The sequence below is a fragment of the Sander vitreus genome, chromosome 2, assembly GCF_031162955.1.
Source record: "Sander vitreus isolate 19-12246 chromosome 2, sanVit1, whole genome shotgun sequence".
Taxonomy (NCBI): Eukaryota; Metazoa; Chordata; class Actinopteri; order Perciformes; family Percidae; genus Sander; species Sander vitreus.
This window is the reverse complement of record NC_135856.1, coordinates 4806930-4917981: the sequence shown is the minus strand read 5'-3', so window position 1 is coordinate 4917981 and position 111052 is coordinate 4806930. Positions and strand designations below refer to the sequence as shown.

The 111052-nt window shown below is 41.9% G+C and overlaps 4 protein-coding genes across 14 annotated transcripts; 3 read left to right on the top strand and 1 right to left on the bottom strand.

The window, feature by feature from the left end:
• The first annotated feature begins 3095 nt into the window (after window positions 1-3095).
• On the top strand, window positions 3096-14014 carry atpv0e2 (ATPase H+ transporting V0 subunit e2). Its single transcript, XM_078274110.1, has 4 exons — window positions 3096-3298; window positions 4191-4238; window positions 9633-9731; window positions 11193-14014. Exons 1-3 carry the CDS (start codon window positions 3195-3197, stop codon window positions 9724-9726), a joined length of 246 nt encoding a protein of 81 aa, XP_078130236.1. The 5' UTR covers window positions 3096-3194; the 3' UTR covers window positions 9727-9731; window positions 11193-14014.
• Window positions 14015-23748: 9734 nt separating this feature from the next.
• LOC144533002 (uncharacterized) lies at window positions 23749-66414 on the top strand. 10 transcript variants are annotated; one of them, XM_078274012.1, is made up of 11 exons: window positions 23749-23837; window positions 24314-24477; window positions 32145-32222; window positions 32348-32412; window positions 32562-32678; window positions 36814-37627; window positions 45129-45302; window positions 46748-46937; window positions 52962-53035; window positions 56206-56334; window positions 57524-66414. In XM_078274012.1, the coding sequence occupies exons 4-11, from the start codon at window positions 32404-32406 to the stop codon at window positions 57637-57639; spliced, it is 1623 nt and encodes a 540-aa protein (XP_078130138.1). In that variant the 5' UTR covers window positions 23749-23837; window positions 24314-24477; window positions 32145-32222; window positions 32348-32403; the 3' UTR covers window positions 57640-66414. The 10 variants fall into 10 exon arrangements, with proteins under 10 accessions (XP_078130138.1, XP_078130195.1, XP_078130157.1 ...); XM_078274059.1 differs by lacking the exons at window positions 23749-23837; window positions 24314-24477 and adding exons at window positions 29840-30017; window positions 30131-30203; XM_078274069.1 differs by lacking the exon at window positions 24314-24477 and having other exon boundaries at window positions 32351-32412.
• Window positions 66415-70951: 4537 nt separating this feature from the next.
• LOC144532992 (ectonucleoside triphosphate diphosphohydrolase 7-like) lies at window positions 70952-96847 on the bottom strand. The gene is made up of 14 exons (XM_078273999.1): window positions 96654-96847; window positions 95523-95628; window positions 94144-94323; window positions 90347-90552; window positions 87891-88041; window positions 86017-86120; window positions 85758-85817; window positions 85505-85653; window positions 84773-84939; window positions 83420-83621; window positions 78845-78964; window positions 77715-77800; window positions 74080-74241; window positions 70952-73079 (listed from the first exon to the last, which is right to left on the bottom strand). Exons 2-14 carry the CDS (start codon window positions 95528-95530, stop codon window positions 72863-72865), a joined length of 1812 nt encoding a protein of 603 aa, XP_078130125.1. The 5' UTR covers window positions 95531-95628; window positions 96654-96847; the 3' UTR covers window positions 70952-72862.
• Window positions 96848-97928: 1081 nt separating this feature from the next.
• Window positions 97929-110486, top strand: LOC144532984 (mitoferrin-2-like). 2 transcript variants are annotated; one of them, XM_078273985.1, is made up of 5 exons: window positions 98358-98447; window positions 103685-103750; window positions 105308-105536; window positions 106484-106540; window positions 107353-110486. In XM_078273985.1, exons 3-5 carry the CDS (start codon window positions 105314-105316, stop codon window positions 107937-107939), a joined length of 867 nt encoding a protein of 288 aa, XP_078130111.1. In that variant the 5' UTR covers window positions 98358-98447; window positions 103685-103750; window positions 105308-105313; the 3' UTR covers window positions 107940-110486. The 2 variants fall into 2 exon arrangements, with proteins under 2 accessions (XP_078130102.1, XP_078130111.1); XM_078273976.1 differs by lacking the exon at window positions 103685-103750 and having other exon boundaries at window positions 97929-98447.
• The last annotated feature ends 566 nt before the right edge of the window (window positions 110487-111052 follow it).

Here is a 111052-nt window from a genome sequence, read left to right as displayed (position 1 = left end):
ATCTCTCTTTTCTAAATTAAAAACGTTCCTGGTCTCCTATGTCTGCTCATTGATTCATTTCTCTACTGCATTTTGTCTTTATGTAATTTGATTTGATCCCTTAGTTTGCTATAGTTTGCTATTAATGAGCTGAAATGTAACTGACAAGTATGTCATTTAGTTGGCTATAACTTGGTATGTTTATTAACTTCAATTAGGGCCTAATTGGAATTGATTAGTCAGTTTAGGAGCAGGTAGGCCTAAACTAGATGCAGAAATGTTAAATATGGCTAGGCCTACATGTAAACTTACAATATCAAACATAAACTTTCCAATAATTAAAATTAAATTTATTTTGTGTGTAATTATTTTAGAAATGTAAAAGACAGCTTCTGCCGCAGGCTAAAAACACATATCCTCCGACTCTACTTAGCTTAGAAGATGATGGTTATATATTTTTTTTTTTTATGCAATTACATGTGGCACTTTGTAGTTTGGCTTATTTGAACCTAATTTACTTCTATATGATTCTTGCTGTTCTGAGTTTGCACTGTCATTGTTGAATGCACTTATTGGAAGTTGCTTAGGATAAAAGCGTCAGCTAAATGAAGGACTTATAAACTCAACACAACTATTTCAGAACGTTGTCTCTATTTAGGAACAAATCCACCAGTTAAGCCAAGAAGTGAAAAATATGCTGAACAACAGAGTGTAAGACATCTGGTATTTCCTGGCAAGTTGACTCACTTAAAAATGGAGCGCAGTGGTCTCTGGTCTGGATGAAATGGATTTTTGTGGGAACAGATGAGATGAATTGCAAGAAACTGCACAAGGAATGCACACTGCGTTGTCCACTGGGTGGTATTACCGCACTGTCACAGAGTTAATGTGAATCATGTATTTATTTCTTAGTTGTCACATACACACAGTAGAATGTAGTCAAAATTCAATTACTGCTTTTAACCCATCCTAAGTATTAGGAGCAGTGGACAACTATACATACAGCATCCGGGGAGCAACTTGGGGTTCAGTGTCTTGCTCAGGACTTTGACATGAGAGAAATGAAGGATACTTGCTTTACCCCAAGAAAGAGATCTGCCTCTACTACACTTTGCATAATGAATTCAAATAGGCTAGAGGCTTGCAGTGCAATTTCACTACTTTCTTTTTTAATTGTTAAGGACAATAAGATTAAGGTCCAAATTAGGCTCAAGACTTCTTACGTTGTATTCAGTCAACTGCATGTGGGACTGACACCCACTGCACATAAATTATATCTTATAAAGTATAGTTTAGTCAGTAGTATTCTGTCAAAAGCTTACCGAAGAAGAAGAAGACATGCTTTAATAATCCCTAAAGGGAACTAACATTTTATATGTTTTACACACAGGTCCGAAATACATGCACACGTGCACAAACAGGACCTTATAAAGTACATGCAATAGAAGAGATGTCAGAGTGAGGGGGTTGCCTACAAAAGGCGCCCCGAGCAGTTGGGGGTTCAGTGCAAGTCTGACACCTCTCCAGCTACCAGTCCACAGTTCATTCCTGGTCCGTACGGGGACTTGAAACGGCGATCTTCCAGTTCCCAAGTCCAGTTCCTACAGACTGAGCTACTGCGGCCCCCAGAGAGAGATCTACTGCTACTGTAGTTTGCATAATGAATTCAATTACTGTAGGCTATATCAGGCTTGCAGTGCAATTTCAGTTTTACTTCTTTCTTTTTTAATAGTTTAATAGGGACAATAAGAATATATATTAAGGTCCAAATAAGGCTAGACATTTATTAATAGTAAATTGAACTCGATGAACAATATAATACACTGAGAGGTTGGATATTTCAGCATGCAGGTTTTCAAATGTATTTCAGATCTTGTAGGTAGTGTACTACACATGAAGGTTAGTCTGGGGACAACCTTCACCCACAGGAATAGATTGGAATGTGTGCATCTATTAGAGGCATAGGCCATAAAAGGTGTAGTTTGAAGTAACTGTTCATTCCCAAGTGTAGGACCAACAGACTCAAGAACTCCTTTGTCCCTCATGCCATCATACTCTATAACTCCTCACTCGGGGGGAGGAGGAAATAGGGTAAAGAGGACAGAACAGAACAGGAAGGAAGGGAAGGAGTGATAGCCAATCACTCATTCACTGTGCAATTACTTAATAATCTACTCACATACATACCTGGACACTCTAACTGCTCTTAACTGCTAATTTATGCTAATTTATTCACTGTATAATAACACAATGCCATACACAGTCCTCGATATATAAATATATTAATCTTTATTTATCTTTAGTTCATTGTTTTTTTGTTACTGTTTGTTTATTTTTTGTTTACTTCCTATATTTAGCTAAAAGTTTATTGTTATTCTTATACTGTATTTTCTATACTATTTTTTTTTATATACCTCTTTGTTTTCTATACAAGTGTTTTGTAAGCTGCTGAAATCTGCTGCTGGAAATCTAATTTCCTTGCGGGAGTCATCCCAAAAGGATCAATAAAGAGAAGTTTAAGTCTAAGCTTGGATTGTGTGAGGACAAAAAGTATAAAGGAGGAGTTATTTGTTTGTTGAGACACTATGGGTAAATGCTCTTAGGAGTGTGTACACAGGATTATCTCCCTCTCTCGGAGAGAAACCTTGGCATTTACATTTGGTGCATGTCAACTGTTCTCCTTTTCATGAAAGTTGTTTGTTTGTTGTGTGAATAAAGCTGCATTAGTCTGAACTCATTGTACTCAGCATTTGTTAAAGTCTTCATCTCATTTCCAGATATTTCCCTATATCAATATATATATATATATATATATAGAAAGAGGAAGAAACTGATATTTACAATTCAAATCCAATAACTTTATTTGAATTTGGTATTTGTAAAAACTGCAGGATTTGTGATTAAGAAAGTTGTATTATCTTCATGTTTGTGATGAAGATGAAGAAAGAAAGAAAAAACACGCTTGCCTGCAACCTGCTGGCACAAACAGCCGTCCAATCCAATCCCTCTTAATGTAATACGAATAGACAGCCGGATGAACCAATCAGAATCCACTGTCTCCTGGGTCTGGACCAATTATATGTCGAATCGGCTTAACTGGGCGGGGGCATTGTGGAAGCAACGGGCTGGCTCAGCAGCCATTGATGCGCTTTATTTCCAAGAGGACAAACCGACATTAATTCTTCTATATTTGCGGTTTTCTGCCAACTAGAGCCATGGTTTCTCACTCTCTCGCCCTGCCGATGATCTGCTTCACCACGCTATGGGCCCTGGTGGGCGTCGTGGCTCCGTTTTTAGTGCCTAAAGGACCCAACCGGGGGTAGGTGGGCTAGCTGCCGTTCATTTGCTGCAATTAACGGTTGATTATTTAGCGTTTCCTTTAATTGTACACGCTAATGTTAAAATACACACACACAACTATATTTAATTATTCTAAATCAATGTTTACTCCGCACTCAGCTGCATAGCATCTTTATGAATGCACGAGCGTGCTCATGTGATGGAGGCCCTGAGCGTCATCTCGCGTCCATCCCAACATCCTCTGCTTCCTCCCATCCATCCATCCATCCATCCATCCATCCACACACACACACACACACACACACACACACACACACACACACACACACACACACACACACACAGAGGCAAGGCAGTAAGGTTAAAGGGTCAATTATTAACACACATAATAGAGTTTGGTTTTAATGTTGAAAAAAGGCTGAATTGTGAGTCTTGTGCATGGGAATAACAGTGATGCTGAAGCCACACTGGTTCACTATGTAATCAAGCTACAAAATAAAAGTAGATTTAGTTAATTATTGATCAGAAATTGCTTTAAAAGTACTCGAGTAGACCAATAAGGAATTGCTTTAAAAGTACTCGAGTAGACCAATAAGGACATCATGCTAAATGTCCTCTTCTGTTTGTTTTGTAAGACACTTGGGCCTACTCCAAGTGACATAATTAGGCCTATATGACCTCACTGCAATTATCTTGATGACTATTACGTTATGTAGTTCATTTGAAAACAGATTGGAAGAAAGGAGAGGGTGATATGGATGCATGGCATATGTATTAAAAAAAATGATATGTATGGCACCTGCTGTTTACCTGGTTGCTTTAGTGGCATTGTGTACATTTGGTTTTTGCCGCTGATATTATATTTATTCATGTTTAGTTTATTTGAACTTCCTCTCTGTCTTCTCTGACAGTGTGATTGTCACCAGTCTCATCCTCACAGCGGTCTGCTGTTACTTGTTGTAAGTACAAACTCGTCTTCTTTGTAATGAAGCTGCTGTCATGTTGCATGGTTACATCTGCATAATGAATCTTTAAAACATTGCAAATGTGAAGTGTTTCCTCTATGAAGGACTAGTGAGTGTAGTTACATGGAAAACAGTTTGGGTGTTTTTAAATCAAATGGCTTCTGGTGAGGCTGTGAGTGTACAGTAGTCACACACTCAGCTTCAGTGGATTTCTAAAAGTGTGTCCCCCTCTTGAAGATTGACAATTTTATGTCTTACACATTTCATTCAAATATATTGAGGCGAGAGTGCCAGGGATCCCTTTTAAAATGGCCATGCCAGTTTTTTCCCTTTGGAGACAAAGTTCTTTGGAGCGTTACTAAACCCCTAGGGCTGGGCAATATATCGATATACCTCGATATCGTGATAGGAGACTAGATATCGCTTAGATGTTCGATATCGTAATATCGTAATATGACGCAAGTGTTGTCTTTTCCTGGTTTTTCAGGCTGCACTACAGTAAAGTAATGCAATTTCCAGACTGTTCTAGCTGTTCTATTCTTTGCCTTTACCTCAGTCATTACATCCACGTTACTGATGATTATTCATCACAAATCTCACTGTGTAAATATTTTGTGAACGCACCAATTGTCAACCCTAAATATCATTGCAATATCGTTATCGAGGTATTTGGTCCCAAATATCGTGATATTTGATTTTCTCCATATCGCCCAGCCCTATTAACCCCCTTCCCAATAACCTAGCATTGCATTCCTTTGGTCTTCTAGTACAGATGATACAGACAGGATCAGTCAGGATCCTGACAGGATGGATTTTTTTTTCGGATAATTTAATTGGAAAGTCCTTTTTTTTTTCACCCAGTCGTAGTGCTTTATAGCATGTTCTAGTAGAAAGTATGAACGTGAAAATGAACGTAAACCACCAGACATGAGATGGAGACGTCAGAAAATGTTTCCAATGGGTTTTTTGCAAGAGAACATGCTGCTGGGAGGGCAGGAAGAGACAGGCAACTTAAGTTACTTGAGTACTTAACATGAATCGCAAAGGGATCTGCTAGAATTCAACTAAGACATGGTTGCACAAAGCTCTTTCCGACTGACAAGTGGATCTTACAAGAGACATGACGGAGAACCTAAACACGCTGAAGCGAGATATTATTCAGAGGCTGAGTGAGGAGGCCACAGCCTCACAGGCTATCAGCAAACCTAAAGAGCATCAGAAATAAAATAAAAACCTGCAGCTTGGGCTGCACGATGTGAGGAAAATATGCGATAACCTTGTTCTGCATTTCTGCTGCTTTCAGGATTCTGCTATAACACAACAACTTATTTGCTGAATTTAAAAACAAATGAAAGGATATCTTTTCCCTTTTATTGAACAAATTGAACATTGAATTGAATACAAAAGGCACCACTAAAAAAAAAAAGAAGAATGACGGTTACATTTTATCATGCAGTTTTCTACTGATATTTTCTTTCAACTAACACAAAAAATGTTTCATGATACGTCGCAGCCTTTCGCGATGTGTATATTATGCCAGTTGATATTGCTATGACAATAAAAAAAAACAATATATTGTTCGGCCCTACCTGCAACTCTACCGCTCCTATACTGACACAACCAGCAAGAGAAATTCACAGCTGTGGAGGGGGGGGGGGACTATGGAAACATTAAGCTCTCTGATGAAGTTAACCTACGAAACCAAAAAGCTCATATAACCCGGAAGTCTGTCCCTCAAATGATCCTAAAACAGTCCGGAAAAAAAAAGATCTGTAGGACTGAGTCGAGTTGTTGAAAAAGATCTACGTTAATGACATGGCTATGCAGATGAAGTGATGAAGAGACGGCGTGAGAGTGCTAGAAGTAGTATGTGTACGCAGGATTATCATTTCACCACTAGAGGGAGTCCCAGCTCCTTCAGAGGGTTACCTGAACCCTCATTTTCTCAAACTTTAAAAGCCTGCACGGTATTAGGTTTAGTTTGGAAATGACGTACCTGGATAAGTCGGAGGAGCTGGAATGGAAGCAGAGGGATGAAGAAGAAATACACAATGCTGATACACAGATTTATTGTGCAAAATATACAGTATGTGGTTTTAGGGATTAGTTCCACCTGGAGAACTCGGATTAGCTGAGAAATGGACCACACTGTATGGATCTCTTCTTATGCAACTTGCAGTATGCCTTCTTATGATACCTTCAGTTGTTACTGTGTATTGTTTAAATCCTGTACATGAGCTCTTCTTGTTCTTGCTGTGCCTGTTTATTACTTTCAAAGTTTTTAAAATATAGTCAAATAGGCCTGGAACAAACCAGGGCTGCAACTAACGATTATTTCCATAGTCGATTAATCTGTCGATTATTTTCTCAATCAAGTGATTAGCTGTTTGGTCTATAAAAAGTCAGACGTCAATGTCGTTAAGTGTTTCCCAAAGCCCAAGATGACGTCCCTCAAATGTCTTGTTTTGTCCACAACTCAAAGATATTCAGTTTACTGCCACAGAGGAGGGAAGACATTGGAAAAATATTCACGTTTAAGAAGCTGGAATCAGAGAATTTTTACATTTTTTTTTCCGACAAAAAGGCTCAAAAACGATTAATCAGTTCGGATGCCTTGCTTTTCCTGTGAGTTTGTGGTTCTACAAAAGAAAGTGGATTTACAAAAAGGCAGTTTAGGCATGCAGATGAAATATAAAAAAAAATGATAACTAGAAAACACAAGGGCTTAAAGCTACAGTATAATTCCAGGCTTTGCTAAACAAATTTACACAAAGCAGATTAAGCCGATCACCACAGGGAAAGGCCCTCTGTGTTCTCAGTATACTGGAGGTGTGGTGTCGGGTTTCTGTGATTCCCGCGCTGGCGCAGCGGAAGGATGCCGATACAGCTTGTTTGTACTCAGATTGAGTAGTTTATTAACTCCTCAACAACATCTGCTGCAACAAATGCTGTCCAAGTGCTCCTTGGACGCTCCCATTTCCCAAGTTGGGAAGTGGTTCTTCCGACTTCAGTGTGTTCATGAGCTTTAGATAACGATCACACGTGCACGAAAATAACATCGGTGGTTATGCACCTCCTCTTCCCTTCCATTATACGCGAGTGAAGGGGTAAATAAAAGATTCGCTTCCAGTGGCGAAGCAAATTCACATCTTCGCTCCACCTTGACATCAGTTACATCAACGCCACAGTGAAGCCATCTTCCCTTGGTATGTAGCATTAGCATTTAGCCTGCTCAGCTTCCACAAATAAGCATTCAGTCAGATGTGCGTCCATTTATGAACTATAACTTTAAATCATCACAGTACTACAAAGCACTACAAACTACTAAAATTTGCTTTACTAATCATGTGTAAATAATGGGAGACAACTGCTGAAGGCACTTAGAATTTACGGCAGACATTTCAACACAGAATAGCATTTATCATGAGCAATGCCACTGAAGTTTGCCACTTTGCCTGAAAAGCACATGGCACAGGCTGAGACGCGCCCCCTGGCCTCTGATTTCCGAGCTCGGAACTCGGGCAACCACCGAGTACCCCGAGTTAAAAATCCAACGTGGCTGCTCCGCGCATCAACAGTTGTAACATACAGTTATAAGCACTTCTGTGTTATTTGTGTCTCACTAAATCAGTCGTACACGCAGCGCTGTCCATATTCTATCTGTGGACAATGTTGTTACGCTGTTTGTATGCACAAAGACAGCGTAATGCGTTGTTATAAACTGGCATTGCTAACAATGGCTAACCTGGCTAGAGCTAGTGAAAACAATGAAAATCCGACTTTTAAATGGAACGCGTTCAACGCGGGTGTGACGTCATTCCCAGCTTCGGCTTCCGAGTTCTGAGGTAAATGGAACGCACTATAACGGTCCTTTGTGCGTTATTATGGATCGCACGTAACTTCTAGGCAAGTCCCGCCCTACGAAGCAGCTCGATTGGTTGGGTTTAGGCATTGACCTCGAGTGGTTAAGGTTAGGGTAGCCGATTGGTCAGGGGTTGGACCTGAACAAATCGGGTTCCGTTACCTTGCGTAAGCATGGACGCCTGGCCAATAGTAGTGTGCGAATGCTATTGAAGGACGGGTCTTGCCTAGAAGTTGCGTGGGTAAATCTGCTAAATCAGTAATTTCATTAGCCGATAATCTCTGAGCTAGCTACTGAACAACCATGTCAGCTAACGTTTTTAACTAAACCTGACACTTTATAAGTCACCGTAATAACGACCAATTTGACACAGTGTTGTAACATTCAGCAATTTCAGTTGCTTACGTTTCAATTTGGGTTCTAATCTGCACCATGAAATGACTGGGGACTACCAACGTTACACTTCACAACCGCACACTTGCTAATGTTCAACACCTGTCCACTGGAGGCTTTTTTTTTTTTTTTTTTAGAAAAAAATGGTAGTAATAACAATGCCAATAATAAAAATAATAATAACAATACTAATAATAAAAGGGAAAAGACAAAATACAATCATTTTACAATTTTTGCAAGGCTGTTATCTGTGATGTGCTTTTGCTATCTTTACAGTTACGAGAGCAGTGATCGTTCAAAATGTGCCTGTTTGGAACGGGCCGATTGCTGTGCCTTTAGTTTTGCCACTTGTAGCTTTCCCCAGAATCATTGCACCCAAAAATAACTTACAGAAGGAACCCAAAGCACTTAATCTGCAAGCTACTATAATAAGTTAGCACATTTACTCAACCTTTTCGGAGTGAGACTGAGAGAAGGGAGCTCTCTTTGCCCGGTCAGCTTCTAGATGACGTTACGTTGTGCCTTCTGCTTAGAAGTGGTTAATTTTACAGCTCACTGCAACTTTATACACTGTTGTGTCTGGCTTTTGTTTGATATGGTCGTCCAAAAAAAAAAAAGCCTTTTATTGAGTTTCCTCTTAAAATGCTAAGTGAATTTAAGCTGTGCTTTTATTGTGAAGGGTAGACACGGAAGAAGTGAAGCCAGCGTTATGCCAGCGTTTTTTGTTTTTTTTTATCAAGCTTTATTGTGCGGCCATTTAGTTTTATTTACAGTTCATTAATATCCAATATCCAACGCTGTCCAAACTGCACCAAATTCCAAACGCCATGTTCGTTGGGTACCCAGGAATCCGAATGTGAGAAGCAGATGGGAAGAACGGATCTCGAGATATTTGAAAGAGAACGAACACACACAGAGGGTCCTTGACTTATATTTAGAAGGTGGTTATAACAGTAATATGATATTTTGGTGTATCGTTTAAAAGTGCAGCAACAAGACCCAGGCTGTAAAAAAATAAATAAATAAAAGGCAGAACCTTTCTTTGAGGAGATGAATCATACATTGTGCCTTTGTATTAACAGAATAGATTGAACAGAGTTGATAATCTTTTCTTTCTTTTTGTCTTTATACAGTTGGTTGATAGCCATTCTGGCCCAAGCCAACCCTCTCTTTGGCCCTCAGCTGAAGAATGAAACTATATGGTATCTGCGCTACTTCTGGGAGTAAACAAGGTGAGTCTTGATGCCACCTGTTTCTGATTCCTCGGGCCGCGTGCAAATTAAAAAAACACTCAATTTATCTCTCTAAGAGCAGTGGAAACAACAATCGCTGCCACTAAACTCTCCACAGTGACAGAAGTGACCGAAGTGCCATTCAGGCGTGAATATTTATCAACTCCATGAACAAAATGAGCTGAGGGAAATGTAAAAAAAAAAAAAATGGCACTTTAATGTTTTTTGATCACGCAGTACTCCAGATTTTTTTTAAGATTGTTTTTTGGGCATTTTAGGCCTTTATTTATATAGGACAGCTGATGACATGAAAGGGGAGAGAGAGAGAGGGGGAATGACATGCAGCAGAGTCGAACCTGCGGCCACTGCGTCGAGGAGTAACAGCTGGAACACACACACCGCGCGCGTAAGTGTCGCGTAGCGTAGATACGTCCCCAGGTGCCTGATCGCATGTCTCGCTGTGAGAAGTCGAAGACAGCCAAAATCACAGCCAAAATCACCATGAACCTGGCTGTTTTATTTTGAAATGTGTTTATTTTAGTTAAATATCTGGCTGCACTGTGGTCTTCCTGTATGTGATTACCTGCCCGGCTTGACACAAACGCTGACGTAGAAATAGAGGAGACGCCAGGGGCATGTCTAGAGGGGGGGCCCGGGTTGGATCTATCATATCCAATATTTCCTATATTTCTAAGCAGATTTTTTATGCTGTATTTTGATCAAATCCCCCCGGCCCCCCTGACTCATTATTGCCCCCCTGTGCCACCCCACTTAAAAAATCCTGGAATCGCCCCTGGGAGACGCCGAAACTGTCGCTGCAGCGTGCGGGCCTACGTGGACGCTACGCGCCCGGTGTGGCCGGACAGATTGGATAACATGGGCGCCGAAATAAAAATAGCTGCGCTACGCTGTTATACGCGACGCTTACGTGTGCGGTGTGTTCCAGCTGTAAACCTCTATATATGGGCGCCTGCTCTACCAGGTGAGCTACCCAGGCGCCCTACTTAGCTGTTGCTTATCCTGCTTTCATGCTTCCAGTCAACAGTACTGCTCGTAAGGAAATGTAACCCTTGGGAAAAAACTATCCCCTTCCTAAAACTGCTATAAAAGAATCCAATGTCTTACTATTACACTACTATTTTCCACTTTCACTGAGTTACATTTTTAACCAACCATCAGTCCTGACCATAACTCCCCAGTGGAATTGTAACAAACTACAAACATGGCAGATTCGCACGGGATTAAGATCACAGACGGCCTCCGCAATTATTACAAGTTAATAGAGGTAATACTAGCGACAAATTTGGAGAAAGGAATCTCACACCCTTGCCACAATGTATGCCATATGCATTAACACAGTCAAAAGGATCGAAAAATCAAAAAGCCAGCCATGTCCCTAGTGATGCCCAAGGGTTAAGTTGATTCCTGTTGTGCTGACATCTGTTTTTCTCACTGTTCCAGGACCGTGTAATGTGCTGCCTCTCATCATTCCTATCACGTGGTTGGCTGGACTTTATTTCAACATAACTCCTAACTGTTCAACATCCCCACACACACACACACACACACACACACACACACACACACACACACACACACACACACACACAATCTGCAGACTTAATGAAACATCAACTGAAAAGTCAGTTTTCTTTGCAACCTTTGGAAATATTTACAATTATGTACAGTACCTGGAATTTAAGATTTAGAGTGTATTAAGACACATGTTGTGGGTTTTAAAACAAGGAGAATAATACATCTTGTGACCCGGATACAACGCAACGCGAACAAATCAGAGGAAAGCATTGAGTGTTTTTTTTTTTGGTTTTTTTTATTGATCAGAATGAGTTCCAGTGAAACCGTTGTCATCTGTTAGGAGTAGATATTAATCTTCCGTCTGTGAAATGTGCAATCTTTAGGTACTTTAGTTTAATTTGTTTGTTTGTTTGTTTACATTTTTGTGTCGCTGCCATCAGGGAACATTCATTTCTCAGTATTTGTATTTATTTTGACCCGCAGACACTGATGTAAGCGTGACGTAATTACCTCAGTGTCCGCACGGTCTTGTTATGTAACTGTTATTATCTGTGATGTAATGGTGTGTGTGAGAGTGTGTGTGTGTGTGTGTGTGTGTGTGTGTGTGTGAAGAGTTCATTACTGTGAGTGCTTGGACCGTGGCCATGAGAAGCTCCCAAAACCACGAAATTGAAGAGCGATTCCCTCCACTTTAGACCACTTCAGCATGAAACTCCCTCCCACACTCATGCTCTTCACCGCGGAGGTTCTCGTTGCCATGGTGATCTCATCGCCCAATTCAGTCCCTTTCCACTAGACCCCCTCTTTGATGAAATCCTGCCCATTCATGCCAGCTTGTGTACAGATGTACTGTAGGCTGTACTGTAGGGACATGTTTTTGGATTGAAGCTGCTGGAAGCTGCTGATAGATTTGGCCATAATATCCACCATCTTCATTGTTCAAGTACTTTTCCCATATACAATCAGCCTGTACAGCAAATTCATCATTTAAACTAAAAAGCTAAAGCTTTTCAGTAGCAGAGTAGCAGAGAAAATAGCCACTTTTAAATGGATTCACATACCAGAAAACAAAGCAGTGAAAAAAAAGTGCATTTAACAAAACAAAGTGTTCATTCATTGCGTGTTTTCAAGTAGCTGTAATCTGTTGGAAACCCCCCCCCCCCCGTTTATATCAGTGGTGGATGCCTCTGCCTGGCTGGTGTTGGATATTTAATCAAAGGCCAACAATGTCCCAGTACATAAGATCAAAGTGCGGTCAATCTCTAATTTGTAGTTTCATGTCGATTGGGCTAAATAATTTATTGTTTTCTGCGGATAGAAAGTAAGACATGCTGGGTTTTTCCAAATAAAATATGAATCTAATTTACTGTAAAAGTCCAGTTGCAGGAAAACCAAAAACCAAAATGTTGGCTTCAAATCCCCAAATCCTGTTCATAAGAGCAAAATGAATCATTGGTACTACATTTACAGCATGTGCTGACTGTACTGTACTAACTGTGCTGCCCTGTATGCAGGAGAGTGCCCATGTCCATAATCCATACACATGCATTTGAGCGTGGAGCTTTGGAAGTCTGTGTGCATCGCCAGAGGTCAAGGTTATTTATTTATTTATTTTTTAACATTATTTTTTGGGCTTTTCCGCCTTTATTTGACAGGACAGCTAGGTGATAAAGGGGGGAGAAGACATGCAGGAAATTGTCACAGGTCGGATTCGAACCCTGGACCTCTGCGTCGAGGCATAAACCTCCAAGTATATGTGCGCCTGCTATACCCACTGAACCAACCTGGCCACGGGGGGGGGTCAAGGTTATTTCTGTTGACTGCGGTGTCCTCTGTCAGTGCAGCCGACCAATCAGACACTAGAATTTCTTGCCTATAGCGTTGATGTACCATCCTCTCTGCAGCAACGTGGCCAAGCTAGCTCAGATCACTTGATGGGTAGATAGCCTGGATCAACGGAAGTACATTTCCAGGATAGTCACCTCCGCTCTCTGTGGGTTGCAGTTCTAAAACAAAATGCGTTCTCTTCGGAAAACGAACAGCAAACTTTGAGCTCGCAAGCTACACGCTGAAAACGGCAAGTTTTAAAGAAAAGTTGGATCGCGCAGCACGGCAGGCCTGCTTGGTTCTTTCAGGGAATGATTGTAAAGAATTACAAAGAATATGTTTACGGCACTTCCTCTCTAACTGGGACATTTTGGGACCGACTGGTGGGATTGCTGTGGGCCAAGTAGACACGGAGATACACTGGTAAGATCAAATAAGGTTTAACCATGTATCCAGCTGCGTCTAGAGCTTAGCACCGCCCAAGACAATTGGGATTTTTTTTCCCCCTCCTATCCCAGAATATATGTGTGGTGTAGCCAGGTCTTACTCCACAGTGCTGTGGCGATAGAGCTGGCAACGCGAGACTAATCTGCAGACAAACAGTACAGCAGCATGCTTCATAGCAGTCTAAACATCCGAAACAGTTGTTTGAAATTTAGTTAAGGTCATGATGGTGTTGGAGGGCAAGTTGCCAACGCCGCCAAAGTTTGCGGTTCTTGGGTACATCTGTTTAACAGCACATATTATGTTCCCTCTTCCAGCAGTTAGGCTTACAACAAGGTTGCCTATTTTATCATTCACTTTGAATAAAATGCTGGTGTGACACACCTGCCTCCTCCTGGTTGCTTTTAAGAGTCTCAGCTGCAAGCCACTACCACAACTACATCTCTCCCTTACACTCCCCATCTCCAACCCTGAGTCCCCTCATCCTTCCTTAACACTGTCCCTCTTTGTCCTCTTCTCTAAAACCACTTTGCTTCAGCCAAAAAGAATCAAAATCAATATACAGCTACTTTTTAGAAAGACCAAATTGCTTTGTATCTTTTCCTCCAGCCCTCTTTGGTAGTTGTGGTGGTGGCATGCACCTAAAAGTGGATGTACAGCAGTGTAACGTACAGTCAGTTACACAAGCAGGGACCCACATCAAATAGAGTGTGAGCGCACGTGATCACACCAAGAGAGTGTGGCTTTCCTTGCCAGAATGATGGTATTTAGTTTGCCATTTCAAGTGAACCAGAGCTTGTGGACTCATAAGTAGCTCAGCTGTTGGCGAAAGGTTTGGTAAACTATCAGCTAGTCAACTATCAGTGAGAGCACATTAGAAAAAGCTGAATATGAGCATCAGTCAAAACTGTGGTTTTGCTCTCACTCCTATTTTCTTCTGTCGAGCTTTCCAACTATGATCTGCGTGCTTTCAGATGTACCCATAAACCCTTGTGCTTTGGGTTTGTTTCCATCGTTGGTTTTGATTACATTCCCAATCCCACTCATAACGCAACGTGCTACAGTTAGCTGGCAAAAGGACAGAGTCACATTCTCAGTGTCAGTGAATCATCAGACAACAAATGGCAATGTTCTCGCCCGGCCAAACACACTGAATTAAAGTAGTGAACACTCCACAACACGCTGGTGACGTGTGAACTGACCCGGAAAATGATTTTCTTTTTCTCACAAATTTGTTCAGTTCTTTTGGTAACTGGCTACTGCATATCTGTTAAATATTCCTGGCAACATAGATGTAGATAGTGCTAGAATTTTTTTGTGTGTGTGTGGTCAAAGTTGCTATGGTTACAAAATTCCTATATGCAACCTTGTATTGGTGTGAAGTAAATAATTGTATGTGAAACACCCAATAAAAAAATATGTCTCATACAAGCCTGCTGCTCCCTTGACATTGTGAACATTTCTTCAGCAGGCTGGAATGCATTTTGAATTGTGACTTAAACACACACATTACAAACTTTATTGGGTTTCAATGAAAATGCTACATGTCCAAAATAGGTCTTTGCATGACTCAACTCAACTTAACCCTTTAACCTTATGCACATCTCACAAGGACACAATAACAAGTAGGCCTACACACGTCTACACAAACACATATCTTTATTAGGTTACAGGTTAATTGTGTCAAGAGCAATGATTCCCAACCAAGGGATATGTGGAAAGATCGTAGAGTAGCTCAACTAATTTGAAAAAAAAAACAAATTATGATTTGAAATTTAAAAGAATATATAAGCTGTACACCTAAACACGAGTTGTTGCAGTTATGTAAGAGTCCTGGAAAACTAGTTAGCAAGCGAGCACAGAAGTTGAAACAGGTAGTTAGCTAAAAGTAATGAATAAATGGTAGAAATAATTAGCAAAAAGTAATGGCTAAACAGTTGAAATAGTAAGCTAAAAATAACGGCTAAACAATTTAAATAGTTAGCTAAAAGTAATGGATGGACAGTTGAAATAGTTAGCTTAAAGTAACGAATAAATGGTAGCAATAAGTCAAGGGGGTAAGCCTCTCCTCACAACGCGTAGCTCCTATGGTGCCATTTTGATGCTAACAAGCACTCACCCGCCGTTAGCATTCCATTGACTGCCATTCATTTTGACGTCACTTTGACAGCGAATAAGTTTACATCTGAAGCGTTTAAAGACTTTTTTGTCCATTGTTTATTTCTAAAGAAACACGACTATGTATAAAAGGCTCCATTACCTTGTATCTCACGTTATGGCTCCGTAGCAGACGTTTTTGTAAAAAATAGGCTTGCTAAAAGTAGCTAAACAATTGAAATAGTTAGCTAAAAGTAACAGCTTAATATTTTAAATAGTTAGCTTAAAGTAATGGCTAAACAGTAGAAATAATCTGGCTATCTTAAACTATTGCATAGGTTGCTAAAATGGTTGGCTTAAAGTAGGCCTACTGACTAAACAGTTCAAATAGTTAGTTGAAAATAGTTGAAACATTCAGCAATCTAAATATTGACAGTTCAACAAGTATGAAAACATTAACAATATGTATAGTATGTATAGTGTTACACATTTGGAACATAGAAATTGATGAAGGGGTACTGAGTTCATCTGACAGGGTTGTGGGGGTCCTCAGCCCAAAAAGGTTGGGAACCAGTGACTTAAAGTCCTGTCTAGAGTCCTGTGTGTGTTTGTGCAAAAGAGAAAAATAAATATGATGCATGTCGCCCTTCCTGTGGAATCTATTGCTGATGTTGCACTGCCTGTGAGAGAGGCGGATGACTGACTGGTGAAGGACTGAGGCAGTTTGTTGAAGTTACCTTGGCAATCAAGGACAATGTTGACTCCCTCACGCAAGATTCGAACAATGACGCAGGGAGCCACCCATGCATGATTTACACATTCACAGTCACAGTCATTCAAGCTCATTTTTGCTCACCTCATCTATCAGGCAGACCTGTATTTTGCTGGAAGAAACGGCAGAACTTTACAACGAGGACCTCAAAATACACGCCTGCACAAGGGACAATGTAAGATTTCTGACCATTCAAATACTCAAATTCAGGAACAAGCTATATAGGAAGATATTCGCTCAATTAATGTACTTTTTTTGTAACAGGAAAACTGAAGGAGCTGGAAAGTGAAAGACTTTATGAGGTAACATACATTTGCCTGCTTGTTAGTAAGATGATCTGTTTTTAAAGACTGAAACTGATGTGGTGTTGCGGTTGGTGTTGCTGGACTGAAGCTGCCAACAAAGCTGCTAATTTGAGCAAAAATTCATCAATACATTTTAATGTTTTACCGACAAAACAAAACAAGGATTCAGAGCTTCTTATAGAATTTCATCGAGGCCAAAAAGACTTAAAAACATAATTAACACACTACTATATAACACAAGGCCTTCACTGAAACTGTACGTTTAAATGAAGAACTGATTTGCAAATAAAAATGTTCCATTGCAGTTTTTTTGTACTAAAGACGTTTCTGTGGTGTAGAGGGATAGCACTAACCTACTGGTATTTAATGTTTAACAAGAACACACAGAGGCATTAATGCGAAGCACCTAAAACCAGGCCCAGACTATTTTGTCCAATTGCAAAGCTGCAGTTCCGGACCAGCAGCCCGGTCTCACAGCAGGTCGTGTAAATGTCACGTTATTTTTAATCTATTGATACGTGTTCACGGGCACGTTTTTCTCGTTTTTTACGTGGTGGCCACAATGGGGCGTCCTTTTCGGCCGTCTCCCGGCCGTCTCCCGCCTGCGTCCCCAGCGGCCACCTTGCAGCCGCCTCCCGGCATATGGGGCGTCCTTTTCGGCCGTCTCCCAGTAAAACAACATGCCCGTGCACACGTAAAAATAACGTGACATTTACACATAAAAAACGTGCCCGTGAACACGTATCAATAGATTAAAAATAACGTGACATTTACACGAACTGCCGTGAGACTGGGTTGGGACCAGTTCCAGTCCTACCAACCTGCGCCACCTACAGGCAAACAAAGTCAGTAACAACAACAACATCTCAGTCCTACAGAGGTAGAGATTCTCATGTGCACCACCTGCAGACAAAGAGCGTTAAGGCCGTTTTACAGTCGCCGTAGCCGAGCTCGCGTGCGCCAATGTGACGTCAAAATGACGTAGATCTTGCTGGCGCGCCAGGATTTTGAGTGCGTGACTAGAGGGCGTGCACCACTCTATTTTTTTCAGTGGCGCGCGACAAAGCGGAAACAGGATGCATGAACGAGCTCGAGAGCAACCGGATGCCAGGACTCTCAGAGTGACTGCAAGTCTCTCTTGTAAACTTACTGGGTTAAGATGAGTTCTTTTATGGCGATTGAAAGGCTTCAACTTACATTAGCTAGTTTAAGTTTAATTACTAATGTTAACTAGCATTTCGTTAGCAATAATTAGCCTGTGTCCATGTTATCTCCTTACACATACCTACGCTCTCCATCTCTGCAAGATTGGGAATGATTGAGATTTCTCTTGGCACAGCTACCAGAAGACTTCCAACTTTCAGACTGTTGCTCACGTCACATCTACGTCTTCAAGCTCAGTTGGAGGCTGCTCAGTAACGCTCAGCGTTCACCGGAAAAGTGCTTCTAATATACTTCATTGGTCTCCGTCCAGAACAACGGGATTTGTTGGTCCATTCTATATACAGTCTGTGGTCGTTTACCTTTTTCTTCTTCTTCTTCTTCTAGTCCGTAGAAATAGCAAAGTCGGTAGCCTTTCCTCATTAGCGCCACCTCTGTTCAGGAGAAGACTGCAACTAGTGTCGCAACCACCACGCGGGTGTATAAACAGTTACGCCGCTCCCATGACGTCAAACTGCCGCTCGACAGCTCTGCTGCGGCGAGTATACCCCACGTTTTTACTCCGATTCTCCGCTGGGACCGTCTGTGCTGCGTTCTGGCGGCATTTCGTCCTCCACCACGCACCATACCACACCGGAAGCGTCTCAGAAGCGGAGCGTCTTGCTGCCCGACTCGCAGATTATTGTCTCTACAAGTACTTTACAGAACAATCACGTAATTCTGGAGCTTTCTTAGTGTGTATAAGACATATACCTGCATATCACGTGGACTACACCACTGGATAGCACAACAGAAACTTGGTAGTATGACGGCCCTGGATCAGCTAAACACATTTTAATCAGAAAGACATGATTTTATTGTGATTTAATGAGGTCTAAATGTAACTATTGCTTTAAAATACTTGTTTTATTAGTGTTAAATGAAATGAATGTTCGAGCAGAGCCAGAAATTCTTAAATAAGGTTCAGAAACAAAATAATGACGCAACGTGTTGAACGTGTACCTGCAGGCTCAGCACACATTGTTGCGTTGGATTATGATTATGTTACTGTATATGCAATTACTCTCACTGCATTATTACCTAAGAGGAAAAAACACCCATCCATAATTTAACAGCAAATAAATGAGTGGTGGTGCGGCGCAGTCACCGTCTCAGTAGATGCAGATTCATTAATGAGTAAACAGCCCATAAAATCTACATGACATTTTGAAAAAGCAACAGTGTTTTTGTGACTGATTGACAAACAGAGTGATAGGCGTCACAACTGAGAAAGAAAGATAATGGAGTGAGGACAGAGTCCACTTATTCAAAATGGCGGTATTGTCCTTTAAGTATGATATATCCAAGCCTTTGGCCTAAATGTCTGTTTAAACAGATGAATGCCAATTAGTATACAATATTTAAGAGTGTGCACACAAACAGCCTACAGGCCTACACATATAACTGACAAACACAGATAAACGCACAGCCCACAGCTTATCTTTTGTAATATTCATAAATTGTGGATTAATGCGCCATGACAACCTGTTTTACTCCAAGAGTATATTAAGCAAACAGCTATATGAGCTGGCCTAAATAACACCAGCTCTTATATAGAGGGGGTTTTCTCTTCAACACTAGGGAGCAGCTGCAAGCCTGATAATGCATAATTTAATCCCTCAATTTAAATATACAGTAGCTATATTTAAAAATAGACCCTGACAGATTCTAGGCTGATACTGATGTTTTTCATTAACAAATAGCATACACATTTTGATAAGGAGCCCTTAAATTTGGTTATTGAAGCATTGCGATTAAGATGTGTACTGAGTGTGACATTTAACAGCTAAAATAGGAAATTCAGAAGCAAAATGGCAAATATAACATAGATTATAATATAGATAGATATAGACAAAAAAAATAGATAAATATTCATCGATAATGTGAATATGTGAATAGAAGTGGTCAGAGGCAAATGGACAGCTAGAACAGATTCAGAAAATCATTGGCGATACCCAGCCCTGTAAACAACATCACCAACACAACAATACGTTTAGATAAGGTAAACATAACTCAAATACATAAAAAATGCAACGACCTTTCAAAAGTGAACTGCAATCTTACTCCCTACGATGTTATATTGTGATGATATTGGTTGCCAAGAGGATGTACAGTCTGTGCTCTAACAGAGATATATTGTTATGATAAATAGGTCTATATTTAAATTCCGCATTTCTTATATAAACTCAGTTGCCAATTTGGGTTACACTTTAATTAAAGGTATCTACATAAGAGTGACATGGCACTGTCATGAACGTGTCATAAACATTATAGACAAGTCATAAACGTTTATGACAGTCTTTTAGCAAGTGTCATTCGGTTGTTGTCATGACAAGTTATGGTTATGGTTAGAGTTCATGTGTCATGACTGTGTCATGTGTTCATGACAGTGTCATGTCACTCTTATGTAGATAACTTTAAGTAAAGTGTTACCCCAATTTGCTATGTGCACCTAAAGTCTAATATAGCAGCCCCGCAATAAAACCTCCCTTCATTAAGTTATAATGTTCCGTTTTTGTTGAAACAGCTGTCGAGGTGATGATTCAACTGTATGGTCATATTTTTAAGCTGTATTTTGTGGTGCTGTTGAATTATTTTGTTAAACTGAGAGGTGTTTCTTATATTTTGTCCACCAAATTATCAGTGAGGGAAGATTTAGTATAGGTTTCTCAATCATGTTCACATTTATCAAAAAGTGAACCACTAAGAAGTGAGTTTACAGAGTAAAGAGCAGCTTTGTGGTCGCTTTTAAGTTGTGGTTAACCGGCTGTGGAGGCCGCCTGCCGGGGTCTGCTGCTCCATGTAAAACACGCTTTGTCGGTATGGAGGTGAAGCGGTTTCATCGGGTCTCTGCGGCTCTGAAGACTCCCGGGGCAGTGCTGGGGTCAGCGGGTTCACACAGCTTCAGACGTCCTTAAAGACGGGTCGTATGACCCCGCCCCTGTGACGACGTCGTGTCGTAGTTACAAACCGTATTCGTTTTCACCGCTGGCTTTAATATGGGTCAAGTTATTAACAGTCAGGTAGCACCAAACCGGAAATACGATTATGTGCTTTTCATAATAAAAAACAGCCCAGACCAAAAATGTACAGTATGTTGTAAAAAAAAAAATTAAAATAAAATGTAATATGACATCCTAAAAAAGTCCATTTGGTATTCCAATTGGCAACACTAAATGTTATTGTTGTTGTCAATATTAGGGAAAGAACGATTATCGGCCCTGGCCGATTATTGGGCCGTTTTTTTTGGCAATTTGCAGATTATCTGTATCTGTGTTTTGTTTTTTTACCGATAACCGATAAAGTTAATTAATGTTAAAAGTTTCCTACTTTGGCTCCGCTACAGCTAAAAGTAGTAGTGGCGCCATTCATTTTGGTGCCACTTTGACAGCGAATAACGCGTAGCTCCTATGGCGCCATTTTGATGCTAACAAGCCATCACCTCCCGTTAGCATTCCATTGACTGCCATTCATTTTGACGTCACTTTGACAGCGAATAACTTTACATCTGAGGCGTTTAAAGACTCTATTTGTCCATTGTTTATTTCTAAAGAAACACGACAATGTATAAAAGGCTCCATTACCTTGTATCTCACGTTATGGCTCCATAGCAGACGTTTTTATAAAAAATAGTCTAACGATTGTGTCATAACCACGTGACTTTCTGTCGCATAAAGAGGAATTACCGTATAATACAGGAGAAGCTCGCAGGCAGTTTTGACTTACATTAGCTGTTTAAGTTGAATTATTAATGTTAACTATCTTTTTAGTGATCAATAATTAGCCTGTGCCTATGTTATCTCCTTACATCTACGCTCTCCGTCTCTGCAATATTGGGAATGATTGAGATTTCTCTTGGCACAGCTACCAGAAGACTTCCAACTTTCAGACAGCTTGCTCACGTCACATTTACGTCGTCTCTCTCAGTTAGAAGCTGCGCAGTAACGCTCAGCGTTCAACGGAAAAGTGCTTCTAATATCCTTCACTGGTCTCCCTCCAGAGCAACGGGATCTGTTGGTCCATTCTATACTGTCTATGGCTACAGCTCTGTGTCTCTCCCTCTGCTTCGTTTTCACTCAACACTTAAGTAGTTATATATTATTTTGAAATGGACATTTAGTTAAATTTAGTTTTTTTGTGAAAGTGAAATATTTTTAAATCAGGTTAAAAGGTGCCTTTATTGTCATTTCTAAGCACTAACATACATAGAAACAAAATGTATCATTTGCATTTAACCCATCCTATTCAAAGGAGCAGCAGGCCGCTGCAGCGCCCGGGGACCAACTCCACTTCTTTTGCCAGTTTCTTTTGGTCAAGGAACACTTTCAGCACTCGGAACTGTTACTGAATGTAAGCCTACCTAACCGATAAGACTGACTGACACGCATCGTCGTTTCCAAATTTCTTCGTTTGTACCCGTCTAGACTACAAAGCAACCGCTGAGTTTTCAAAATAAAACGGGGGAAGCACACAGCAGCTTTTCCAAATGTCTCCGTTTTAGGGGCTCTGAAACGCCGGAGTAGTGTAAACGCGAGGCATAATGAGGCAAAAATATATTTGTTTTCAAAACAAAACGTAGTAGCGTAAATGTAGTCTGACAGGAGCACGGACCTTAAATTCATGTTCTTGGTGTTGGAAGGAAACCTGCGCAAACAGACAACATGCAAAATCCACACAGAAAGGCCCTTCAAGGTTGCAAGGTTTTTTTTAAGGTCCCATGGCATGACAATTTCACTTTATGAGGTTTTTTAACATTAATATGAGTTCCCCCAGCCTGCCTATGGTCCCCCAGTGGCTAGAAATGGCGATAGGTGTAAACCGAGCCCTGGGTATCCTGCTCTGCCTTTGAGAAAATGAAAGCTCAGATGGGCCGATCTGGAATCTTCCCTTCATGACGTCATAAGGGGGAAAGGTTACCTCCCCTTTCTCTGCTTTGCCCGCCCAGAGAATTTGGCTCACCCATGAGAGAGAGAGAGACATCATGGCTTGATAACAAGCGAAGCATGGCAGTTGGTCAAGGCCACACCCCCACCCACCTGGATTTCGGGAAAGAGACTTCAGATACAGTATTAGGGGACCACTAAGGTCTATATAAAAGAGACTTCAGATACAGTATTAGAGGACCACTAAGGTCTATATAAAAGAGACTTCAGATACAGTATTAGGGGACCACTAAGGTCTATATAAAAGAGACTTCAGATACAGTATTAGGGGACCACTAAGGTCTATATAAAAGAGACTTCAGATACAGTATTAGAGGACCACTAAGGTCTATATAAAAGCATCCAAAAAGCAGCATGTCATAGGACCTGGTCAGATTTAGCAAAGTTAAATATAGAATGAAGATTAAAGATTAATTTATTCCGTTTCGATCTCAATTCAAGCCATACAAATCAACTTCCATAAAACAAGGCAAATCCAGTATCTTTACCAATAGCAATACCAATGCTTGGTTGTCTGGTAAGGAAAGCCAGCACCATCAGCCAGTAGCAAAAGCAAATTGCAAAAGCTGGATATCAACCAGTAGAGGCCAGAACACACAGATAGATATACAGATAAAAACAAGATCAACAAAACTGGACACAAAAAACAAAACATAAACATTTAACTATGTAGATAATATAAATATAGCACATATATGTAAACAACAATTACATTTGTAACAGTAAGACTCTCACTGTTACTTACAAGAGCATGGGCATAAAAACGGTATTGGTAATATTGTAGTATATCAATCTTCAGTTCAAATTTTGCCTTTTCCTCAACGCGACCTTTATTTTGAAACTCCCGGCTAGAACTCAGGCACACTAAATCTCTCGAGATTGACAATTGGTCTACGGGATTAATCGTGAACTCAAGTGCCCCCAATCCGGAGATGAGAGCTGCAACTGTTTTTACAGCTGACACACTTCCACTTTCGATCAGGTCAGTTACTTACAGCTGCTTTTTTGTACCTTTAGGGTCCGCTGAACGATACAATATATAGCTAGTTACTGCGTAAACAACAACACACAACACTTTCTGTCCCTAAAAAGTGAATTTAAACCGCGCGGGGCCTGTAGAGAGAGTGTTTGTTGTTGTGAGCTCTGCGGAGGGCATATGGCACACGCAGCTGCTGCAATTTACAAGACTGTAAAACTTTATTAATAAAAGGAATTAGCTTCGGGGGGGAAGATGAGAGCTTTTATTCTCCCACCATGTCATCTCCAAAACGTTAAGCTTCTGCTCCAATGGAGGGAGGGAGAGACATGAGGAGGAGGAGGAGGTGGTGGTGGTGGTGGTGGTGAAGCAGCCGAGGGGGTGGGTGTTAACAGTCCTACAACCATCTTTTCTGTCCCGTTTATCCGACATATAGGCCAGCTCGCGACTGCTGTAAACTAACTTCCTGCATGTGGCTGTAGGTGAAATGGGATTTTACGGCTGAGCGGCCGCTGCTGTCCACGCGGGCTCTTGTCATGTGTGTGGATGGTGCTTAATAATATCATCTGGAGAGGCCGAGGCCGACATTTTACCCCAGTCCGGAGGAGCCTTAAGTCCGAGGGGACATCCGAGGACGCGCGATAAGGTAAAGCCCATCTCACAGATGTCTGCGTATAGCCAAATAAATGCGCAATTCACATCAAGTTTCACGACTGAGAAGTTATTGACAAACGGTGAGGGGAAATATGTGCGCTTTTAACGGTCTTCTATGATAAAAATGGCCACTTTCACATGGATAATACATAGAGTAGCATGCATGGCACACTTGACTTGGAGTATTTAAATGCATTAATATCCGAGGATGGACTATGAGTTTGATTCCAGGAAACATTATTCAACAATATTTGCAACATATAAAACTGCTGGCTCATCATGTACTTCTATTAGCCTACATTTGTTTTGTTTTTTTGTTGCATATTTCCTGTATTCTTGCGCATATGAAGGACGATAAAATTGCACCCTGTGTGTTTTATGCTTGCAAACTTTTGATAAAGCTACATTTTTTTTTTTTTATACCGAGAATAACTTGCCTGGGCCTGTAACATTACCACCACCGATCGGCAGCAGCACCTGCAGGTGGACAAACAGCAGCCAAACTTGTGATTTATTCCTCGCGTCAACTTGAATATTTCACGGAAGTCCGAGGTGGCTTGGCCATAAAACCGACTTTTATACCTGCATGTAGCAGGAGCAGTTAAACGGTGAAGCCGATCCACATGCTCAGAAATCGGCCGTATTAACTATTAATATTGGACATCCGGTGGCACTGCCAGCTGCGCCCCATTTTTTTTTTATTGTTGTCTTGCGTTGAAAGGATCCCTGTTGTCTCGGCTGCTGGATACTCCGCGACGCGTGGCAGATCTGCTTTTGGTAGGAATTTATGATTTATTTTTTTGAAATAATAAAAAAAAAAAAATGCATGGCTTGTGAATTTGCAGTGTGAAATAGAAAAGAGGGTCTGGATGTGGAAGTGCGGCTCCTCGGCCGTGCCGTGCCATGCGGGACACACTGCTGGCTGCCTCCATGGCACCTTCTTCTCTTCCCTGCTCTGGCTCTGTTGTGTGCTGCTGCTGCCGCCGTTGTTGTGCTATCCAGCTGTGCGGACACACAGCACCGTCATGCCCCATCAGTTCTGTTGCACTGCTCGGTTCATCGGGAGATTGACGGGCTTTTTTACGGGGGCGGGGTGGGGGGAGAGAGCGGGACGCGCACCGCATGGACAGGGGAGCGAGGCGATACAGGGGGCGGCACACGGGGCCACTTTTGCTTTCCTTCGTTACGGGAAACGGAGCTCCAAGGACACGGAGAGGAGAGACAGGGGGCGCATCCGGGTCGTATTGGGTGCTTGTTCTTTTCTTTCTCTCTCTCTCTCTCCCCCCCCCCCCTTTGCTGCGATCGAAGTTTAGTGTATTTTATTAGACGAGAAAGAGATTTCCCAGGCGAGACGGAGCTTTGTCCGGCCCACAGATTTCTGGAGCTTTAATTTGGCAAATTGGCCTCCCAGACAGACAGCCAGACCGCCTCTCTCCCCCCACCCCCACCCCCCTGCTCTCCCGTCTCCTTTTCGTTGTTTTCGGGCACACTCTCCGCCATCACAGGCTCTTTATGGACTCTGGCCTAATTTACTTTTTTCCTGTCGCTCGTCTCTCCGTGCGTAACATCCATCCATTCGTTACGGACGGTGCTGTCTTCTATCATACTGGAGGTCTTTTCTAAAGAGGCCGCCAGCTGTTAAAGGTCCATTGTCTGGTCAGACACTTGCTCATGCTCTAAATTTGCCTCATGGTCAACAGTCAGCATGACTTGCTTGCACATTCAAAAGTGTTTGCCACATGTTTGGATGAGTGAAATTGTGACTTATAACCAGCTTCTAAAACACCTTTTTTTATTTTGAAAGTTGCAATACAAACACAAGTTAGTGAGTAGAGAGAACCTATGGGATAATAACAACGAACACATCAGGGTATTTAATGACACAAGTAAGTCTAGAAAATATATAGAAGTATACTTTTATATACATTTGACCCCTGATAGTGATACCATATTACAAAGAATACCATAATAAAGTCCTATTTCTGCCACAAACGCATTGTATTACCCTGTTGAAATGTAGTAGAGTCCAAACGATTAATTAGTTGATTAATCAGTTAGTAGTTGGACAGAAAATGAATCAAACTATTTTCGATTGATGGTGTTCAAACCGTTCGTTCAGTTGGGCACCAAAATATAACAAACACGTTCCAGCCAATCACCGACAAGATGGTTGGGGGAGGGGGTGGGGGTTAGTGACAGTTAAGGCCCAGACATACAGAGCCGATGGCCAAAATGTCGGCAGAATAGGCAGTGTGACTGATCAGTCTCCCCGAGTTGGTCAAAAAAGTGCCTCGGAACACACCAAAGCGACGAGACGTAATACGTCTCCATAACAGCAGGATTGTCTCCTGTATTGGAGACAATCCTGTATTGTCTCCCAAAAATGAAAACTGGCAGTTGAATGGACGAGCGTCACGTGGGTCTGGTTTCTCGGGAAGTTCAAAGACAGACTGTCATGGCGGCTTGTTCAGAATACGATCTCATATTGTACTAAAATAGTTCACGAAACGGGTTTCTGAAAACATTGTAAGTGAGAAATAGGCCGTGCAGTTGCTGAATCTGTCTTCATTTCAGATCGACAAAGGTCCGTTAAAAAGATTTTCGTCAGATTTTGAGAGACTCTAGTCACGCTCATTCCGCTCCTCGTTTCCTGGTTAGCACTCCACCAATCAGATTGGTCATTTGAGTCCGACTGCCGGCAGTGCCCGCCCCGCCGATTCAACATGTCAAATCGGCCAAAATGAAGGACGACGGCCCCTCGGACGGACGACGGCACGGAACACACCGAACAGACTCGAGTCACTGACCTCGCCAGACTGTCCAACGGCCGATTATCGGCTCTGTGTGTCCGGGCCTTTAGTCAGTTAGTCATCATGACAATTACAGAAACATGGGGGGGGAGGGGCGAGCTTGCTCTGTTTTGTTTTGAATTTACTTGGAACGTCAACAGAAGTAACGTCATGCAGGAACGCATAGTGCACCTTTTAAAGGGATATATGTGGATTTTAGACAGTTGGTTGAACAAAATAAGCAACTTGAAGTGGTAACCTTGGGCCAATTCCTCAATCTTTAGTTGCAACCCTCGAATAGAACAATGGTAGGTACATTATGGCGTGATTTGCATTCATTTGAATACCCTGCCCTGTTTCAGAGTTGTTACATAACAAGCTGTTGCAATGATATGGGGTCTATTTTTTTCTGTGTCCACACAGTGTTTAGGCTCATTCATCCAGTGCATTACTAATACACTACGACAAGAGTCAGTTGTAAGTAAATGTATGGCTGGAAATGACCAAAATGGTTTTAAGGATGAAGCATGTGTGTACATTTAATTTAACAGTAAACATAACATTTCTTCATGAGCACTTTTTTGAAGAGGACACAAATAATACAGCCCAAATTGTACTTAGGATATGTGTAGCTGTGAGGCATTTAAATGTGGTTTGTCTATATAAGTAAATTCTGCACACATGCGCGAACCACAAACGTACCGCACGTGAATGTAGGCATGCATACATGTATTCGGTGTATTTGTTACATAAGCCGCAGTTGTATTGGCATCCACTTTTTCTTGCAGTCTTGTTTACAGAAAGCGAAATGGATCATTGTCTGCACATAAAGACAACAGATATTGGCGGTTATTGACCCACAGTAGTTTATGATGAAGCAATTTGCTTTTGTTTCCCCATGAACATGATTTTCCCCCATTCAATATCTCCACTGACATTTCATAAATGCTTATATAAAGAGTTTTAAGCCTGGAACCAAGCCAACCAGCTACGAGATGAATCGTGACCATAAAACATTTGATTTAGCTCAAAAGAACATTTTGAAAAGGCAAAGAACAAGACTGTGTACATAAACGATCATAGACTTTCTCTCTACCTCGGATGGTTAAGACATTATGGCTAATAATAATAATACATTTTTACTCCAGGAACCACAATGTAAGATACAAGGGATACTATATAGCATAATGCATAGTATGAGTAGGTGTTATACACTGAGGAGCAGCACCTGAACAAGTTTTACTATTTCAAGCAAAGTACTGACATAGAACGCCTTACTCCTCATGTAAACTGCCAGTGCTGTCTATCTCAAATACTCCTGCTCTTAGCATTGCTGCTGAAACTTTACAATAAAGATGTAAATGGGAATTCGTAGCTCGCTGGGATTATAACATTGGTTCCAGCCGTTTGCTATCTACTTCAAAACGCTCTGTGTCTGACAAATGTTTGTGTACACAGCATGTTGGTAGCTGGCTCGCTCTATCACTTTTCCATGTGGTATGCCAAGGCAGTGTCATAACCGCCCAGCCAATCCTCATTTCCTCATTCTTGTGTGCCTGAGGTCAATCCACAGAGAACGTATTATAGCATTGTTTTTGAATCGCCGAACCCGGGTCAGTGTGAGCTGCTTTTTTCTGGTTTCCTACAGGGTGTGTGTGTGTGTGTGTGTGTGTGTGTGTTTTAGTGTTGCTCGAGGTTTCATCATACCCCCATATGAACGGATCAGGAGTTTGCACTATGGCCTCCTCTCTAATGGAGAATTGGAGTATTGGTTACACAAACATTAGACTAACTGATGCAGAATGGCTCCGCAGGCAGGGGAGACCTCATTGGTGGAGTTTAACCGTATTGGGTGGAGCCGAAGAAGCTGCTCTTTAGAGGACGAGTTAGCGAGGTTAAAGCATGAGGCTGGCAATAATCTGCGTTTTTTTTTTTCTTCTTTTCGTCAAGAAATCCCATTAAAAAGACCAAAACCAACAACGACCATATCCTACTAACAAGTACTGTGTGTGTATCAAAACCTGATATTTCTGTGCCATAGAGCTCCATTGTTGTTAAAACACTTCAGTGAGCCACACTGTTGCTCTGGGTTCTTTCAACACCATGAGCACACACACACACACACACACACCGTAGTTTAATCTGACTCAATTCCACACACACCGTCCTGCTGCCCCAAATACTCACTAAAGCACCAACCATCCGCGGCTGAAAATAGTCCCCAACAAATGCACTGTTTACTCCTGTTTGAGTCACGTTTGCTAAAAAGATTCTGCTTCTGTTCGATATTCAGGAAAAAAAAAGGGGTTTCGGATTGCCTCCACACGGTTCTCACGGACCGTTCCCCAACTCGTCAAATAGCAATGCTTTGTCACGCCCTTGGCATCTGATACCAACGCACACGGCACTCACGTGCACGCGTGACCGGAGCGGCTATCAACACAAAGAACAGAGAAGCTCAGATTACACACACACAGAGGGAGTGTGACTTCATTCTCTGCTCAGGACGCCATTACACCACTATGTTTTTACTTAGCAAATAGTTAACCGCTATATTAAACGTACAATATGTAATTTTCTTCTGCTAGGCGTCTCTGTCAGTCGAAACTATGAAACGTAAACCAATGACTGTATATATTTTTTACAGTCTATGACGTAAACACGGACATTAGATGCTACGTAAAGTTGCGAGTGATCATGGGTGTTGTCGGCCTCTTTGTTAACCACCGTTGGCGATTGAAAGGTAACTGTTCACGGACGAGTGAATGTATTTTATTCACGTTAACGTTTATTCATGTTATTTGATTGCAATTGCCGCAGTGTTTTCTCACATAATTCCTTTGATTCTATTTGCAGTGGTAGCTAGACCAGTTAGCCGAGTTTGGGTTCTGGGTTTGAACATTGTTGGAAATATTTGGTACAGTATATTGTAAGTACACAATTCAACAAAACATTTACCATAGGTATAGTCATTTTTAGACATTTTAATGCAGACATATTAAATATTATATCTTTGTTTATGTTCTGAAATGTAGAACAGAACAGCCCTTTGAAGAGAATTACTTAGTTGTGACCCAGTTTATAAAGATTCAAATCTCTACTAAAAACCAATAGTTAGAAAGTGTTGAGAGACGGACTGACACATTCTTGGTTCGGGTCTTTTCATGGGGATTGTTGACAATAAGAAATCCATAAAATAAAATTGTAGCAAAACAGGAACTCAGGCCAAAATATGAATGGTACTGACTTCCCTCCCGCTAAATTCAACTTGTCAATCAGCTAACCTAGCTAGATAGCTTAGCACATGTTCATGTTTAGCCTTCAGAATGTTAGCTTTTGATAGTAATTACTATTATTATTATTATTATTATTATAATAATAATAATAATAATAATAATAATAATAACTATTGTGATAATCGGTTTGGGTCTTTTTTTTTTTTTTTGGAGAAAAAAAATTCTCCAAAATTTCTCTGATTCCAGCTCCTTAAATGTGAATATTGTTCTAGTCTCTTCTCTCCTCTGTGACAGTAAACTGAATATCTTTGAGTTGTGGACAAAACGAGACATTTGAGGACGTCATGTTGGGCTTTGGAAAACACTTGTCGACATTTTTCACAATTATCTGACATTTTATAGACCAAACAACTTATCGATCCATCAGGAAAATAATCGACCAATTAATCGACAATAAAAATAATCGTCAGTTGCAGCCCTACTACACGTTTATTAAGGTGATTGTCTTTGCTTGTCTCCCTATGTGGAGCTGAACTGATATATACATATAGTGTGTGTGTGTGTGTGTGTGTGTGTGTGTGTGTGTGTGTGTGTGTGTGTACAGATATACACTGTCACTTTGCAGGCACCAGTCTCTTTCTTATTGTTAAAAGCATTCAGAAAGAGCTGTGTGAGTTTGCAGCTGTCTGTGTAGATAATTCAATTACTGATTTAATAATAGTAATGTTAATAATGACATGACAGCTTCCCCCTCTCCGGCCCCTTTCCCATTTTGATTGGACACAAATGTGGCTTTTTATTTCTCCTATTGAGGTTTAACTTGAGATAATTACCACCGAGATACTTTTTGCCTCTGAGAAATGTTTAACTTTAGCTCAAATCTGTTTTCATCTCCGTCCTTATCGCTCTAAACTCGCTCTGTGTGATCCCGCGGGCCATTTTTTAAACAAATTAACATCGAAGTTATTCTTTGATGCAGCTTGTGATAGCAACAACACATGGTGCTGAAATTACTGACGCTAGTTGGTCATTTCCCAAATATTCATCTACAAATGTGACAGGAATTCTTCGCTACTCTACACAGTCAAATTCAACCTTTTTTCTAGTGCATAAAAGCTTCTGCGTTTGGTATTTGAAACGCTCGTTGTTGGCAGGTCTTTCAGGAAATGATATGTCCGACATTTCTGGCAGCAGCAGCGTGTTTTTCATGTTGCATAAATAGGTGTATTATTCGAAAAAGTAGCCAGCTAAATGAGCAACAATAGCCACCGTGGCTGAACAGACACAAAAGAGCTCCAACATCTTTAATCCTGTTTAAGTTCATAAACACAGAATACAAGGAAAAAAATAAAGGAAAGTGTGTTACTCTAAGGAAGTTATCTTCTGTCATCTCTTCTTAATGTGCCAATCAAACAAACTGAATTCAATGAAAACAATAGAACTGTTCCACATCTCACGCTCTTAACTCAAAACTCTAAACAGATAAACATCACATGCTCATATCTCTCTGTGCTTTAACGATGTTTACCTTCACTGTTTTATTGCTGTATAATTCAGACTGTGTCCTCAGTTGAACCCATGTCTGATTTTCCTCCTTCCCTGTCCCTCCTCCTCTTCCTCTCTTTCCCCTCCAGGCTGGGAGGCTGAGAGCTGCAGGGCTGCGACATGTGAAAGGAGCTCCACCTCTTGACCCTTTCAACACTCAACCTTTGGTAATACGTTACATCCTCGCCTCCTCTTCCTCTTCTGTCATCTTCCTACTTTTCGTTTCCTTTTGTGTCTCCTCCTTGATGTGTCTCAGATCTGAACTTGGTTTGTCTATTGTTGTTTTTCGCAGCAGAATTCACTTGAACCGACGTTGTGACCGCGACCTGACACCATCCTGCCTCGGGCATGCCTCAGGTAAAGTAGAAAGACACCCCTGCCGTCGTTCTCTACACAACCCCGTCACCCATGAATGATACTCCTCGTGGTCTCCCTGTTTGATATCTGTCTCACTCTGTTTCTGTCTGTCTGTGTGTGTGTGTGTGTGTGTGTTTCTTCCCTCGCAGCCGGGTATGAATGGGATGGAGCCTGCGTTTGGCGAGGCCTATGGGGGACACAGGGGTCTGCTGAGCCCCTACCCTCTGGCCATGTCGCCACAAGGGGGCAGGACTGAGTACGACCAGGTGAGACAACGAGAGCCGCAAAGTTTTACGAGTCACGTAGTCTATATCCACGGCGTTCCACATCCGGGATGGCTCTGTCACTGCCGGAAATTCCGCTCGGTGTCCTTCTTTTCAGCCGGATGTCAGTAACCTTCCGCTTTCTTTGTGTTGGCGTTCTAAACTCCGGTGGATTTATGAGGACTATGGTTAACTGCTCCTCAGATCTCTGCAGGGTAAATCCAGACAGCTAGCTAGACTATCTGTTTTAATAGTCAACGGATATCCATACTGTTTCTGAGTTTTCTCTCGCACGACTAAAACAACCTTTGAACGTACACATGTTCCAGCAAAACAAGTTCGTTCCCGAGGCTATTTTGCAGCTGGTTTTGAGAGTTTCTGTTTTTGATTTTTTGTTTCCCTCATCTGCGTCCTTTGATAACAGCTGACAGTAGATTGACGTTTCACAGCGCTGTGCCGGATCCAAAAACTGAAGAAACAACAACAATCCCAAAGCAAAAGCTCAGAGTCATGTCTGTCACAGAATCCTACGCCGTGTGTGCGCTGCAGGTGTAGCCAGTTAAAAGATACATTCCATGGCACATACGTTACGCGTGCAGCGTAGCCATAGCGCAAGTGTCCATGGGCAAGATACTGAACCCAGAATTGCTCCCGATGCTGCGCCATCGGTGTGTAAATGTGCGTGAATGTTTATCGGCGTCAGTGTATGAATGTGTTTGTGAATGGCGCCTGTATGTGTGTAAAGCGCTTTGAGTGGTCGTTAGGACTAGACATGCAGCCCATTCAAGGTAGATTTTTTTTTTTTTTATTAACATTTTAATTTCCCCGTGTGCCTCAGCTCTTGAGAGTCTTTGCTCAATCCCAGGATTCACACATATCCTGTTGCAAATTAGGTCTTGTGATTTATTTGAGCATTATCCTGCCGTACCTAGACACTAAACGGAGTCCTTGGATTTCATGGAACAAAACCTTAAAAGACATTGCTAATGACATTGATGTTTGCCCTCCGGCAGTGGTCCTAATTGCAGTCAGTCACGTTCACCTGGCATCTCATTTCTATCAATCAGTAGTCAGGAGTGAAAAAAAAGTGAACTAAGCTGATGGATTTTAGGCCTCAAGGGGAGGTTGGCTAATTTTTAAAAAGGCGTTTTTTTTTTCTCCCCCAACAGAGGTAATTCTTGTTAAAACAGGAAAAGCACAGGTGTTACTAATAACATTAACTCAACATGGCTTAATTCTACTCAGGTTTCTAAGTGAGTCAAGACTCTGAAACCAAAGCAGCTAAAGGGAATTCAGCATTCGTTCATTTTATTATTTACACCTGTGATTTTCCTACTTCGACATGTTAACTCTTGAAAGATGACAGCATCGTATACAACGGCCAAACTGTGTTTTATGTCATATTTAAGCAGCGTTCCAGGCAACCCGTAACTCGTGTTTTCACAACCTTCTACCCGTGAAAGTTCCCTGGAACGGCAGTCAAACCCGTAACTTACTACTCGTGAACTCATACCAGATCGCTGTACTCCCAGTTACAGTTTTTGACGTCACACACACACATTGGCGACCCCTGTTGATGTTGTACAGACGCCAGTGATTAACAGTGAGAAATAGAAATAAATATACTTAAATAGGCAACGTAAAGTAATTACGCACATTGTAATCAAAATAATACACATACGATTGTGTACTACTACAGGTTATGTTTATTAAATGAAGCCCAAAATATGTTGCCGACTAGAAATCGCTCGTATCAGCTAACGCTAGCTAACGTCAATGGTAGGTAGCCGCTAGCTAACGCTAGCTAGAAGGGTTTGTCGTGACTTTGCCTGGAACGCTAATAAGTTGTGAGTCATGAATTGAAGTCGTAACTTACGGGCTAAAAATTGTGTCTGGAACGCAACATAAATATCTCCAGATGAATACAGTGCAGAGACTTACAGTACTTTTTAAAATTTATTTTTTAGATGCGGCGAAATGTGCCGTTTTCAACGAGGTCCTCCATCTGTTGTAGGCCATCCAGAAGCTTTTTTTAAACGTCTTTAGTAAGAAAAAGACAGCCTAGGTTCGGGAAGGTTTGCCCTAGGAACATTACAGGCCCAAACCTTGGACACGTGGAGACCTCTACTTTACAATAATGAATACAAAATTGGATTCATATGATGTTTAATTTTAGAATTCACTTGTCAAGACATTAAAAGTCCCTGATACTTCAGAAGGAGTCCCACGAAAGATTTAAGTTTAAATTTTCCTAGCTGGTTGAGCCGTCTTCATCCGGTTGATCTGGTGCTTAAAGCAACACCAAAGATGATTTTGTACCTTTAAAATAATGTTTCCAAAATCGTTTCAGTGGTTCATCAACTCGTAACAGGGTGAACGGCACTTCTGCATTCGCTTTGCGGCCCTCTATGGGCTATGACCGCACTATGCAGGTTTGCCAGATCGGGTAGCGGATCTGTAGTTTGAATGATAATGGTAATGGACAATTCCGCTTCCAACCTGTATGGGGACTGAAGAGGAAAAGTACTTTGGTGTTGCTTTAAATAGTTGATGTACCATTAGCTCAGCGCACAATTTGAGTTCTGTGTAACAAGGATTTTGCTAACTTGATAGATGCCAGCTCCTTAACGGCAACATTAATTCAACTCATATGATGAAATGAAAAAAATAATACTTCATGAGCAAGAAGCTAATTCATTCGATTAGTTATCAACTATTCAATTAACCGCCAACTATTGTGATAATCAATTAATTGGTTGGGGTAATTTTTTTGGAGGGGAAAAAAAGTAAAATTTCTCTGATTCCAGCTCCTTAGAGTTGTGGACAAAACAAGACATTTGAGGACGTCATCTTGGGCTTTGGGAAACACTGATCCACATTTTTCTCAATTTTCTGACATTTTATAGACCAAACAACTTATCGATCCATCAGGAAAATAATCGACAGATTAATTGACAATAAAAATAATCGTTAGTTGCAGCCCTACTACACGTTTATTAAGGTGATTGTGTCTTTGCTTGTCTCCCTATGTGGAGCTGAACATATTTAAAACTATATATATATATACAGTACACTATCACTTTGCAGGCACCCGTCTCTTTCTTATTGTTAAAAGCATTCAGAAAGAGCTTTGTGAGCTTGCAGCTGTCTGTGTAGATAATTCAATTACTGATTTAATAATAGTAATGTTAATAATGATATTAAATTAAACTATTGTATAAGCCTTCCTGTGATGAAGATAACATGATTTTCTCGCAGGTTATTAATGTATAGAACAAGCTCCTGTTATCTGCCGACACCTGAAATGCCGCCTGGAACGATGAGTTTAATTACCAAGCAGCATGGCAAATATTTAACTACTGACCTCCGAGGGAAATGAACATTTTAGTTTGTTGCTGTATATTATTATTTATAAGAGGTCACGCTGACGTTACAGGAGCGATGTAGGGCTGCAATCTAAAGCGGGATTTATGCTTCTGCGGAGGCTCCACGCAGAGCTTTCGATGTCTTTCAGAGAATAGCAGGGCGTGTGTGTGGAGTGTGTGGTAGAGCGAGTGAGAGAGTGACTGAGTGGATTATCTTCGGAGCGAGTAGCGACTCTAGAGCCATAGTGAGAGAAACAAAGTGTCTCCTCTGTTCTTTCTGACCACGGTGGGAAATCTGTAGCAGGAAAAGTCAACCCTCTCCTTGATTCCATGTTGTTCATGGAGAAGGAGAACCAGGAAATGAGTCAGGGTAAATGCAACGCTACCAAGTCACGACCGAGCGACGTGCGTTGCCGCGGATTAATTGTTTGGTGTATAAAATGTCAGAAAATAGTAAAAAAAAAATGATGATCAGTGTTTCCCAAAGCCCAACATGACGTCCTCACATGTCTTGTTTTGTCCCCAACTCAAAGATATGTCAGTTTACTGCCACAGAGGAGTGAAGAAACTAGAACATATTCACATTTAAAAAGCTGGAATCTATGAGTTTTACTTTTTGACTCAAACTGATTAATCAGTTATCAAAATAGTTTTTGATATAAATAATAATTGATTTAATCGTTGCAGCTCTCGAGCAATGTTCAAATAAAACTACAGCCTGTTTGTTCCAATCATATATGAAGTATATCGTACTCTTCTCCGTACCCTTTCAGAGCGTGCTCCTCATGCTGGGCTCCCCGGCATCGCCAAGGAAACGGCCTTTTGAGTTGCTAAGCGACCTGGTGGACGACGGCGGCTTCGGCGAGGACCTGCACCCGGAGCGCTGGGACGTGTCGGCGCTGGACGAGATGGCTCGCTACACCAAGCTGGGCCTCGGGGTGGGCGGGGAGCTGCTGGCCTGCTCCGAGGAGGCCGTCCTGATGGGCCGCTGGGGACGGAGCCGGGAGGAGCAGGAGCAGGAGGAGGAAGAGGAGAGGCGGAGGAGGAACAGGCACACGGCACCTCCCGTCACCCAGGAAGTCCAGGCCACCGCTGCAGGGAGGCAGGAGGGCCGCACCTCGGTCGCCACTGCAACCGAGAGGGAGTTATGTGTTGCGGGGAGAGCGGCCGGGGGGGGGACGCCGAGGGAGCGCACGGTGGAGGTGTATCAGGTGGCGCAGGAGGAGGAAGAGGAGGAGGAGGTGGTGGCGGCGGCGGCGGGTTTGGCTCTGGAGCACTGCAACGAGGAGCACAACTACTCCCTGAGCCAGGGAGAGGAGCTGGGGGCTCACAGCGCCCAGACAGAGGGGGCGCGGGTGGGGGAGACGCAGCAGGAGGTGGTTGGTGGGGAGGACGGCCAGGCCAAGACTGAGCTAGATCTGGAGGACGAGGACCAGGGGCAGGATGAAGAGGAGGAAGAGGAACAAGAAGAAGAGGAGGAGGAGGAGGAGGAAGAGGAGGAGGAGGAGGAGGAGGACGAAGGAGAGGAGGGAGCGGAGGAGACGGCGGTGGAAGCTGAACTCTCCAGCTCCTCCGAAACTGATTGTGGTGAGTGGTCTGCTTTCTGATTGTCTGTGTCCATGTTAGGACTGCTCGATTATGGATAAAAAAAAATCATAATCCCGATTATTTTGGTCAAAATTGAAATCCCAATTATTAAAGTGATGGTTCGGAGTAATTTCACCCTAGGCTGCTTTGCACCTTGACCTCGAGCCAAACAACCCCCCATAAGCTTTTTTCCCTTGTTATAATGTTGGTCGAGTTAGCGTTATCCGCTGGTTAGCTTAGTGCAGGCGCTAATGGATCCACGTTTGTATCTCGTAAATTACCCCACTAATAATGCCCGGAATGATACCAAACTTCTACAGTAGTACAAATAGTTTCTGTACTTAAATAATAATAATAATAATAAAATGAGACATTAGAAAGTTTGTAACTACACCAGAAGTATATTTAAATAACACTTGCCTGATGGATACTACTGCGCTATCACGCAGTAGCAGCCGAGAGGAATATCCATCAGGCAAGTTTTATTTAAATATACTTCTGGTGTACTTACAGACTTTCTAATGCCTCGTTTTATAAGTACAGAAACTATTTGTACTACTGTAGAAGTTTGGTATCATTCCGGGCATTATTAGTGGGGTAATTTACGAGATACAAACGTGGATCCATTAGCGCCTACACTAAGCTAACCAGCGGATAACGCTAACTCGACCAACGTTATAACAAGGGAAAAAAGCTTATGGGGGGTTGTTTGGCTCGAGGTCAAGGTCAGCCTAGGGTGAAATTACTCCGAACCATCACTTTAAACACGATTACTCATTGAACTTTGGAAATGCAGGGTTTAACGGTAAGTTTTTTTTCTACTTGTCCAGTCGGCGAAAATAAAAAATTCTACTTGCCCGAAGTCAATTTTTACTGGCCCCATTACATTATTTTTTTTCTCGAGGAAAAACTTTGAAAAAGGGGAAAAAAGCATCGAAAAAATATAGCAAAAACTGTTAAACTTTAAAAAATAGTCAAAAATGTAAACAATTCTTGATTGGCCAACGGCACATTCAGATCAAATCATTTTGATACGATGACGCCCGAACGGGCAAGTGTGTTATAATATTGACTTGCCCGACGTGGCGTTTAACTTGCCCCGGGCCATCGGGCAACCCTTATTGTTGAACTCTAAAATGTGTTGTATTTATTGAAGTTAAAAAACGGTGAACCATTTAAACAAATCAAAAGGGAAGACAGCTTGGACTGTAAAATTTCCCTTAATGCTTTTTTCTCGTTTTTTAACTTGTTTTTCATTCAGAACACAGGACAAAATAAGTTTACTTGCAAAACACAATGTGCAAAATAATCATTTTTCTCAATTATTCCTGTTTTTGTCATCATTAGGAGCTAAAATTATAATCGCAATTTGAAATTTTGATTAAAGGACAATTCCGGCGCAAAACGAACCTAGGGGTTAATAACAGATGTGTACCCACTCGATCGCTCTTTGGGACATGTTTTCATGCTAATCGAATGTGTTAGTAGCTTGAAACAAGCTAGCACGGGCCGTTGATTAGCTTACAATGCCACTATTCGGGGCACAGGGAAAGTAAAAACAAATCGCTTATTATACCACTAAAAAGGCTCAAAATATCACCATACTTCAACGGTAGCATAATGAGGGTCCCTAAATGTTAACCGAAGCATTGAGAACTTTTGTAAGTGTACAGACAGTTTATTAAAAATATAGATTATAAAGACAGTCGCGTTCTCTTATACAGGCGGCCGCCGTCTTGGGAGCTACTGTCTTTCTAAACTATAATCTAACTAATCTTTTTAATAAACTGTCTGTGTAAAATCTGTACTTGCAATGTTCTCAATGCTTCAACATTTAGGGACCCTCATTATGCTACCTTTGAAGTGTGGTGATATTTTGAGCCTTTTTAGTGACATAATAAGCGATTTATTTTTACTTTCCCTGTGCCCCGAATACTAGCGTTGCTAATCAGCGGTCCGCGCTAGATTGTTTCAAGCTACAATAGCATTCGATTAGCATGAAAACATGTCCCAGATAGCGATCGAGTGGGTACACATCTGTTATTAACCCCTAGGTTCGTTTTGCGCCGGAATTGTCCTTTTTAATAGCACAGCCCTAGTCTGTGTGGCGAAGACAGCCCAGCTCATCAACGCGCCGTCGTCAGCCCGTCTGCCCACACGGAAACCATTGTTGAATCCGTCTCAGGTCCAGACGAGACCTCAGACCGCCTGGTGCGACTCAGTTGGCTGAGCAGAGGCACATTAAATACCAAAGATGCAAGGGTAATTCCCGGACAACATACCGCTTCAGTGGCTGCAGTTTTATTGTTATGAAATGGCTTTTGAGGGTTGGAGTCTCTTCATGTATTCAAATACCATCTGCAACCGCCACGCTGCTCTGACTTTGTCCAGGGAGGAAGGGGGGGGGGGGGCTTGTAGTCGGACATGTTAAATAGGGTATGAAAGTTGGTACAGATTGTTAAACAACCGTTAACAGAAGTTAGTTTTAAGCAGCTTCTAAAGCAACACAAACACACCAGCTACAGACAGCCTCATTAAGCTGGTGCCTCATTATTTCTTTGTTCCTCACTATTCTCTCGTTCACAAATATTGCGGTTACACTGTAGAACAGAAGCAATTACCTGATTAGTGAAACCTGCAACTATTTTGAAAATTGATTAAACGCTGGAGTTCTTTTTAGTGGTAAAAATGCCAAACATTTGCTTGTTTCAGCTTCTCAGTAAACTGATTTATTATAGTCAGGTTTTGGACTGGAAAACAAAACCAACATTTGGAGTCGTCCTCTTGGTCTCTGAGGAATGGGACATTTTTCATTAGTTGCCGCCCAGGTACACCGCATGGATGTATAATAAAACCTGGGTACAGCGTTCGAGGTGGAGCCCTGTTCATTCATATGAGAGTTGCTCAGTGGCGCATGAAGCCATCATGGAGCCAAAAATTACCCGGACGATCGCTGCTGCTTCCTCACTATGCTAGCCTGGTTGACACCAGACCCTTCTCAGTTGTAACTGAGAGTGGGTCTGGGGAAGGTTCATCCACAGCCCTTTTCCAAAGGGGCGTCACCAACGGACACGCTCAAATGCCTCTGGGCGCAATTGGATAGTCCTTCAACCAATCAGACCAACGATCCGGGTGACGTAGCAGCGACAGCGGTGTCAAGAGGTTGCTGCGCTTCGGTAGCCGTCATGTTGAATGTAAACAAAAAGCTGCTTGCCGTCGCTGCGCTATCGTCATCGTGTAAAGCCCGCCTCAACGGTTGTGATTGGTGCCTCGATTTTTGAAAAATTGAAAATGCAGAAAATGTCTTGCAAAGCAAATCTCAAATTTGCCGGAAGTTCGTCAGGGTTTTCCCAGGCTATCACTGTACAGCCCATAGAGCAGGCGCACCAGAGACCTCCGCCGGCTGAGCCGGCTACTTCCGGTTTGGCTCTCCGCTAACTTAAATGGGGATTAAATTATTTAAATGTGTGGCTCTTCCAGCCTTTCCAAATAGTATCACACCGAATGGATCAACTTCTGATAGTGAAACGAGTCATTTTGCGGCTGTTGTGTGTGATGCTCTATAAAATGTATCCACTATTTTACGGATGTCTTTTTCCTTATCTAAGTCTATGGGAAAAAAGTCTTTTTGGGCCAGAGGGCATCACGTGACAGACACGGAAGTTGTAATTCCACTGGTTGGCCGCTATCTCAAATTGGCTTCAAATCCCGGCACACATCCTGGTTTACAGTGCATTCACATGCTGCAAGCACAGACTGATCTCAATAAGAGGCGTATGTATGACATGCCAATTCGTATGCCATGTTTGGCGTGTTATCAAGACGCATAATCACTTTTTAGCGTGTTTATCAACGCCGTTTGGCCTCCATTGACTTACATTACCTTGCGATTGCGTGTCAATTTACGCCAAGTTCTCCTGAGAAAAGAACGGTAGCGAGTAGTATGAAAGCCCGAAAATCCACATATCAAACAACACAGGACTTTCACCCAGGAGACCGGGGATCGTGTCCCACGTGTCACTTTTCCTAAACCCAACCGTCACCTTCTTCTTTTCCTAAACCCAACTGTCGCCTTCTTCTTTTCCTAAACCCAACCGTCGCCTTCTTCTTTTCCTAAAGCCAACTGTCGCCTTCTTCTTTTCCTAAACCCAACCGTCGCCTTCTTCTTTTCCTAAACCCAACCGTCGCCTTCTTCTTTTCCTAAACCCAACCGTCGCCTTCTTCTTTTCCTAAACCCAACCGTCGCCTTCTTCTTTTACTAAACCCAACCGTCGCCTTCTTTCTTTTCCTAAACCCAACCGTCCCCTTCTTCTTTTTCCTAAACCCAACCGTCGCCTTTCTTCTTTTCCTAAACCCAACCGTCACCTTCTTCTTTTCCTAAACCCAACCGTCGCCTTCTTCTTTTCCTAAACCCAACCGTCGCCTTCTTCTTTTACTAAAGCCAACTGTCGCTTTCTTCTTTTACTAAAGCCAACCATACCATTGTTGTCCCGCGTCCCGTTATTGTTTTCCTAAACCCAACCCGTCCGCTGTATACGGCATAGACATACACGCGGATAGCTCAAAATGCGTACAGATAACACGCCACTTGGCTTTAGAAAGTGGCATGTATGTTTACGCGAAGTCATGATGTCACGTTGGCAAGCAAGAAGTCAAACGTAGATGATGATGTCTGTGAAACAAACACCGACAGACTTACTGACTTTCTTTCTTTTATTCATTCATTCCCAGCGAGACATTTGTTTTCACAGCCTACTCATGTATATGTCTGACATGAAGAACATATAGATACAATAATGCACACAATTCAGGGGGATGTTGAAGGTGTGTACAGCAGCTCTGGAGGAGTACACATTTATAACATAATAACTGCGTCAAACGTTTTGGGTATTTACCGGGCATGTAGGGTTTAATGAAAGATGCTTTTGAGTTGCATTATGGGATCTGTAGGAGCCAGTGTTTTTGGATCTTAACCCACACTAGGGACTAAATGTCAGCCTCATCTCCACCTCAGCTGCATCAATTTAGACGTTTCTGTCTGTTGATTCCTCCAGTGTTATGGAAGTACAATAATACATCTCAGGAGTGTCCCCCTACGTTTATGGAAGTAAAATAATAAACAAGACAAAAAGACAAGACCATTTTAGGCTTTTTGGCATAAGCAATACTTTTTTTCCCCCCCAATATATCCTTTAGGACATTAAAGCAGTGTTGTTCCACATGAATGACCTGTTGTTCTTGTTGTACAGATGAAGCTGAAGGGCTTAGATGTCAGAGGTGACTTCATGTCCAGACAACAGGACATGAAACATAAACATGAATATTGGGTAACACACATGTAAACTGGCTTCACTTTAGATTACCATCTTTTCCCAGGCTCTCTGCTTCCCTGGTCGTCCTGGCGTTAGATAAACAAATCTCAGGCATCTTGTTGCAAGGTAATGGAGAGGTCACTTGGCTCGCAGTCAAATAACACGCCTGGGTCATATTTCGACGGTCGCGAGACGCCATTGTCGCTCTCTATTGTTGTGTGTGTGTGTGTGTGTGTGTGTGTGCCTGGTCGAGCTATTCTTACCGTTAGCTCATGGCGATTGCAAAGGGCTGTGTGATGGATGGAAAAGTGTCTGTGTTTGCAGAGAGAAGGGGTATAGAAGTGAGTTAAGGAGATTGGACAAGAGGTTTAGTAAGTGTGTGTGCGTGCGTTTGTATATAAGTTCGTATATAAAACAAAGGGCCTTGGCGTGAAAGATCGAGTTGAGGGGAGAGTGCAGACAATGGCGCTATCTGCAGACTGGACCAGACGGCATGATATTACATAAGTTGTGTGTGTGTCTGTGTGTGTGTGTCTGTCTGAGGCTAATCTTCTGTGACGTCTGTGTGCTCGTGTAGGTTTCTGCCTCTGAAACGGCAATGTGTGCACACGGTTGTAACAGGCGGAGGCTTTGTCATTAGGACATACAGCATGTGTTTGTGGGATTAGGGTTCTCCACATGATTTCATACCAGGCAAACGTAAACATTAACACCTGTCACTTATGTTTGGGGGGTTTCATCTGTCATGTTAACTCGCAGGGTGTTTGTCTTCTGTTAAATAGCTCATATTTGGCTGTCAGTGTTGTCCACCTCCACAATAATGGATGAGATTCTGTTTTCTTCATAATATATTAATAAACGGCCTGGAGTATTGATTCTGTATTTGGATCATTACATCACTGACCAGATTACATTCAATAATTTTTTTTTTTTTTTTTTTCATGATAACAATTGACTTGATATAATAAATAATTTTCTGCCAAGCTTAAAAAATACAATTTGAAAACAATAATGAAGAACTGCAATTGTTTTTAGAATTTAGAGACTAATTTAGAGAATTAGACTAAATTTTTTTTTACCTCGGTTGAACTGTAGTTGTGTTTGCTGAAATCAAAAGATTGCAGCGGACAGAATCAAATAAGTTTCACCAGAGTGAGATTCTCTGTGATGCAGCGGAGGGAGATGTGTTATTATCACAGATTGCTCTGAGTTTAACCCTCTGAGGACGAAAGACGACCCACTGCATCCAAACGATGTTTGACAAAAAGCCATCCATCCATCCATCCATCTTCATCCGCTTATCCGGGGTCGGGTCGCGGGGGTAGCAGCTCCAGCAGTCGCTTTTTTAGGCTTTTGACAAAAAGCGATATTACAAAATTTCATTTCAGACATTTTTTTTTACTTGTTTAATCGTATATTACAGTACTTTGTGAACCTTGACCGTGACTTGGGTAAACTCATTCCAAGCACCGAAACAATTCGTACAACACGTCGTAAGTTGGTTTGTTTTCTAAAAGAGATTTGAGAACTTTCAAAAAGCCAACATCAACGTTTCAGCTTTAGCGCCAAATTATCTCTTTACACATCGCTCTAGAAAAGATTTGGGGCGTCACTATACGGAAAGCTGAGTTTGTTCTGAACATTTTGCTATGAAACACACGGGGATCAGTTATATGCAAATACCTTTAAAAAGGTAAATTTAAGACGATATGTGAAAATGCCCTCAGACCTCAGAGGGTTAAACAAACTCTGTGAAGGTTCAGCAGTTTCTCTCACTTATAGGAATTTTAAGTAATGACGACAACGCTGTCGGCGCGTCCACATAATACAAGCCTTCCGTGCTCCTCCACGCAGTTGCTAGTAGCCAAGGAGGACACGGAGGATTAAAAAGCACGATGGACTCTTCAGAAGACGTCATTATCTTCACTCGAGTTTCTGCGCACGAAAGTCGCCGGACAACAACAATCTTCTGAACATAGTCATACTGAGAAATACAGAGAGAGTTGTGTGGAGCTGATAGTCTTAATGAGCTTTGTAGCAACTCATTTGGCAACGGCTTGAATGTAACGGACGTTCATTAATATCAAAAAGTTGTGTTTAGTTAAGTATTTATGACACCGCTGCAAAGCCTACTGCATTTGTATCAGCACACAGATTCGAAAATTGTGTCCGCATGTGCTTCTCTTCAGAGGTGGAGGCCGAGCCAGCGAGGCAGCCGGGGGAGCGTCCGTCGAAGCGCCGCTGTTTCTGGGAGTACCGATGCGCTCGAGAATCGGCCACGAAGAAGAAACTGGGCGGAGACGTCCACTGGTCTCTGTCCTGGAGCTCCAGCACTCTACCCAGCACACTGTACCGCCGAGAGGGTGAGGGCACCGCCGCACTGACTCATTCACTGTCAGGCTGCTGGAACAATGACACCATTAGCCCTTGGCTTGTCTTCCATTCGGCCATGCACTTGTTGTGAAAATCGACACTTTTTCTGCCGTTTTTTTTGTCTATTTTTGGCGCTTTTTTCAGTGTTTTTGGCACTACTTATTTTTACATTTAACGCTTCTTTTCACTACCATGTCTAAACCCCACTAACACCAACTTATTACCACTAGTTTTATACTTACTTTTGAAATTCATGGTCAATAAACCTCATTTATAGAAAGTTATACCTAATCCTTGAATTAAAAAAAAGCAGAAATTATGAATTATTTAGACTTAAAGGAAGGATAATCAGAGAAGGGTATATGTCAACGTTCAGTGAGGATGCTGTTTCTAAACTGTTTATTTTTTTTAAACGCTAATTCTTTTGATAAAACGGCCAAAATTCAATGAAACTAGAGATCCGATCTTTTGTCGTACTTGCAAAGCGCGTTGTATGGAGTCATCCGTATTTTTTGGGTAATTACAATTAGGTAGTTAAAAAGAAACCCAGATTTCTGATATAGAAATTTTGAAAACGGGTCAGTTTTGACCCAAAGACAACACAAGGGGTATGAGTGGACAAGACCCCCTATTTATGGACATTTTCATTAATGTATGACATTTTAAAGCAGTCACAAAAACCTATTAGTTGTTGGTCAGACAGAGTAAGCAGTTCTGCATTCTGATGAACTGATTAATTTAAAAAGACAACTGATAGATGAATTGTTAGTTGGAGCCCCAATCACACAGAGGAGAAGCTGGAAATGAAAGTGTAACGATCAACTGAACGAGAGCCTTTGAGCAGCAGGAGTCATTACAATGATATTCACACTGCAGCCAAAAGTGTCCCCATTTCTTTTCTCTCATGTGACACAAATCGGATCGGGACCCTCAGGCATGTGGCCTACATACAACTTTTATATGTCAAAATCTGAATTTTTCAGCACTTTCCTGATAAGTGAATCTCACATCAGGCACAACTGTAGCTGTGCAGCAGTTTTGGCAGCCTTTGTTCTTTAGAAGAATCCGATTCGATACAGACCATTAATACAATAAAATCACAAACTGCTGCCTCAAAAATGAACAGTTAAGATTGCCACATATGTATATAAATTCTGTAACTGCTTCTTCTAACATTTCATTAAAATCTTAAAAGCTAGGATGCCATGTTGTAGCTGCACAATTACATCAAATTGAAGAAATCTGGATCCATTTATAAAGATTTCTTGGTAACATGATTTGGCAGCTTGACCAAGGTTTGTGGATCTGGACAACGTATGGCTGCACGGCATAAATTTGGAATTACGGGCACACTGGTCGGTTTTTGAAAAGATTGAAGATTAAAGACTTTTACAGACAGGTATATTGAATTTGTTCTATTTTCCTTTTTGTCCAGGCAAAAAAGGGCGCCGCAAAGCTCGCAAGACGGACGCCAGCGACCTGACGCCAAACCCCCAGAAGCTCCACAACATCGGCGAGCAGCTGCAGAAGCTCAACGCGGCCATCGACGGCATGGGCCCGGTCAACGACCTGCCTGCCGTGGCCCGAGCCCGGTCCCGCAAAGAGAAGAACAAGCTGGCCTCCAGGTACCAGACTCCACTTACTGTCCTCCTACATCTTCTGCACCTAGTCAGGGCCCTTGAGACTTTCCGTATTGATTCATCAGGCGTGAGTGGGCATTTTAGTTTGGCTCTCGGTGTCAGTAAATCGTTTGCAGAGAGAGAAAAAAATAGAAGAAAATCCTGCAACCCTCTGTGGTTTGGTATCTGCGGCCTTTAGCCTTCAAAATCAGTTTCCAAGTATGTACTGCATTTATAAAAATTGCGATTAGACAATTGTATAATAATTCTTACAGGCCTAATAATGCATTGAGAAAAACATCTCATCTTAGTGGAAATAGTTGATTTGGCACAGTTGATTTGATTTGGAAGTCAAGTTAAAGAAAATGGTCTTATTTCCATTTGTTCGACGCATCTGATTGCCACTCTTCCCCAGTCAGTGGAACACAGTGTACCATACTAAAGAGGGCCGTTTAAAAAAAAAAAAAAAAAAAAGCCAGCCTCTAAGGAAACTGCCACCCCAGGCACATGTAAAGACATTTAAAAGATGTCCCTCCTTGATGATGATGTAGTACACACAACACCAATCATGTGACAATGTAGGTCAAATGAGTGTATTTCTGAGTTGATTGGCGCTTTTTAGTGAGTGGACATGAGCAGGATGGAATACATGAAAGGCAAGATGGATGGAAGCAGAGAAGAAAAAAAACAGCAGAGGAGATGAGATGGAAGGAGGCAGGATGATAGGCTGAATAGGAGGAAATCAGGGCAGGATGGAGTTAGAGAGGAGGGTCATAGAAAGTTCACTAGGGAGAGAGGGAGGAGGAGAATTTGGAGGAAAGGATATTATTACAGGCAGTTTAAAGAGGAGAGGGACTCTGGGAATGTCGTATTATTCCAAACATATTAAACACGACAGTAACACATCATCGGGTGAAAAGTTGAAGGAAAGCATGAACTAAAAAAACAGAAAAGAAACAAAAGAGCGAAAGTAAAATGTACAGTTGAAGTCTCTGTGTACTTCACACTGCAGTGTGACTGAGTTCATGCTTTTATTTAATATGCAGGGATTTAATCTGTGGAGAGATTCACATCTTTTCTGTGCAGCATGAGAACAGGTCAGAGTTCCCAGTGGGATTATGCCACTGCCTCCAGTCTCTCCCCATTCTTTTCCCAATCTTATCACAAACAAGCTGCCCGGGGCGTTCAGGCGGCGCAGAGAAAAAAACAAAAAAAACACTCGCCCAGTTCTTTGCTGTGGTGTCTCCAGCTTAGCCAGACGTAAACACAGTTAACTGTGGAAAGATCATGTGCTGACAGTGACTTACAGGAATACTCCTATCATTTTTGGAAAAATACGATTAACTTACTTTGTGTGTTCAGTACAAAAGACTGGAAGCAGGTGGAAAGCATAGCTCCACCTAGGGCTGGATACCGAATTCAGTACTTTTTAGGCACTGACCGAATTGCCTCTAAAGTATTGAGTATCGAAAAACGCCTCGTCATTCAATACCCGATTTTCAATAGAGCTCAACAGTGACCGCCCACTTTTTTACGGCTCTGACTCCGGAAGTGTTTTTCCCCATTCAATTGTTTCATTGACGTTTCGAAAATTGCTTATATATAGAGTTTTAAGTCTGGAACCAAGCCAACCAGCTACGAGATGAATAGTGAGCATAACACATTTGATACGGCGCAAAAAAAAACATTTTGAAAACGGCAAAAAAGGCAAAGGTACAAGACCGTGTACAGAAACTATCATAGACTGCAATGGTAGAAGCTCGCTCTAGCCGTTCACGGTTTTGCGGGTACGGTAAATGTTTCTATGGTAACAGCGAGTTGGACCAATCAGAGACGTTGCTGTTACGCTAAGGATTGTGGGTAGTGTAGTTTTTCTCCATAAGATTACAGATAAAACATGTTTTTTCTTAAAACAAGGTTGATTTCGTACGGACTTCTAGCTTCTACAGGAGCAGAAACCTTTGTTTCACAACCACGTAGCTCGGGGTCAGTCTACCTCGGACGGTTTAGACATTATGACTGATATTCTAAATCCTTATGGAGAAAATCAATGGGATTTTTACTTCCGCAGTCGGCTGTGGGCGGGACTGTTGAGGTCTATACCCAAGGAGTAAATCTCATCAGCGTCAGTGAGCCAGTAAGCACGCAGCGTGCTTCTACTAAGATCTCAGAACGTATGTGATTGGCTGTCTAACGTCACACGTCGCAGAGGCATGCAGGAATAACTGTTAAGCACAGAGACGGGGATCACGTAGTAGGAGCTGAAAATAAATCAAAAGATTTGTGCTGCAATGTGTTATGTTGGTTTTATAAAGTTGGTATCGAAAACGGCATCGTTTAGGAACCGTGTTGTCACTGTGTTGGTATCGGTACCAGTATCGAATATTTTTGAACGATACCTAGCCCAGGCTCCGCCAAAGGTGTCTCAAAAAGCTCAAAAGCTCTTGTACGCATCGCGTAATACTCAGAAAACCACGCCCACGGGAGGGGAAAACAATTGGCAAACCAACTACCGATTGAAGCAGTGGTAGACCGGCAACTTCCATGTTCCGCGAGGTAAAATGTCTGTTGGGTTTGAAGAGAGCAAAGATTAAAGCTACAGTTCCCCGTCAGAAAGAGCTGTCTGATGACAGCAAATATAGCGTACACTAAAACTGATATTGTTTTTCAGATAGTCCTTTTTTTTAGGTGTCTAAAATTTGTTTTCATGCTGCCACCCTCAACAGCAGTACATGCTTAGCTTCTGTGTCAGGACTCCTGCCTGCTTTAAAACACTGACTATGGATAAGTACCCCATGCTTTCAATACTTTCACTTCAAAAAATCCGAGCTATCCCTTTAAGGACAGCAAATAAGCATGTTTACCAAAATGTTGGAGTATTCCTTTTATAGTTAATGAATCAAATTGTTTGTCAGAGAGCTGAATTCTCCAACCCTGTTTTATAACTTCCCCCTGCAACATTGTTCAACATCACAGTGACACAGCTGTCCTTCTGAGTCATTCTTTCCCTGCAGACACAGTCACACACCTCATCATGTGATTGGTTGCTAGGTTTGATATTTTTTTGAAGACTCAGGTTTGCACCTCCCAAGGATGTTAAAGACAAACCACAGCGCCCATTTTCCAAACCCCTTTCAAGTACCAGAAGCTTTTAATTTGGTGAATATGTTTTTCCTAGCTTCCAGACAGACAGTTTCTTCTGCTCAGCAATTAAATAATTTTGAAGCTGTAGGTGAGCCATCACATTTAACAGCGTGACTTCTTTGGGTCTATTTTTGGTTTTGCATTGAGAGCAGACTTAGCCTGGATCAACGGAAGTACATTTCCTGGATAATGGATGAAGGATGTCTGCTCTCTGTGTGTTGCCGTTCTCAAAATACCTTCGCTTCGGGAAACGACTAAACACTTTAAAGGTGCTCTAAGCGATGTTACGCGTACAGCACATACAGCAAACATCTCCTCACTATCCGCGAGCTGCCTGTCCCCTGAACACTCAAAAAAACGCGGTCTCTGTAGACAGCCCAGGCTCCACAAATGCCAATAAAAACGAACTGTGCCAACCTGCACCACCAAACATAACAAACAGTCTTCCAGCGTTCCAGCCAATAACTGACAAGAAGGATTTGGGTCTGGGGGTTGGGGGGTTAGTGCGCGGAAGGGAGGGGGTTGGGATAAGGAGGAGGGAGGGGCGAGCTAGCCTCCGTTTAGTTTGACAATACTTCGAACGTCAACAAGAAGTGACATCACCCAACATCGCTTAGAGCACCTTTTAAGCTAGTAAGCTACACGCTGAAAATGGCAAGTTTTGAAGGAAATTTGGATCGTGCAACAAGGCAGGCCTGCTTGGTTCTTTCGGGGAATGATTGTAAAGATTAACAAAGAATATGTTTACGGCATTTCCTCTCTAATTGGGACGTTTTGGGACCGATTGGGGGTTATTGCTGTGGATGAAGTACACACGGAGATACACTGCAGGGCTCGACATTAACTTTTTGAGGCACTTGTCCTTTGGACAAGCACATTTACATTTCACTTGTCCATGCACAAAAGTCACTTGTCCGGGTAAAGATTTATCATTTAATAATAGATTTTTTTTGTGTGTTTTGCTAATGCAGAATTCGAACAAACCATTGAAAGCATCCAAACTCTATCAACATTAATAAAATTCAGTTGAAACTAACGTGTCCCAACAATAGATTTAGAACAAGAATAGAAAAAAGGATCTCCAGGTTCCATATTACAAAGTAATACATTGCACGCCGGTGTGCAGTGTATCACCAGAGGTAGTGGTGACTTGAACTTCTACTATATCTAAAATAATTTTGTAGACATAATGGATTTTGCCACTAAATGTTGGTGTTAACTTTTTTTTTCCTACAATTTCACTTTCTACCTGGCAGAGGCTGATTTACCAAGGGAGCCTTTAAAAGGTGTAGCTACTTTACAATTGATTATTAGTGGATATTGAATCCGGCAAGTCGCGGAGCTGAGGTTTTACAATAACTGACGGACAAACGAGCAGCGGAGTAGTAACGCTACGAGGCAGAGAGCCGGCCGCTAAATGAGTCAAATTAACTTCGTGCTTCATCCACACAAAGCACATTGCTATCGCCATGAGTGACATCTGTATTCGGCTCGTTTTCTGTGAACGATGTGGCGAGGGGGATAAGGCGGAGCTAGCAAGCTAACGTTAGCCAACTAACGCTGGCTGACTTGCTGGTTCCGCGGTGCTTTCATGTTGCATCGCTTACAGAGAATGGGCTGAACGGCGGGCTGGGTCTAATGTTAGCGGTCCGTTGACCCGCTACCGCTGGGTCTAACGTTAGTTAATGTATTCATTTCAAATCGGTAAAATAAAATCGGTAACATGGACGTAATGAGTGGCACAGAACGTGAAGTAACATGGCATTTTATTTTGTTTGAGTTTTAACTTGTCCAGTGGGGCAAGTAAATTTCTCTTCCACTTGCCCTACAAAAAAATCAACTTGTCCCGGACAAGCGGACAAGCCTTAATGTCGAGCTCTGCACTGGTAAGAACCAATAACGTTTAACCATGTATCATGTACCAGCTAATTTTAAATAGCTCACGTTACTGTATTGTGTGAACAGTTAACTTCATTTAATATTGTATGTGGCGTTTTCTTTTGCGAGGTGCAAATATTCCACCTAAACAAGTTTTTTCCCGAGACTATTTTGCAGAGCCACCGTCGCTGCGTCCAGAGCTTAGCGCCACCCAAGACGATTGTGATTGGTTTAAAGAAATTCAAACAACCCAGAGCGTTTTTTTTTTTTTCTCCTATCCTGTAATGTTATCTGTGGTGAAGACAGACCTTACTCCACAGCGCTGTGGAGATAGGTCTGGCAATGTGAGACTAGTTTTGACTAAACTCTTCTATTGATGGTGTATTTTACAGTCTTGTTGGAAGGTAGGGAAACACATTTACACATTAAAAAAATCCTGTGGTGCATGTTGGAACATCCCGGTAATGATTAGGAACAGCTAAATTGTTGTGTTGTCGTCGTCCACATCCTCTTTAAACCAGCAGGGAATGTGGTACAAATGGAGAATTTACAGGAGAGGGGGGGGAACACAGAGGAAGTAGTGTGTCCAACCCTACTGGTTTGCAAGTGTTTTGTTTCCTGAAGTTTGGTTTAGCTGACTCACAGCTGCAAGAAAAAAGAAATGATCTGCACGCTGTAGAGAGCAGTCCCCGTGAGAGGCATGAATATTTAACAGGCATTAATTGATTCACTCTCTGCTGCCTTCTTTCAACACCAAATACTCTGAACCGGCCGTATCCCGTCAGAGTCGTCGTGTCAAATGGTAGCCGATGAGCGGAGGGTCGAGGGAGGCTTCCAGTCAATCTCCCTCACAGTTTAGAAATAAATCATCCACTTATCGCCCTCCAGCTGCTCTCCGCGTGAACCCCGCAGACTCACTAACAGCACCACGTGGAGAATGGGAATACTAGAACAGGGTCTCCTATTCCAGAGAATGACGGTGCTCTCTTTCCCCCATCTGTTTTCCAGGGCCTGCAGGCTGAAGAAGAAGGCCCAGCACGAAGCCAACAAAATCAAGCTGTGGGGGCTCAACCAGGAGTATGGTCAGTACTGCACATTGCACACATACAGCACATCGAACTGCTATTTTAATTTTTTTTAATTTTTTTTTTTTTAAACTCCAACTGAAGGATTATGTTCTTCTTACTACTTTGTAGATGGAGACGTTCCTGCTGGCATTATTGAATTTGTTTAAACCAAATTGGATGAACTCTGAAATGCACTGCAAGGCTGTGCTTCTTTATTCATGAAAAGTTGGAGGTTTAAAGTTGTTTACCTGACCGTGAGGATTCACTCAATATGCCAAAGCGCATGATTCAGTGTCGCCATTCTAAAGGAAAATAAGGTTGGTCATGTGAGAGCAGATTAAGGACACTAGCCTCTTTCACACCGAGATTCCGCAATAGCGCCGCAGTGAAGGCCGTTATGCCGGCTTTGTTTATTCACACAGAACCAAGCGAAGGGGGCATAATGCCGCCACAGTGCCGGTTTTTCGGGAGCAAAAGAATCGCAGGCAGTTATGTGCTTGTGGTTTGTTTTTTTACCCTCCATAGTGTTTTAAAACACTTACTTGTGGCAGCAATAGAGGCAATGCCATTTCCTGTTTCCTGTGCCGGACTCTCACACTAGAGCTGAAGATCTTTGGGTTCGGTCTTAATTTCTATCATTTTACACGAGCTTGGGCTGGGCTCGTGCCAGTCTCGTGCCGGGCTCGGGCTTGCGCTCCGGGTTGCACGGTAATTGAGTGGATGCTGAGGAGGTGAAACGGAGGCAGGTATAGCCTACGTTAGTCATGAATAAATAATGTTAAATGTATAAATTACTCATTCCTGACAAAAGGCAAAAAAGCTGTGTGCGTGCGCACATTTGAATAATGTCGGGCTGTAAATGGGTTCGGGCTTTTAAAAAGCTGTCAATCAAAATGTACTTGTTGGGCTCAGGCTGAATTCTGTCGGGCTCGGGCTTGTCGGGCCTAAGTTTTAAGGCCTGATTCCAGCTTTATCTCACACTGCCTTACGAGTCTTATCGCTGGTTACATGACTAGGCACCGCAGCGTGACGTCGGGTTGCATTTCTCCAAAAGTTGAATTTGTCTCAAAATTTGCAGTTGAGGCCCCCACCGCTGCAGCCTAAATGCACTACCCCCCCCCAATTCTAAATAAATAGAAAGACCTTTGTTTTTCGCCGGACCGATAACAGTCAGTGTAAATGAACGCTAAAGGCGCAACAGTCTATACATTACCTACATAATGTCTTGTTTTTCCAACTAAGAAGGTTTCCTGTTTCTCCTCACACTGTGCTCCTCTGATCTCTGAATTACCACAACGCAAACATACATCGTGTTTGATCACCGTCAGCCCCTGACAGATCCTGATGCACCGTCTCATTACTGATCTAGCTTATAGATGACTCTCATGAGCCTCACTCATGAAATATTTAACCTCTGCTGTGTGATGTAGCACTTCTGTTCTCTTTCCCTCAGGGTTGATGTCCTTTTTCATAGAAGTGTTATAATTTCTTCTGACGTTGGCAGAGGTGCTCTTTTATTTCAGGCATGCCTCTAATATAATATTCTGATACTGAAGAACCCAGTTTATTTCTTACGGTGTGAATTTGTCTACATTTTACAAATAACCTTGTGTTCAGCCGTGGACTCATTTAAAGTTGATTTATCGGAAATCAGGTGTCTTCAGCAGAAATGTAACCACGTTAAAGGCTTTTCTAGTGAGGAATACCAAGTTCCCAAATGAATAAATTGAATTTTACACACAGCAGCAGTTACAATCATTGAGGATTGAATCGCAACGAAGCCAAACTGCTCATTTCGCTAACACATCTCATGGCTGCGGAGTGATGAAGCTTTTATAATTAATAAGAATAACATGCAAATGAAGCTATAAACTACTGAGAGAGCATCTTTTCAAGGCCACTTTGAAGATGCCCTGTTTAAGAAATCATGTTACTGCAGAAACCTGATAGTAACAAGATAATCAACACTTCTACTCTGCCAAATATGTCAGCCCGGTCCGCCTCCTCCTTCCCCCTCTTCCTCCTCCTCCGGTTTAGTTTAATCTCTTTGAATTCAACCCCAACCAGCATCCAACTGTCTTTGTCCCTCTGTCCTTTTTAACATTCCAGTCATTCCTGATTCCCGGGCACGGAAGGCTTCCAGTTGCGGCTCCCTCAAACTTTTTGTCCCACTGGCAGGAAGCCAAAACACACACAGGGCTCAACCTCACACATCCCCCTCGCTTCCTCTTTTCCTCCTCTCCCTCCTGTGACACTTTTTTTTTTAAAATTTTTTTAATTATTCTATCTCATTCACTTGCTCCCTCCGTCCTTTCTCTCCCCATCACTGTAATTTGCATCTATACAAAACACGGCCTACATGCTCAGCAGCAGTTTCAACAGGAAAGTAAGTGTGTGTGTGTGTGTGTGTGTATTTAACCGCTGATGTGTTTAGTTTTTAGGCTTGTTTTGTTTAATGAATTGGTGGGTGAAACAAACGGTGGCAATATTCTTTAAAGTCAGGTATTGGAAGAAAAAAAACAAAAAAAACGTTTTGGCTTCATTGAAAAATGTCATTATATAGCCAGCCTCTATTTAGCTTGTAGTATATTTCTGTGGCACTGCTCTCCACAGGATGAAACTGTCAATAGGTGACTTCATTGCAGATGTTTTTCATCATCTTAGAATAGAATAGATCTTTATTGTCATTGTTTTCAACAACGAAACACAGTTTAGCAGATCTCAATATCACAGTCAAATCTAATAAAATAAGTAAAATATAAAATAACAACAAAATAGAACATTTAGGGCGCCTTGGTAGCTCACCTGGTAGAGCATACGCCGCAGTAGCCACGGGTTCGGTTCCGACCTGCGGTCCTTTGCTGCATGTCATTCCCCCTCTCTCTCCCCTTTCATGTCTGAGCTGTCATATCTAATAAAGGCATAAAATGCCCAAAAAATAGAAATATAGATATAGTAAAATATAACAATCAAGATAAAGCAACACAATGTGGCGGCACTATATACATAATGTTATTGCACTTCCAGTTTTCGGGGTTTATTTCACAGGAAGGAGGTGATGAGAAGGGAAGGGTTTGTGCTTTTGTCTTCTAGCTGTGTTATACCTGCTTCATCATCAGGCATCGGTTTTCTTTTTTGAGATCGGGGGAAAAAAAAGAATCTTATTTTGTTTTTCCGTCGCACAGAGAACCTGCTGGGAGCGCTGCTGCGGATCAAGGAGGTGATCCGACTGCGGGTGGAGAGCAGCGGGGAGGAGGACACGGACGAGCGAGGGATGACCCAGCGCCTGGAAGACATCCTCCGAGACTCCAGCGGTGAGACACACAAACACGGCAACTCCCCAAATCTTAAAAAGAAAAAGCATGTGTTTTGTCCTGTTATGAGATAAATACAAAGATCCTCCAAACCACTGACGTATCGCTGGTTACAAATGGTTGTGGAGGTTCACTTTAACATTGTTAGCATATAACATGTTTCATGTAACGCCATACAAATTAGGGCTGCACAATATATACGTTATCATCATGGCAATATCAACTGGCGCAATAAACACATCGCGAAAGGCTGCGGCATATCGTGAGATTTTTTTGTGTTAGAAGAAAGAAAATATCGTTAAAAAAAAACGCACTTTAAAAATGAAACTTTTTTTTAGTGGTGCCTCTTATATATATAGAGTTAAGCAGAATACTGAAAACAGCAGAAATGCAGAACTGAGGACACTTTTAATATCTGTTTATTTATCGCAAGTAATATCGTTATAGCGATATTCAACAGCGTCATCGCATAGTTTCCTCATATCGTGCAGTCCTCATACAAATAGAAAGCTTGAAATAGGTAGTAAACTTCATTATGTGTATTTTGTTCCACTGATTCCACATTAACTAGCTTCTGACTAAACTGTGTGCAGTCCACTTATTCATTCGGCTTTACGTTTTCTGATTCTGAAAATTGTCCTCTTAAAGGTGCAGTAGGTAAGCCTTATAAAACTAACTTTCTGTCATATTTGCTGAAACTGACCCTATGTTCCCGTAGAACTACATGAAGCAGGTAGTTTTTAAATCCAGCTCCTCTGGCACCACCTACAGCCTGTAGTGAGATTTGCAAAAATCCACCGCTCCCTGTTCAGATGCACCAATCAGGTTTTTTGCTAAGTCCTGGATCTTCGTAATCCTACCTACAGCACCTTTAAGTTGTCAATTTTAATAAACACGTTTATCACCAAGTACTTTAAAAAGGGGACGCTCGATGGTGTTTTTTGCCTCCACCGGCGCCTTCCAGGCAGCTAACCCTAACCCTAAACATAACCATTGGTCACAACAGAGAAAGCGGCATTGCAGCCACTACAGCAATGCTTCTTTTAGTTTTTGGGTGTCTGTACTCGGAGCTATTTTATAAAACATGAAATATTCTGCCACATTCACGACTGTCTTTTGAGGAGCTATTTCTGTTTTGTCCTTTTATCTTTCCATCGCACTGTCTAATTTATTTCCATGGCAACTGCAGGTCCTTTAGTTGCCGGGCGGACCAAAGACTTTGTGCAGAGGATTTTGGCAGCCAGCGCGGGCGGTCAGAACCGGCGCAAAGAGCCCCCGCAGGGAGTGGATGAGGTGGCGGGTTAAACAAAACTCACCCAGCATCCTCCCCTCCTCCTCCTCCTCCTCCTCCTCCTCCTCCTCCTCCTCCTCCTCCCACCCCTTCCCCTCCCAGCACCAACCAAGCAACCTGACCTGACCAAGCTTCTCTGCACCGCCTGCACTCCCACCATGTACACATTTCGAGTAGGAGCGAAGAGATGACGAGGTGGAGATGCTGGGGGAGAAAGAAGGAGGAAGAAATAGCCTAAACAAAATGGGAGTAAATTGACACCGTGCTCCTGGTCCTCTCCTCTCCAAAACAGTAGCCGTCTTCACCGCTCTGTCTCTGCAGACTGCACCACAACCACCACAAGGCCAGAGCTGCTGCTGCTGACGTCTGTGTGTTCTGTCTGTCTGTCTGTCTGTCTGTCTGTCTGTGTGTGTGTGTGTGTGTGTGTGTGTGTGTGTGCGTGCGTGTGTGTTGGACATGTAACATACTGTATGGGTGTATAGTGTTCCTCTCTCCCTCTGTGTGCTGTATTCGTACCCCAGTGTGCCTATGAATAGACATTGCACTGTTTTGTAGATGGTCGTAGTTGTCGGCAGGGGGGCCGGTAGTGAGGCGAGGGCGAGGGGGCATTTGAGGATAGAGGAAGTGCTAAAAAAAAAAATAAGGAAGTGGGAGGAGCCCCAGGCCTGGAAGACAAAGAAGTAGGTGTGTGCTTTTTATTAAATTTTTTATTTGGCTGGGCTCCTATAGAAGCACTGCATACCATTCGGATTGCAACGGCATCTAAAAAAAAGTCAGTAACAAGTGACGGGAGTCCAGCTGTTAATGGAAACTACAGCGCATTTGTTTTTGGGGGAAAAAAGAATAACAATAACCCTCCCATCCACCCTCTTTAACTCCCCCTTCACCCCATCAAAATGTAAGCAAAGTAAAAAAAAAAGAAGAGAAAACTGCACCTTAATTCAAACTGACCAAAGATACTGCTGAACCACTCAGACACCAAAACCTCTCACTGCTTCAGATGCTGCCAACCATTAACACATCGTTCTGTTTTGGGAAGTGAGGGAGGGGAATATTCTCATTGTTGTCATGTTTACCCCACATGCATCCTCAAAGGATGAACTTTTAATCCCCTTTACTAAATGCACTACTATCATGGACCTGAGAGGCCGTGGTGTGACAGACAGACAGACAGACAGACAGGAAATGACTGTCAGCTTTTTAGCTCTGCAGCCTGGGGTGCTCCTTTTTAGCTTCTCTGCAGTGGCTTTATTTTGATCCACGAAAAGGGAAGTGTCCTCAATAACTTCCCTCAAGCCCTCTCCTCAACCCCTGACCAGATTATGTAGCGCACCTTCCTGAATTGCAATGACAAATAGAGAAAAAAAAGTAATTGTAGATCTAGAAAGCAAATATGTTGTTTTTTTTTTTTTATTATGATTTTTGTTATTTGGCAATGCCACACAGCCCACATAGTGGGTGTCTTGAGAGTTTTGAAATTTGCCTTTCTTCTGTGGTCTTTGCTGACGCTGTAGACCAACCTGTCCAAGGTCTCTAAATGTTGTTGGACGTAAAAAGAGAGAGAGAGAAAGAGAGAAAAAAAATAGTCAAGGACCCTTTGAATTGCACTGTGGTAAGAGCAACTAAGCACCTTCAAAGAGGGCTTCAGATCCTCAAAAAGCAAAAAAAAAAAAAGAAGAAGAAGAAAAAAAAAGGCTCTTGGCACCTTTTGTCTAAAGACAGATTGTTTGAGAGGCTTGTTGTGGGCGCTTAGCGCTTTGTTACCGAGCGGTCTCGGTTTGTTTCAGTATGGTGCTACTGTATGATGAAAAAAAAAATATGAAAAAAATAACAAAAAAAAAAAAGAAGAAAAAAGGCAATGCAAACCTGAGCGGAGGCATCAGGCAGTAACTGCTGACTGGGTTTTGGCCTGCGAACATGTGCTGTTGTAGTAGGCAGTTTGTTTGCATAATGACGCCTTTCTGAAGTGCCTGGAGCTTAAAGCCACAGGGACCTGTGTTATTATGCCTGACCTTGAACCCTATTACGAGGGAAAACGTAACCCATGACTTCTGCTCCCAGCTTGGCCTCACTTGACTTTACTCCGAAGAAAAAAAACTGCCGGCCTGTGTCGGGTCCGATCACATAGTACAGCCAAAAAAAAGTCAACCAAAATATATTTTTTTTTCCTTTTTCAGATTCAGATCCATATGTGAAAACAGTAGCTGGCACCTGGTTTCTGTGAACATCAACTCTGGGAAATATAAGTGTCTGTTTGCTAAGCAATTCCCCCCCCTCCCCCATTTTGTATTATTTCTTTATTTTTTTTCAACCTTGACGAGCTCCCGTCTGGGCTGCGTTCCAAAAGCTGCTGCGCTTTAACATGCCCTCTCCTATGGAAAACTCCATTTCCTGTCTCAACCAGGAGAGCAGGGGTGAACCTTACACTCTTCACCTCCTCGAGGTCTCACTCGTGGTCATTTTTATTTTTTTTTATTTTTTTATTTATTTATTTTTTTTAAAGCTGTGGACGCCAGAGTTCAGGGCAGTTTGTCTCCCGTTTCCTTTTTTAATTCTGGGAAATGTGGCACTTGGTTGCATGAGTATAGAACTGTACTGTAAACAGGAGGATTCCTGGGTTTCATCATGCAGGTCTGCTGCTGGTGAACAGAGCTTTTTTAAGCTCTGACGTGAAAAAAGACAGACTGACAGTCTGACGATGCAGCAGCACGAGGCTCTGAAGTCACTGAGTCTTTTTAAACATCACCACAGAAACCTGGTCAGGTTTTCATGTGATCGTTTTCCAGCAAAAGAAAAAAAAAAAAAAGACAATCTAGGACAAAGTAGAGAAAAAGACTCCACCCGTTTTGGTTAAAGGTGTAGTCTGCGCCCTTTTTTCTGCTGCGGAGAAGTGGCTCCCTAACCTCCGTTCCACTTTCTCCCGAGGGCTTGGGAAGCTGGCGACGCTGCCAGCGCAGTCACAAGATCAGGAATCTCATGCTGGCTGCAGCTTCCTTCACGTGCCCTCGCGCAACAACAAACACAGAGAGAGGAAAACAGCAGGAAACGACTGTACACATCAGTAACGTTTAAAATGTTCCCATCTGTCACCTCTGAGGAGAACGAGGTCTTTGGGGTTTAAGAGAGATTCCACTTTGAATGCACGAGTTTGTCCTGATGTCGTCTTTGCTCCAAAGTGGTGTCATGTGACAGAAAACGCCATCTGCTGTGTACATTCGTCTATATGCCAAAAAAACTACTTAACACAGCGAATTCCTGCCACAGATCCAAAACAACAAGCAAGACATGATGAAGCCGGATTTTCGAGCAACTTGTGAGCTCTCGCTCAAGGCTTGATTTGAAACTGTAGCATTATTCCTCTTTAAGGAAACACTTTTGTACCATGAATTGTTTTCCCCTTTTAACTGTAAAGCTTTAATGAGGAGTGACCAGTTTTGTTTGGCAAGGCCACTTGCTCTCTGCTCACATTCCTGAGTCACTTTCCCAGAAAGTTTCTGTTTATGTGTACCTGGAAGCAGGAGGCAGATATGTGAGGGGGGTGGCGCGGGAGGGCACCTGGAATGACTCAAAGATGTCTGTTGTTTGGTCACTGTCTCTGTAGCTGCCTACGTGCATGCTGGTCATTACAGGGTCAACCAAGGAACCGCTGGGTTTTTAAAAGAATATAGAACTGATACAGAGAGTAAACAGTCCTGAAACTCTGCCTGATGTGCTCACTGGCTTTTTTTTCGGAGAAAGAGAAGGTTTGGATGGACATTATCAATGTGCCAGTGTCCGCCAATGAAGTTTACTTGCAAAAAGACACCACTCTCACGTCCGTGCAGTAAATATGCAGCTACAGCCAGTAATCTGTTAGCTTAGCTTAGCATAGCATAAAGACTGGAAACAGGGGGAAACAGCTAATTCGGCTAACCGCTAGCTGAGACAGCATGTAATAACTTTAAAAGACCCTCAAACCTGAAAATAACCGTTAAAATATATAACAGTTGTTACGTCAGTTCTACTTTACTTGTGCTCATTTAAAATACAATCAATCAATACTTGTCTTTATTGTTCTTACTGTAAAGTCTTAATTTAGCTCTAGCCTGCTTTTCCCAGTGTTTAGTTTGAGTTAACGTTATTTTAGACTGAATCAAGCTGTCAGCTAGCGGTTAGCTGAATTAGCTAGCGTTAGCTTCCCGGTGGAGGCTAACCATTCATTCCATACATCCATGAGGCTAACGGCAGACCGCTACAACCATGACAGATCATGCAGTGTCGTAAATCCCATGGCTGTAGTAAGACATGAGAGACATAATGAGACATTACGACAGCGGTAATGGACAATTCCGCTTCCAACCTGTAGGGGGATCGAAGCGGGAAAAGTGCTCTGGTGTTGCTTTATCCAGGGCTCTCAAGTGTCACGCATTGAGCGTGACAGTCACTCATTTCGGTCTTTTGTCACGCACTCCCGCCACACATTGTATTTCTCACGCGGAAAAACTATAATATATTTAATATGCCGCAGTGCCCAAAATTTCTCTGGCGCGCCGCTCTCGCTATGGACCCGGCAGGAATCAAGCGCGTCTGAGATCTACCGCATCAGCAGAGCAATCACGTAATGCACAGCAGACTATGGTGCAGGTAGATTATTTTCTGAAATATAGTGACTATTATAACTTTATTTTTCTCAAAATATCACGACTCCTCCAAATCTCAGAGAACCCAGATATATTTTGAATGTGCACAAAGTTTTGAACATGAGCAGAAATCTTGCTCAAACTTAATAATATTACAGTCCAGGGGTTTATTAATACATTAAAATGACTTAATGTATCATTGAGGTGAATAATTGTCATATGCACATTTAAGGAGGTTACTTCCTCAACAGAAGATGCAAAAGAGGAGGGAAGAGTAAATGATGTGTGTGGTGACTCAGATATAATTAGAAAAGTCGAACTACAGGAGAATAAATAGATGAAAGCGATACAGAATGCCTGAGAGCCTTATTGCAATATATTCCATTATGTTTTTATATTTGGACTGTAATCGGTTTCCCTTTACATAAAGATATTTCCAGCATAAATTGATTCAGAAAAAGGTAGAAATAAGTGCATACAAATTCACCAGAATGCAGGAAATGAAGTGTTTAATGCTCAAAATGTTCTGGGGGAGGACCCGCAGACCCCCCGCTTCATTAGTCACCATGCGGATAGAATGTCACTCTTGCCTGTCTTCAAAACTTGAGAGCCCTGTTTAACTGCTCCTCAGATCTCTGCAGGGTAAATCCAGACAGCTAGCTAGACTATCTGTCCAATCTGAGTTTTCTGTTGCACGACTAAAACAACTTTTGAACGAGCAGATAATCCACCAAAACACGTTCCTTTCCGGCGCCGTTGCTCCATCTGGCGCTTAGAAGACGATTGTGATTGGTTTGAAGAAATGCCAATAAACCAGAGCACGTTTTTCTCCCATCCCAGAATGCTGTGTGGACTAGCCAGACCCTCCTCCGCAGCGCTGTGGAGGAAGGTCTGGCAATGCGAGACTAGTAAGCTTTAGGTGCTAGCTGTTTCCAGTCTTTATTTTCAGCTAACCGTCTCACTAAAGTGGCTTCGTCGCTTCGAAAAATGCTTCCGGTGGACATTTGAAGCGTGGCGGTGACGTGACAGAGACACATTTGGTAGACATCTGGGGGCTAGTCAGTCAACACAAAATTGGGATGAAACAACAATGTTGCTAATCAATGAATCATTCGAGTCACTTAAAACAAACGTTAGCTGTTTCCAGCTTCTGTTATATTAGAATTTGCTGCATATCTTTGTTTTACATAATTTCAAATTCAATACCTTTGGAGAAACAAACCGTTTGAAACCCTCAACTTTGGCTCTTGGAACTTGTGATTTTTCACAATTTTCAGATATTTTACAGACTAAACAATAACAAAGATGCATTGATTGTTGGCTGCACCCTAATTGGCTAGATAGGTTTGACAGTTGTCTCAATGCAAAGAGGCATTTCCCTTCAATTTGTGCCGGTGCTGACATACTTGGGTTTAAGATATTGACAGTTTAAAAATAGTCCCTGCTGGGAAAACTCTAAGTTGAGTCGATTAAGACACACGGAGACGTAGCGTTGGAGTGACTTGGACCGGGAGGAGCTGTTGGCCTCCCTCCCTCCATCCCTTCACCACCTTTCATGGGAGCGCCGTGTGGTTTTGGACCGGGGGCGTTGTTGACCGGCGAGCTGAATAGACCCATCAGTAAGCCTACACTGGTGGGACGCTGCTGACCTCCCGGTGCCTGTCCTCACTCTGCCTCAGCGCTCACATTGTCGGAGACACTGGGGCTTCTCCAGTTTCAAAGGCCGCGGGCCTCCGGGCAGAGGAGTGCCGGGGGAAACGGCACTTAGCTATGGCCTCGGGATAGTTTATCCCAAACCTCTTAATCCCCCCCCCCCCCTCTCCCCTGTCACATTCTGACAGCTGCAGAGGACAATGAGGAGCAATCGCTGCCGCTTGCTGCTGCAGCCTGCGTCTTGAAGCCCCGTATCTTTTTGTCTCTGACCCTGGAAGCCTCCATCTGGGAAGAAGCCTGATGGGGGGGGGGGTAGGTGTCTGTTTAGACCCGCTGGTCCACGTGGAGTTCTCTCATCAGTGAAGCCGAAGTGTTGTGGAACTGGCTGAAGCTAGCTCCAGTTTGTGCCTCTCATGTTTCCTCACTACATTCAAGTCACAAAGCTGAGCGTCTGTTTTTATGAAATGTATAGATCTCTGGCGATCTTTCAAAAATCCCGAAGGTCATTTAAAGACCCTGAAAAACTTTCTTTATGTGAGCGATGAGATCCCTACATGTACTCAGTGGCGGTTTTAGACCATTTTAATGGGGACGTGCAATTTTAGGGGTACCAGATATGCCCAAAACAGCATGGGCTTACCATGTCTGTAAAGCAGAGACTTGTGGGTACCCACATAATCCGTTTTAATTCAGATATCTTGAGGTGAGCGGTCAAGGGACCCCTTTGTAAATGCCCATGCCAGTTTTTCCCTCACCAGATTTTAGCCTAACTTTGGAGCATTATTTAGCCCCTTTATTGACATTTTAGCATGACATGGATGGTACCAATGGATGCATTAGGTCATCTAGTTTCATATGATATCAATATCTTCACTATTATATTATTATTCTGCAGTGGACAGAACCAATTTGGATCCAAATAAACAGAAGAGTTATTGATGATTCGAATACCTGCAAATACCTTCCCTATTTTGGGAAATGCTTGGTCTATATTACATTTAATTAATTCATGATTATTAGACCGTTGCAATCAATTTGCACACAAAGTTTTTGAATGATGTATGGCATCGTTGGTCTGCTTGACTGCTTTGAATTCAGGCAGCCAGACAGCACAGTTTTAATGTTTAAAAGAATAGTTTGACATTTTGGGAAATCCGCAAAAAACATTCTTCCTGAGAGTCAGATGAGAAGATCGATACCTGCTATCTCATATCTGTCTGTTAAACATGAAGCCACCGCCAGCAGATTGGTTAGCTTAGCATAAAGAATGGAAACAAGGGGGAAACGGTTAGCCTGGCTCTGTCCAAAAGGTAAGAGAATCCACCTACCAGCACCTCTAAATGTCATGAATTAACATGTTACATCTGGTTAAATTCGTGAAATACCAACTCATGAGAGCCTAATCCATAGGCGGAATTCACTGGGGGGGGGGGGATAATGCAATAATCAAAACTGTGCTTTTTTTCCAAGGTTTTTGTGGCATTTTTGTCATATTTGGAATGCTTGTGTCTGGGTTTTTTCCGATATTTTTTCCGCTTTTTGTAACGTTTTTGGACAGTTTTTGTCACCTTTTTCGAAGTTTTTGACGCTTTTTCCGGATTTGTCACCTCTTGACCTTTTTGCTGATTTTTTTCACGTTTTTAATTTTTTTAATTTTTTTTTTTATGTTTTTGTCGCTTTTTTCAATGCATGCATACATGTCCGGGGACCTCCCTAGATAGATGGAGATCTCCCCCCCCAATGTTAAACCCAAAGTTACGCCCTCGGTCTAATCTACCGACACACATACCACATGTTCATTTAGCAGTCTGTTCTACATGAACAGTGGGTGGTAGAAGGTTTTAGAACAGGGCTGTTTGCATTTTTTGAAACGTCAGCCAGAGATTTGAAAACACAGGTGCTCGGCTCTGGATCTCAAATGTAACGATGACACACATGCGAGGCAGCTGAGACGCACCTTGTGGCTTTAACCAAAACCAAGTCAGTCGTTTCTGTCGGGATCAGAGGCCGGCATTGGATGTGCTCAAAACGCGGCGTCTCGTTAGAGAAATGAAATGATACCTTCTTGGTATTAAAGGAAGCCTCCCCGTGGGGAGAATAAAGACGGAGTAATCACATCCCTGCTGGCTCTTTAATCCATCTGAAAACATGTCGAATGATGGCAGGAATGGAAAACCAAGAGACTAGCAAACATTCCACAATAATAACCATGTCATATAATGTACAGCAACCTTTACTTCTCTTCTTCCTTTTTCTGTCCGTCTTTCCGTAACCACAATACTACAGTAATACTTCGGACCTGTTAACACATTAACACATCTTTATGTACAATTCCTTCGTCAGTATGTAACCTTTAAGAAAATAGAAAAAAACAAACAAAAAAATACAAGAAGTGCCGTACAAATAGAAGCCTAATATTTTTTGTTTTTGTTGTGTGAGTGTACTGTACACCTGTATAATGTATATTTTAATATTTATATGCAGCTGTTGTATTAAAAGTATATTTTTAAAATAAAACATGGGGCTGTGTTCCTTTAATGTTAGTTCAGAGAAGATGAAGTACTTGATACAGTATGTGATGACTTTTTGTTTTGACAAAAATGATTCCTGTAATGATGGTAAAAGTGATTATTATATTTTCCAAATTCGCCTTAAAGCACTTTTCTAACTTTGACTTGCTAATTGCAATTTGTCAGGTGTTAAGTGTTAAGTGTGAGGCAGTCAGATCAATTTAAGGTGTTGCTGTTTGTGTTTTCTGCTCATTTACATCTTGCAGGATGTTCATAAATGCTGCACAGCACTGCCAGCAGGTCACACAGAGTTACTGCATTGGTTATGAAAGTAGCTTTCTTTTCAACTTCTTCCTGAAGGAATGAAAGCAAAGATAGAGCCCTTTGTAAGTCTTGGCGTGCACTGGCAAAGATTGCTTGACAGGCTGGCAATGATTCACCCACGCAGGATCCAACTCATACCAGTTTTGTGGAGACAAGCGCCAACTGCGTTGAAGTCTCCTCCTTCAGCTCATGGGGAATTTTAGCCCTCAGCGTTGACTTACATTGTTATACTTACTCCCAGGTTGTGCACTGTTGACACATGTCTAATCCCAGAGCTTTACCCTGCACTAAACCCAATTTAAAGGGTCATTTGGCCCAAATTTAAACACTTCCAAATGTTTTTTTGTTTTTTTTCCTTGCCTTTACTGGTGTCAAACTATGTGGCTAGTTTTTGTTTCATTCGCACAAGTTCTAAAATATCCGTCTCTGGCATCGTTGCTTACAGTTGCCCAGCTGTCAGTGAATCGTAGATGTTTCAAATTTTTTTCTAAGCACTTTTAAAGGTCCCATATTATGCTAATTTTCAGGTTCATACTTGTATTCTGCATTAATGAAACACATTCTTTTTCTCATACGGTCCCTCTAAATACACTTGTATTCACCCTCTGTCTGAAACGCTCCGTTTTAGCGCCTGTCTCTTTAAGGCCACCTCCCGAAAAAGTGTGCTCTGATTGGTCAGCGTTTCCGGGTCTTCTGCATCTGCTCTCTCTGCGTCTATTCACCGCCATTGCAGCCGGGGAATGACTGTAACAGCACTGTGGCGGCACTTTCTACCTATATAGATAGAGTATAGCTGGCATCACAACGTTACCCACAACTTCTTTAAAGGCACAGTTTCTGAATACGGAAATACTGTGGATTTAGCATTTTGATACTTTCACAGTATTTATATAGCACCTCAACCTGCTTTCTAATAAAAAAAAAAAAAAGACACTTAAATTTCACGGTTTACAATATGGCACCTTTTAAAGGTAGAGATCTGCAGAGTGTTTTGATGGACCCTGCAAGAAATTTAAAGATTTAAACCACAAGGGTAACAGCCTTTTCTCCCTGGTGAGGTCAGGAAGAACGGGCCCGGGTACACCAGGCCTGCACCGAGAGGCTCAGGAAGAGCTTCTACCCCCTGTTTTTCAGATGACACTGCCTAAGTTTGCCCTAAATCCTAGAAACGCCCCTGCGTACAGCTGACATGTGTGGAGCTGCTGCAACTGGAAAAAAACAGATTTGGAAGCGTTTAAATTTGGGCCAACTGACCCTTTAAATTGGGTTTAGTGCAGGGTAAAGCTCTGGGATTAGACCTCAACAGTCCTCAACAGTACACAACCTGGGAGTAAGTATAACAGTTGCTCCTATGTAAGTCAACGCTGAGGGCTAAAATTCCCCATGAGCTGAAGGAGGAGACTTCAACGCAGTTGGCGCTTGTCTCCACAAAACTGGTATGAGTTGGATCCTGCGTGGGTGAATCATTGCCAGCCTGTCAAGCAATCTTTGCCAGTGCACGCCAAGACTTACAAAGGGCTCTATCTTTGCTTTCATTCCTTCAGGAAGAAGTTGAAAAGAAAGCGACTTTCATAACTTATGCAGTAACTCTGTGTGACCTGCTGGCAGTGCTGTGCAGCATTTATGAACATCCTGCAAGATGAGTGAGGACGGCAAAAGTTAAAAGGTTGAAGGCAATTCAATAAAAAATTGATGAATTTGCCTTTATTTTGCCACCTCATACCAATCCTAAACCACTGTTTAATTTGCCAAACGACAATTGTATGCAAGGTTTTTATCTGATAAATATTCTTAAAGGTACACTGTGTAGTGTTTTAAGTATTTTATTAGCTAAAATCAATGTCTTCATTCATAAATATGTCCTCATTGGTGGAAAATGACCTCTGCCAATGATCTGACTTATCCTCGTAAACAAAGTGTCTTATCTGTATTTACATCGAACGGGCAAGTCCAAAGAGGCTTTCCACGTCGTTCCGCCATTTTGAAAAACTATAATGGCTGAAACCAGCGGAAACGGAGAAGGAGATCAGTGAGAGGTGCTTGTCACCGCTCCGGCAAATGTGAAAGCCTGCACTGCACTTTAGTTCATAATGGAGGATCATACTTAGGCCGAGCCGCAGGAGAAGGAATCCTCGTCGCCAAAAAAGGGAATTAAAAAGGCAACGTGACACATAACGGCTACCGTAGTTGCAACACGCATTTGAAAAAGCGAGGCGCTATTCGTTTGAATGCAAAATACAATTTCACCGCAAGATGGGAGAAATCCCTACACAGTGTACCTTTAATGTCTGTTCAATAACTGGGCCCACTGGCAAAGCAAGTTGAGCGTCCCTGCCCTATGGTTTCTGACATTTTATCCAAAGTGAACCAATTTTGAAGCAGTTGATTGTTGGCGCTATAAAGCTCGAGTGTCTGAGGCTTATAGTGCCCCCACAATCCTGCACCCACTTCAAGGCAGAACACACACACACACACACACACACACACACACACGCCAAGACTCGAGATTTTATTACTAAAGATTCCTTTATTCGATTTGGAATTGTTCCTATTCACATTGATGTTAAAAGGTACTGTAATTAAAAACATCAAAGTCAAGCGTCCCCTTCAGTGAATTACTGTTCAACATTGCACAATGCCCAGCTCTGGAAAGACACCCTTAACCATTGGTCCCTATATTCAGGAGTCAAAAACATCAGAGGAGCAGCAAAAAAAATTAAAAAATCCTGGAAATCACATCAGGATAAATCGGAAAGAGATCCACAGATGCCTCGCCGTGTGAGGGGAATAAAAACAGAAGAGAAAGGACTCTGTCAGCGTTTACATTTCACTCTGTTGGCTGCTGTAAACTCCCGTTAACTGGTGCAGAACTCACAAGTGGAAAAGTGTTTTTGAAGTACAGACGAGGAGACGGAGGTTACAAACACACACTGACAGCTTGACAGGGATGTGTCACAACTCATCTGTGTCAAGGCGAATAGAAAAAGGGAGGGGAAGAAAGTGGGTGAATCACATTTTAGCTTACAGCTCTTTTCTTGTTTTTGACGAGTCTGCTCCACACCTCTTACTTAAATCAGCAAGAAATCAGAATTTTGGACATAAAAAAAACAAATAATAATCTCCCACTGTGGGATCAACACGTTTTAACTTCTCAGGAAGTTTCACCAGCTGCTTCTCAGACCCATATTTGCATCGTCATGGTCTGTCGCACAGCAGTCGGCACATAACACAATGACAAGGCTGTCAAACAAAAACATCAAAACAGTGGCTTCAGTTACAGCTATGACATACAGTAAATGTAAAAATAATTGAATAAAATCGACCTTTTTTCAGAGTAATGCTTTTTTCCCTCAAAATGGCTTTAAAGAAGTTCATTTTGAAAACCCTAACCCATATCAGATGTTTAAAGGTCCAGTGTGTGGGAATTTCTCCCAGCTAGCGTTGAGATCATATATCGCAATCAACTCTCGTACCACGCAGTTCAAAGTACGTATTACAGCTACGGTAGCCTTCACGCTTCAAAAAGAAGACGACGACTCCTGTTCCTGAAATTTTGAATACGTGTGGTCCTCCATGTTTCCTTCTTCAGGAAGCTACGATACCCATTAGCAGCGTTAGCAGCAGCTGTGAGTTTATCATGCGACGGTGAAAACGTGAAAGGCGGAGCAGTATGTCCTGTATGTCTCTTCCCGGCTAACGTATTTCAAGATGGAGCATGAACATGGAGCGTCTACCCCACTTCATGCAAATGCAAAATTTCAAGACAATAGGAATACTTGGAATTGATGGTGGTGGTAAATAGTCATGAAAAAGGACAAGTTTGTGAACGGGCAACACAGATTTTGATAATGAACAACTTAAAAACATTACACACTGGACCTTTAACACTAGAGCTGCAAGGATTAATCGATTAGTTGTCAACTAAATGGCCAACTATTTTGATAATCGATTAATCCTTTTGAGTAAAAATATCTGATTCCAGCTTCTTAAATGTGAATATGTTCTAGTTTCTTCTCTCCTCTGTGACAGTAAACTGAATATTTTTGAGTTATGGACAACACGAGACATGTGAGGACGTCATCTTGGGCTTTTTGGGGAAACACTGATCCACATTTTTCCGCCATTTTCGGACATTTTATAGACCAAACAACGGATCGATTAATCGAGAAAATTATCAACAGATTAATCGACAATGAAATGAATCGTTAGATGCAGTCCTATTTATCAAATAATGAGATCATGTCTGTGTTTTTTTTTTTTGCCATGTCCCAGCCTCCATTTTGACCAGTGGCATAAGACACGCTTCTGGCATTCAGAAATCAGACGGCATGTGTTTATATCAGACCTCCAGGGCCTTCATCTGCTTTCAGCGGCTTCATCCAAACACTGGGCAGATCTCTCCGCTTACTTCAGCTAAAATGCGTCTTGGCTCTGTCGTTCCTCTGATAAACATCGGTGCTGGACGGAGGTCTTGGCGGGACAACAGTGGCATTCAAGTATCAAAGCGCAATCAGAGACCCAAGCTCTGCGGCTGACATCATCGGTCTGTGGGACCGCTTCTGAGGAAAATCATCCCAATCGGCACCGTGCGGAGGTGTAGATGAAACACTATCTTTGATGGCGGTAACTGCTGCACACGTGATGATATCGCCTCGCACTCAAGTGCTATGCAAAAATCACTTTTTTGGTGGTGTGAACGTTTCAACTGCCAGATGGTGGCAAAAGAGGGATTTTGATAACGAATATTTAAGGTGGAACAAAAAAAAAAAATCAGTTCACAGCTGAGTGAAAGCTTCTTCACCTTTACACACCTTTCTTGTTTGCAAGTGGGAATGTCACGTTCAAATCTGTTACCTGAATATACTCAAAGATCATATGTGCACACTAGGGGTGGGTGTAAAAAAAAAATTTAAAAAAATGTTTTGTTACGATTTCTTTTCCTCAGAATCGATATTTATTTTTTAAACCATAATTCACCTAAATATTTTCTTTGTATATGGTGCTGCCATCATATGTTTCCAGCTAAACAGATCCATGTTATGTTCTTCTTTACAAATGAAATAAATGTCTGACTGACTGATGCGTGATGTGCATTCTTCTTAGAAAACAATTTTTTTAGAAATGTCTCATGATACATTGTCTCTAGAAGTGTATTATTCTACTCTTGTATTTGTTAGAGAAGGAAAAGTCGCAATACCCAATACTATCGGATCGCAATAAATAAAAATCAAATCGGCAGCCGTGTATCGTGAAAGAATCGAATCGGGACAAGAGCATATGGTCCTGGCCCTAGTGGACGGATACCCGAACCGAGCCCGACGGGCCGGGTTCGGACAGATATTTAGAAATGATGTTCGGGTTCGGGTCGGGCTCAGTCACATCAGTGCGATTTTGAGACATTGAACATTTGAAATTAAACAGCTTATTAACGTGCGCGCCGATACGCTCATCTGTTGACATTTCTGAATCAATCAAGCAATATGTTTAGTGAAATATACAAACCTTGGCAGGTAACTAGCCTCAAACAAAGTTGTTAATTGGAAGAAAAATAGAAGGGCCAAATGGATGTTGAATGGTCTTCAAAGTCCTCAACAAATCCATATTCCTATGATATATGGACTCTGCCTGGGTCTGGGACACTACCGCCTCTGTACTTCTCGCTCAGCAGTTAAGACATTTATCAAGCACCTGGATCCAGGTTAACTGTGCAGACTGCCATTAAACTAAGCTGAGCAACTACACAGAAAACATGGCTTCGGATATTGGGGAGGAATAATGATAGTTGTTCAATCCTGTTATGCCAAGTTGATTCTTTCCTCCCAGAGATGAAAGTGAACACAGAGAAACATCTTTCCAGTCTGAGATGGGCTCTGTGTTTAAAGCTGTATGATCAAAGAATATACAGAGGGAGTTTGATTTCCGGGCTCATTAAACTGTCTCTGTACAGTCAAATCTTTGGCCCATATATCCTCATTAGTCGAGTCACACCCTTAACTGTTGGGTCATTTTCCAGCTTTTCTTTTCCTGTCCTCCGTACTCCCATTCTGTAGCGTTTTAGTATCGTGGTCATGGAGGGACACGGGAGCCTGCAGGGGCAGGCAGTCTGGAGTCTCCGATGCCTGACGGCTTTCTCATGGGAGGAGGGCCTCTCCCTCTTCTGCCCAGAGGAGGTTCAGGGCATCGGCCTGCCGCTGCTCGCGCTGGTGGATCCTCCGCAGGCGCAGGATGTAGAGCAGGATGGCCAGCACCACCACCAGGATGCACAGCGAGAACAGGTGGTGGTTGTAGACAAAGGAGGAGCGCAGCCAGCTGGGGTGGCTCTGCCGCAGCGTTTCCTGCTGCAGGTCCCTGGGGACGACAGAGGGGGGGGGACACAGCAGACGGCATGAACAGAAACGCTGGCACATGTTTGATACAAATTAGCACAACACCACCGATGAACACAACAGCAGGATGTATGTGTCCTTTAAAAAGGTACCATGGCACGAAAATGTCACTTTATGAGGTTTTTAAACATTAATGTGAGTTCCCCCAGCCTGCCTATGGTCCCCCAGTGGCTAGAAATGGTGACAGGTGTAAACCGAGCCCTGGGTATCCTGCTCTGCCTTTGAGAAAATGAAAGCTCAGATGGGCTGATCTGGAATCTTCACTTTATGACATCATAAGGAGCAAGGTTACCTCCCCTTTCTCTGCTTTGCCCACCCAGAGAATTTGGCTCACCCATGAGAGAGAGAGAGAGACATCATGGCTTGAAAACAAGTGAAGCATGGCAGTTGGTCAAGGCCACACCCCCACCCTCCACCTTGCCCCCCCTCTCTCCTCCTCAATAGCATTTAAAGCTACAGACACAGAAATGGCACATCCTAAGGAAAGCTCATTGTGGGACTGGCTCTAGTGACTGTAATTCTGCACCAAGGCTGAATTTCGGGAAAGAGACTTCAGATACAGTATTAGGGGACCACTAAGGTCTATATAAAGCATCCAAAAAGCAGCATGTCATAGGACCTTTAACACAAAAAAATTACTAAATCTTCCACATACAGTGGATGTATTTACTGTGATGTTAAACAGCAAAACGTTCGCCAACGTCCACCAACCTGCATGGGTTGAAGTTCATTAGTGCTGTTTAGAAATCTACGTAAGAGATAATGAAGCTACTTTAATGATCCTGTTCAGGAAAGTCCTGCTCTTCACTCGACTGTTAGCGGCTAGCATTATTTAAAGTACAGTAAGTAGTAAGGGTGTTGAAATGAATCATTGCATCGATGCATTGCGACCATCTGTAATAGTGCGAAAATCAGGGGGTAACTGATATATATGTATTTGTGTGTTGTGATGATGGAAGTACCTGAGAGGCAGGAAGCGGGTTTTGAACAGGATGGCTCCCAGAGTCCACTGGACCTCCTTGTCGTAAACCAGCTGGGCTGTTTTCAGACTCAGGTACTCGGTGGGGAAACGGAAGCCGGAGTGCAACACCTCGTACATCCAGGCCGACTTGAAGCACTGATACCTGGGTTAACAAGAGCAGGAGGGTGTGCCAGAGGGGGGGTAAATTAACGGGTGTTTATGCTGTAGATGTCTGCAAAGGGACAGTGAATATCAGCCAGTGGCACATCTGCACCTCAGCAGTTTCAGACTGCAGTTACGGTCCAACCTGCCCCAGCTACAGGCAAGAAAAGACACAGCTTCTGCAATTTTGGGCCCTATCTTGCACCCGGCGCAGCGCAAAGCCCGACGCAAGTGTCTTTGCTAGTTTAAGACCGACGCAGTTGTCAATTTCCCGTCCAGCGCCCGCGTCGTTTAAATAGCAAATGCACCTGCGCCCATCTTTGCGCCCATGGGCGTGCTGCTCTTACAGTGAGGTGTGTTCAGGTGCATTCTGGGCGTATTGCCATCTTGAGGCAGCGGGAAGTGATCGCACCATAGAGAGCCTAAGTCACGCCCTTCTACTTCCGGCCAATGGGACCTATTTCGAAAAAAATATGAACGAGAGTCAATGGAGAGATAATAATTATTTTTTAACCGAAGAAAGTCTCAGTTTAAGGTTAAACTGTTGACGTATAAGACTGGGAAAATACGTAATTAGAAAGACTCCACACTTCAATGTCGCATGGATGACGTCTCGCTGAAGCTACGATGTCTGTGTATCATACCGGGGTGTAACGTTACTCAAATGAGCAGCGGATCTTGCTTGTTCTTTTGCTTATCTGCTGAAAACATAAAAGCATTAAATCAGGTAAGATAATGTTACATGTGTTGTGGAACAGAGCTAAGATAGCTAGCTAGCGAGCAAGTTTAGCATCAAGCTAGGTGACGTAAATTGTGTGAGACGAGAGATGTAGTTCACTGAGCGGTTTCACACAAAACGTGAACTGGTACTATGACAAACCTACGGCTACCTGAGACTTTCTTCGGTTGAAAAATTATCTTTTAAATCGACAAACATAATAGTTGTAATCCATGGCTCAATTCAAATGGGATCAAAAAATAAGAGTTAAGGTCCCATGAGGTCCACCGGAAGGGGCGTGACTTCGGCTCTCTATTGACCAACAAAAACCTGGTCTAAAGTTAATAACGCAGCATTTCATTGTTATTTTAACAGCAAATTAGTAAAATGCGCCTAGGCTTATGCAACGCACGCTCAGTATGCTTGTTACACACACACACACACAGGGAAGCGCAGCAGCACACAAACATGCAAAAGATTGCAAATCAAAATATGGTGCAAATCCGCCATCATAACAGCAATGCGCCAAGGTCCAAACGCGCCTGGCTTGTAAAGGGAATGGGAGATGACACGGATTGGTTTATTGCATGTTACGCCCAAAACACACCTATGAATTAATGAAGACACAAAGTACAACCCTTTTGAAACATGCGCCCGGTGCACTGACCCTTTTTTCCACTGTCAAACTAGCAAAAGTGGATTCGGACATGCCCTAAACGCACCTGCGCCAGGCGCTTCACGCCGTGCACTTAGACCGTTAAAATAGGGACCTACAGGCATTTTCACATGTATAATTTGTGTGCTCTGGTCCGATCAGTTGATGAGTTTGTGAACTTGGAGCGTCCCCCCTCCCCCATGGTTCAGTTTCGTTTCACTTGGAGACAAATCCAAGCAGACCAAAATGGTCACTACAAACCACGCATCAGCGTTCACTCCCCTTATTGGTCAGATGTGTCTGGGGCGGGGAGCAAGAAAGTAAATACAGGAAAAAGGTCCTGTGTTCTGGACTAGTGCATATTTCTCGCATCTCAAAGTATTTATTAAAATGATTTTTTTCCAGACATTGTTTCTTGAGTGATGTTACTACGTCTGCTCTGCTCACTGAGACTTCGCTCCATTCAACCGAACTAAACAAGGCAGGTGTCAAAACGCCCTGAGTGTTAACAGCTGCAAATTTGTACTTTATGGGGTTTTGTGTCTGGCATTTTAAACCTGCAAAAAAATATTAACTTGAGCACATTCCTGATGAGTACTGGGAACGGTGCAGCGTTTGCTCTGCTAGGTGTGAAACGTGACCTGATTACTTTAAACAGGGAAGTTCAAAGCAAACGATTCATGCAGGTTGACTCCGTTCCGTCTTTGGCGCTAAATATTTGAGCTATAAACTTGGTTGTTACTGATATGTTACATCTACATGTCTGGTGCTCGTTGGTAGAACAGTTGGCTGTGACGATTTCTCCAGAGAATTAACACTGAGGCTCAGTTGTCAAGCCTCAAGTGTTAACTGTTCAAAAAAATCAAAGTGCCTGACAAAGCTGACTGTTGGGCCTAGCTTGTATTTAAGAAATAAATTACTAATTCATTCACAAAATCATCAAATCCTTTGGTGCTTTACAGCCGTTAGCTAAAATGAACTTCTATAGGAGTATTTCACATCCACCGGAGGTTTGATGGAAACGATGATGTCCATTTTTAGTACCTGTATTTTTTTGCTCATCACACAAATACACAAGAACAGCAGCTATGACAAAAAAAGCTTTCTTTGAGCCATGTGGTAATGTTGACATGTCCACATGTGCAGGTCCAAACCTCTTCTTTCCTGTTGGTGCAGCAGGTGTTGAACTAACAGCACCTCCTTGTGGAGAATCTGCAGCCTGCTAAATATGAATAGGTACGTTTGGGACTAATTTACACCCTTTACACCTAAAAAAAATAAATATGGGAATATATACAAACCCTCGCAGGGCTTTCAAAAAGAAACATTTCAACTTTAACCCTTGTGTTGTCCCTCCGTCGACCATGCAATTTTGTATATCTGGGTCAAAATAAATCTTTTTTGACACTTTTCCTGATTCTTTTGTCACTTTTCTGCGCTTTTTTGACCTTTTTGTTTTTTTCCCAACATTCTTTTATCAATTTTCAAATGCTATAAAATTGAATAAAACACCCAAATTCAATGAAAGTAGTGAACTGAACATTTATTTTACTTGTGAAGAGAGTTATAGGAAACTAACCATCCTTTATGATTTCTTTTTGGTTGAAAGAAACCCAAATTTCTGATATAGAAAATGGGTCAAATTTGACCCGAGGACAACAGGAGGGCTAAAATGACAATGTGCACCGTTTAAATGACAGTTTTGCAATTATTTAGCACTGATATAACATGACAGAACAGAACAATACTTAAACCTATTCTATATCAAGTTAATGAAAGCCTGTACATTTTGTTCTATATAGTATCTGGTAGCTCTTTCATGGAAAAAAGTCTGACACACAGAAGTACAAAATTGTACGAGTGTAAGTCGACTAAGAATTTCTTTAGTCGAGGATGGCCCTAGTGTTTAGCTGGGAAATAAACACAAGAGGAACTCGGTATCTAGCATGACAGGCGACAACCACCATGCCAGAACAGAGAGAGAAAAGAACAGGAAGTCAAACAAAAAAGGAAGGTGTGCTGTATTCCTACATCATTGTACGAATGAAGAATGAGGCTCTGGATCAGGATGAAGACTGTTGGAGAAGAGAGGTGAACCTACTTGAGTCTGCTGATGTCGGCCTGCTGAGAGAAAAGCTTGTTGTCCAGGCGCTGTTTCAGTATCGGCCACTTGGTGGCGCAGTAGTCCTGCAGAGAACCCAAAACAAACAACCAGTAAACTCAGAGCCCGTTTTCATAGCCTGTTCACTCCCTATTCGGCCCCATTGTGCCAAATTTGGTTGCAGTTCTACCAGAGTTCCACTGGGGGTGATCGCGGTCCAGTGCTAAATGAATGGGAGTCTATGGAGCTAGACGGCTAAATTTGTCTCTTTCGCCTGATTGTCGTTGAGAAATCTCAGATTTGATTGTAGTTTTTGCAAGTTCAACATGGATTATAGGTCGAAAGTTGAATGAACGAGTACTTGTGTCCTTTCGATTTCTTACAGGTTGAGTCCTTGTTGCCCATAACACTCTAGAATTCTGCTAATGAATGCTGATTGGTCAGTGAAGGACTGATTACAACCAGAGATCCCGCTTGATGGCATCCATGGTGGAACCAGAATGTCAGAACCCGTCTACGGGCATTCTCTGAGAATGTTAAGGTGGACTCTTTCTAGCACGTGTATTGACAGGGAGAGTGTAACCTGTCAGCTGTGTTGTATTAACAGGAAGAGCCTAACCTGTCAGCTGTGTTGTATTAACAGGGAGAGCCTAACCTGTCAGCTGTGTTGTCGATGCCTCGAGAGAAAAAAGGAAGTGACTCAGAGCTTGCCGTAAAGCAGTATCTCTGGCCATACGATGTGTAGAACGTCACTGACATTTTAAAATGCTTTTTAGAACAAAAAAGCCTCTTTAAAAAAATCTAACACCCAGCAGTGTGTATTTTCTTAGCCTCCCGTTTCAAATGGAACATTCAAATTAGTAGACAAAAAATGATATCCTGAGAAAAGTGGATTTTGAGGGGTATAGCTCCATAGACCACCATTCATTCTTCACTTGCCCGTGAGCGCCCTCATATGGAACCAGAGTGAAACTGCAACCTGTTCAGAAGCCGGAAGTTTCCCGAGAGTGTAAGTTCTCCCCTTATTAGAAATTCCCTGGTAAACTTCTACAAACAACAACATAAGAGGAAAATCCTATTTTTCAGCCACGTTAGTCGTGAAAAGACTCAGTGGTGTTGTGTCTGGTTACCATGGCAGCCCTGGAGTACTTCTGACTGTCGTACTGTCCGCCCAGCCTCAGCACGTCCTCCGTACAGTAAAAAAACTCGGAGAAGCCGTAGAACTCACTGTTGCTGAAGTTGATGGGAGCCTGAAAAAAAACATGGAATTAAAGTTATTTGTTGCCATTTGTGCTTAGTGAAGACTCAAATCCAGGCTGTCCAGTGAGCTCCGACTTCAATGTGTTCCCAAATAAAGAACCCCCACTTTGAGAAGAGGATAGAAATGAAGGAAATGTATCATATTGTAATTGTAATTTATTGACTTACTAAAATGTCCAAAGGACATCATGCCAATTCATTTTGCTAACAATAGTCTGGATCAACAGAAGTACAGTCAGGTCCATAAATATTCTATTTATATAATATATATTCTAATCTTTTTGGCTCTATACACCACCACAATGGAGTTGAAATGAAACGAACAAGATGTGCTTTAACTGCAGACTTTCAGCTTTAATTTGAGGGTATTTACATCCAAATGAGGTGAACGGTGTAGGAATTACAACAGTTTGTATATGTGCCTCCCACTTTTTAAAGGGACCAAAAGTAATGGGACAGATTAACAATCATAAATCAAACTTTCACTTTTTAATACTTGGTTGCAAATCCTTTGCATTCAATTACAGCCTGAAGTCTGGAACGCATAGACATCACCAGACGCTGGGTTTCATCCCTGGTGATGCTCTGCCAGGCCTCTACTGCAACGGTCTTCAGTTCCTGCTTGTTCTTGGGGCATTTTCCCTTCAGTTTTGTCTTCAGCAAGTGAAATGCATGCTCAATCGGATTCAGGTCAGGTGATTGACTTGGCCATTGCATAACATTCCACTTCTTTCCCTTAAAAAACTCTTTGGTTGCTTTCGCAGTATGCTTCGGGTCATTGTCCATCTGCACTGTGAGCGCCATCCAATGAGTTCTGAAGCATTTGGCTGAATATGAGCAGATAATATTGCCCGAAACACTTCAGAATTCATCCTGCTGCTTTTGTCAGCAGTCACATCATCAATAAATACTAGAGAACTAGTTCCATTGGCAGCCATACATGCCCACGCCATGACACTACCACCACCATACTTCACTGATGAGGTGGTATGCTTTGGATCATGAGCAGTTCCTTTCCTTCTCCATACTCTTCTCTTCCCATCACTCTGGTACAAGTTGTCTCATCTGTCCATAGGATGTTGTTCCAGAAATGTGAAGGCTTTTTTAGATGTTGTTTGGCAAACTCTAATCTGGCCTTCCTGTTTTTGAGGCTCACCAATGGTTTACATCTTGTAGTGAACCCTCTGTATTCACTCTGGTGAAGTCTTCTCTTGATTGTTGACTTTGACACACATACACCTACCTCCTGGAGAGTGTTCTTGATCTGGCCAACTGTTGTGAAGGGTGTTTTTCTTCACCAGGGAAAGTATTCTTCGGTCATCCACCACAGTTGTTTTCCGTGGTCTTCCGGGTCTTTTGGTGTTGCTGAGCTCACCGGTGCGTTCTTTCTTTTTAAGAATGTTCCAAACAGTTGATTTGGCCACACCTAATGTTTTTGCTATCTCTCTGATGGGTTTGTTTAGATTTTTCAGCCTAATGATGGCTTGCTTCACTGATAGTGACAGCTCTTTGGATCTCATATTGAGAGTTGACAGCAACAGATTCCAAATGCAAATAGCACACTTGAAATGAACTCTGGACCTTTTATCTGCTCCTTGTAAATGGGATAATGAGGGAATAACACACACCTGGCCATGGAACAGCTGAGCAGCCAATTGTCCCATTACTTTTGGTCCCTTAAAAAGTGGGAGGCACATATACAAACAGTTGTAATTCCTACACCGTTCACCTGATTTGGATGTAAATACCATCAAATTAAAGCTGAAAGTCTGCAGTTAAAGCACATCTTGTTCGTTTCATTTCAACTCCATTGTGGTGGTGTATAGAGCCAAAAAGATTAGAATTGTGTCGATGTCCCAATATTTATGGACCTGACTGTAAATTTCCAGGATAACTGCCTTGCCGTTCTCACTCCGTTGTCTTCGGGAGACAACAACAAACTTCGAGCTAGCAAGCTACACGCTGAAAATGGCGACTTTTGAAGAAAGGCAGGCCTGCTTGGTTCTTTCGGGGAATGATTGTAAAGATTTACAAAGAATATGTTTATGGCATTTCCTCTCTAACTGGGATGTTTTGGGACCGAATAGTGGGAGTGCTGTGGACGAAGTACACACGGAGATACACTGGGATGAGCAAATGAGGTTTAAGCATGTATCCAGCTCATTTAAATAGCTCACGTTACTGTATTGTGTGAACAGTTAATATTTAAATATATCATTTAATATTGGTCACAAGTGCAGAGCAGCAGCTAGTAGACGCAATCTGTCCTGGTTGGTCTTATAATACATCTGGCTCTGAAGAGGAGTCTGGCTTGGACCTCTAAATTAGCAGAGAAGATCTCCCCAGCCCGTTCGCCAAAGTTGACTCTGAGTTAGGGGTGCATGATATATCGACTCAATATCGTTATCATTATCACGTTGCGCAATATTATATCGAAAGTGTCGCTATAAGTATGCAATACTTTGTTTATTTTGTGGAGCGCTGCGTCCTGTCCGTTGGCTGTGTGGCTTAGTTGTGTTTGATTTAGAGCCTGCTTGAAACGCTGTAATGATCCTGTTTCATTGGCCAGTTACCGTGCCACTTGCACATGTTAGTGGACGTCAACGCACGGGTCCACTACGTGACAAACCCTATGGAGCGTACCACGAGTGTGCATATTTCAACAGAGTGAAGAAATAGAGACAACAAAACAGAACGAATCAGAGAAGCGAAAGAAAAGTTGTGTCCTGTTCTCTTTATTTATAGATTTTATACTGTACCACCAGTAAAACATGTCCTGTTCTGTAGACATGGTCCTTATTTATTTATTTATTTATTCATGTTGGACCAGTCCAAAATGACAGTCAGTTGAAATAAACCTTGTGTTGTATTTGTTATGAAACTATTTTGATGCGTTTTCCCATAACTTTTGTAATTTAACATACGTTTAAAAATATCTAAATTAATATTGAAATCCCAATTTAAAGTACATATTAACAATGGAAAGCCATTCTTACCAGTGTATCTTAACTGGGAATCAAATGAATGCAAAGAAAGTTACTTCATGAACTTGATTTTAAGATTTGTAATTATTTATTTACTGTAAACAAAAGAAAAATGTGTGAATCTGTCATTATTGCACAATTCCTCCAAGTACCTAACTAAAAAACTAAAAATCCCTATCCTTACCAGAGTCAATCTAGTGTTTAGTAACTCCTAAATAATGTTGATTCCTCACTGACGTCCAGTGATCACCGGTTAATGAGACAGCGTTTGCAGCACCTTGCAGCAGTTCCAGTGTGGCTGCTTTCTCCGTGTCGTACAGGCTGTGTGTGGGGCTGCTGTCCCCCTCGACGGCAACGAGACAGGTCAGAACATGCCAACCGTAGTACGTCTTTAAGACCCGAGTCCTCTACGATGCTGACAGGTCTGCAGTTAGTTGCCACCCGTTTCGCAAGAGCTGTAGTCATTTTTTGGGATTTGGTTTCATCCACAGGTCGGCAAGTAGCACTGTCCAATATAGTGCTTTGCCTGAGTGGGTAGCATGCTAGCGGGTAGCATCACGTTAACTGTACTACTATGCTTAGCTCTGTAGGTGGTAGCTCAAGCTTGACGTGCTTCAGTGATATTTTAATTCGGCTTTACACAACGTATATGGCTTTCGACTTGTCTACGAGCCGTCCGGGAGTTTTGGAAAATAAAAAGCTCCATTCAGGATTTCATTGCTGCTGTGTTTCTCCATCATGCCTGCAGCAGCAGGATGTGATACGAGGAAGTGGCAGCTTGATGATAAGTAATGGTGCTACAAAGGGTCAAAATAGTAACTGTGTGGCACGACGCAAAGCCCGAGTGAAGTGTAAAATAAATTAATAAATGCCAGCATGCGATTAAAAAAAATTAATTGCATCGCGTCTGCCCCTTAATCGCATCGCGATTAACGCGTTAACGCCGACAGCCCTACTACCTTACTTATAATGATTTTAAAGTGAGGAGAAATGTTCTCCCCTCGTCTTAAAATGGTCATAAATTAATAAAAGAGCAGCCTACTTCCTTGTTTACTTCAGCAATGAAGCACTTGGTTACGTTGTAACCTTGGTTCTCTGAGTAAAGACTATTTTTCCAGTCATATTTCTTAACTGAAGTTTTCTTTAAAATAGTGTTAAAATCTCGTCCCGTCTCATTCTCGTGAACCCAATCTCGTGTCTTGTCTTGTCTCGTGAGCTGAATGTCTCGTCACACCCCTAGTGATTGGTTTAAAGAAATGCAAACAACCTAGAGCGGGTTTTTTTCTCCTATCCAGAATGTTTCTGTGGTGTGGCTAGACCTTACTCTACAGCGCTGTGGAGATAGGTCTGGCAATGCCAGACTGTGCTCACAATAACCCACTTATTTTAAGTTACAATCTGTGTTTCTTTGTTTGTTCTTCATCTATGATAAGATCTCGGTATTGACATGGAGGTTGGTACCTGGTAGACGCCCCCTGGTGACATGGTGCCGTTGTGGAGTCCCAGGAAGGGTCGCACGGCCTCTTGACACTGAGTCCAGTCGCCCTGACCCCGCAGGTACAGCGTGTGGTTGTCCCTGAAAACCGTCTCTGACAGGCTGACCGGCAGACAGGGGTCCAGGTACGGTTTGTCCTCACTCAGGCCCGTCTGAGTGGTTAGAAACCTGGACAAACAGGAACATGAAGAAAAGAAATATACATTTTAGGAACACTAGTGAGGAAGATCACTTAGGCTCAATCTGTGGCCTCATTTTAGATAATAACCATCAAAAGAGATGGCAATAGAAATAACTTCTATAGACTTCATTAGTAATAGCATCTTTACAAGAGTTATTTCCCATATTCATTTAGAGGTTTTTGTATAATTACCATAAATGACAGACTGCCAGTACTGACCGGCTTGTATATTTTACATCATGTACCACCTGGTACACAGAAAATATGCATTGTGCTTTTTGGCACAAAGCAGAAAAAGGGTGCTGTTTTAACAGAAAAAACAACAGCTGAAAGTTTCAGTTTTGACAGGTGTTGATGGAAAAATCTAAACATTTGTACAGAGCTTTCACCATTGCAGCCCCCTCCCTCTGGAACTCCCTACCCATACACATCCGTGACTGTATTGACCTGGACACATTCAAAAGTGGGAGTCGTCAAAACACACCTCTTCAGATTAGCTTTCCACATACAATAGTCTTACATTTCTCACCTGATAGTTCCTGGTTTTATTGTTTTTAATATGCTTGTTTCATATGCGTAAAAGCAGCTACACACTGGGCCGATAATCGGCCGTTGGACAGTCTGGCGAGGTCAGTGACTTGAGTCTGTTCGGTGTGTTCCGTGCCGTCGTCCGTTGGAGGAGCTGTCAGCCTTCATTTTGGCTGACCTGACATGCTCAGTCGGAGACAGGGCAGTCGGGACTCACCCGGAAATGGCAAGTGGGATGACCGTGACTAAGCCTCTCAAAATCTGACGAAAATCTTTTAAACTGACCTTTGTTGATCTGAAGTGAAGACAGATTCAACAACTGCATGGCCTATTTCTCGCTTAAAATGTTTTCAGAAACACGTTTCGGTGAAGTATTTTACTACAATATGAGATCGTAATCTGAATGAGGAAGCAGCAGCCAGAACAATGTGACGCGTTCGTCCAATCAGCTGCCGGTTTTCATTTTTTTGACCAACTCGGAGAGACTGATCAGTCCAACTGTCTTTTCTACCAACGGTCGGCCATCTGGTTGGTGTGTAACTGCCTTAAAGGGCATGCATAGTGACCCAAAGAATAACACGTAGCGAGTGTGTTCAGTGTGACTCTGAACCTGTTCTTGGCCAACGTGTCGTTGACGAGACGGTCCTCGTAGCGCTGCCTGGCCATGTTTCCTCCGAAACCGAGGAACGTGGTGACGTAGACTCGGTAAACGTGTTGTGTGTGCTCGACATCGCAGCCCAGATTAAACTCCGCGAGAACACTCTTACTGGCCTCCTCCTGAAAGAGAGAGAGAGCGATTACATCGCTGCAGACCTGTCTCCACCAAGACAAGGGCTCAACACAAACAAGGAGAATACATGTCTATAACAGAGCTGGTACAATTAGTCCATTCATTTGCAGTTATTTTGATGGCTGATTCATCATTTAAGTAATTGGTTACACTTTACTCGAAGGGATCTACATAAGAGTGACATGACAGTTTTTTACAGTTTCACTGCTCTTTTAAGGTCAATAAATGCAACATCCTTCCAAGAGTCAATGAGTAACTGTGTTAAATAATCATGATTTCAATATTGACTAAAATAATTGTGATTATGATTTTTTTTCTATAATGGACCAGCCCTAATCCAACTCCAAGGCACTCCAATGTGAGACTTTGATGCTTACACGACTGTAAAATGTACAGTGTAAACTGAATATTTTGGGGGTTTGTCGCACAAAAACAACTTTAAATAAATAATCATCAGATGAGTGGAGAAAGAAAATAAACGTCGTATTATCAATGACAGGGAGTTCACACCGTTCCTTCTCCAGGAACACACGTCTCACGTCACTTCCTTACTTGTTGTGGTGAACTGAAGGTGATGGCGCTGGGCACCTCATAGGCGATCTGCAGCGAAGCTCCACCCATATCCATGATGCCCACGGTGCGCCGCCTGCTGATTGGCTGCTGGTTCTGAGACCCCGTCGTCACCTCCACTGTGGCGTCCTCTGAGGAACGTGAAAGAACTCGGATATAATTATGTTCTTTGTTTCTCGTGAAAGAGTAATTAGGGTCCGTTTGAGATGCGTCCCGTTTACACCTTCACACTCACCGTCATCGGCGTGCTCAAAGCGGCCCAACACGAAATTAATGCCAATCCACGCGTACACTCCTTCGGGGTTGAGAGGCGACAGGAACACGTCATCACAAACATGATGAGGCGGCACAAAAACACAGGCAGGAAGCAGTTAGAAATGACAGAATTAAGGATACTTCCTGCCAGTGGCGAGTGTTACATTCTCTTAATTCAGTTAATATATACTCCAACCAGCACCAGCAGGTTATAGCATGATAGTAAGCAAGCATCACACCTTCTTGTTTCCCAGAGATGACCTCGGCATGGGATCTGGAAAACAGGAAGTCAAACTCCAGGGGAACATCAGTGACCAGGTCCTCCAAGATGTCCGCCTGCTGGCTACATACAGAGAAACACGAAACACAACACAGATGCACGTCTAAAACATTCGGCAAATGAGAATCCTAGAAGGACGTTTCACTTTAAAACACAGGTATGCACGAACAACTTTCAATCCAATGTGTATTTCAGTATGTGGTGTCAAACTGTGGAGCTCCTTGGATAATGATTTCAAGGGTAATAGCAATACCTTTCAGTGTCAGAAAATGTACAAGGAAAAGAAAATTAGACAACATGAAGTTGCCAGATAAATGTATTTCTTTGACTGTTATTAATATAATTGCAATTTCTTTTCTTTCTTTTTTGGTCTTCTCTCTCTCTCTCCCTCTTTTCTCTGTAAAATGAATTGTTAACTGACCGACAGTCTTTCTACTTCTGTTTGTTGTATCATTTGATCACATTTCCAATTGTGGATGTGTAATGTGATATAGCAAATCATTTGTGGTTTTTCTATGAGCGGGAAAAAAAACAAAACAATGTGAAGTGTGAAAACTGTTTCAGCATAACCTGAATATTATAACCTTCATGAAGGGAGGATTTACGGCAGGACTGCTATATTAAGCGCGATTTATGCTTCTTTGATAAATTTACGCCGTGGCTACGTACCTACGTAGGTACGTGGAGACACGGACCCTACGCCAGAGCCTGACGTGCACCTCTCGAAAAATGTCACTACACGTCGCGGAGACGCACGTCGCTCGGCCGTGCCTTGGTAGCGTTGCATTTACCCCGACTCATTTCCTGGTTCTCCTTCTCCATGAACAACATGGAATCAAGGAGAGGGTTGACTTTTCCTGCTACAGATTTCCCACCGTGGTCAGAAAGAACAGAGGAGACACTTTGTTTCTCTTACTATGACTCTAGAGTCGCTACTTCCTCCAAAGCTAATCACGTCTCTCTCTCACTCGCTCTACCACACACTCCCCACGCACACACACACCGGCCCCGCTATTCTCTTAAAGAGATCGACACACACACCAACACACAAGTATAAACACCAGGCCACTTACGTAGGCTACGGCCAAAGCTCTGCGTGGAGCCTCCGCAGAAGCATAAATCACGCTATAGACTGCATTATTTTTTGATAGGTGTATGATTAAAAACTGGCATCTGAGTATACGGTATATAAAGTACGGCTGCACCGGATCCAGGATTCGGCTTCGAATTCGGCCGAATATTGGGCTTTTTGATGAGGTTCGGTTTCTGCCGAACCCTACGCTTGGACTACGCGCGCTACGCTGGTCGACGTAATGACGCCGCCGTTGATTACGGGAAGGTGTTTACGTAGGTGGAGCCTTCAATGCAGTAGGCTGTGAGAAAGTGAAAATGGAACTGGTGAGCAGAAAAAGTGTTGTTTGGCAGTACTTTCAGTCAAAAGAAGGCCATTCAAGTCCAGCTACATGTTCAATCTGCTATGCTGATTAGTCTGGTGGTGGCGAGGACCCTAAACAATACACAACATCACCGCTGTTACAACATTTGCGTATGAAACATCCGAAAGAATACGAGTTGTGCATGAAGGAATCTACAGACAGCAGCCAAAACGCAGCAACTTCAGATACGGCAAAGGAAGGACAGTCACAGCTAAAAACTGGGAGTAGGATTCGGTATTTGGTTTTGGATTCGGCAGAATCTTAACCAGTGGATTCGGCATTCGGCCGAACCTCAAAAATCTGGATTCGGTGCATCCCTAATATGAAGTACTATGATTTGAAAAATCATATTGGAATTTCAAGTGTGACCACAGAGTAATGATGCTGTCGTGTCTACCTCTCCGGCAGCAGCCGCATGCCAGCAGTACAGAGGATGTAGAGTGGTGTCTCTTTGTGTTTGGTCTTTGGGACGTGAGCCGCGGCGAAGCTGAGGAGAGGGTGGAGGTAGTCGCTGGCCTGCGTGGGCGTGTTCGCCAGGGTGGAGATACCTGAGAGAGACAGAAAAACACACACACACACACACACACACACACACACACACACATTTGTTTTCACAAGACAGCTAATTATGCAGACACATATAGAACACTAATTATCAGAGCTGCAAAGATTTATTGACAATGGTCAACTATTAAATTAAACACCAACTATTTGGATAATTAAATCGGTTTGAGTCATTTTTTATGAAAATAAATAGCATAAATTCTCTGATTCCGGCTTTTAAGATGTAAATATTTTTTAAATATGTCCTAGTCTCTTCTCTCCTCTGTGACAGTAAACTGAATATCTTTGAGTTGTGGACAAAACAAGACATTTGAGGACGTCGTCTTGGACTTTGGGAAACACTGATCCACATTTTTCACCATTTTCTGACATTTTATAGACCAAACAACTAATCAAATAATTGAGAAAATACTCGACAGATTGATCGACAATAACAAAAAATAAATGTAAGTTGCAGCCCTCCTAATTCCCACACCCGTATGTTTTTCTTAACGACATATATGTCGACTCACAAACATCCGTTATTACATTTACGTTGGCCAATACTAGAAGCTCAGCCAGGACAAATGTATCGGTTGGCTTTCTAGTTCAAATAAAATGACAAATGTATGAATAAATAATCACAAACAAATGTAGATTCTTCAATTTCCCAAAACCAGTGATCCTGATTGCAATATCTGAATGTTAGGGATAATAATATCTCATATTTCATCCGTGCGGTAAAATCATGGAGCGAGCTTCCAGAAGAAGTTGTGCGTTCCCCTTCGATCAATTCTTTTTAAGAATAGGTTGGATGCATTTTGCCTTTGTCAGTAATTTATGTAACTTCTTTATGAATTGTTATGCAATTGTTATCAATCATGGAATTAATGTGTTTTATGAAAACATGTTCAAATGTGAATATATATATATATATATATATATATATATATATATATATATATATATATATATATATATATATATATATTTGTTTTGTGTTGCTTGAGTCTGGAATAGAGGATTTTATATCCTGTACCAGAATTTTTTAAATAAAAAAATAATTGTGCAGGCCACGTGGTCAGGTTGTTACATTCTGTCCCAGGGTTCAACGTGCCACGCAGTCTTTTAACTGCTCCTGGAACAAACCCACTGTATCTTATCTGTCTGCTGGGACTGAGAACACAAAGTCACGGGGCCTGAAAGGTCCTTTCTGCTGGAATGACTAATTACTTCACAAGGTAACGTCATCAGAAACCCTAATCCTGACAATCCTCTTGGCTCAACGAATAAAAAAAAATATACTGAAATGAAAATATAGAGCGACAGAGAGTTTGCTGCTTTGGGCTCAGCTGATTCTTGATCAAAAACGGTTCCATGTTCTTTCCCAGAATGCCCTGGAAAAGAATGAGTGTGCAATGCACAAAGGAACTACAGTTGCCCATGGAGGACTGTAGAAACATTCACGCATGAATACTCAGATTTCAGTCCTCAGAAAGCCGACAGCCAAGCTTTGTCTGCCTAGTACTGGGCTGCTTGTGTGCAAGACTTTTTACATCAAGACGGTAAAAATCGATCATACTTTGACAAGAAAGCACTAACATTCCCGATCGTTGCATACAGAGCACAGGTAAGAAGAAAGGCATGCTGACGGAAGACAAAAAAAAAAAAAACTAAACAAAAAAAACCCGCTGTGAAAGATGTAAGCGCACGGCGTGAAGCGCCTGGTGCAGGTGCGTTTAGGGTGTGTCCAAATCCACTTTTGCTAGTTTGACGGCGGAAAAAAGGGTCAGTGCGCCAGGCGCATGGTTCAAAAGGGTTGTGCTTAGTGTCTTCATTAATTCATAGGTGTGTTTTGGGCGTAACATGCAAATAAACCAATCAGACTGTCATTTCCCATTCCCTTTAAAAGCCAGGCGCGTTTGGACCTTGGAGCATTGCTGTTATGATGGAGGATTTGCACCGTAATATTTTTTTATTTGTAATCTTTTGCATGTTTGTGTGCTGCTGCACTTCCCCGTGTGTGTGTGTGTGTAACAAGCATAGTGTGCACGCGCTGTGCACAAGCCTAGGCACGTTTTACTAATTCGCTGTTAAAATAACAATGAAATGCTGTGCTGTTGACTTTAGACCAGGTTTTTGTTGGTCAATGGCGCGATCACTTCCCGCTGCCTCAAGATAGCAATACACCAAGAATGCACCTGAACACACCTCCCTGTAAGACCAACATATTACAGACCCTGTAATAGCGTCGGGCTTTGCGCTGCGCTGCGCCGGGTGCAAGATAGGGCCCTACATCCGCTTCCTCACCAGGTTTGATCTTCTTGACGACTGGCATGCGGTCGTGGCCCCTCATCTGTCTGACGTCCAGCAGGGTGTGAGGGTTCCCGTTGTGGGGGGGCCAGTAGTACACAAAGACCCGAGAACCACTGCTGCCACAGTCCACCACGATCCCATAATTCAGAGCAGGGTTGAGGACGTCGGTGGCCTCCATGGACTCTGCGCTGGAGAGGTACCTGGAGGAGAACAAACACAGAAACATAAAGATATGAAGAATATACTCCTGTCTTTATATACTGGGTTTAAAAAAAAAAAATGTTTAAAGTAGGGCTGCACGATATGAGGAAAATATCTAATTGAGATTATTTTTGACTGATATTGCGATATGGTTCAAGATCTTGGAGGGAATGATAATTGTTGTATTATTACTCTCGTTTTCATTAAAAAAAAATTCAAATTTCAAAAATCTAAATGATTATAGTGTGATTTATGTGACGATCTGTAGCAAAAAAATTAGGGCTGTCAAACGATTAATTAGTTTAATCGCGATTAATCGGCAAATTTCTATAGTTAATCACGATTAATCGCATGTTTTATCACATGAACAAAATTCTATTATTTTGCATTTCAGAACTGTTTTTAAGTCCATATTAACAATGGAAAGCCATTCTTACCAGTGGATCTTAACTGGGAATCAAATGAATGCAAAGAAAGTTACTTGATGAACTTGACTTTAAGATTTGTAATTGTTTATTATTTATTTACTGTAAACAAAAGACAAATGTGTGAATGTCTTTATTGCACAATTCCTCCAAGTACCTAACCTAACTGAGATGTAACACTGACACTTTGCTTATACAGTACAAACAAAATGGTCCAAAAACCGGTTGTCACAGCAGGACATTTGTAACCTTTATGTTTTTCTAATAAGGAATGTAACAATTCTCCTGGACAGAAAAGGGGGTGGACAATGTCCCAAATGACAAAAACAGTCCAAAAAACAATACAAACAACACAGTCCTAAAACCGTATGCTGATATACATAGTTAATATAGCATGCAGTAATTCTACATAATGTTGATTACTCACTGACGTCCAGTGATCACCGGTTAATGAGACAGTGTTTGCACTCTGCAGCAGTTCCAGTTGGGCTGCTTTCTCCGTGTGGTACAGGCTGTGTATGGTGAAACTACTGTCCCCCTCGACAACTTTTTAAAAGTAAACTTTCCAATCAGAATCTTATTGGCATCCATTTCGGCGTCTCGCGCTCGCCATCCACTCAAAACATAACGTTAGCCTACTACTCTTTGGCCGGCTCGCGAGCCCAAACAAGTTTGTGTGGAGTGCTGTTGTTATGTTTCCGGTCTAGCTAGATCCGGTGTGGTGTTGTAGTTTTTCTAACGTTACTAGTTGTTGTAACAGCATGTGAAAAAAACTACAAAGTTTGCTAGACCAAAAAGAACGTTAATCTCGCAATAAAAGAAATGACACCGTTAAAATGGGTTTGCTTTAACGCCGTTAATAACACGTTTAACTGACAGCACTAAAAAAAAAAATATATATATATATATATATTTTTTTTTTTTACTCTGTAGGATAGGATTTGTAGGCCGGGACCACAATACTTACTTCAGAATGGTTTGACACATATTTTGCCTTTAACAAATATTGCGCCCCCCCCGTGATTTGGATATTGCACTAGTCCATGTTGCGATTTGGATAAAAAAAGGCAAAAGAATAAATGTATAGTTTTATTTTCATGTCTGGCAACAGTGAGGTGTACAGGTTTGCTTCCCACAGGCTACAACAACCAACAACACAAAATAATCACCATAAGGTGCTTTGGATCAAAGCCTCGAGCATACAGGAGATGTAAAACATTTTGAGATGCCGGACAAATTGTCTGTGGCACTCTCGTCCTTTCAGTGCATGTCTAAACTAAATGTATAAAAACACATACCAAGACACAAGCTATACAGAGCCTTTAACCCTCCTGTTGTCCTCGGGTCAAGTTTGACCCACTTTCAAAAAGTTTCTATTTCACAAATTTGGGTTTTTTTTTCAACCAAATCGTTAAAAAAAACTAAAACAAAAAACGTGGATGGTTCCATACAACTAGTAAAGTAAATGATCAGTTCACTACTTTCATTGAATTTGGGTGTTATGGCATTTGAAAAAAAAGAAAAGAAAAAGAAAAACAAACGCTGAAAAAAAAGTGCCGAAAAAGACCAAAACAAAACAGTTTTCATTTTAAATTTTGACCCAGAAAAACAAAAAGTTGCTCGTTGGTCGACGGGAAGACAACGCGAGGGTTGACTCATACATGCAAGTCATCTATGCATCTCTAGCCGTCCTTGGTTACTAAAGAAAACACCTGCAGTCAGTCTCACACAGTCACTTTGAGCCGTCTGGCTTCAAAAAACAGATTAGATAAGTGTTCTCACAGAGCTGGCAATCAGCTGGCTCTGTTTACCAAGAATTTCCCAGCCGAGCTACAAATGTTCCCACGTTCACATGAAAGAGGGAAAGAGTTAAAACAGCTTAGGACAACATGCACGAAGTAGGGCTGCACAATGAATTCCAATTTTGTCGAAATCCCAATATTTCGACAAAAATATGTCGCGATATTTGTTAAAGGCAAAATATGTGTCAAACCATTCTTAATTAAGTATTGTGGTGCTGCAGAGACGTCCCGGCCTAGAAATTGTATTCTACAGATTAAAGAAAAAAAAATCTTCTTTTGGTACAGATCCTCGCAAAAAAAAAACACCAAAATGATGATTCCCTCCAATATCGTGCATCATGTCGCAATCGCAAAATCAGTCAAAATAATCGCAATTAGATGTTTTCTTCACATCGTGCAGCCCTAGCGCGAACTATATTGATTTTTATTTTATTAGCAAGGAATATTTCTTGAATAATTAAACTTTGTGGAAGTTGTGTTATTGTTGAAGCAATATTTTGTTTGTGTGATTCCAGCACCTCCTTGGTTTCAGTTATTCCCATCATGGCTTTCACTGTCGATTCTGAAATGCACTCTCAGTTACAAAATGTTACTGTGAGGTGACATTTTCTTTTAATCCCCTAAATGTAAGAAGGTCGATAGATAGATAGATAGATAGAACGTTAACTGTCCTCGTGCTCCTGTGTAAATTATTGTTCTAAGATTATTGTTTTCAAAATCCTGCAAATGAAACCTGCAGGTTAAAATATCTGTTCAAAAACCTGTTTTGTTGTTCAAATCGACCAGCTGTGGAAAAACTGTTGATCCTTGTTGATGGTGCGAGTCTACTAGGGATCCCAAAAGTATGTTTTTTCTGTTTGTTTTTTTTTACAGAAATGGCTTGTTCAAAACCTGGGCCGGACTACCTCTCTGTCACAGTCCAACATGACAAGTTCTAAAGATCATTTTTCGGAAAACGCTCCATCTCCGATAATTAGTGAATGTGTCTACATTGACTTTCTCCCCACATTCAAATACTGTCTGGATTTAGATTTTTTTTTTATATCCCAAATTGGAAAAATGTCAGTGCTACGGCAGCAAAATATCAGACACACAGCACACATACAGAATATACAAGAAATAATAAATAGGGTAGAATACAAGAACAAATACTAAAAAAAAACAACAACTACCTTTTCAAACGTAGGCATACTCAGTATAATTGAATAGTATTTGTGTGTTGTTGTTTATTGCTTTGTAATTTTGTGTGGTCTTTGTTGTGCAACTGTTTTCATCCTTTGCTATTTGTTCATGTAAGGTGTCCTTGAGTATCAAAAAAAGGCGCCCATAAACAAAATGTATTATTATTATTATTATTACTCACTTGTTGACTCGGGACGCGGGACGCCGCTGTGGGCCCCACAGCTGCCTCTGGTAGGTTCCCATGAGGAGGAGGGCGCAGGTGATGAAGAGCAGCAGCAGCAGTCTCTGCCGGGGGGCACAGCCCAGAGACAGCAGGGACACGCTGCAGTACCAGGAGGCCGGCAGGCAGGAAAAGGTGATCCTGTGGAGGAAGAACACAACCAAAAACTACAATAAACCAGGGAATTCAAATTCGAAATTCAATTCTATTGTATTGTTATACTGTATACTTAACAGTATTTTTTTTTTATATTTCTTACTGCCATTCTGTTTTTATTCTTTATATGTTAAGTGAGTGTTGTACTTTGAGAGCAAAGATTAACCCGAGTCAAATTCCTTGTTTGTTTACGAAAACCTGGCCAATAAAGCTGATTCTGATTCTGGATGAAACGATGCATCATAAATCGGGTAAAAATCTGAATAAATGTGTAAAGATTACAACCGGTTGACATAAAAAATGTAATCACAATGCCATTTTTAAATCGGCTTAGGGTGTAATCTACTTTGATTTCACTTGTTTAACTTGAGACGTCACAAGGTACCTAGGTAAGGACTACTAGCCAGTCAGAAGCAGAGTATGAGGGCGTGCCCTGACAGTACCTAGGTAAGGACTACTAGCCAGTCAGAAGCAGAGTATGAGGGCGTGCCCTGACAGTAGCTAGGTAAGGACTACTAGCCAGTCAGAAGCAGAGTATGAGGGCGTGCCCTGACAGTACCTAGGTAAGGACTACTAGCCAGTCAGAAGCAGAGTATGAGGGCGTGCCCTGACAGTACCTAGGTAAGGACTACTAGCCAGTCAGAAGCAGAGTATGAGGGCGTGCCATGCTAGCAGCTAGGCGAGCATTATAACGTGTTCCAAAGTGACCACGTTTGTCTCTAAGTAAAGGCTGGACTACAACAGAGCTGTTTGGAGCAGTTTGTGAACAGTGTTTTCTGTTGGAGATGGTAAGTCCCTTTGGGGTGGACTTTGGGCTTTTTCACTTTGTAAACCTATAACGTGCACTAAAAGATATATAACACAATAAAGGAAAGGGGAAACGCCAAAAAGCATAATATGAGCACTTTAAGATAAAATACAATTTCAGTTGCACTGTTGTTTTATATAATAAGGGAAATTGTGTCAGTCATTTGTCTGCAGCTCATTACATTGGAAAAAAAAAAGAAAAAAGGTAAGAAAATCGTTTTGTGAACCTGAAATCGTGACTCATCCCTACAATAAACACTGTGGAGTTCAGCAGAGTTAAATCAGGCCATATACTGTTAGATACAAAAGCGACAAGGGCACATCATGAAGCACCAAACAACAGGGCACTCTCATAGATGGCGTTATCAGTTTGTTACCTTGCCATGTGTCCCGGTCGGCAAAAATACAAGATGTCACCGTCGTCACCTCATGGTGCCTGCCGTCTGATTAGGATTCTGTCCAGAGTTGTGACTTTTCTTCTGCCTGAAAGCAAGAAGAGGGAGCGAATATTGCTTACAGTAACAGTGCTACACCGTAACAATGAACAGCTTAGGCTACCGGTACTCAAGAAATCCATTGGTAGATTAATCATGAGTTGCAGTCCTAACTGCCATTGTACTGTCAGTGTATATTTAAGAAAGGTCCTTGTTTAAGTTGTGTATAGTCTCAGTTTTTACTTTATTCTAGTTATTGTTTATTATTTGTAGCTTTAAAAAAAAAAAAAAAATCACCTAAGTTGTTTTGTGATTTATGGGACATTGCTGTGTAATTATTTAGATTCAAAAAATAAAATCAGGATTTAAACTCTAATCTCCATATACAGTACAATGGTCATAATGTACTTTGTAGTATTCCTCTATCTTCCTTTGGTGTACAGGTACGACTAGATTAGCCTTCATTGATCCCCAGCGTGGACATTTTGTTTTTACAGCAGCAAACGGACAGCAATACAGATAAATAGAGGTTTATAAAACTAAAATAGAACTATATATTAGAAATATGGAGACAAAAATGACAAGGTAAAGTAACAGCTGTGTGGTTCAAGTGCGGGTATTTATACGGTGCGGTATAATATTGGTATAAAATAGGCATAATAACAGAATAAATCAATATAGAGGTGTATTATATATAGCATGCTGATGGTATGTTATTTTTAAATTCTCCTATGATATTTGTGTGACATCCATGTAAAATGCAGTGTATGCAGTATTACCCCCGTTTTTTTAAATACAGGCCAGTAGAAGAAGGCTTAACGTTATTTCCCAGTTACATAAGACACAAGTGTTGCATAAAAACAGAACAGTTTCACACAACAAACAGCACACAAAGAACCATGTTGCAGTTGATTTATTTTCCAACTTAGCTAGCTACAAGTGTTGCTTTTGAAACCTATGTGTGAATGTGTAAGTTAGCAACTGTTGAGTTACGGTAGGTTTTCGTGAACTACTAACGTTAATTGATTACAGTGTATCCATTCCCTATGCTATCACTGTTCGATATAAACTTACCTAAATATGCCTAACCTCCGCCATGACAGCACAGTCCGTCAGTGACAGTGAACGCTGTTGCTCATTCGACCCGAAATGATGATGAAATATGTTCTCTCGCGCTGCTTCACGGAGATTGTTTTAAAACAGAAGACAACAGTATATAAGAAGGAGACGACGAAGAGGAAGCGATCGAAACCATCCAACAGACTTCCTGTCGGCCCGGGTGCTACGTCATCAAATACGTTTCTGGACGCTGAACGTCTGCTGCATTCAAGTGCTGTAGGAATATGAGGGGTGAATTTAAAAACACTCCTTGTTTTGTTTATAAAATATATTCACTGAACATATATTATATGTTATTATAAACAAATAATATGAACATTATTCCATGTGTATTATATGATGCATTACTGTATTTGGGTTTGAGTAAGGGAAATAAAGAAAAGAAAGTCACTGTAAAGACAAAAACGTGACAATTTGAGACTTTCAAATGTAATTTTGGAACATTTGAAAAATTTGAGGGATTATGAATTTTATTATTGCATATCAGAGGCATTTGTGTCATATTGGTACGACACATGTTTCGGTAAATGGATGGATAATGTTTTGTAGAATTATTTCTTTAGCCAGGTAAAATGTACTACATATAGATAGATAGATAGATAGATAGATAGATAGATAGATAGATAGATAGATCATACATAACAACATACGCCACCACGTGGACACATGAGAACATGCTGTAGATTATTTCCAGTTTATGATTGTCACTAGTCCCTGTATTCAGCACGACCACAACAGTGGAAATAAAGATATATATATATATATATATATATATATATATATATATATATATATATATATATAAATGTGAACATCTTATTATGTTGCTTTTGTTTTGTTGTACTGTTAGCTTTCTGTCAAAAATAGATTGAAATGTGTTTGAATCATGTAGGCCAATGAATAATTCAGGTCAGTATCAGAAAATAGTTTTATTCTACTTACTACGAATATTCTGTATTCAACACCATAATAAAACAATAAAATAAAATAACCCACGGTAATAAGTGACATGAACGTACAATAACAATTTGGGACGTTAAAACTTCCCGTACATTCATGTGACATAAATGTTACAAAATCGTCAACACCCACTTATGCTGGAGCTCCGCCCACTTTAGAAAGAATTGGCCAATTGAAATGACTATTAGTGATTGACAGTCAGCCTGTCGAATCAGAATTCAGCTTCTAGTGTGACTCATTGGTAAACCCACAAAAGTCCCACCCGCTTGTACTCCCGTTTCCCGGACTTTCTACACAGCTGCTGTCTCACAGAAACTGCAGCGACCCGCTAAGTCTCTCCGGCCGGTTGGGATATTGATTAAGTTGCTGGGAAGACTACACCAACAAGCGGGTCGCTAGAGTCGCCGATTATAACAGATTAGACGGACTAATATCCTTTTCACTTGAATGGAAGCGGACGGTTTCGTGTCCCGCCGAACGTCCGTGGAAACACCGGGCGTCGACAGCCGGGTTACTGGCGCTGCAGCCGGTGCAGGGTTTCGATGGATGGGCGGAAGGCTCCTGGACACCACGGGAGGATTTGTTGGGTCTCTTTCACCGAGAATGGCCGGGGAACAGGGCTTTGCTCCGGTGTTGCATCGAGCAACTCCCGAAACCTCGATCTCCGTCGAGCCAGAAATAGACTACGAAGGGCTACCACAGGAAGCAGCCACCACCACACACATGTTGGCAGGAGCCGTGGCTGGAATCATGGAGCACTGCCTTATGTACCCAATCGACTGTGTTAAGGTATTTACGCAAAGATATACAAAACACCGCTTATTTCTCCAGGCCCAGTTTATGTCACACTGAACGCAGCCACTGGTTGTTTAACGTAGCTAGGCCTGGACACAAGCCTGAGCTTGATTACCGTAAGCAGGCTACAAGCAGATGGGGTAACCTTGCTAACAGAGGTCAGTTAATAACTAGCATTACCTAAACAGGACATAACGCAACACAAGGTGGTCAAAGTAAAATGCTATATACGAGTATGTATGTTTGGCGCAGTTAAGCTTTCATTTTGGTCGATATTTGTTTAATAACAAACTGACCGATGCATCTCCTCCATAGACTGTACAAATAATGGACGGAGCTTCTGGCTCTGAAAAGGGAAGCCAATGCGCAAGTGCCTTAAACCTGCATTCGATCTAATTTCCAACAGGGGGCGACTCCACCGATTGCAAAATGAGAAATCTCTATGAGAAAATGGCCCTACTTCTCACTTGATTTATAACCTCAGTAAACATTTTCCTAATGAGTTTGTCTTAATTGCTAGCTGTTCATTTTATAAATTATGGTCCCATTTAAAATTGACAATAAAACCGGGCATGCTTCAGGGCTGGCTACATGCCAAACAGTCAACGGTAAAGGCTTAGCAATGCTAACCATGGTACTGTTTGCATTTAAATAGCCAGGAACTTTTATTAGGTTCTGTCCATGTTTTCGCCCTAAACTTTGACCCTTAACTTTCACTTCATCAAAGTTAATTGGAACATATTGGGCACCTAAAAGTGTCTAGTTCAGCGTTCAGTGGCACCTTGCCAACTAAGCTAGCTAGCGGTAAAACTCCGGCAACTTTCCGTCTTTAGCATTTGGCTTAGCGCAGCGCTTTACAAACCACTGGCTTAGCCACGTCATTCTCCCCAACTCCACCCTCATGACCAAAAATCGTCATGTCCGGTTTCGAAAAACCAAGATGGCAACGGCCAAATTCTTTAACTTGAGGCTTCAAAACGGTAGTCCACAACCAATGGGTGACATCACTGCTGCTAAGTCCGTTATTTTCACAGTCTGTGGTCTCCTCTCGCTTAGCTAGCACGCTACATACACAGGGTTCCCACGCTCTTGGAAAACCTGGAAAAAGTCATGGAATTTCAAAACCTAATTTTCCATGCCTGGAACAGTAGGTCTAATATGCATTGATGCATGACAATGTTTTGTTTACTATCGCATACGTTTCTTCATTTTCTCTCCACGTTCTGTCTCTCCCTAGCCTGGTTGACACCAGACGCATCTCAGTTGTAACTGAGAGCGGGTCTGGGGAAGCTTCATCCACAGCTCATTTCCAAAGGGGCGTTCACCAACGGACGCCGCTCAAATGCCTCTGGGCGCAATTGGATAGTCCTTCAACCAATCAGACCAACGATCCGGGTGATGTAGCAGCGACAGCGGCGTCAACGGGTTGCTGCGCTTCGGTGGCCGTCATGTTGAATGTAAACACAAAGCTGCTTGCTGTCGCTGTGCTATCGTCATCGTGTAAAGCCCGCCTCAACGGTTGTGATTGGTGCCTCGTTTTGGAAATGGGCTCTTGGCCAGACTGTCTTGCAGAGCAAATCTCAAATTTGCCGGAAGTTTGTCAGGGTATTCCCAGGCTAGTCTCTCCCTACAGCTAGCTGAAATCATCTATGAATCTGATATGTTTTAATAATGCCGGGAAAGTGTAGGCTACATTTAATATTTCATGGGTAGATACAGGTATGTGTCTGTCAATGGAAGAATAGGTTCAACTAGAGCTGGGCAATATATCGATATTATATCGATTATCGTGATATGAGACTAGCTATCGTCTTAGATTTTGGCTATCGTAATATGGCATAATTGTTGCCTTTTTCCTGGTTTTAAAGGCTGTATTACCGTAAAGTTGTCATTTTCTGTTACCAGACTGTTGTAACCGTTCTATTATTTGCCTTTACCCACATAGTCATTATATCCACATTACTGATGATTATTTATCAAAAATCTCATTGTGTAAATATTTTGTGAAAGCACCAATAGTCAGCGCTACAATATCGTTGCGGTGTCGATATCGAGGTATTTGGTCAAAAAATATCGTGATATTTGATTTTCTCCATATCGCCCAGCCCTAGCTTCAACATACCAAACAATAGGTAATCTAAACAAAGATGGAATTGTAGTAGATATGCAGAGTTCAAAATGTACTTTTCGTCCACCAGCCAAATGGCTAATTAGTTTTTTTGGCTTTTGAAACAAATCTACCAGCCACTTGCATATTTTACCAGTATTTGGCTGTTGGATGGGTGGTTGTAATTTTGAACCCTGTGTATATGGTGCTGTTAGTCGTTGGTCTGTTTGTGATTTGTAAAGACATTACTGAGAATTTAATGAGGGGATAACTGTCTGAGGCCATCATGTGGAAAGTCCATTTGTGAAAGAAAATAAGTAGTAAATTATTAACACAGATGGGTTGGAGTCACCAGATGAATGGTCTACAGTATAGATGGATGAGTATAGAGAAACAAAACACACCTTGGCTTGTGATAGTGTACACAGTTGTCTTACCAATCACTCATGTTTGAATGTGTGTATTTTTATTATTATTTTTTACTGTAAACCAATATAGATGACATAACTGGATAGTTTTTATGGTATCAATTAATGTTAAGGTAAACACTAACCTAACCAACAGAGGGGAGGACACAGATTCCTGATGTATCCTGTTAATGTGCCTGCTGGATCAAGAGTAGTGCTTAGGTGTTTTACTACAAAACTGCAATTTTCGTGAGGAGAATTGTTACATAATATAACCCGTGTACCTGTGGGGTCCCTCTCTAACAGATCTCTGAAATTTGACCTTTACCTCTCTGTGCTCATGCGTTTCTCACTGTGTTTGCGTTACACATTACACTTCTAATGAAGAGTATGAAGCACGCACACGCTGGAAGAGAGACAACTTTAAGTGCATTCAAAAATGTTGTTGTGCATACTAAATTCACCTAATTTAGAATGTGGTGTTGATCGACACTTTGAGAACTTTGTTGAGAACAAGAATCCTCAGAAAAACAAAAAGAAAATCTGAGGGAAAACCCTTCGCTTATGTTTATTGGTTTACGTTTGTTATTTCCCGAGAGAAGGGAAAAGAACGTACATTTCCTGTGCACCTATTGTAAAAAACATTATACTATGAAGATAAGCATAAATAGCACAGACTGTACAGTATTTGTTTGGAATTGCAACATGTCAAATGAGGAACCATTTATTGGGCCTGAACCGAACCGGCAAACTATCCACTCACTGCGTACCTCAACGCTCAAAGGTGTTGGACTGACACCGTCGCCTCCTTTTCACAAAAGACCCATTCATAAGAATTAGGAATGACCCGTCAGAATGATCGATCTATCTAGTCAAAAGTCCGTTGTCGACATCAAGACCAAATGCATATTGGTCTTGCTGTCTACAACTGGTTGTTCTTAGGACATTTGTTCTCTTCATCCAGACTGCTGTTGAGTTCAAACAAAGCTCTTGTTCACTACAAATTCCTTGGTAATTAGCTCTTCCAGTTGGCACGGTTTTTTGGCATGGCAACCTTAAACCTGATCACCCCTTGTTTACAATAGCAGTGCAAATCGGTGGAAGGTGTCGTGTAAAGATTCTCAGAAGTCTGAAACGATTATCACCGGACAGAATTGTAGTTATTCCGAATTCTGAAAAAGTAATAGTAAAACATAGTTTTTTTTTTTTTTTTTTTTTTTTATATATATATATATAAAGTATATCATAAATTGACTTTATGTTACTTTATCACATTATGATAGGCATATATTGCCATTTTAAATGGTCGCCCTGTGATTAGGACTTGTCAAAATGCATCAGTATATCTTTGAATTTTTATTGTGGATATTTAAGAAAAGTAATTTCTGTTAAAACGGCTTGCCTTTTTTTTTCTTAATAAAAAGAAAGAAAGAAACGAGGCACAGTTAAACGTCTACCCTAAAATTCAAGCTCAAGACCCACCCTGGCAAGATCACAGGTTTTGTACTCCTTTTGTCCAACAAGTTTGTTGTTTTGTTTGGCTTGTAAATGGGCACCGTGAACCTGGATTTAATTAGTACAAATATTAAGAAATGTGATCGACGGCAAGACAGCTTCATTTCTATAGCACATATCGGCAACAAGGCAATTCGAAGAAAGATTTTGAATGGTCCTTTTTCCCTTAACTCTCTGTTCCCCCTTCGGTACAGACAGTGGCTGCCTGTTTCAGCCACAAAGTCGGAGGAGGAGGAGGAGGAGGAGGAAGTGCATTACAAATTTGTGTGGCCAAAAATCTTTTGGCTCAAGGAAGCCAGTTTGGTTTTTGATTACAGTAATGTTGTGTTCTCAACTTCCTCTTTTCCCCAGATTTTCACAATCTTAGTTCCATGTTCCTGCACAGCAGGTTGGCCAACATCTTTCATCTACTAGTTGATTCTTTGCACTAATTTCAGACTCTGTTTCCTCATTGCTCGCAGCTCGTAACCTAAAACCAGGATTAAAGCATTGTTTCCCTGATCTCTTCTGGTTGTAACTTAAAATTCGGCTGCACCTCTGACCGAACCCAACTGTAATGTCAAAATATACTGACCGCACCCTGAGTACACTTCTCTCCATCACTACAGTGATGTTTTCAACCACTTCATGATGGCAAAAAGGAGTTTCAGCTGGTGTTAAGTTGCTACATTCCTACTAGGCTTGGGCGGTATCAGGGTATTACAGTACACCACGGTATTTAGACAACAACGTCTGCAAAGACACCTAAATGTCAGAGATGCATTTCCTAGTAGAAATGTCTGTCGCTTCCGGTAACAATCTGATTGAAAGTTAGCGAAGCCCAATGCAGCGTGGCTGTTATATTACTAATATACTTTTGTATATTATGATTAAATGTCTCTCTATGAGGAAGTTATATTCTCACACTGCACAAAATAAAGGGCACCATGTTGTCTGGTAACTAAAGGAGAAAAAAAAAAAAAAAAATCCCAGTGACTGGAACCAACAGGAATAATGTTAACGAGGAGGGTGAACAAGACATGGCACAAAGATAAAAATAAATAAATAAATGATAACATTTGTTCTGTCCTTGTAGTGCAAATGACCCCAAAGTTATCTCACTTACTAGATATGCTACAACAACTTGACCGCAGAGACACATTTCTCCCGGCTGTGTGGATAGTAGATGTTACCAGTATTACTCCTTTTGTCATCCAATCAAGGGCCTTTTTGTTTCCAAGCAAGAGGAGAGTCAGCTGTAGCTGCCAGGTTGAAGATGAGTCGCAAAGGTTAGTGTCTGTCATCTTACAGGCCAAAAGCAAACTTAACGAGAGACACCGAGAACATCCAACATGCAGTCGGACCAAAAGTGAACTATTATTTAGTGCACGACAAGTTGACGATGTATAGTTTATTTTGAAGGCACAAAAACAGCTAAACAGCTATACACAAGTTGTTCAGATGTGTAGTTAAAGTGTCAAGCACTACATACATTTAACATGCCCTCCTCCACTTCCTGTTAGCAATTACATAACACTATATGTTACAGAAATGAGTCAGTGACTGCATCTTGATTTGCCTTTCAGCTTTTGCTTGACCGAGGTCCTCGTGCCTTTTTTAAAATCTTTGCAAATAAAGCTTTACGATGGCATCGCTAGTCTTGTTTGACAAGCTTCAGCTGTTGTACTTGAGTTTTAATGTCTGTCCTTTTTTAATAAGGTACATGTCAAGATAATTTATGTATGTGGAAAAAGTGACATGAACACAAAGCCCTTTTGTGTTGTTTTTTTCGTTCACTGACATCTGATTCTGCTTTTTGGTATAACTATCTGGCTCTTTGCTTGGTGCTCCAAAAAAAAGACAAACCAAACTCCACCAGACTTGAATACACTGCTCATATGGTGGATGACTGGGCAAATTCCATTTGAGTTATCATTTCCCAGAAGCAGGGAGCAGGAATGTGCATGTAAGCCTCCAGGACCCAGCCGCTGTAAATAATCACCCCTGGGGCGGGGGAGGGTGTAGGCACGGGCAATTCCCTTATTGCATGTTATGAAAAGTTCACATATTGCGCCATCTTGGTCTGTGGCTGTGGCATTTCATTCATTGCTCCCGTATTCGGCCGCTTTATTTATACACACGCGGGGGCGGCTGTGGCTCAGGCGGTAGAGCCCTGGCCCTGCAGTCCCATGTCGAAGTGTCCTTGGGCAAGGCACTGAACCCCGAGTTGCTCCCGATGCTGCGCCATCGGTGTGTAAATGTGTGTGTGTGTGTGTGTGTGTGTGTGTGTGTGTGTGTGAAGGTTTATCTGATGAGCAGGTGGCACCTTGTGTTGCCGCCTCGGCCACCGTGTGTCAACGGTTCCTGTACTGTTTAAAAGCGCTTTGCGTAGTCGTTCGAGACTAGAAAAGCGCTAAATAAATTCACGTGCACAGATTGACTGATGTTCCTTCTGCAGCAAACGGTACTGCTTATCTGAGCAATACTAGTGGTTTTTGTTTTTGCACCACGTACCGGTTGCGTTCAGCACTCTCAGTCCTCATTCGTGGTTTGTGGTCGGCGACTTTGTCTGCCGTCGTTTCTCTCAAAGTTTAATATCGAGGCACAGTCTCAGTTTTATAATCAATCATGTTGTTGTTTAAGAATTACCGGGACAGCTGGAACAACTGATGGTGGAAGAGCTCATTGTTTTTCTTTGTAAGAGCATCAGATACCGATCTAATCTAAGAAATAATTCACTAGCTCTGCGAAGTCAGGAATTGTGAACTCTGCACACCTTTCTATGAAAACAGTTGGGATAAATATGTCATTTATGTTGGTGTCTGCGTTTGTTCCTCTCACACCAGACTCGCATGCAAAGCCTGCACCCCGAGCCAGGAGCACGCTACAGGAACGTGATGGACGCCCTTCGGCAGATTGTGCGGACGGAGGGTGTGTGGCGGCCAATCAGAGGTGTGAATGTGCTGGCGGTGGGGGCGGGGCCTGCCCATGCTCTCTACTTTGCCTGCTACGAGAAGATCAAGTTCTCGCTCAGTGACGCCATTCACCCCGGAGTCAACAGCCACTTTGCAAATGGTAAGGTGTCTTCCAACAGACACACACAGACCTTAGTGAAACTGTTACTTTTCATTCACGATGCTCAAAAGTAACTCACTTTTTTTTTTTAACTATTTAACAACTCATTTTAAGGCAGGTTTGGGGATAATACAGGGATTTAAGTAACTATTAGTATATATTAGTATTCTTAGTATTAAAAAAGCATTGAATTTTAAAAATAAGGCCTTAAAAGTATTGAATTTCGTTTACAAAGGTCTTACATTTTTTCTAGACCTTTTAGTCATAAAAAAATGTTTTGTGTGTTTAATGTTACAATTGACTCTCTTTGGTGTGACTTGGATGTTTATACGACTGTACAGGTAGGGTTACGTGTATCTGTTACGTGTTGTCTATTAAATATGTGAGTACTACTATAATATGTTCAATTTAAAAGTAAATTCAAGTACTTTTTATATTTCTTTTCTCACGCTTAAAATCCATACCCATTATTAGGGTTGGGCATCGTTTGGATTTGAACAATTCTGATTCTTGCTTTCGATTCAGATTCTTTGAGTGGTGGCGTTGAAACGGGTCACGTGCTTATTTCCCAAATAAGAGGAACGTTTTATTTTGATTCAGTGGTGGTTTGCAGTTTTACCGGGCGTAAAACAAAGCCGGACTAGATCGCCGTTTACTGTGGTCCGAGGCTGCAACACAACCGGCGCTTGGCTGCTACGGAAAACCAAAACTTGCACCATGTTAAATTTGGAACCGATGATCGACTTTGAAACCAAATCCTCCAAACGATTCCGATGGAATCGTAATTTTTGGAACGATTCCCAGCAGGAATCGGTTCTCGATTGCCCAATCCTATCCATTATATGGCCGTGGAGCTGCCATTACGTTTTCCTACAAAGTGACCCATGGGAGGAGGTTGTTGTGGTTGAGGCTTTAAAATCCCCTTCACTGTTTTCTCTGTTCTGCAGGTGTGGCGGGCTGCATGGCCACAGTGCTGCACGACGCCGCCATGAACCCAGCCGAAGGTAAAACACACACACACACAGGCACACGCACACACACACACACTCTTACGTATATTCTGCACGGTGAATACTTACTGTTGGTCTCTGTATAGAAGTTCTCACCCTCTTTCAAAGGCCTTGTAGAAAGTCTCTGATGGTGTTATTCTGCCATCAGGACACTTGGTGGAGCTCCAGACTCAAGATGTGTTCCTGGAGAGCTGTTAACCAAAATGTCACTGCAACAAACCAGTCGAAGAGTTATATAATTACTTTGAAATATGTATTGATAATATAGTTAAGATGCTTTTTCTTTTATCAGCGTTACAGCATCGTCATCATTATATTTCTGATCATTAAGATTTAGCCCGTTTTGCGTCTTTCCAACACGGTAACATAGACTTTCTTGACCACAGCTGTCTTCTCAACGATCCTGTTTGATGTTAAACTTTATATTTCTGCTCAGAGTTGTATGATTTTTCAAGTTTCTTTTTTTTTTAAAGCTCATAAAAAATGCTAATACATCTGCAACAATATTCCTCGATATTCAAGCATTATGCCTTTTTAATAATTATTGATATTATTGATGAGTGATTGTTTTCAGTTTATTTGTGACTTTAGTCCCACATATTCCACCCGTTTCTGCCATGAATTGTATTAAGAAAACAAGGGATTTTTAAGACAAAGTTTGGTTAAACTTTTAAACTTCTTTCTTTCCTTTCTAGTGTTCCTGCCTTCCTCCCTCTTCCTCTTTTCAGTGTCCGGTTTGATTGTGTAATCATGTGACATAAATACTTTGGGGTTTTCCCTGCTAATTTTCTCTCGTTCCCCCTCAGTTGTGAAACAGCGAATGCAGATGTTCAACTCTCCTTACCGTGGCGTGCTGGACTGCGTGGGGTCTTTGTGGCGGCACGACGGCCCGGCCGCTTTCTACCGCAGCTACACCACCCAGCTGACCATGAACGTGCCCTTCCAGGCGCTCCATTTCATCACCTACGAGTACCTCCAGGAGCTCCTCAACCCCCACAGACAGTACAACCCTTCCTCCCACGTTGTGTCGGGCGCGCTTGCCGGAGCCCTGGCCGCCGCGGCCACCACGCCCCTCGACGTCTGCAAGACCCTCCTCAACACGCAGGAGGCTCAGGCCATCCACGTGATCCAGGCCGAGGCCGCGACAGCATCCGGGGCGGTCGGGGCGGCCGCTGCCTCCGGCAGCCGCCACATCTCTGGCCTCTGTGAGGCCTTTCGGACGGTGTACAGAACGGGGGGCATGCCTGCCTTCTTCAAAGGCGTCCAGGCCCGCATCATCTACCAGATGCCCTCCACTGCCATCAGCTGGTCCGTCTACGAGTTCTTCAAATACATCATCACCAAGCGCCAGCACGAGAGACGGCTGCGTGGGGATCGTGACGGCGACAAATAAACACCACGCCGTAAGATTGGGTATCGGCAACACAACGGTTTATTGCAATCGATCACGGTTCTATCGGTATTGATCACTAAACATCTAAAGGTTTAAAAAAAAAAAAAAAGCTCCTGAACTTTAGATTCTTTGAGCTAACTTGTTTCCTGAGATCTATTAAGCGCGGTCAGCTCTAGTTCACAGCAGGCTAGGACACGTACACCTAGGAGGCAAATGGTCTTGAATACTTCCTTTCTAGATGTTGACGAAATGTCCGTCAATACCTATCGGTAAGAAAAGAGCCTCGAAGGGGTTGACGGGAAGTTCCTGTTTCCTAAACTCGCCCCACTAAATGACGTTTTAACTATTTTTCATTTTAGTGTTCAACTTGACAAACTCCCTGTGTGGCTTTCAAAAAGCTTCTTATTCATGGAGGGTAAGGCACAGTAAAAGCAAAGTTGTATTTGGCCATTTGATCAAAGAAATGCTCTCTTCCCCTCAACCAGCGACAGTGCAGTTTGTTAGCGTTTTAGACTTTGTTTTGTTTTGGCTCTGAACTCCAGTACACTGGATAAAGAAAGAAAGAAACTATGACTCTTAAGTTAAAGTGCTGACTTTGAGCTTCAATTTGAGGGTGTTTACATTCACTTCCAATGAACTGTGTAGAAATGATAGCATTTTTGTCATACATACCCACCAAAAGGATAAAAAGGGCTAGCAATCCTACATTGATGGGGGAAAGTCAGCACTGTAACCTCATAGTTCCAATCCAGTGCGTTTTGAGTACGGAGCCAAGACGAAAATTGATCACAATCAAAGTTCTAAGAACTGCACCATGAGCTGAGTTACACCCCTCTCTGAAATGCTGTACTGCTGCAAGGTATTATTGCCATAATAAACTCTGACCACATGGTGGCGTACAGCTCAATGGCTAAATAACAATCGGCCATATCAAAATAGTTTGAATACTTGTGCTGGTGTTAAGTAACGCTCTACTTAAAGTTTTTTTTTTAAATTATTATTATTTTTTTATCTTAAATTAAACTAGAAATTGCTCAAATCCCTCAGTCATGAAGGCGACACATTGCCTGTAATTTTTTTTTTTTTTGTAGGTCAAAAATTATTTCTAGATAAAAAATACTCCAGTATTCAACACTTGAGTGGAACGGATGATGTGAGAGTGTGTGTGCGTGCGTGTGTGTGTGTGTTACAGTGACTGGATGAGCGGAAGTGGACTGGACCCGTTTGATAGCGCTCGGGCCGCGTCTCTGACCCAGATTCGGTCTCAGCGCGGCCTAACTGAGCTATCCACTTTGCGTTGTCCTTCAAAGAAAAAAACGCACAACATAAAATATTTAGCTTTCTTTCTGGTGAGCGTCTGACCACAGTTTTTCTTTTGAAGGACGGTATGAAAGAGGTTATTGCATCAACGGTGATGCACATGCACCTGTGAAGGATTGTCTCTGGGTGGAGCCACAGACACATCACTGACAGGCTTGTAGACTCATGCTGGTTATGTTTTTAAATCCCATCTTTTTTTCTAATCTAGCGATCATATGGAAGATACTGCATCTGAAAGATTCAGTGCAGCAAAAGAAATAATGCTACATCTTTTAAGAAAATGTTAACCCTTGGTTAACAAAATGTAAACACTCCTACAAACGGCAAAGTGTTTGTAATCTAAGATTTTTTTTTTGTAAATGCATATGTAGAGTTTTGGAAAAAGAATTACAGATGGGACAAAAACTGCATGAGCATTCACCTTAGACAGTCACTTTGTTACGTTTTTATTATGTTTTTTTTAAATGCACAACATCCTAGCACTTAATAGCAGTTATTGTTAGGACAAAAAAAACCATAACTTTGACCTTAAAACAAGTACACAGAACAAAGTAGCATTACTTGTACACATGCCTTCGGTTAGCCGCTATACATCCAACGCACAACTACCACAAAGAGATCCTCGGATAGAGACGTCATTTTGTGTTTTGAAGCCTATAAAGATGAAATTGTACATAATATATATTCTATATAAATATGGACAAATCTAGATGATATACCCAAACTCTCTAACCAGCTAAGTTTTGAAGCTAACTGTATTTTGAATTATACAAATATATGAAACGGAAGATTTTATCAAGACTGCGCTGTAAAAGTCGAGGTTTTATTTTTTATTTTTTTTTATTTTTTTTTGTAGAAAGTCTACAGATCCTCCCTCTGGAAGGTAGCAACAAAGGAATACCTGGATTCTTTTAAATTCAGACATACGAGTATGGAGAAAAAGTTAAACGGCTAAGGAGTATTTAAAAAAAAAAAAAACATGATTGTGTTGCTCGTGTGAAGCCAAGTTTCAGGATCGGGGAAACCAAAGACAGAGAGCGCTAGAGACCGAGACAGCAGAGGAACTTTTGGTTTGTCAGAGGACGACACTAATGTGAAAAGCTTGAACACTGTCTGTCTGAGAGCGACACCTGTATTTTGTGAATTGTAAATAAACTCGCTAAGGCAGCTCCTCGCAGAAGCAGGGTCTTCTCTTGGTGCTGGCTCATCAAGCGCTGACAGAACTTACTTTTGTCTACTTGTCTTACTTTTTTTCTTTTTTTTTTTTTTTTCTCCTTGCTCCCTTTCCACATATTGAAAATAAAAGATCTTTTTCAATTGGTTTAATTTATCAAGCAAATATGCCAAACATTAGGTAGCTCCAGCTTTTAAACTGTGAGGATTTGCTGCTTTTCTTCATCTTATGTCACATAAGATACGTTATGTGGACGTAAATAGTATATATTGTTGTTTTGTTTTAATGTTGGTCGGTCACCCTTTGGTTTAGAAAAATTCTGATGAGCAATTTTTTTTTTTTTTTTTTTTTTCCTCTCAATTTCTTTGACCTGTGTAACTTTAATGTACCAATCAACCAGCAGGTGTCGCTGATACGGGGACGACCCTCGCTGCCAAATCTGCTGGTTGGTATGCACAGATGTCAGCACTGTTATAACTAGTAGAATGATGGCCAACTACAAAGATAAGACCCAGATTGTTAAGAAACACTGAACCTTTTCATGATGATTTACAGCAGCCGATGCCATCGACAATATTAACTTTCAGTCAATGCAGGATGCGTGTCGACAGAAAATATA

Excerpts from the sequence above, each read along its gene's own strand:
- LOC144532992 (XM_078273999.1), bottom strand. Across the intron at positions 83,622-84,772 it reads GACACGTTGGCCAAGAACAG|GTTTCTAACCACTCAGACGG; the intron begins GTTCAGAGTCAC and ends CTGTTTGTCCAG. Across the intron at positions 78,965-83,419 it reads CACCAGGGGGCGTCTACCAG|GCTCCCATCAACTTCAGCAA; the intron begins GTACCAACCTCC and ends GTTTTTTTTCAG.
- LOC144533002 (XM_078274069.1), top strand. Across the intron at positions 45,303-46,747 it reads CACACTGTACCGCCGAGAGG|GCAAAAAAGGGCGCCGCAAA; the intron begins GTGAGGGCACCG and ends CTTTTTGTCCAG. Across the intron at positions 46,938-52,961 it reads AAGAACAAGCTGGCCTCCAG|GGCCTGCAGGCTGAAGAAGA; the intron begins GTACCAGACTCC and ends TCTGTTTTCCAG.
- atpv0e2 (XM_078274110.1), top strand. The coding sequence starts at position 3,195 with ATGGTTTCTCACTCTCTCGCCCTGCCGATGATCTGCTTCACCACGCTA. Across the intron at positions 3,299-4,190 it reads CCTAAAGGACCCAACCGGGG|TGTGATTGTCACCAGTCTCA; the intron begins GTAGGTGGGCTA and ends CTTCTCTGACAG. Across the intron at positions 4,239-9,632 it reads GCGGTCTGCTGTTACTTGTT|TTGGTTGATAGCCATTCTGG; the intron begins GTAAGTACAAAC and ends GTCTTTATACAG.
- LOC144532984 (XM_078273976.1), top strand. The coding sequence starts at position 98,106 with ATGGAAGCGGACGGTTTCGTGTCCCGCCGAACGTCCGTGGAAACACCG. Across the intron at positions 105,537-106,483 it reads CAACAGCCACTTTGCAAATG|GTGTGGCGGGCTGCATGGCC; the intron begins GTAAGGTGTCTT and ends TCTGTTCTGCAG. Across the intron at positions 106,541-107,352 it reads CGCCATGAACCCAGCCGAAG|TTGTGAAACAGCGAATGCAG; the intron begins GTAAAACACACA and ends GTTCCCCCTCAG.